This window comes from Rhinolophus sinicus, linkage group LG01 (assembly GCF_036562045.2).
Source record: "Rhinolophus sinicus isolate RSC01 linkage group LG01, ASM3656204v1, whole genome shotgun sequence".
Taxonomy (NCBI): Eukaryota; Metazoa; Chordata; class Mammalia; order Chiroptera; family Rhinolophidae; genus Rhinolophus; species Rhinolophus sinicus.
The window spans coordinates 120,676,831-120,820,401 of NC_133751.1; the positions used below are offsets into that span (position 1 = coordinate 120,676,831).

General features: G+C 44.7%; 3 protein-coding genes and 1 long non-coding RNA gene across 5 annotated transcripts in view; 1 reads left to right on the top strand and 3 right to left on the bottom strand.

Annotated features, from left to right (window-relative positions):
• Positions 1-7,183: 7,183 nt before the first annotated feature.
• Positions 7,184-10,130, bottom strand: LOC109456149 (uncharacterized). Of its 2 annotated transcripts, none has more exons than XR_012497376.1 (3): positions 10,014-10,130; positions 8,579-8,663; positions 7,184-7,309 (listed from the first exon to the last, which is right to left on the bottom strand). It is a non-coding gene; the product is annotated as an uncharacterized LOC109456149 (long non-coding RNA). The 2 variants fall into 2 exon arrangements; XR_002138817.2 differs by lacking the exon at positions 10,014-10,130 and adding an exon at positions 9,633-9,733.
• Positions 10,131-11,805: 1,675 nt separating this feature from the next.
• Positions 11,806-94,382, top strand: CCDC93 (CCC complex scaffolding subunit CCDC93). Its single transcript, XM_019748226.2, has 24 exons — positions 11,806-12,019; positions 16,138-16,251; positions 17,719-17,813; positions 24,568-24,679; positions 28,856-28,954; positions 29,742-29,798; positions 39,109-39,209; positions 43,181-43,217; positions 45,923-46,015; positions 46,761-46,811; positions 47,724-47,810; positions 60,039-60,155; positions 65,555-65,617; positions 69,499-69,572; positions 70,731-70,812; positions 71,704-71,775; positions 73,308-73,361; positions 74,911-74,973; positions 75,779-75,887; positions 79,253-79,335; positions 81,388-81,425; positions 82,850-82,934; positions 84,665-84,778; positions 89,383-94,382. The coding sequence occupies exons 1-24, from the start codon at positions 11,807-11,809 to the stop codon at positions 89,434-89,436; spliced, it is 2,067 nt and encodes a 688-aa protein (XP_019603785.2). The 5' UTR covers position 11,806; the 3' UTR covers positions 89,437-94,382.
• Positions 94,383-95,621: 1,239 nt separating this feature from the next.
• On the bottom strand, positions 95,622-107,595 carry LOC109456143 (5-hydroxytryptamine receptor 5B). Its single transcript, XM_019748224.2, has 2 exons — positions 106,590-107,595; positions 95,622-96,807 (listed from the first exon to the last, which is right to left on the bottom strand). Exons 1-2 carry the CDS (start codon positions 107,364-107,366, stop codon positions 96,475-96,477), a joined length of 1,110 nt encoding a protein of 369 aa, XP_019603783.2. The 5' UTR covers positions 107,367-107,595; the 3' UTR covers positions 95,622-96,474.
• Positions 107,596-137,712: 30,117 nt separating this feature from the next.
• Positions 137,713-143,571, bottom strand: part of DDX18 (DEAD-box helicase 18) — a 15,996-nt gene continuing 10,137 nt past the window's right edge. The window contains exons 11-14 of the mRNA XM_074335413.1: positions 142,904-143,017; positions 141,199-141,255; positions 140,669-140,846; positions 137,713-139,590 (exon numbers count right to left, since the gene is read on the bottom strand). Of these exons, the coding sequence (XP_074191514.1) occupies positions 139,448-139,590; positions 140,669-140,846; positions 141,199-141,255; positions 142,904-143,017 (492 nt within the window). The 3' untranslated portion in view covers positions 137,713-139,447. The remainder of the gene's footprint in view (positions 139,591-140,668; positions 140,847-141,198; positions 141,256-142,903; positions 143,018-143,571) is intronic.

Sequence of the window (143,571 nt, forward strand, 5' to 3'; positions counted from 1 at the left end):
AACATCATGAGACATCCTGCATGGTGCTTCCTCCAGGGAAGTATGGAGAAAACAGTGCAAGTGCAAAAGTCCCACAAGACAGTAGGAAAAAAAAAAAAATCCTTCAAAAGCACCTCCACCAGAAAGGGTCAGTTTTGGGGTACCTGCCACACAGAGGCATCAATGCTAGGTCCAACAGCCCAATCAAATACAATTTTCCTCTTCTCTTCTAATTCCAGTTTGCCTTGGGCATGACACTGGGGGTAGGGCAGAAGCACCAGTTAGTGAATCGGTAAGAAATGAGGTGAGAGAGAAAGAGAAACAAACCATGAACCCCGAATTCCATTTTGAAAAATTCAAGGTCAGATCCAATCTAGGAAGGGGGAGAAGGTATGAACTGGATGAAAGATTATAGACTAGATTAGACTGGACTTTTCTGAAAAGGCCACTATTCTAATCTGAGAAAGTACCTAGAAGAGTCTTAGAATCTGCACAAGATATCATCCAGGTATGGGGGAAAGAAAATCTAACAGAGCAACTTTAAAGAAGATGGAAGAAAACCAGGTGGCTTCCTGGTTGTATCTTATCAAGTATAACCAATGTAATAAACTGGTTATAATAACATTTTTGTTTCTTCTTCCATTCTTTGTCCTTGTAGAATCATACTTCTTCCATCATTTTATTTGGATTTCAAGATGGACACACATGTTTAGTCCCTTTTTTAACCACAAGTCAATGCAACTGTACCTTTTTTGTACCAAGAGCTCCCTTTTCCAGGAAAGACTAAGTAGAACCATTGATATTGAAAATGAGAAATCAATAGATGACAGAATAGTCATAACTTCCACTTAAATATTGAGCATATTCCACTTACATAAGCTTACTTAAGAGAAAAATTATAACCTGTAGCTACCATTTGTACTTCTCTAAAAGGATAATCATTGATCATCACATCTACCACCTGTGGTCACTCAGATGCACACATTTTGCTAATATTACCACATTTTACCCCTCTTCACCCATTCATCTATCCATTTACCCATCCACCCATGGTGTACTTGTTCGAGGCAGGCTCTGAGCATGCAGACAAACAGTACACACCCAGCCTTTGTTCTTCCTTGAAAAGCTGACAACCTTTAGGGAGAAAAACTTGGTTTGTTTTGCTTTTTGAGGGAGATTTGTAGGAGCTAATGCTCTAAGGTTCAAGTCTGTGTTTTCAACCTTGTTTTTGCCCTTCAACTGGTTTCTTCCCTGTAATTTAATAAAAGATACTTAAGTCTTTACCATCTTAGAAAAACAAAACAAAAACAAAAAAAAAGACAAAGCCAAAGAAACAAACTCTCCATTAATCATTCTGTCCTAACCATCTTCTTTCTTTCAAAGAAGAGTCTATATCTTCTGTCCCTTCTTTCTTGCCTCTAATTCACTTCAGTAGTTATTTTTCTTTATTTCATTTTCAACATATTTTTATTATAAAATAATTAAAATATGCAGGAAATAAAAGTATTATAATTACTTATCTATTTATCACCACCCTATCAAATATTGACATTACATCAGAATTGTATTAGATTTTCTTTCCCAAGAATTTATTTCATTACAGATAGAGTTTATGCTCTCAAGTCCTCCTTCCTGCTCCCTCCCCAAAGAAAACCACAATCATGAGCATAATTCCCATGCATGCTTTCATACTTTTACTACACATTTATGTATTAATAAGCATTAAATATGATTTTGAATGTAAACTTAGTAAATCATTATGAATGTTGCTTTTCTTAAAAATTCAACTTTAGATTTCCAGTCAAAATGGCAGAGTAGGTAAATGCTGTGCTCACCTCCTCTCAGGACCACATCAATTACAACTAAACTACAGAACAACCATCATTGAGAATCGCCTGAAGTGTAGCTGCACCAAAGCCCTACAACTACGGACATACAGAGGAAGCTATCACGAGACTAGTAAGAGGGGCAGAGATACGGAATGGGCTAGTCCTACACCTGCATGAGACCATTAAAAATCAGGAGGGATATTTTGGCTGTGGATGTCCTCCCAGGAGGAGAAAGGGGTCCCAGTCCCACACTAGGCTTCTCAGCCCAGGGTTCCAGGGCTGAGAAGTCCCCATAATTTCTGGCTATGAAAACCAGCAGAGATTGTGGCTGAGTGAGCCGGAGAGTGGCTGCAATCCTAGGCACTCCTCTTAAAGGGCCTGTGCATGGATTTACTTGCTGATGGACTCACTCACTCTGAGCTCCAGAGCTGGGGCAACAGCTTGAAAGGTGCCAGGGACATATGGGGAGAAACTGAATTGGCTTCTCAAGATACCTCCAAGCCCAGTGCAGGCGAAGCCATTTGCAGATTGCTTTATGGCTCATACCAGGTGGCCCCAAGCAGGGCACAGGCTGCAGCTAAACGTGGCCTGCAGCAGGTCTCCTCTCAGAAAGCCCCAGGCCTGGCACACCTGGTGACCAGCGTTGAACCAAGCCAGAGCACCACCCAGCCACTTCCAAGGATGACACACCCAAAGAGCAGACTGGGCAGACACCAGAGCCTCACTTAAGCGAACCCTACTCTGTAGGGTCAGCCCCTGCACCACAGCTCCTCCACTGTAGTCACGGCCAGTCCCCACAATCAATCATCCTGAGGGTCAATACCCATTGAAGTACAAACAGCAACCAAGGCTCAATTCTAACAGGAGGGCACACACAACCCACACAAGGGAGCACCCAGCTCTGGTGACCAGAGAGACTGTACCACTGATTCCCACATGCCACCTATTACATAAGGCCTCTCTACTAAGACCAGAGACATAGCAGCCCTACCTAATACATAAAAACAAACATAGGGAGGCAGCCAAAATGGGGAGATGAAGAAACATATCCCAAATAAAAGAATAGAACAAAGCTTCAGAAAAAGAACTAAACAAAATGGAGACAAGCAATTTACCAGATGCAGAGTTCTAAACACTGGTTATAAGGAAGCTCAGTGATCTCATGGAGAACTTCAACAAAGAGATAGGAAACATAAAAATGGAGACAGAAAACATAAAAAAGAACCAGTCAGATGTAAAGAATACAATAACTGAAATTAAGAATACATTAGAGGGAATCAACAGTAGATTAGATAAAGCAGAGGACTGAATCAGTGATTTAGAACATGAGGTAGCAGAGAACACCTAATCAGAACAGCAAAAAAAGAAAATAGAAACCAAAAAAATTAGGATTGTTTAAGGAGCCTCTGGGACAATATCAAGTACACCAACATTCGCATCATAGGGGTACCAGAAGAAGAGAGAGAGCAACAAATTGAAAACCTATTTGAAGATATAATGACTGAAAACTTCCCTAACCTGGTGAAGGAAATACATATACAAGTCCAGGAAGTGCAGAAAGTCCCAAACAAGATGAACCCAAAGAGGCCCAAACCAGAACATATCATAATTAAAATGTCAAAGGTTAAAGACAAACAATCTTAAAAGCAGCAAGAAAAAAGTAGTTATTTACCTACAAGAGAGCTCCCATAAGACTGTTAGCTGATTTCTCGACAGAAACTTTGTAGGCCAGAAGGGATTGGCAGGAAATATTCAATGTGATGAAAAGCAAGGACCTACAACCAAGATTACTCTAACCACCAAAGCTGTCATTTGGAATTGAAGGACAGATAAAGAGCTTCCCAGACGAAAGGCTAAAGGAGTTCATCATCACCAAACCAGTATTACAAGGAATCTCAGAGGGACTTCAAGAAGAAGAATGAGGAAGAGAAAGAGAAGGAGAAGGAGGAGGAGGAGGAGGAAGTGGAGGAGGAGCAGGGGGGAGGGGGAGAAGAAAGATAAAAAATATGAATAATAAAATGGCAATAACTACTATCTAGCAACAATTACTTTAAATGCAAATGGATTAAATGCTCCAATCAAAAGATAAGGTGGCTGATGGATAAGAAAACAAGACCCTACATATGCTGCCTATAAGAGACTCATTTCAGATTAAAAGGCACACACAGACTGAAAGTAAAGGAAGGGGAAAAAGCTATTTCATGAAAATGGGAACATTAAAAAAAAAAAGTTGGGGTTAACAATCCTTATGCCAGACAAAACAGACTTTAAAACAAAGGCTATAAGAAGAGATGAAGAAGGACCCAGTAATCCCACTTCTGGGTATTTATCCCAAGAAACCCAAAATGCTACTTTGAGGGGAACCCAAAATGCTACTTTGAGGGTATGCGTGTATCCATATGTTCATTGCAGCATTGTTTACAATGGCCAAGATCTGGAGGCAGCGTGGGTTCCATCGATGGAAGAGTGGATAAAGAAGAGGTGGTACATAGATACAATGGAATATTGCTTGGCCATGAAAGGGAATGGGTTCTTGCCATCTGTGATGGCATGGATGGACTTGGCAGGTATTGTGCTGAGTGGAGTATGTCAGACAAAGAAAGACAGATACAATGTGATTTCACTTATATGTGGAATCTAAAGAATAAAATAAACAAATAAACAGAAATAAATTCATAGATATAGAGAAGATTTTGATGATTGCCAGATGGGAGCGGGGTTGAAAGTGAGTAGAAAAGGGGAAGGAATTAAGAAGTATAAATTGGTTGTTTCACAGTAGTTATGGGGATGTAGGGTATAGCATAAGGAATATAGTCAATAATATTGTAATACTATGTATGGTGTCACATGGGTACTAGAATTATTAGGGTGATAGATTGGAGGTGGTTGGGGAACAGGATGAAAAAGGTGGATTCAGAAGTACAAATTGGTAGTTACAAAATAGTCATGGGGATGTAAAGTAAATCACAGGAAATATAGTCAACAATATGGTAATAACTATGTGTAATGCCAGGTGGGTACTAGACTAGTCAGGGGGATCACTTCTTAAATTATATAAATGTCTAACCACTATGCTGTACACCTGAAATCAATATAAAATAATATTGAATGTCAAAATAAATAAAGTGTAAAAAAATTCATTCAAACATAAATAAAATAAATGTCACAGTGTAAGTAAAATAAAAATTCAACTTTATGTTTTTCATATTTATCCATATTTAAACATGTAACTATTGTTCACATTCATCACTGTGTACTAATCCACTGTATGAAGATATCAGAAATTTTATATTTATTTTTTGATGAATATTTAGGTCCTATTTAGTATTTTTCTCCCTCAAACAATGCTTGCCCTGCGAAGTCTCATGCACACCTCCTTTTCCACATGTGCACTTCTTGAGAAGAGACCATCTGTCCTTCCATTCTGGAAAATGAGGAATAACCTCCCAGCAGTTCTCTCAACTGAGGTTTTTGCTGGCCCATCACGTCCTCCACTGGCAACATGTTGCTACACCAAGCACTGCATTCAGTCCTCTGCCCATACAACCTGAAAACAGAAGTGAGTCATCTTCCAAGTTGATTCCACATTGTAATGAATCTACTTCTGAAGATCCTGAACCGCAGCAAGATGATTTTTTTCTCTCTACTAATGATTTATTTTTCTCTTACTTTTAACGTTCTTAAGGGATGATACAATGGTTCAAATAGAAGCTCTTAGTATTATAATTTTTATGATGTTTTATAATTTTAGATTATTTAGATGTTAATCTTTTAAATTAATGACTTCCATGTTATTCTTTTGTAGCTAGAGTAATTAGAGTATTTTTGGTAATTAGAGTATTTTTGTTGTTGTTAACATGTCCCATAAAATAATCCAGAAACACGATAGTTATTTTTCTCTTTACCAAGAAATGTGACCAAGAAATGTGAAGGGTCTTAGGATAACATTTTAGAAATCTGCAATATGTGTGCGAATTTTATTAGTAAATTATTGTCATCTTATTTGATTTCAAGATAATAGGGGTACAATGTGTCTTTATTTAAGAAGTCTCTCCTATTTTTCCCTCCTTTCTCCCGCCTCCCCCCTACTCCAGTTCAAGCCGTTGTTTCTCAGTCTAGTTGTGTAGGACACAGCTTCCTGGCCCACACTGGTATTATGAGCCTTGAGCTCCCCTGGGCTGAGGCAGTCAGTCGCCAGTTGTTGGTCGGTAGCTCTTGCTGGCAGCCGGCTGCTCATGATGGCTGCCAGCCTCTCACGGTGGCTTCTGGCCCCTCACGGCAGCACACAGCAGCCTGCAGCAGCTCATGCCAACAGCTGGCTGTTCACGGCAGCCCAGCTCCAGGGAGAGCTTTCGTTCACAATCTTAGCTGTAGAAGGCGCAGCTCACTGGCCTATGTGGGAATTGAACCAGCAACCTTAGCATTAGGAGCATGGCCCTCCAACCACCTGAGCACCAGGTCGGCCCCAAGAAGTCTCTACTATTGATCAAGAAAAATATCATTTTTTCAGTGTCTCTTTCACAGTAATTTTTGGATTTTCTCTCACTTAGTTTCATGTGGACACTTGCTGAAACTGTAAATCCTAGAATAATGTTATATAAATGTAGGTTATTTTGAAATGCATTTCCTGAGCCATTGTTTCCTTTCCTTCTGTTTCCAGACAATGTAAGGCCTGGATTCTGGTTTTGCTATTTACAAAGTTCCCATCACATGAGTGGCAGTAGGAGTTTTACATGAGCTATCTTGTCACTGCAGACATTTGAACCTCAAAGTCCATTTCTACAGACCAAGGGGCTGAACTGACTCCAGTAACAGGACTAACATGCTTACCAAATAATTTTTCTTTAAGCTGTCTGTTCGCTCTCACTGCGCTTAGATGAAATCCAAATCTCTTCTGGTGGTCTCCAAGGTCTTGCCTGCGCCCGCCCGCCCCACTGCCCTCCAGTCCCCAGGCCCACCCAGCTCCTCTTGCTCTGCCTACACAGGTCCCTCAGCCTGAACCGCTTCTCCCTACGCTTTGTCTCCTGCTTACTCAACCCCAGATCTTAAATGTTATGTCCTTGGAGAACTCTCACTGACTTCCCACTCAAAATCATTCTTCCTCTCTTCTTTCTCATACAACCTTTCACCTTGCCATTAATGGCACTTATTTCAACACACAATCATACAGTTGTTGATGTGATTATTTGTTGATTGTGCACATGCGTGCCACATCTCCATTTTGTTCCTTTTCTTTATCCAGTGATTTTTGGGCAGAGGATTGGGGGTGCTTCAGGTATTTGGAGAGACAATTCTTTCCTGTGTGGTATATTAGTCAGGTTATGCCATGATGTCAATGCTTCGCAGACAACCTCACAATCTTAGTGCTCACAACAAACACTAATATCCCACTTGTAGGTCTGGCTCAGCTGGGTTTGGTTAGGTTCGGATCTTCCATCTGCTGCTTTTTCTCTCACGTCTGATTCTCATTCAAGGGCCCAAGGGAGGCCCTTGGGTGTGTTCTTGTGATGGATGGAAGGAGCATAAGAGAGTGAAAAAAAAAGAAAAGGACACGTTCTTAACACCTCCGTCCAGAACTGGCACAATCTCCCAATCTTCCCACATTCCTCTGGCCAAAGCAATTCTCGTGACTCAGTCAACGCAGGATAGTTGACATTCATAATAGCAGGGCACTAAATGTTGGTCATACCTCTCAGTCACTGTGAAAACTCCAAATGCTCCTCAGGGGCTGAATCACTCCCCCCACCCGCAATGAGAACCCTTCTCAGTGCCTGGTACAGTGGGCACTCAATAGATATTTGCTGAAAAATTAACTTTGCCATATTACCCTTCAGAACTCTTGTAAAAACTTACTCAGTGACCAGGGAGTGCTGTGGCATTAGTTTAATGTTCTTAAAACTTTACAACTTCAATGCAAAAAAAGGTATCTAATTTTAGCTTTTAAATATGAGGCTGAGAATATCTATTTTTTTTATATTTAGTGATAATTTATCTTAGGAATTCTCTAGTCAAGTCTTTTGCTCATATTTCTATTAAAATTTTCTTCCTCATCTGTAATAACTCTTGTCACAGGTAATGAATAATTTTTTTCCAGTTTGCTTTTTAAATGTTTTAATGATTTTCTTGATAGACAGACATTGCTAATATTTGGGTAGCCTTGTCTCTCATCCTTTTCTTTAATGGTCTGCTGCAGTGAGTATTTTTACTGGCCACATAGTATTGTATCAAATGGACATACTATAACGTACTTAAGCATTTCCTTTTTGTGGGCGATTTACATGGTTTCCAGGTTTTTCTCTCATAAATAACATTGTGATGAAGATCTGAAGTGCTAAAAGTGGAATTATCATATCCAAGGATATTTTTTTAAGTTCTGATACGTTTGCCAAATCACTATCGAGACTGTACTCTCCAGGCCCCACAACGCAGATTCCCCCGCCGGGGTCCACACCGCACACCCTCATACCCTAGGCACTCACACTGCAGTCCAGCCGCAGAAGCCCTTTCTGGCAGCAAGCAAGGTGAGGGAGGTCGGGGGGGGGGGGGGGGAGGTCTGGAAAGGCAGAGGAAAGCTGTGCAGAGCACCCCAGATGCTCTGGAGTGCTCTTCCCTGAGATCTTCCCACGGCATCTTCTTGGGATTTACGTTTCCCCCCAAATGGCACCCGAGAGCCCTTCATCTAAAAGAGCCTCTGACACCTGCTGTTCCCTATCACATTATATTGGCTCGGTTTGTTTTCCTGAAGAACATTTATTTCTACTCCATATTACCTTTTACTTCACACGTTTCATTTCTGTCAGTAATGATCTTGTCTGGTGTGCTGATCGCAGTATCTCCAGCACCAGGAACTTTTCTCTGGCACAAAGAAGAGTGGTTCTCAAACTGGGCGACCACTGGGAGCACCTGTGACTTTTTAAAACTTCACTCCCCCCACCAATAAGAACTGTTTAATTATTAAATCACTTTACCAATAAAATTTTAGATACCCTTTTCTATGGGAAATACAGAATATAGCAGATATTCTCAAGCATGTTTATTCATTGCTGTGTAGTTGGGACTTTGTCAAATCCTTTCTAACGTAGCTAATAAAGTGTGGTTGTGAAAATTATGGAAATTGTTGGAATTCTTTAACAAAACTACCATTTGTCTGGGAAAATGTACTGGAAGAACCCATTCAAATGCGTGTGTGTGTGTGTGTGTGTGTGTGTGTGTGTGTGTATGCTGGGTTGTGTCCAGAAGCAGAGGGGGGTATATGTTTGCTTACACCTGTGCCTCCATTTTTTACCATAGAAATGTGACATGCTAAATATAGGATGCTGTGCTATAAAATTCTACCGTTTGAACATATGTTGGCATACAAGTAAGAATTTTCAGGAAGAATGCATTTAACTTAAGAATTCTTAGTTTGTTTATGGATCTTAAATTTTGTGTGCCACGGTGATTTATAAAGAAACACAATGAGGTCACTGTTAATTCCTGTGTTGCCCAGGGTACATATCCCTGGATTGGTCTATATATAAACAATATATATTGTTTTATGTATAAAATAATATACTCCAAGGAAAAATCAATATTTTTGTTTTCCCCCAAACTAATTAAATCAGAATTTCTGGGGGTGGAACTCAGTCAGGCATTGGTAGCTTGTAAAACTCCCCGGGTGATTCCAACATGCAGCCAAGTTTGAAAGCCAATGACACAGAAGGAGCTCAGAATATTTGTTGGATGGATGGATGGATAGATGAAATGGATGGATGGATGATGGATGAATAAAAAGGACACTGTAAATAAGAAATTTGGGGCTCTGCTCCCAGCACTGCCACTAACATGATATGTGACCTAAACCACGTCACTCTACTTTTCTTAATGCCCATAGTTGCATTAGGTGCCTTCTAGTGTCGCTTCCTGCTTCAAGACTTCACAATTCCTCTTCTTAGTCACAGCAAGAGCCCAGAGTGGAAGGGCTGGGAGAAATAGGAGGAGAATGATTGAAGCTTTATAGCAAACCTCATCCAGGACCAAGGTGATCCTAACAGGAAGCTGTTTACTACGGCACCCTTTTAGCCAAGAAAGTATCTGTGAGGTTCCTAAGAATCTTGCACTTAGAAGAACATCACATACCTCTGTACTGGATGTGCAGAGGAGGGGCAGAATGATCCCTAATCTCCAAATATCATACTAGGGAGACAAAAATGTGTGTACAGATACCCTGAGCCAGGGGAGAAGGAGAGAGATGCATTTATCTGAGAGTCCTCACAAACTTCCTTCTCTGACATTGTCTCTTCAAGGTCTTCTCCCAGGCTGTGCAGTCTTCCTCTCTTAAACATGGGCTGCTCAAGCATTTTTGACTGCTGCCATGGCTGTTTTGCTGGGATCTTTAAAACAAGAAAAGCATGTTGTCAACTCAACTCTGCTACTGTCACCCTACACAGACAGTTAAAATAGGACAGTCTCTTACTGGGAGAGATAGATGCTCATGTTTATTTAAAACATTGCAAAGGCATTTACAAGAGGGGCTCCTGTGTAGCCTACCTGAGTCCTATAATTCTCCAGGCCCTATTCCCTGGGCTACTTTATATACAGCTATTTAGGCTTGCCTGCTATGTGAGATTTTGCTACCTGTCCCTAAGCATCAATAGCTGTCTGGTCACCCAACAGTGGCTACACATTATCATCTTCCATCCCCCCTCATCCATACCCTCTCGTGGGAGGACAATTTTAAGATTACAAAAATAACACATTTGGGGAGTTAATAGAGCGGACACCTTAGAAATGGAGTCTTATTGGCTTCACATTGGCTGAGAGCAAGATGTCACAACTTATACTTCATCAGTTTGTAACACACATAAAACTAATCTAAGAGTTCCCATCTCAATACCTTAATTTGCATATTCAAATGTTTCCAATTATTGGAGACTGGGGGTAGTGGCACAATTTTGTTAGCAATATTTGCTACCTACATTTAAGAAGGAAATGGACTTTCATAAGGCTCTTCCAACCACTTGTGTATTGTGGTTCCAGAAATAAACTCCAGGAATACAAAAGTCATGAAGAATTCTTCAAGGACAAACATTTACTGAATACCCACTTTTTAAGATGCTAGGGATGCAGAGAGGATGCCCCCACACACACACACACAACCTCTTTGATCTCAGGGAGCTCATGGCCTCACACTCCTGCCCGTCCCCAAACATACACAAGAGAGAGGGAAGGATCTCTTCTACAGCAAAAGTTTTCCTGTAATTTCTTTCTTCATCACTTAAAAAAAAAAAATGCTGGAGAAGCCATTATGGAACGGGTGCGGTGGCTTGTGGCCTGGGAAACAACTCTTTTTTATAGCTGCCATCGTCTGGGACAGACAAAGGGTTCATCGTGTTAAGTGCGGTGGCAGCTAAAATGACCTCAACACTGGCCTCTCATTCGCAGAGAAGATCTCTCCTTAAGATCAGAATGGGGATGTTGGGGATGGGTAGATGAACATCATCTCAGGAAAGTTTTCCTGGGGGAACAAGGTGCACTGCCTCAGCCAGGAGGGAGGCAGAAGGCGTGAAGAATCCTTTTTCTCGGGCTCGCTTCCCTGGTCGGTGTATTGAGTTTTCCCAAGTGAGCGTTAATCAGGGGACACCTCGATTCCGAGGCAGAACTGGGCCCAGCTCTGGAATCCCCAAACTCATCAGTGCTCGGAATCTGACCCGGGAGCGAGGAGGCTTCCGAAGTCCGGCTCGCTTCTGCACCCACTGGGACTGAACCCACTTGGGACATCTGAAGCCCGTGAGAAGCAAAGAGGAGACCCAGAATACAAAATTTCCCCAAGATACGGAAACAGTCTTTTATAAAGCCCCTCGGAGGAAAATGCAGAGCTCCGGCGTGAAGCTCACGCACAATGCCAGCCCCCAGTGCGCGGCGGGACTGCAGTTCCACGGCCCCAGCCAGTACCAACCAACTCAGCCCTGGCAGCCCTTGCGCAGGCGCAGTGGCGCCGCGTTCCCGCCCCAGCGCGCATGCTCCGCGGGTCGGTGGCGCCCCGGACGGGTGGCGGAGGCTGCGGCGGCGGCGACCGCGGAGGAAGTTGCCTCTTTGCACTCCACCCCGGTAGCAGCTTCGCAGCCCGGGCAGCTTCCTCCCGGCGCTCCGGGGAGTTCGCTGCCGCCGCACGTCAATCCAACCGGATCATGGGGTTGCCAAAGGGGCCGGAGAGCCAGGGTCTCCCCGAGGTAAGGACCCCCCCACACACATGTCGGGTTCCTGAGAGAGGGCCGAGCCCGTGGGGCGGCGGGCACGCTTGGGCGCCCCGCCCCCTTCCTCAGGTGTGTGCATGGCTGGGAGCACCGACCCTATCCGCTGGGGCTGAGCAGGTCCCCTGCAAGGTCGTGGGCGGGGACTAACTTGAGCTGCTCTCGGGTCTCCTGGGACTGAGGTGGCCTTCTCAGCCCAGTAAGTGCCCCCAGCGCAGCCCCAGGCTCCGCGGGGCCGTGGGTCCGGGATCTCACCTCTCCCGCTCTCCTGGGCAGTTTTCCCGGGTCCGGGCGCCGCTGAGCTCGCCCGGAGGGCCGGGTCTGCTGCGCCCATGAGTCACGAGACTGGCGCTGGGAAGGTCCGGACTCGGGTTGTGCAAAGGGCGGTGACCCTGTGGCTCCTGCCGCCGCCTAGCGGGGCCCTGGTGGTCGCGGCGTCCAGCCCCACAGACCTAAGTGTCTAAAGGGAACGCCCCCCTACAGTTTCCCCCCACGCCCGACCTGGGCGGCAGGAAGACGCTTGGGGGCCCGTACCGCCACTAGGTTGTGTCCGGCTGGGTCAGCGCACAGCGTTGTCTACTGGTGCTGTGTGGCGGGGACCCAGCGCCGCGCGGACACGTTGCTGCTTCTCCAGAACATAGCGGGTGCTTTTCCTTCCAGAGGTGTTTGTTATTAAGTGCTCACTCACTCGATCGTAAGGAATTGGATAATCAGTGGTTTCGGATTTCCACATTGGCTGGGATAAAAGGAAAGTGCATTTCCTTTGGACTGCAATATCCCTTAGCTAGGTGGTTTGCATCTGCCTTCTTTTCCAGGTGATTTACTCAAAAGCTAGTCTAGTTTACTAGATTCTTGAAAGAAATGAAATGCACACTGCACCTCTATCTCCCTCCCAAAGTTCTGAAGCAGGTATTTGACAGGGGAACTGATTTCTGGACATGGTGAGTGGCCACTTTACACTGAACTGCCTGTGGCCAATCTTGCTTCTCTGCCCTTCCTCCTCCCTTCCCGCCCCCAATTCTTTCATCCCACAAGTACCCACTAATTGAGAGATCATTGTTCAATGCATAAAAGCTGGAGATATAGGATGGAATGACAGACTTACCTGTCGGTCTATGCTCCCAGAATGTAAGTCAGTTTTATTGTTATCTTAAAAAAAAGCCTAACAGTGTAATGTTGTCAGAACTCTTGTATTAGGTAAAACGTTACGTACAAGTTGCTTTCATGGGACCAGGAATTATGAAGACTGGCATACTTGATTTGATAATTCTTTCTGCCACTTCTTTATTCTAATGCCCTCATCAAGTTTTTGCCTGATCTTTTGCTGTAGACTCCTGTCTAGTCTCCCTGGTTCTGTAATACCTTAAATCCCTCCAATTCAATGTCCCACTACCAAAAGGGATCTTTTTAAAATGAAAAGCAACCTGCTCCTGTGTGTCCTTTGTTTAAACCTTCTCTCACTGCTAAGAAGCTGGGTCTTATTTGTCATTTTTCCAAGAGCCTAAGACAGTTCTTGGCAGTTAGGAGGCAAACAGGGTGAATGTATAATCAAATTATTATTACTTAGTTCAAAGACCAGTACATACAGTCTGTGTCATTAGGCTGTTACTAGGCTTATTCATTCATTAACTTCATTTTTTTAAACCCTTACAGTGTTCATGTGAAAGACAGAAAGATATCTCAACTTCGCCCTGCCTTCCAGTTTATATGAACTACAGTACAATGCAATTGAAAATGTAGTGTGCCTGGTTTGGAGCTCACAATTATTCATCTTTATCAGAGCTTTAGTTTAGTTTTAGTTTTTGTTTTTTTAACAATTGATGTGTTAACCAGCTTTATGGCTTGAAGAGAGGCATTCCTTCTTGCATGCCCGTTTCCATTTTTTTCAGTGTTAATCTGTGAAGTGAATTTGGAGTCTTATTAACGTTATCCATTCAGTATCTTGCGCCAAAAAGTTATTTCACAAGTTATATTGCAAAAGTACACTTCTCCATTCTGAGGGTGAGTGGTTGAGAAGCATGGGCCATTCATCTGCCATGGGTGCTCCTTTGGTAGAAGCTGAGGCAGGGTTGATCCTTCCATGATGTCTTGTCCCCTTTTTAGAAGTGTTTCCATGATAAATGATGATTGAACAAATGAAGTCTTCCTGTTTTACATCGCGGGGGTTTTAAGAAAATACTATCGTCACTTTTTTTTTCCTACTCTCTCTTTGTGAACCATTAACGGCTCTTTACCTTCTCTTTTGTTTCTCCACTTGTACATATTTTTCACCTATCGCAGATCTTTTGCCAAGAAAGAAAAGGTGTGAATAATTAATATTACCTTGTTTTGCATGTCCACTAATAACTAGTGAATGCTACCCTTCAGAATCTTTGATAACCTGGGCCAGGGTCATTTGAGAGAGAAGTTAAATGAGTTGGAGCCTGGTTGTCACCTCCACCCCCCACCCTCCCATTGCAAAGGATTAACAGTAACTTTAATAATTCCTTGTTTTACTACATGTGAATATGTACTGGCAGTTTGTACTTCAAAATAAACTGGAATTTCCATTATTGGTGTCATGACTATGAAAACATTTTGTTAACACATGACTGGCTTAGCTCGTGCACTTTATGTAATGATTAAGCATGTCATTCCCTATTTAATAAGTGTGTCCTCGAAGCCTAATGCTGTTCCAGAACAGGGAAGTAAACATAAGTGAATAATAGATGGGTCCTCTCCTGAACCAGCTAATATAATAGTCCATTTGGAAAGACAGAAATGTGCATTAACACCAGACATGTCACTCAGAAGAGGTTGTTACTTATTGTATGGATGACATGGACTATAAATAAAATAGAAATGCAGAGGAATGACTGTTTCAGGCTGTATTTGTCAGGTTTGGCATCAAATAGCTAGAATTTGAAGATGGTTCTTGGTGGTCAGAGAATATCAGGAGAAGAGGGGTGGTGTGAACAGTGTTTTCCAGGTTGGCCATAGCCATGTCTGGATTGTTTTGGGGGGGAGGTGAAAGATGAAGCTGAAAAGATAGGTTGTAGCCAAAGAAAGATCTAGATGCCAAACTAAGACATTTGGAGTTTATTTTATAGACAGTGTGTGCTGCATTAATGATGAGAGCCAGGAGGTAAGCTAAAGAGGTAATGCTATGAAAGCTGTGATTTAGGAAGGAATGAGCAAGACAAATTACCAGAGTAGAAAGATTGAGAGGCAGTTGCAATAATCCAGGCGTGCAATATAAATAAAAGGGAAGGGATGATAAATGTGGGATGCTTAGTAAAGGAAGAGTTAACACGCATTGTTGAGTAGGGAACAGTCAGAAGTGGGTACGAAGCTTTGAACCAGGATTCCTTGGCGGTGTTTTCTAGAAAGAGGTGGTTTTTTATTTTCTGCAATGATGCAAGAGAGGAAAGGCACAATTCATGAAAGTAAATGGAGGCAAAAGTACTAGAATATTTAGTTTGTTTATTTGACTGGTAAACAAACCCTTGAGAGTGAAAGTAGGACATAAATTTAAAATTTTAAATCAAATCCCTGTTTAAATGTATTAGGTGAATTTGTTATTTTTAAGGCAATCCTGTTACATGGCAGTAATTACCCTTTAATATTTCTGAGTTGAAAGCCTGCCTTATATTTGCTCTAAATATAAAAAAGAGAAGTATAAAGAGGTGTATATATTTGAATTCTTTGTTCATGCCCCTCTTGAAAAATAACTTGGACCAAAATGAGTATAAAGTTTTTTAAAAAGTCCACCGTGTTCCTATCTGTAAGGAATTTATAATCTAGTCGGAGAAGCCTGTCAAGTAAACCACATCTTTAAAGAACAGAGAGGTAATGTGCCATAATGTTCCTTTCCCTGGATTCCTTCAGCATCTGGTAAATAGCCTATATTAGCTGTGAGGGTCTTCTCCCCCGACCAGTGACAATTAACAGCTTGCTGAGGACTGTGGAGTCTGTTCTGGACAACTCTGTGTTCTCGTGCTCCTGCGTGACTGCAGTGATACAACCAATGTCACCCGGCAGTGTGGTGGCATCAGGAGATACACCTGGTGTTCCTTTATTCAAAGTAGCTTTTACCAGCCTTTTACCTTTTGTTTTAGGTAGAAACAAGAGAGGATGAAGAACAAAATGTCAAGTTGACTGAAATTCTGGAGCTCTTGGTTGCAGCTGGGTATTTCAGGGCAAGAATTAAAGGCTTGTCGCCTTTTGATAAGGTAAGGAAATCTTTCTGACCATTAAGCTATTTTTTGTCAGGATGTCGTGGTTAACCATGGAAAGGAGAGATTGTGTTTTTACTTTCTCCATGTCTATATTTCCATTTCTTCCTGATTCAGATTCATTATGGAAGTGTTCAAATTTCAAATTTCCTATTAAATGAAGATAATAATATAGCAGTAGATACACCTTGAGTTCCTTTTCTGTGCACGAAGCTTTGGGAGATGCAAATAAGCAAAAGAAATCATTCTACCTTTTGAGGAACTTAAGTTTGGTTGGGGAGATAAAGCGTATGTAAGATAAAATAATCTGAGTCAGTAAGGAGTGTGCTCACAGACAATTGCCAGACTTCCTGTGGATGGTAAATGCTTGGTTTGGAGGAGGGAGAAGTCACTATGGGATGAAGTTTAATTCAGCAGAACCTTGAACAATCATTATGCACAAAGCATAATAGTAGGTGTTGAGGGCACAGAGATAAGACAAAAGCCCTGTACTCAAAGATTCCCAACCTTTGTAGCAGAGGGAAGAGAGACAAGTAAACCAAAACTCATAGAATAAATGGCGTGATGCAGTAAGTACTGCAGTGAACTGTGCACAGAAACGAAGCGTCCAGATCAGAAAGTGCAGTCCGGGAAAGCTTCCTGGTGGGTGAAAGTGTGGAGCGCTCCAGTGGGCCACAGCCCCGGCTGCACATAACAGAATCACTGGTTTCTTTTAGAATACAGATGTCTAGGCCTTACCCACTGAAATTCTGGTCAGTTAGGTCGGGGCTGGGGCCTGGAATTTGGATGTTATTAGGCACAGCCAGAGAAGTAGGATTCACAGTTGTTGTTTTTTTTTTTTACCATCCAGCTGTGTCCGAAAAGGATCTTGTTTTAAAAATGGATTTTTAGCCCTAGTTTCATTTGCATCTCAGAGAAATCCTGTGAGGAAAGTAGAGCAGGGATTCCCCTCTCCTTTAGGAAGATGAAAAAAATAAGATTTATGGAAATGAAGTAATGAGCCGCAAAACGTCAGCCTTGCTGCTCACATGTCTGGTCTATAAAACACATAATTCCTCTGGAATCTGGTACTTGCCTGAAACTGGGTGAAGACTTCTCTTGGCTGAGAATGAATGTTTGTCCCCTTCAGTATAAAGAGAATCTGCATGCTGTGTTCACTTAGTAATAAAAGTCAGTTTCTCAGTTACACTAGCCAGATTTCAAGTGCTCAGTAACCACACGTGGCTGGCAGCCACTGTATTGGTCAGTGCAGTTTCAGAGCTTATCCATCACTGCAGACAGTTTTATTCAACAGTGCTACTGGGGTGATTTGCAGCTGATGGATTCAGGACATATAAACTCTGTAAAGGTAGACTCTAGTATGTTCACCGAGTCTATAAAAAGTATTTCTGTTTTTCCTACCTTCCACTTCTTCCCCTCTCTGCAGACTAGAAAGAGGAAACTTATTTTCTTTGTGTCTTGCAGGTGGTAGGAGGAATGACGTGGTGCATTACCACCTGCAACTTTGATGTAGATGTTGATTTGCTCTTTCAAGAAAACTCTACGATAGGTCAAAAAATGTAAGTTGGTAGGGTTTGCCATGGAAGAGCCTAAAAGGGGAGAAGGGGGTAACTTTTGTGCCAGAGGTTGTGTTAGACACTTTACATAATTTATTTTAATTTTCATTACAACAGGTATTATCACAATTTTATAGGTTATAAAACTGAGGCTGAAAGAAGCCAAAGCCACACTGGTAGCTTTGATGTAAGAGGCATTTAATGTTCAGGCTATTTCTAACACTTCTTTTTTAAAAAAAATTTTTTCCAGTTTTATTGAGACAATTGATACATAACTTTGTATTAGTTTAAGGTGTACAACATAATGATTTGCTATATGTATGTGTTATGCAATGATTACCACAGAAAGTTTAGTTAGCATCCATCACCTCATGGGTCCAAATTTTTTTTTCTTACAAGAACTTTTAAGATCTACTCTCTCACTAACTTCCAAATATACAATACAGTATTGTTACAGTCACATTATATCCCTAGGACTTATTCATATTATACCTGGAAGTTTGTACCTTTGGACCACCTTTACCTATTTTGCCCACCCCTCCCATTCCTCCCCCCCCCCCCCCCGGCAACCACCAATCTGTTCTCTGTTTCTATGAATTTAGTTAAATGAAATCATACAGTATTTGTCTTTCTCTGTCTGACTAATGTCACTTAGCACATGCCCTCAAGGTCCATCCATGTTGTTGCAAATAGCAGGATTTCCTTCTTTTTAATAATATTCCGTCGTATACTGTATGTATGTTATGTTTTCTTTATCTGTTCATCTGTTGATGGACACTTAGGTTGTTGTTTCCATATCTTGGCTATTGTAAATGATGCTGCAATGAGTATGGGGGTGCAGGTGTCTCTTTAAGGTAGTGATTCTGTTTTCTTCTGTATTCCCAGAAGTGGGATTGTTGGATCATATGGTAGTTCTATTTTTTAATTTTTTGAGGAAATTCCATACCGTTTTCCATATTGGCTGCAATAATTTACATTCCCACCAACAGTACACAGGGGTCCCCCTTTCTCCATATCCTTGCCAACGCTTGTTATTTCTTGTCTTGTTGATGACAGCCATTCTAACGGGTGTGAGGTGATAACTCATTGTGGTTTTGATTTGCATTTCCCTGATGAGCACCTCTAATGTTTTTTCTCAAAGTGACTGCGTAGTGTATCTGTTTCTAATGGCAGCTAATGTGAATGGAAGTAGACGAGGGTGAGGAAAGGAGAATCTTTTCCTCCCTGTTGCCTCTGTGTAAGACAGAGCCCTACTGTGCTTGTCATCAAGAGACGGCAGCATGGGCTCCTTGCTAGAGATTTTTACCTGAAGGCACCCTGCCCAGTCTTCCATAGCTTACCAGGGGCGTGGGGATTTTATTACATCATTTGGGATCCCAAGTTCGGCTCCCAGCCTTGCCACTGGGCAGCGGTGTAACCTTGGGCAAGCCTGGGTTCCTTTATCTGTAAGAAGGATTTGTGTTCTCAGATCTGTATGATTCTGTGACTGACTTATTTTTTTGAAGCCTTACTCTCTCCCAAGAAAAAACACTTCTAAATGGCTTAAAGATGGTTTATAAATACGCATATATATGAAGCAGTAACCACAGAAAGGTGACGCAAAGGCAAAGCAAAGCAAAAGGAAAAAGCAATAGAGACAGAAGGCAAAGTTGGGGATAAGGCTGCCACACTTGTGATGGGCCACAAAATGCTTCGTATCCCTAAGGGTGGGCCACACATTTGGCTCTGAGCTTTCTGGCAGCCACAAAAAGAGAAAAATGTGATAAATGACCCAATTCACAGTTTCTATATGTTAGAAGAAAAATCAGTCCCTCTGAATCACCAAAATTTTGCATACTAAGACCAAAGGACATCTCTGGGCTCCTCACTGAAGAGGATGTATTGTTTAACACAATGACATGCTCATCAGTGCCCAGCCATGGATAGCGGGGCTCCACATCTGAACACCTGTTGTTCTGGGGCTGCGGCCTCACGTCCTGTGACCTGTGGTGAAAAGTCCTCCATGGCAGGCACTGCAGTGGAGCCCAGGTGTGTGTGTGGCTCTGCTCTCTGCTGGTAGAGCTAAATCCAGAGGTAGATTTCTATTCTTATTTTGTTTGTTTTTATTATGTTGGTGTTATATCCATGAAGTTAAAGAAAAAGTTCACATACTACCAAAGGGAACAAAATATACAGCTCATATCTCTCCTCCCCATTCCACACCCCAGTTTTATTCCCTGGAAAGAATCATCTTCGACTGTTTAGGTTTCAGTTTCTTCAGAGTTGTCATTTCTCCATTTCCAACTATGTATACATTCTGTTTCATTCACGTCCAATGAGAGGAAGCAATGAGCTCACCTGTTCTACTCACTAGATCACTTTCATCTTCCATCTTCCAGTTTTTTCATTATTGTCTGTTTTTCTGTGATCACTTGTATAATTTTAATCTACTTAAGTCTCTATTTCTTGACCCATTAAGATAAGATAGTTTCTCCTGGTTCCTAAGTACATAGGGTGAATGTTTTAGTATCTGTGTTTCCTTCTACCTTTCAGCTTCCATCTGCCGTTATACTTACTTTTAGAGTGTTGAGGGCATAATATGCATAGTCTGTTCTGTAATAGCAATTAGGTTGTGCTTTATCTAAAAGTAGATCTTAATACTGTTTACAGTAACTCATTGTGATGGGGTCAGAGAAAAGGAAATGTAGTCTTATGGACCATAATGGTGCTGTTTAAAGGAGAATATCACAATATCACAGCTAAAGGGAATCTCTTTTCACTTATTCATTGAGTCAACATGTATTTATTGAACCCCTACTATGGGTCAGGCATTGTTCTGGGTACTTTGGATACATTAAGGATTTCATGACAAATTGGATTAGGGATGTGAGTAAGAAGGAAGTCAAGGATGATTGTGAGATATTTGGCCTGAGCAGATATGGCCCCTGTGAGTCACTAAAAATCCGGTACACTACACATTTTCAATCAGCAGTTTGGAATCCGTGGATACAGAGGGCTGACTGTAGTTATAGGCCCCGAAGGGTTTGTGGATAAGGGGTTGAAGATGTATTACGTTCTCTGGTAAGTACTTGAGAAGCTTTTAAATGCAGAGCTGTGAACTATAATTGTGGGCAAAGCTGGGGCCAGGGGTTTGCATCACTAAAGACCCACCAGACTCCTAGCAGAACATCAGGCAGTTGGATCTTTATTATATGGAGGAGAAATGTCTTAGCTGCAGGGCACTGAATTGCCCAAACCTCTTTTCTGTTTGGTGTGAAATGTGTTCTGTGTTGGTGGTTTCTCCTCAGAAAGTTTCTGGTTAGGTGCAGTTCAGCCTAACAGGGCCTCGTGTTTGCCGTGCCGCGGTGGATCTCAGTGGATGTGACGGTGGCCGGAGCGCTGTCTGCAGAGCACACGTGTCTATAGAGGGTGTGATTATCTCTCAAGCTGTCTTCTGTATGTGCCCAGTTGGGGCTTTGTTTTCCTTCTTGACCCTTCTTTTTGGAGGGCTCCGTGAGCTTCTACCCTGCATCCCAGCATATCTTAAAGCTCTGTTACCACAGAATCCTATGCTCAGAGATCCGTAAATGAGATTTTAGGCTTTTAACTGAGTTCATTTGAACAACACACATCTGCAAGTGTGTAGAGTACTTGCACATGCTTTGTATTATTTCACTTCACAACAGCCTTTGAGTAGGCAGGATGGGTTATCTCTCATTATGTGATGAAGTATTGGACCAGCGGGACCAGGTGACTTGCCAACATCCTAGAGGAGGTGATAGAACAGCAATTCAGACCCAGGTTTAATTCACTCTCTTTCAAACTATTTGACAGTGGAGGAGGAAGGAGTGCACTGAACATGCTTAAAAAATAAGAAATCAGTATAATGATAAGTGGGCATGTTACCTGCCTGGTGACATCTGCAAGTTGTCATTTCCGAGTCAGAGGATGCACCCTGAGCGCCAGGGAGAAGCCATGTGGGGACTGGTGGGTTTCTGTGAGAAGTCTTCCTAACTTTTGCAGCTGCCACCTGCTGTCCTCACCCCCGCCACCCCCCAGCACTGTTAGTGCCTTCAGTGGCCTCCACGTGCTGCTGACTCTCCTGACTTGGCAGGCATTTCTGGGTTTAAGAGAGTTGTACACGCTGAGATGACCCGTAGCATCCTTCCCTCGGGCCATCCTTGCTGTAGGCAGTCTCGAAGGAGTGGCCAGGGTGAGCCTCGTCTGAAGATAGTCTGGTTGGTGTCGGGGGGCCAAATCTCAACTTGTGTTTTAAGATTTTTTTAAAGATAGGTATTAAAATACAGCTAGCATACAATATTATATTAATTTTAGATGTACACAATCGTTATTCAACATTTGTATACCTAACTAAATGTTGGATAGTTATTCAACATTTCTGAAATTATGTAAATGTCTAACCACTATGCTGTACACCTGAAATTAATATAAAATAATATTGAATGCAAACCTCGTTTTTAAAAAGCTACTGAGTGGTGGTGGTTGTAGGCAATGAGTAACCCTTTGCAAACCCCTAGCTCTGTAGCCACTAGAGGGGGCCTTCCTCCTACTGAACCAAAGCGTAACTTAGAGGGAAGGTGGCCCCGCACGTAAGTAATTATTAATAAGTCCTACGCTGAGCAAGGGCGCAGTCGGGTTTGGAATTAATCGTCTTCATTTGCTAAGCTTGGAGTTTGGGCCAGTTAGGCACCCGTCTCTTCCTCTCACAAATTTCACAGAAATTAAGAAACAAGGCACAGGAGTCTGATGGAGATGAAAATAAAAAGGAAAGTTTATCAGAGAGTGAGAGAGCGACCTTTAGATATGTTGCCAAATGGTTTTGCTAATACTTCCCTTCCAGACTGTCCCATTTGGGCCCCAGGAAGAGCTGGACAACCACCGGCTTCCCCACTGGGTCAGGGCACACATCGCATGGCACAAAATATGCAGGTGACCTAGTCACAGGCTGCTTGGAATGGAGGGAGTGCTGGAGTGGCTGAGAGCCACATGACAGTTTTCTTCCCTCAGACCTTTTGGATAAATCACACCTCCGCTTCTTGTGGGGCTGAAAATGTTCTCCCATGTGCTTCCCTCCTGGGAGGTGGATGTTCCTACCATCTGTGAACGTGTGCAGTAGGGTATCAGTCTTCCCCCTTCATATTTTTTTCTCTTAATATATTGGACTTGACATTGACATTATGACCAGTGGAGCTGGGGTGCGACTCTTTCCCATCGCGGATAGCTGCTTTCTTTACGTAAATATGGTTTCATAGTGTGTTCTCCAGGGAACATTCACTGGGGAGCCAGTTAGCTTTTGTCCCTGGGTTACTTAGTTCCTACCAAGACTGAGGAGCTGAAACCTACTAAGGGGACACAGGTCCCAGTCCCGAGTTAGATGTTGGTCTTAAGGGTATCTGTCTCCTGGAAGGATTACGGAACTGCCGAAAGATAAAGATGTACGACATTTTTTTGAACGGGGAACACTGGGTAGACCCAAAGCTTACTGAATTTGCAGCGTCTAGTAAGACCCGGTGACCTCATTCACCAGGGCCTTCATCTATTAGCAAATAGTCCTGCACTTGTAAACAAGGCGACAGTAGCTGCTGTAACTGCCTGAGATGTTTTTAAGGGCCTTAGAGGGGATATAACCTAAATTACCTGTGCGGGCCGAGACAGAAGACCCCAATATCCGTATGGCCCAGAGGCCATGACTTACCATCATTTCTCAAGGTTCCCGGTCTGTGTGCCATGGCTTTGGGGTTTAGCAGAACCACTAAATAACCTACCTCTATTCTATCGTCTTGAATCTGATCCCATTAAGATACAAGAAACAGGAACCAGACTGTTGGCGATCAAATACCAGCTAATTAGAGAAGGAGGCTTAAATCTGTGGTAAAATGGACTTGCACACAAGTCCTATCACTTCTGCCATAAAACTGTCCCACCAGGTCCAGGGTGAGCCGAAAAACATCTCCTGTGGGGAGGGGGAGGGATACCTGCTGACTGAGATAGAATAATGCTCTGGGACCCCGGGGAGCCTGATTCCCCTCTCCTGCTCCCAGCCGGTTAGGAGAAGAGTGAGGCAAGGCATGGGAGCGAGAGCAGTGTCCCTCCTGAGAGACACAGACTTTCTCCTATCTGGAAAAAAGAATGAGGACACATGGTTCCCCCAGATCTAGGATTGATTTTAGAGTGTCAAAAAAGTAAAGGCTATTTCTTATTTTAAAAATACTTTCCTACCAGAGTAGAGAACTCCCTCAAGTTTTTTGGGGAACTTGAGGCCCCAAGTTTTGTCTTAATATTCTGGGAACCTGGCACAAGGTCTGGTAATTATTTTTCGCCTGAATGATACTTAGAACAACTTTTTAATACGTAACCTAGTGGTTCTCAGACTTTTGGAAACAGTAGATCAGTGTAATGGACTGTAAGAATATGGGGCACTAATAACTTTGTATTTTACCGTGTTAATATGTTAGAAAATAACTACTACCTCAAACATCACCATAATTTCTTAAAGAAACAGTATTTTAATATAAAAAATTGGGAAGAACACAGCCTTAGCATGAAGGATGAAGGCAGTTTTGTGGCCTTACACACACGTACGCGCGCGTCTAGATTATGCTTATTTTTCTAATTCTGTAGTCAGCCGTGAGAAACGTGGTCAGGGTCTGGCTTTAAGAAGCCCCGGATTTCTCTGGGATGCTGCCCAGACCTGAGAGATAACTTACTGGCCACTTACTGTGCTCTCACTCTTTGCTGGTTTTTTTTTTCCAAACAGAGCTCTATCAGAAAAAATCGTCTCGGTCCTGCCAAGGATGAAGTGTCCACACCAGCTGGAGCCTCACCAGATCCAGGGCATGGATTTTATTCACATATTTCCTGTTGTTCAGGTGAGAGCCTCTGTGTGGCGAAGATCGAATTCCTGTACCAGGTCTGGCCTGCACCCTGGATCTAACGGGTGTGCTGTGGGTTTGCTGGCAGCAGAACATGTTTTCTCGTGTCACCCCAAAAGGTCACCGGTACTTCACCTCCCTGAGTTTCACACTGTCACCTGGCCTTTAAATGTTCCCATTAGTTGCTTTTCTTTGCCCTTTTGGTAAAGATAGAACTCCACAGCCCCTGGTGCTCTGGTCCCTCCCACCTACCCAGCTTTGCTCCTTTCCTTTGTTCTTTCTGTTCTAGTTTCCCAGACTTTCAGATTTACTTATTGTATTATTACTCTTCCTCCTGTCACAGGGCCTTTTCCTCAGGCTGGGAAGCTCCTCCTGCTTAATTCACATTCATTCTTCAGGCCTCAGTTCCACTAAGACTCCTCAGGAAAGCGTCCCCTGCCCGCCTAATCTCGAACAGCTTCCTTTGCTATATCCATGCATTCGGCCGCCTTCCCTTTCTTCACAGGAATGCTCCTTACTGCAGTTTGTACCATGTATATTCGAGTGTGTGGTTCTTCCTCTGTCTCTCCCATGAGACTAAGCGTCCTCAGGGCAGGCACCATGGCTGTCTTGCTCACTCTTGTGTCCCCAACAGCTCATAAGATGTCTGGCCCTTTGTAGGCATTTAGTCCTTACTGGATGACTATGTCTGATGGGAGACTCCTCTCCACCCCGGCTTTTCCCCAAGGCTCCATGATGAAGTGCCTCGTGCGTACAGCTCCCTGTATTCTGTGCAGTTCTTGTGTGCCTCCACCCCAGGCACCCCGAAAAGAGGAGGAACAGAGGGACTCCGCTTTGTTGCCTGCTGTGTGAATAGTGGAATATGTTGCATCTAATCCTAATAGAGTCTTTGAATCATCTGTTATAATCCCAGTCTTAACATCTGAGGAAAATGAGACGCAGAGTCATTGATTTGCTTAAAGGCAGGGAGCTAGTGAGTGGAGAAGCAGAGATTTCAGTCTAAACTCCCTTTCTCCCAGCCCTGTCCTTTCCCCACTCCACCATTCATGCAGCCACCAAGGAGAAAGCTGTGCAGCCCTTGTCAGAATCTTTTAATTCTGTGTCAAGATCACATAGTGTAGGGGTTAAGACCATGGACTCTGGAGACTTCCTGGGTCCAAATCTTGGCTCTGCTGTGTGGCCTTGGGCAAATGGCTTACTCACCTGTTAACCAGAAATAATAATAGTACTTACCCGATAGGATGAGAATTAAGTTAATTTGTGTAACGCACTTAGTTTGTGTAAAGCACTCACCTGAAGGAGCGGCACATTTTAGTAAGTGCTTTGTAAGTGTTATATAGTTGTTTCTGTTGTTACAATTATTGGGACTCTTCCCTGCATTAGACTTCAAATCAAATACCACAAAGTTTGTAAATTTGTAAATGAAATTTGTAAATTTGAGGCTGACTTTTACTCAGAATTTGACTTGTATCTTTGTTAGACTTTTCTGTCTCTCTGATTCAGGGAGATGATGGTACCTAATCCTTTTATTGAAAACAGAAGTAGGGATCCTCTTTGCTTCTTACTGAAACCTCCATCATCATCATCTCACTGTGAAGTTGTTGCCTTTTCCCTGAAAGCCTGGATCTCTGGTGATTAGACCTTACTCAACCCTTTGCTAGAATTTTAAGGGCAAAAAATCTAGTTTAGATATGAAAAAGGAATGTAACAGAAATGATCGTCTATAGTTAATTTGGTCATTTTGAGTGTCTGATTTTTCTGCGTTGTGAGAAAAATGGTGAAGCCTAGGCTAGTGGTTGCCAGATTTCTTAACATCATGTATCTATAAAATTTTAAAGCAAAAACGGAGATTGACTGACAATCACCACCTCTGTTTTGCCAGGCAAGGACATTTTTTAAAGTAACAACTATCTTCCTTTCTTCATCATTTCCCAAAAGAAAGGCCATTTAATCCCCAATCTCAGAATAAAGAACAGTCCTTCAAATTTAATACCTTTAGCATTATGAAAAACTCACTGCGTGCCTGTAGTGGTTTCCTGTTTTGCTGGAGACCAGTGAAAGAACAGTCGTGGACCAGCAATTGAAACATTGAACTAGTTGTCTTATGTGATTCTAGAGGCTCACCACCCATATTCACACCGTTAGCAAAGCTGTAGTAGCACTCTCTGCAGGCCAGCCGGAGAAAATCAATCTAACTTCTGCCACTGGTAGTTCTAGGGCACATCTTTTTCTCCCTTGTCAAACATGTGAATCCTGTGAGGGTTGGTATTTGTTTTGCATGCTAAGGACCTGTGGCCACCCTTGGCGGTTCAAGAAGTCCCCTCTATAGCCCTTTGTGCTGGGAACTCCAAAAGAGAACAATCAACTCTGTAAGGGAATTCTGTGACTCAACAGGCTTTCCTTTCCTTATCTAGTCACACACTGCAGGGTCCAGCCAAGTAGTAACTTAGTGTAGATCAGATTAACAGGCAGATCTGAACAGGAAACCAGCACGAAAGGCTGGAAACTGCATCTCCCTGTCCAAAGGGAAGCACGGCGAAGTTGAGTTGAGCGGGAGTTACCCTCCTTCGTTGTCCTGGGCCGTGCTGCTGTGTGGGGTGCCGTTCGGGGCTAGAGTACTTCTGAATGCTGTCTGACCTTCTGCCCCTGCCTCTGGCTTTTAGTCAGTGCCAGAGGTCACTGGAGGTGGGGTGGGGGGGTGATGGAAATAAATGGGAGATGCTAACAACAGAAGAACATTCCTGATGGAGTATTTCCTGCTCCCCCATCCTGGGCCACTTCCTCATCGTGTTCTTCCTAAATGTGTCCTTTACTGGAACTGAGTCTCTCCATGAACGAGCATTCTTTCTGTCCCCGGGGATCGCCATGTTTTGTGCCATGTGTCTACTTTCCTAGGTAGCTAAACCTTGCCAGTTGCGGCTGTGCTCTCGGGGAAACAGCTACTGTCCAAAAACCGCTTTTGAGATGTCATGGCTCTCTCTGGAGAGAGAATGGCAGCCCTGGCAGATGGCATTCCCCTCCATAATGTTCTTCAGTAATAAAGGGAATAGATGAAGAGCCAGGGAGGAGAAACAAAGGCTGTCTCTTTTTTTATTTTTTATTGTTTTTGCTCTTTGCATCCTCACTTTCAGAGCACCTGGAGCTTCCACAGGTTATGGCGTGTGCGTGTGTGTATGTGTGTGTTTTAAGTAGGGAGAAATGAAGAGCAGCTATTTCTGTATATCAGCCCAGTAGAACTGGGAAACATTTAATAAAACCCGTACGTCCAGTCTTCTGGTGAGGAAGAGGCTCCCAGTTGTGACTTGTGGCTTGTTAGCTACAGATCACTGGGCAAATTCTGTAGTCTCTCTGACCTTGAGGTTCTGTCAAACACAGCCAGTACCAACTGCCTTATAACACTATGTGGATTAAGTGTGTGCCAAACTAACCTGAAGCCTGGGGCTGTGTACTCAGTACACACTAGTCTCAAATCTGAATATTTGGGTTTTTTTCCATCTGTAAATGAAGGGTTATACTAGACATTCTCTGTGGTTCTTCCCCTTTCAAGGAGCTACATTAAAATATGCCTAGAGCAGGGGTGTCCAAACTTTTTTCAACGTTTTTCACCAAGGGCCATATGCGGTAAAATACACAAACAACCGGGCCACTCACTCGAGGTGAAGTACGTATTGCCTCACCTGGTTTATTTAAGTAAACTAAATATATTTTTGGAATTTGCTGCGGGCCAATTAAAAATGGATCGCGGGCCGCAGTTTGGACACCCCTGGCCTAGAACCAGGTGGTTGTGGGGAATAGCTCTGTCTGTGTGGTGCTTCAGGCACTTACAAAGCACTCTGGTACTTGTGGTTTCATTTGCTCACACAGCAGCTCCGTGAGGTGAAAGGAACTGATATTCTCACCTCTCGTTTACACACAGAGGGAAACTGAGGCCTGAGGATCTGAAGTGAGGCTTTAAAGCTCCTGCACAGCTACTAAGCTCTAGGTCCCACTGGATCGTAGCATTTCAGACGCCCAGCCAGTGGCTTTGCTTGTAGAACAGTACATGTTGATAGTTTCTCATCACCTGGTCAATTCAGGTGTGGTGATTTGGGTTCATGAGTTATGCCATCTCTGAGTTGGCCTTCACCGAGTGGTATTTCATTCCTACTCATGTTTCCTAACTTTCTTCCCCAGTGGCTGGTGAAGCGAGCCATAGAAACAAAAGAAGAAATGGGTGACTACATCCGCTCCTACTCTATATCCCAATTCCAGAAAACCTACAGTCTCCCTGAGGTCAGTTTTCTACATTGCTTTTCTTCTCCAGATAAGAACACGACTAGAGACTCCCCAAGAAGGAATGCAGAAAGTTCAGGCTCCCCTCCACACCCTTCCCTTTGCTGGCATCTCTGCCTCTACCTACCTGGTCAGCACTGAAATGGGGCCTCCTGGTTCAATAGAACTGCCTTTTGAAATGGGCACTGAGTATAAAGTTTGACAGTTTTGTCCTTTTCTCTCAATGTTGGTACTTCATCCAGAACTTTTATTAAATTACAAGAGCATGAGTATGTTTTTGTATAGTCATACACGCTTTTCAAGAGACCACCGCCTAGGGCATTCCTAGGTAGTAGTTTGATAACACTCACAAGCACAGTAATAGCTGATCGCTGTTGGATCCTTACTACAGTCCAGTCCCAGCGTATCACATGCCTTCTGCTCTTTGATCCTCTCGACTGCTCCCTGAGATAAGTGGTGGTGTTCCATTTTGCAGATGGAGAAACTGAGGGTTAGAGGCTAGGTAGCTTGCCCGAGGCTTCAAAGCTCATAAGGATTAGAAATGAGAACACTTGTCTCCACCACCACACTCTATGGTTCCCCCTTTTTTACGGGCTGTAGGGATCTGTTTTGGAGCCATCTGCAGATGCTGTAGCTTTCCCCATGCAGAATATATTCCAGTTTCTTAGAAAATTGAGACTTCTTCAGACAACGTCGTGACGAAAAGTCAATTTATAGACTGATTTCTGAACAGTCCAGCCAGTTTCAGTCTTCGCACAGGATTTAATCCCTGTGTTTTGTCTTGCAGGATGATGACTTCATAAAGAGAAAAGAAAAGGCCATCAAGACAGTTGTTGACCTCTCAGTAAGTTCCCCTGCCCTGTTCTACTGCAAAAGAACAACATAGGGTCACAGCCTCCAAATAGCGCTTTGATTTAAATCTCAAAACCCTGCTTCCTATGGTTTCTGCCTGCTGGGATTACCCAGGAGCTGACTTCAGGTGGGTGTGAGGGAAGCCCCGCCTGCCTCACTTGCCCCATATCTGGGCACCACCATTCATGGGTAGCACTGCCTTGTGTTTTGCTTTGTTGCAGTTTTAAGAGTGAAATTTTCCAAACCCAAAGCCCTTCCTCATTTGTGCCAGTGGCAGGTGTAAACTTGGAGTAGCTCCAAAAAAGCAGATGATGAAGTGGAGATGGTAAATTGAGGTCACCATCTACATGGTGGCTTTGGAGAGGCAGAGAGACTTCTGAGCTTTGTGTGGGAAACTCTGGGATGGCCTTTGTCACCATACACAATGTGTCTTAACCATGGGATCTACACGCGTGTGCCCACTTTCCTAGTGCAAGGGGCGGAGGAGAGCCTTGAGCCTTTTCAACACACTTTGGGCCGGATCCCAGCAGAACCCTGTTGGCCCACCCCCACCGCCCCTCCCCCCACGCTTCCTCCTGAACCTGAAGCCTCAATGCCTGCTGGGATTGTAAATTCTCTTCCAGAAATAATGTTAGTGTTAGTTCACGTGTTTTTTATTTGAAGAATAAGTGATGTGGTCTCCCAAAGGGATTACTCTGAAACAAGTAACAGTGGTTTGATGATGGAAGACATGAAGTGTTTATTTAAAACGAAAAAAGTATTTCTCATTTTGTAGTTGTAATTTGTATCTTTTCCTCAATTCCATTTTGGAAATGGGAGGAGTGGAAAACTTTTAAGATAGTTAACACTCTGAAGCCAGATACTGTTTTCGGATTTGGTGACGATATTAAATAGTAAGAAGAAAAAGAGCACATGATATGACTGCACAGTAAACTTTTTTTCCTGGTTATGACATAGATGTTCAGTTTAGAACCTCTTTAAAGTTCGGGGGCTTTTTGTTTTTGTTTTAAGTTTGATATATACAGGGGAAGAAAATCAGCCTTAATCTCGCAACACAGAAGCAGCCACTTCTGATGCTTGGACATATTTTTTCCATGTTTAATGTGCATTTTTATACTGAATTGGAATTATACTTTAAATATAATTTTGCAGGTTTTTTTCACGTACCAATATAGACTCTTGTGTACTATTAAAGATTCCTCCTAATAGTATTTGTTGTATCGGCATAGAATTAACCCTTGGTTGTTCACAGAATGTGAAATAATTCACAAGACTCAGAAAAGTAGGAAAGTTTTATTGAAGGTTGGGCAGAGAGAGAATGCCCGTGCAGTGTCTAAAGAAGATGGCTGCTGTGGGTAGTAAGGAGAGAAACACCTTTCTACCTCCCGCAGTGGGGGTAGCCGGGGACAGAGTCTCAGAGTGGCAGGTTGCTGTTTAGCTGGAGTTTTATATTCTTCTATGCAAGATGGCAGGGGTTAGTCATCTTGCAGTTGTTTGCCGTTGCTGCTGGCCCCTTCTGAGAACTGTTGTTGCATTGACTTCCTCCGAAAATTGTCCTGGTGTTTGTCAGCCTGCAAGTGTAGTGCTAACCAGGGGCCTCAGAGCTAAGCGGTTGATCTTTAATCCTATTCTTTAGGTTTATTTGTATTTGCTCCCAGACACATTCTTATTAACTCTTTTACTGACTCATCATTTGTCATGAAAATAACAACCAATTGGCTGGGTATGCTATTGCTTTCCCTCATTATAAGTGATACCTTTTTTCTGGAAAGATAGGAGAACCAGGTAACAGCATTACCTCTGATACAGGGAGCTGGGGAGCCAGGGGCAGGAGAAAAAGGGAAATTCTCTTCGAATTTTATATTAAGTTTGTATATTACCTATTCAAAAACAATAAATACAAGTAAAAGTTTTATAATGCTTTATTGAATATGTTTACATGTAAATCTCACTTTGAGCCTTGGGTAGAGAGTCAGAAAACATGACAGTTTTCAACCATATCACCCAGAATAAAAGGCCGTTGTAGCTGTCGATCACTGGGGCCTGGCATCTCTATACCCATTAAATATTTCGGGCCTGTAGAGACATACTATTTCTTCTTTTCATTTGTAATGGAGTTTTTTTTGTTTGTTTGTCTTTTAATCCTCATCTGCTTGGTCGTGTGACTGCATAGAATTTAAGGAGATAATGCTAATGACCCATACACAGTGCCCAGACATTGTCCTAAGCATTTACATGTAACTCATCTAGTCCTCTCAACAACCCTAGGAAGAAGTAGTAATATTTCTTTTTTACAGGTGAGGAAACTAAGGCACAGATAGATTATGTAATTGCCCTAGGTCACATTGGTGATGATGGAGCCAGGATGCAAACCCAGTCTTGTAACCACTATTCTATGAGCCTCTAAGTAAAATGATGTTTGCAACTGATTAGAAAATAATATCAAGATAAAGGCAAATGGGGGGAAACGTTGCAAGTCTTTTTTGTTTTGTTTTGTTTTTTTGAAAGGGTAAACCTAAAAAGTTTATTTCTTTGAGTTATTCTTGCTGCAGATATTAAAAATATTATGTGTTATTATTGTCATAGTTTTAAGAGAACTTTATTGTCATAGCTTTAAGAGGACATCTCCTTTGAAATTATGCAGTTCCAAAGAGTGCTACTGCACAAGTACGTCTTTCTTTAAATTTTTTTTTTCTAATTTACAAATTCAATGTTTGTTTATTTTTATTTTTTATTATTAGTTTCAGGTGTACAAAACAATGTAATAGCTAGACATTTATACCCCTAACAAAGTATTAACCCCCTGCCCCCAATCTACTACCCATTGATAATAATAAGCTCCTAATGCGTAGTTCATTTCCTTTTTTTATGTGAACCTACTCATCAGTGACTGTGAATACATTTTTAGCAGGAATGGTAAAGAATTTCTGTGGATGGCTAAAGCTGGGCCTTGGGTTTCATTTGATTTCTTCTCTCCCTCTCTACTGAAAATAGTCCTCACTTCCAGATGCTGTCTTAGATTTCTTAGCTGAACCCCAGTGCCATTAACTGCCATCCATCCCTCCCACCCACCACTTCTGCACGGGCTTCTTTTCAGCTTTGGAGTGAGTCCCAGAAGGTCACAAGAGATGCTAGGGCTGCAGTGCATGTCCTTGGCTCACTGTTGAATCAGTGTAAGAAACGGAACAGCTTGCTCTTGGTTTGTTGTCACTCTCCCTAAGGAGAAGCCCTCCCTCAGTAAAGGGAATGAAATCTTTCCTAGAGGACCGGTTATGGCTCTTTAGAAGCCTCAGGTCCTGAAGGGGGTTTTCTTCTCTTTCAGTCTTTTCCCAGTTCTGCCCATCTGATGCCTCATCAGTATTTCTTACCTGCTTCTTATTGACAAGTCTAGAATCCCAAATTTAAATTGTGAGTGGTAAATCAAGGATTAAAATAAGCTAACATACAGGTGCCTAGTTCCCGGACCCAGCCTTTATATAAAATGTGTGCAGCATCCATATACTGATGGAGTGCCTCCTATGAGATGTGATCAAACAATATGGTGAATGTTTAAATAAATAAAAAAATATTACAGTAAAAGACACATTGCCATTAATTCTCCTCAGAATACTCCCTCTCCCTTTGAACCCACTTATCCCATTGTTCTTGCCACTTTCTGAAGCAGGTCTGGAAGTCCTCTTTTGTGAGTGTCTTTAGTTGAGCTGTCATGGCTGCCTCGATGTCCTGAATCATTTTGATTTTGGGGAAGAGCCAGATGACACACAGTGAATAAGGTGGATGAGGACACACCATAATGTTTTTATGTGACAGAAATTGTCATATACCAGAAGTAATGTGTGACAGGGAGCGTTGTCATGATGGAGGGTGATTTATGGCACACTTTAAAACACAGCTACTCTGAACCGTAGCTCACACCCAGCAGACTGCACTGAACAAGTTGAAACTTGTCACACACTGTCACTAAGGTTCGACACGCCACTTCCCATATTGAAGATCCTGCATTTCTGTTGGATGGCACTCAGAAGCAGAATTCATGTATTTTGTGATCACAATGGAAAGGCTCCATGTCACACATCGCTTCTGGTATGGCAGTTTCTGTCAAATAAAAACATTACGGTGTGTCCTCATCCATTTTATTCACTGGTTCTGGCACCGTGCGACTTCCGGCACTTCCCCAAAGTGAAAATGACCATGTAAGGTAAACATTTTGAATCCATTCAGGACATCGAGGCAGCCACGACAGTGCAACTAAAGACACTCACAAAAGAGGACTTCCAGAACTGTTTCAGAAACTGGCAAGAACAATGGGATAAGTCTGTTCGCAGCGAGGGGGAGTATTTTGAGGGGGATTAATGTTAGTGGGTCTTTTACTGTAATAATTTTTTTTAATTTAAATATTCATTGTATTTTTTAATCATACTTTGTATGTGCTCAGCATCTAATTAGGTATTTTACAAACATTACCTCATTAACTCCTTACCAACACTCAGGGAGTTATATAATATTTCCATTTCATAAGTTAAGAAGTTGAAGATCAGAAAGGCTAATAAATTACCTACATAGGGAGTTGCAAAGCTAGGAAGAGGCAGCTATATTACATCTCATTCTTCAAACACAACAGGTGTTGGTGCTTCTCCCATTTTCTCCCTCTTCACCTGCTCTCTGATTTCCCTTATATCCTGGCACCAATCTTGCAGTACTGTTTCTGACTTATTTCAGGATTCTGGACTATTATTCATCTGAGTCACAGAGACCCAGATGTGTCCCCTGCCACCTCTGCAGTCACTTCTGGGGACATTTCCCGTGACTTTTCCCATTTGAAGACCCTTTGTCCATCGGGAGAATGTTGGCCAAGAGGAGATTGTCATCTTGTCTCCATTCTTTCTTCGTTAGTTAACATGACACCATTGTGCTTCACCCAGCAGGTTCTTACTTGTTCTTGCTTAGAAATAACCTCATTTTAAAACATAAAAAACATTTTAATACTTTTCAAACCATGTGATTTATCCTTGTCTGTAGCCTTTCTTATAGGACTGTTCCAGTCTTTCACATTTGTCTTTGGTTACATAGCCCATCTTTTTTTGGTGCATGATTTTTTGTTTTAAAAAAGTTCATTTTTCTTTTATACTAGTACAGTAGTGTTAGTATAAAGTTATAATAATGAAATGCTAGGAAATGAAGAAAAAGTACAAAGACTAAATCACTCATGATAGCACCAGCGAGGAATAATCACTGATATACCAAGTAGGAAATACAGTTATGGGTATCAATATAGAGAATTAGAAATTGCCCCCAAAAAAGGCATTATGCTATATATTCTGGTTTGTTATATTAGTAAATGTTGTTAATAATAATAAATATACATCTATATGTAAAAAATATATATCTTAGCCCTTACTGTGTGTCAGATACTGTTAAACAATTAATCCTCACAACAACTCTACTGGTAGCTATTTTACAGATGGAAAGCCACAGAAGTTAAAGTTAACTTGTCCCAAATCAGACAAGTGGTAAATTACAGGGTAAGGACTAAAACCCTGTTTGTGTGACTCCATGACTTCATTCAGTAATATTAACTGAGCACTCACTGAGTGCCGGACTGCATTATGGGAGCTGAGGTGGCAGCTGTGACATTCCAGCTGTCAGAGATTCAAGGGGTCAGGGGCTCACCAAGGAAAAAGATATGACCACAAGATGGCAGTAGCACACGCAGGCTTTATTTGGGCGATGCTTTGACAGGTTTGCGTGCAGGGTTGGGAGTCCTTCACAGCATGCAACCATCCAGAGGTTTAGGTGCAGGGGCTACCATCCAGAAGGCAGGAGAACTAGGGAACCCCTGGGGGACGCTGCTCAGCCGCACCAGGGAAGCTCTGGGACCCAGACCTTAAAGGGCTGCAGCAGCTTGAGTCTTTATAGCCCCAAGCCTCGTCCTGGCTGGTTAGTTATTAGCAAATGCTGGGAGCAGTTTAGCAGAGTATGCAATGTAGACCGGCTATAAATGACTAAAAATCTGCCCTGGGGAGGGGGGCTCATGTTTAAAACAATTGGATGTGGAGAAGCCCGTGAGTTTGCTACTCACAGGCTTTTGCGCCAATAGGTGTGAGACCGCTTTGAAGGACAGCCTAGGAGCTGGCATACAGAAGCCATCTTTGGCTCATTTCTATGACACAGCGACCGTATTATCACCCACCAAGTTCCACTGTTTGGTGCCGACTCGAGACCTGAGGTGGCTCTTGTCCTGGAACTCAAAGAGCAGAAGACACCTCTGTAGAGCAGAGCTCGTGTAAAAGAGAGTAGAAAAGGAACAAGGTTTGGGGGTGTCTCGTCCTCCCCAGCTTTCAAACCTATACACATGTTCCTTAGTGCAGAAATGATCACCATCCACCTGTCTCTCGTCATTTCCTTCACTCAGTACTCAGAGGATTTGTTTTGTTTGTTGTTGCTGTTTTATCATTGTAAGAATGGAAAACAAAAAAACTTTGTCCCAGTTATGTAACTGGCTTATGGGACCTCTCAGGACATTGCTGCTGCTGGTGGGAACATCTGTGGAGCCCCTGTAGGTGGAAGCAGTTTGTTCCCACGCCCCATGGGCTGAGGTGTGTGTGTGAGTTGGGTCTGGGCTTAGAATGAACGGGTACGGCCAGTGGAGGCATCTGGGGAACATAGCTTCCTGCTGAGTCGGCCGTGGTCTGGGTCCCTGGAGCTTTTGAGTGCAGAATGCCCAATTGGTAGCCGCTGTTTTGCTGCCCGCTCCATTAGTTCACGAAGGAGTTGGGGGGCTGGGGGCTGGCGATCAGGGCTTTGTTGTGTACACTGCCGAGGTACTGTTCCTTTCCCCTTCCCTTCCCTGCCATTCTGGATGTGACTCACAGGGATTGCTCCAACTGGGGAACCTGACTTGTCACCAGACCCCTGAGGTAGAGACCTGTGCCGCTCACAGTGGAAGAGTTCTCTGCTTTACAAGAGGGTCACCTTAATTTTTTAAGCCTGCTCACGTGTCCTTCAGCCTCTGCTGAGACAAATGACCAGAACCCACCGTGAGGGGTGATCAGAGCTGAGGTATAAAACATCTTGCAGAGAGCTTATGAGTCTCAGTTCTGGAGTCATCCCGTCTCTCATTTACTCCCTTGGTATCTGTGGGCAGCTTATTTAACGCTGTGCCAGTTTCATCATCTGTACATGGAAAACAAGGATAACGACCTTCATAGGTGTGAGGCTCAAACAGGCAGCACGTACAAAGCAGCATATGCCTGGCACGTCCCTGGCGTTCGGTAACTGATAGCCAGTACTAGTGCTGCTACTCCAACGGCCAAGGGTAAGTGGCTCTTGCATACGAGTACCTTTGTGAGAGTGCGGTCATCTGTACAGCATGGGTCTTTTTTTTTAAATTAATCTCAGATTTTAAATTACTGATGGAATTATGTTACTAAGTCAGTATCTTTGCAAGATTTAAAAAACACAAAGAAAGAGAGACTGGGTCTATTAGTCTAGTCCTCATTGTACAGATAGGGAAATGGGCCCATTGAAGGAACTGCCTTTCCCAGGTCATACAGCGAGTTAGTGGCAGAGACGTGACTGGACATCAGTGTTGCTGATTGCTGTTGCTTTAAAGGGTGACTCAGCAATAGCTCTTTGTGGTTGGTCTGGAAACATCTGACTTATAGATCCTTCTTACTGTTACTATTACTATTAGGTCCTTACTATATCCAAATCATTTGAATGATTCCTGGGGCAGCCTCAGATTATATGGTGAGTCTCGTGACAGGACGCAGCTGAAATGCTTGGTGGGTAACGAGGATGCCCACCAGAGACAAGTCAGTGTAGTGGGGAAATCTTGGGGCTGGCAGTCAGGGTACCTTGGGCCAGGCCTGGTGTTATCCTGGCCATTCTGGACAAATTATTTAATCTCTCTCTCTTCAGAAGTAAGGTGGAGGTAATGGCGTCTGCCTTGCCTCTACCTGATCATGTGGTCATAAATTGCAAAATGTGAAATGTTTATGAGGTACTTTTGGCAGAATAAAAGGTCCTTGCAGCCGTTAGTTTCAGTATGCTATTGTTTTGGAGTCAGTCCTTTTTTTAGAAGAATCCAATTTCCTGTCTTGAGTCATTGACTCTATCTGGTAACTAAGGAAACAAGCAGTTAAGCTCCATTATGCAGTACAACCATAATAGTAGAGCCCAGTGGAAATTAAAGCATACGCAGTAACTGACGTCCTACGGGTTCATTATCTTTTTCATGTACCCATAAATCTGCTGTTTATGTGTTATTTATAGCTCCCTATGCCTGTAGACATGTAGACACCAGCAGCAAACCAGGGAATGTCTGTGGTGGCACGCTATCAGAACCCTCTTGCATCGTCCCAGACCCTGTTCCATTCCTTTTCCACAAAATTGTGGAAATTATGTAGTATATGTTACAGAGAGAATTTTTGCTGTACATTTAAAATGATTCATAATAAAAAGTAAAGTAGTAATCAGTGTAACCAGAATTATCAAGGGGGAACAATCCTAATTAGAGTAAAAATGCCACCGTGTGGAGAAGCCTGAGGGAAGTGCTTGTCCTGGAGATGTCCAGGTAGAGAGCAGATGTGGTGAGCTCTGGGTGTGAAGAAGAGAGGCAGGGACACACAACTAGAATGCCTTGCTTGTATAAACAACTGCCTGCTTGCACCCTGACCCCTGAGCAAGTATCACTAAGGTATTTGAGTGCCAGCTGGGCAGTCATATGGGGTAGAATGACAAACCAGGTCATCTGGGGGTGTAGACCTACCTGACTGCATGCCACGTACTTTGTTTAGGAGATGCATATATCATTTCAGATCGGGACGGAATTAAACTGAAGATGTTGGGATTTTTAATTTTCCATTCAGAAACAAAATAGCTAGGTCTCTACCTTTGACTATACAAAAAACAAAAAAAAATCTGAATAAATTAAAAGGCTATATATAAACTATAAAAGTAACGTACAAAAACTTTTTCTTCACAATCCCTGGGGTAGAAAATAAGATATAAGATGATCACGAAGTTTGACTGCATAGAATATTAAAATGTCATAGGACAAAAGACACCAAGGTACAACAAAGTTGACAAGCAGTAGATTGGGTGGAAATATTTGCTCCCTCTATGCAAGTCAAAGGCCGGACGCCGTGAACACAGCCACCCTGAGGCCTGCTGTTCTGTGGGAGACGCACACTGGCCATGGTGGGAAGCCTCGCTCCCCTGCCTGGCTGGACGCGCTCAGCAGCCAGCTCGGGGACAGCCTTCTCACACTCGATAACTCCTCCGTCTCATCCACTTCTTAGGATGTGTACAAGCCCCGTCGGAAATACAAACGCCAGCAGGGAGCAGAGGAGCTGCTTGATGAAGAATCTCGAATCCATGCTACACTGTTGGAATATGGCAGGTAATGACTGAGACCCAGTCTAACGTGTCTCTTTATAAAACCATTGAAGGAAAAAGCTAGTTTGAATTCCTTCATTGGGATTGTGCTTGGGTTTTGCTTGATTAAGTTTACTGTTTTTGCCAGAGATTTTTAGCATCCGGGACTTTTCTCCCTGGTATCGAATTACCTAAATTTCTGGGGGTAGGGGTCTTGTCTTTGAAATTCTTCTCTGCCAATGTGTGTGCTCTAACCCTCCCCACCTTGGGGAGTTGGGAGTTTAGGGCATTTGTGGAGGCTGGGGGAGGGCTGCCGTTCATGTCCCTGCCATTTGATAAAATCTTCAGGTAAACTAAAGAATTTTCAACAGTTTTCCTTTAAGTGTTAGAATAATAGTTTTGGTTTCCTGTGAAGAATTGTCTGACTAGGAAAACGAAGAATTTAGAAGTAGTTTTGCCACTTCTTAAAAACATCTCCAGTTTTTCAAAAACAATTCCTATTTTATATCCTCAGTTTTTAGTTAAAACACACATATGTAAAGGAGTACTTCTCCTCATTGGATTTTTAACCTGGGTATTAACCTTCATTTATGTCCTGCATTTTCTGCTTAGGGTAACTGACTCTTTGATGTGAGTATGTGTCCTTGGGCTTCTTTCCTTTATGCTGAGAGTGGTTGCTGTGTGCTGCCCTGTTTTATAACCCAGCCCTTGTTGGATCTAATTAATGGCCCTGCTGCTAGCATCTCCCTGAGTGAGCATCTGATGGCTTCCCCTCTAGGTTACTGGAGAGAACCAGAAGCAAATTAGGCTTAATTGGCTTAAGTATTCCATCTTTCAAATGGAATTGCTTTTGCTACTTTTTTGTTAGGTTTGTGTGGGGTCAGGTTCTTGCTTCCTCAGAATGAAAACTAGTCTGTTTCATTCGAAGGAAGTTCTAGTTCTGACCCTAAGCCAGGTGTGATGGCTGCCCCACAGCTCACCAGTTACTTCTGTGAACTCTTCTGAGTCAGGTACCACCAGACCAGCTACATAATTTTCACAGGCCCAGTGTAAAATGCAAATCTAGGGCCCCTTGTTAATAATTATTAATAATGGTTAATTAAGTTTGCAACCTGTGTGGGGCACTTCTGAGCATGGAGCTCTTTGCAGCTGGACAGGTTGCGTGCCTGGCACTGTGATGGGGTCTTTTCAGCCAGGCCCCAGCTGCAGGGGGGCAGGTGAGGCTGCACCGCTCTGGGCCAGCCAGAGCTGGGGAGACCACCTCTATGAGTGTCCCATGTTCCAGAGCCATAAAGTTCTTAGGGGAATGCTGTGGCTTTTCTTAGTTTATATTGTTCATACACGCATTTTTTTCTCTATCATGGATACTGAAACGTTTCTGGGGGTGAAAAGGAGTCAGAGATACAGTAAATTGTCCACCTCACCGAAACCATGTGGACAATATTTCATGTTTTGTTTTGAAATTCTCAGTTTCAAATTGGATCTTTTGCATGTGTCATAGATCATAGCCGTGATCACCATGTGATAGCTGGGTAAACGCAGGACACCCCTGCCCGTCCTCAGGGGCGTGGGGGCAGTTTGAGGCCAGAGTCTGCTCTGGCTTTCATTAGGGAAGGATCAAGCGACAGGTTTTGTGACCCTCACAAATTTGGAGTATAAGAAAAAGCAAAGTAACTCAAGACCAATCTTCGTTCCTGTTGATGGGGTCATGCTGACTTCTGCTGATTTCTAAGTGTTTGATGAAAGATTTTTTTGGTTTTGTTTTTAGAAGAGATTATTTTGCTTTCATTTTAGCTTTGCTGGTGAGGAGTAGTGAGTTTTTGAGAGGTGGGGAAGTGGGTACTTAAGACATTCCGATAGTTTATTTAAGCTCTTTCTCCTTTTTGAGAATGATAAAGACAGCATTCAGAAAGGTTAAAAAATAATTTGCCCGAGGTCAACTATTAAGAATTATTAAGAACCTCAAACTGCAACTTGAACTCAAGTTTTTAGGGCTCCAAAAGTATGTCTTATCATTAGCTACAAATATTGTTTGCGCCTCCAGTGAAAGTTTGGCTCTTGGTCTTAGAAAGACAGGCCCACACTTTGTTGTTTGGTCTGAGACTGAATAAGAAGAGAGTGTTATTAAACTGACAGAGCAAACTGGATGAAATTTAAAGCCCCAACAAGTGTGTGTTTTATTTCCCTTCCTGGGGAAGGCCCCTCCCCTCCTTTCTGGCTATTAGACTCTTTGCTCAGGGTTCTATTCAGTACTCTCCACTGCATGGAATCCTTACCATTCAGTGAGGATTGCGTAGCCATATGTACAGATAGTATATGGAGAACTTTGAACAATTTGTCCTGTGTAGAATACTGTGAATGTCAACTGTTAGGTTCCCATCATCATCCCCATCCTCATCAGCAGCAGCAGTTTTCAGTTCTCGGATCCCCTTAAATGTAAGCTTTAGATTCAAAAGGTTATGTTAGATTCAAAATGTTTATCAGCCTCTCCACTATAGGACGATGCAATGAGTATTGACTAAGCGAATTCACAGGATTTGCTGTAAGGTCCTTCACAGCTTGTATGCGGATCCTCAGAGTTTAACCTCAGTCTGCTGCATGTCGGGCTAGTGGATTGATGTCTAACAGATGGGCACATCGTGCCCGGCAGCGACTGTGGTGTCTCCAGTATGTGACACACTGTTGCATGTACGGGTGATGCTTTGGGCTTTTTGAGTTCTGTGTTTTGTTTCACTTGTTTCATTTTATTGATTCAACACGCATTGGAAATGCAAAATGTGAACGTAGCATCAGTGCATTCCAGGGGAAGGATGCAGACAAATATGTAGTTGGACATGATTGTCGTCTGGGAAGTGGGGCAAACATGTACAGACACACGGACGGGGCAGACAGGGCAGTGTCCGTGGGGTGCTTTGGAGAAGAGGTGGCTGGAGAGCTGAGGTGTGAGGAGTAAACAGGGAAGTAGGAGAGAAGGGCCAGTGCGGTGTGTGCAGAGCTCTGTGCAGGCCGTGGATGCACCGGAGCACGTACGGGAGCTGCAGGAGGTGAGCGAGAGGGCGTTGGGTGGGGCTGTAGGAGGGAAACCTGGTGAGAGTTTGTCCTGACGGAACACCTGCCATTGATCAGTGTGCATCCGGCCAAGAGGAAGGTCCTTAAGGACTGGGGAGGAAGAGAGGGAGTGGGGTGCGGCTGGAGGCCAAGAGCAGGCAGGCAGAGGCCGCAACTGACCCAGCAAGGGACGTGAGGCGCGAGTGAGGGCAGGGCAGGAGCCCTGGATTCGTTTTTCTTAAATAGTTGCCAGTAACTTTATTTCCTTATAAACGATTTAAAGGTAAGTGAGTTTGGGTGTTTTGCATTGTGCTTTTTGTTTTGGGTTGAATGGTTTTTACATTGTTATACTTGCTTTAAAAATATATACATTTACATGTGCATATATATATATATATATATATATATATATATATATATATTAAAGCCTGAAAATAAACTAATCTAAACTAGAGTGTATTTGTGAGTTTCTTTGCATTTAATGTTGAGTGAAGTGAAAATACAATGTTATTGGCTTGGGCTATGTTTGAGAATAAAGAAATGGGCTGGCCTGGAGATTGCGTAAGTCGACATTAGAGAGCATGTTTAGCTTGAGCAAACACATTCACTTGGTTTATACAGAGATTTTGAAGGCTTTTAGCTAAACTATGGATCTGAAATGCAGTTCCTGATTGAAAGAGTATTTAATGACTGCATTTAAAGAGTGTTGCACTCTGCACAACCTGAGAGTTCCCATTTGTAATGTTTATATGGCAAATAGGGTTGCGGGCCCTTTATTCAAAACCAGTGGACTATGTTTGTGGATTATGCACTTAAAACATTTTCTCCAGTCAACAAACAGCCTCAGTTTTCTTTGGTGCTTTTGATATAAAAATCCAACCGAAGTGCATTTGACTGGTTGTGTGGTTTTTGAATAGTAATTGAACTCCCCTTTTTTATGGCCTGCAGGAGATACGGATTTAGCCGCCCAAGCAAAACAGAGAAGGTAAGAAAAGCACAGATAATGGGAGAGGATATCTGGGAGAGGGAAGTGACCCTCCTCGTTGCCTCTGTCTGACCCGACAGGCTACCCTGAGGGGGTGGGAAGGGAGGGTTGCTGCCACCCAGGCTCTCGTCCTTGGGCCACCAGGGCAGCCAGGATGTGCCTGCCTCCTCTGCAGGCTGGGGGGGCTGGAAATGGAAATGAAGGGTGGTGATTGAAAGCCATGGCCCCAGAGTCAATCTGTGGGCTCTACAAACTCTGAAAGTATGACGGTGGAGCCCACTCCGGGCCTGAGCACGCCTCGTGGTGAGAGAGGCCCTCGGCAGGTGTGAGCAGGATGCTGGCAGTGGGTAGCACACAGCCATAAGCGCCAGGCCTGCCCCTTACGAGGACAGCGCGTGTGGAGAAATCAGTGAGCCAGCCTGGGCTGGTCTGTGCACAGAGGAGCCTCAGAGACGTTCTTCATCTACGTATTTACCAGCGACCCACATGTCAGCAGCAGAGCGTGCTGTAAATCTTACCGTGTTCCAGGCCCTTCATTCAGGGCTCCACGTGTATTTTTTCACTTACTCCTCTCAACAGTTCGATGAGGAAGGTACTTATTCCTGTTTTTCAGGTCAGAAATCAGAGGCTCAGAGAGGCTCAGTGATTTGTAATAATCTGAACGCAGGTCTGTGTGACATCAAAGGCTGTGCTCTCAATCCCTGCCTTTTAAATAATAAAATGCTAACTAAAGTGTTCAGGGACCTCTTAAAAAGTAGAGCCCTACAGCTTGAGATCTATTATTTTTTTTAAATTGGGGAATATTGGGGAACTGTATTTTTTCACAGTCTATCAGCTCCAAGTCGTTGTCCTTCAATCTAATTGTAGAGGGCGCAGTTCAGCTCCAAGTCCAGTCGCCTTTTTCAGTCTTAGTCACAGGGGGCACAGCCCACCATTGTATGCAGGAATTGAACCAACAACCTTGTTGTTAAGAGCTGGCACTCTGACCAACTGAGCCATCCGGCCACCCTACTGAGATCTATTAACCTTTGTTTTCATTCCTCACCTGCCCCCAGATTTTCTTAACTACGTAGGACAGCAGTTCTCCCGTAGGACAGCACTTCTCCCGCTGCTCTTCTGCCAGCCCTCCGTCTATCCCAATCCCCCATCCTTCAGTTCTTCTAGGCAACCTCCCTGCCCCCAGCCTCCTTCTGCCTGTGGTTATGGTTGTTTCTGTCCTTAGAGGGCCATGGCAGTGACTAGGAGCAGATGTTCTAAAGCCACACTGGCTGGTTTCAAATCCTGGCTTCATCCCTTCGCTGTGTGACTGGGCAGTAGGTTTAATTGTTATGCCTTAGTCCATAGTATCTGTGAAATGGGGGCAATAATTGTACTACCGCATAGCATTGTTGCAAAGATTAAAATAAATGTAAAGGACATAGAATGATCCAATACGTAGTAAACATCTAATAAGTTTTAACTATCATTATTATTTATTATTATTAGTTTATTAACAATCAGTCATGCATTGATTATGATATGTTTTGGTTTTCGCCTTTATTTTTTCCACATTTGTTGTGTTTTCACTCAACTAAACAGTCATTTCCTCCGAACCAAGGTGTTTTCTGGATTTGAGTGTGTCGTGTAGCATCTGATATATAAGAATTTGATGTGTACATTTAATGTGATGTGTAACTTAAATTTGAAAAGAATATCTATGCATATGACTATATTCTAAAATAAGGTAATTGATTCTGACTGGAAAAATCATAAGATGGCCATCAAATAGTATTCATATTGGGCTTGTCTTGTCATTCTTATGTCAGATGGCACACGAACTGGAAGTCTGCCCCCTGTAGATATACCTCGCAGGTAGAAGCTCCAGGGGTTCTCCCAGGTCTATCATAGACTTGTTACAGAGAAGCATGCTAGGACTGGGATGATCTGAGAAGGGGATTGGAGCCCAATCCTCTCTTTGAACCCCAGAGGACCCCAATATCCAGAGAAGGCCAGCTAGCTGGTGGTGGCAGAGATGGAATTAAAACTGAGAACTCTAGACTTCTAGCCCTTGCCTTGCTTGAGGAGCAGCAGTTAACCTAGGAGTCTTGCGTGTGGTACTTTAGAGCTTGAGACTCCATGGGTCTTGATCACCAGGTGAAACAGTTTGGATTTTTATCCTTCAGACCAGCGGTCCTCAAACTTTGATGACTTCCATTGGCAGTACAGGTTCTGTTTTCATCATGACTCAGCACAGACACGCACATCAAAACCAAAAGTTTCCCAGAGCAGTACGTGATCCCTGACTACCTGCAGAGCACTCGGGTATGTTCTGCTCTGGTAATCAGATGCTTGTCACATCTGCTAAATTACTGCTTTCATGTCCCACTAATGGTCTCAATTGGCAGTTTGAACCTTCCTTTAGGTCGTGGTCTGCCTTTGAAGGCGTTCAAGTAGGGGGAAGGCCCAGTTGGAATGTAAGACTAAGTCTGGCAAATGTGTGACCTGATAGGAACGTCATCAGCAGACATTGGCCAGGGCCTGGCGCTCTGCCTGCTCCTTCTGCAGTGGGAATGGAGGCTCGGGTCTCTGGAGCTTCCACTTTCTCCGGGAGTGGGTCAGCTCTCCAGATCTGTTTCTTTCACAGACTCATGCCTCTTTGCAGTGGTGTCCTCTCTCTACTGAGTCTACAACTCCGGTGCTCAGCTGTTTTCCATCTTCCCTTCCAGGCTGAGGACAAGAAAATGGCACTTCCCACAGGGCTCTCGGCTACAGAGAAAGCTGATGCCCATGAGGAGGACGAGCTGCAAGCTGTCGAAGAGGTGTGTGGCCAGTGTAGGCCCCCGGAGGTTTTTCTTTAAATTGTTGGGGGAGAAATCTCACTTCCATCCCCAGCTTTCCACAATGGCCAACTGCTGTCAGTTGTCCTTTCATATCTTTTCCAGTTTCCTTTTATCACCTCTCATGAGGCTTACCATAAAATGAGATCAGGCAAAACGACCCTTGGTGTAATGCAGGGTCTCTGGTCGCGCTCCCCACACAAGAACGCAGGACATGGTGAGGCCCAAAAGGAACACCCATGGAGCCATAGGTAGGGCAGTCATACCATTACATTCTCGATGGTGGCCGGTCAAGACACAAAAGCAAACATCCGCCTGTACCCCAACGAGTGTCCTTCTTGCACCCCAGTCTCGCTGGTGGCCGGGCAAGACACAGGAAGTGGGATCAACATGATCCGCAATGTAATCCACTTGCTGACCCCACTTGCTAACCTCAATCCACATCTCTGCCAACCAACCCAGCCCCTAGCATAGCCACAGCAGTTATATTAGTGGCTAATGGCTAACCGGCAACAGCTGATGGCCACCCAGGCACAGCGGACGGCCATCTGATTACAGCTGATGGCCATCTAATAACTGAGCCAGCACCTTTTCACATGAGGCCAAGAGCCTGGAAACTGCTCTCTGGGACTCTGTCCCCACACAGGTTCCCTCCAAAGACCTGTTAGACATACTGCCTAAGGCTTGTAGTCAGAGCCGCTCACAGCTACTTCTGTTGCCTTTTTAGCAACGTATTCAGTCACTGATGACCAAGATGACTGCCATGGCAAATGAGGAGGTGAGGTGGAAGGGTCATGGGCGGGGAGGTGGGGGGGAGGGGTTTGGGGAGGGGTCATGGCGGGGAGGTCGTGGGGGGAACGGGGAAGGGAGAGGGGTGGTGTGGGGGGAGGGGAGGAGATGGGGACTTGGTACCTCCCTGCTCTGCTCTGTGGGGGCTTCTTCCCAGAGGGACCACCTTCTTCAGAGCCCTGTCTTTTAAGCACTCAGTGCTTCCTGGTTTGTAGGGATCTTCCTTTTGGGAAGCTTTTAATAGTCTTTCCATCCATGGGAGCCTCTAGCAGGAAGACTTGAGGGACCATTGTGAAGGGACATCCTGCTAGGACAACACCACATGGGTTCAGCCCTGCCTCTCCCTTACACCCCATGAGTTACGCCCCGTGCTAAGTAGCCCATATCTTCTGTTTCCTCCCTACACCATCTGGGTAAAGACTAGAATACCGAATTCTCGGAGCTCAAGGCCTGTCCAAGGGCTCTGAAAGGATCATGCCTTTTTAGGGCAGGAAAGGCCTGTGGCAGTAAAAGTAAAGAGATATATTAGGAGTTCTGAGATTCCTTTCTCTCCCATTTGTACTTCTTTCCCTAGGTCCTAAGCTTGCCAAGTTCCCTGCAGGCCCCTATAGTGACCCTCAGGAAGAGACACTCGGGATGGGGTATAAAGGGTGAAGAATGGTTTTCCAGATGTACCAGGGCCTTAAGAGAATCTGGCATCAGCCAAGTGACTCAGGAGATAGAGAGGTGGCTTCATATTTGCCCCAAGGCTTGTTTTCTCCCGTCCTTGTTGACGAATACATAATTTCCTCCCAGGGGAATAGTATTACCTAGTTTGCTATGATACTCAGAGCATTCAGGTTTTCCAGTTCTGTGAGAGACAAGGCATGGCCTTGAGAACACGCCCTCCCTGTGATTGCAGAGCCGGCTCACCGCAAGCTCTGTGGGCCAGATCGTGGGACTCTGCTCCGCCGAGATCAAGCAGATTGTGTCTGAGTACGCTGAGAAGGTACGTGGGGGCGCAGGTGGAGGCTTTGCCTCAGGGAATGCCCCAAGGATTTGCTCTCCTTCCCTACACCCTCCCCCAGAAGTGACGGAGTCAGGGTGCAATTCATCAGCCACATTTGTCAAAAACACATATACCACACAAAGCCATCAGCATTTGCCCAATAGCTAAATTAATTTTCCTCTGTAGTGCCTATTTTTCTATAAATATAAAGAGAAAACCTGTCTCTCAGAGCAATTATCGCATCTGATAAATCGATGCCTGAGGTACAGCACAGACATTTTTCCTCCTCTACCAGGCTTCTTATAACAGGCTCAGTTTGGTGATTGGGCTGAAGAAGGAAGCTTTGCCACTTAGGAGATAAACCCCATAACTCAGCCAAGCCCAAGGCAAAATTTTTTGTTCTACTTTATTAAAGGGGTACAGGATGAACGAAATCCTGCAAGTCATATTTCAGTGTTAGATTTTTTTCATTGTAAGCATAGGCAGCAGGACCTTGAATATTTCATGGAGACAGTGATTAATCATTCTGCACATAACTGATTCTGGTCTGGCTGAGATTTTGTATCAGTAAAATCAGATTTACAGGGCATTGTTTCATATCCTTTCTTCCCCACCATGCTCAGTCTGCCCCCCTAAAACGTTCACGTCTGTTGAAGCATCTAGCTTTGCTTTCCCTGCTGCAGAAGCCTTGACAACAAATTAGCTTTGCTCCGACCCCTGTCCAATATTCTTCTGAAGTGAATGCACAGATTGTTACCGGAGAACGGGTTCTTGGTAAATGTCACAGGAAGGAATTTAAGGACGCCCTGAATTAAGCCCCGCAAACTGCCAAACAGGCAGCGGATTTATTAAAGGAAAGGAAAAGAGTACATTCCCAAAATATTGAGAATGGACAGGCCAGGAGGAGGGCAACTGCACCAAAGAACAAAGAAGTTTAGGATTTTATTCAAAAGGGGGCACAAAATGAATATTCAAGTTTTGGGGGTGGTGCTAATTCCCAGGCAGGTCTTTGCTGTCCCCACTGACCACTCCTTCCCATCAGAAGGTGGGATTCCTTGTTCTCACTTGGCCCCTGTCTGAACTATCATGGGGACACTGTATGGAGATTTTTTCCCTGCCCACAATGCTAATAGTATTATAATCTATTACAATTGGCTGTAGCTGCACCTTTTCTTAAGAATGATCTCAGCTCCTCTTTCCTTCGTTTCCTTTACTTCCTGCTTCCCTTCCTCCCCCATTCTCTTCTGCCTTGTTCTTTCTGCCTAAAGTAACAAGATGATGTAATTGGGAAAGGAAACAGGAGGTCCTCATGTCCCAACAAGTGGGACAAATAAACTCAAAACACTGGAAGATGTAGTTATGTACTTTTAGGATAACCTAAAGGCCAATTCTGGGCAATCCTCAGATGACACTTTAACCACTATCACCTTTCCTAGGTGGTAAATTTCAGTAGAAGACACTCTGGAGTCTATGACAGTTAGATTAGAAAACCCATGTTAAGAAGCAATGACTTGGGGGGTAGAGGAAACAAGAGAACCCCACCCCCAGACTTTTGAAACCAGCATACTCACTATGTTGCTCAGAAGGCCAGAAAAGAGTGAAATTAGAAGTAGTTTTGAACCAGGTCTCCTTCCCAAGATACATATAACTAAACTTCCCGGGGAGAAGTGGCAGTCAGGAGTTCATTGCTTGATTATCTGTGTTGTTTGCATTAAGTAGATCATACAGCATTACAGATGGTGAATTTTAAAATTAAATTGCCTTTAATCCTAACCCCACATCACAGTTATAGCCTAGTTGCCTACTCTCTTCCAGTGTTTGTTGCCAGTTGCCATAGTTTATTTACCTAGTTCCAATCATCATGTCTGTCTAAAAGAGATGGAACAGTGCAGTTAAAAACACAGCATCTGGAGTCATATCTTGGTTCATATCTCTCTTCTCTACTTCCCAGCTACGGTGTTTCCCCGAAAATAAGACTTAACTGGACCATCAGCTCTAATGCGTCTTTTAGAGCAAAAATTAATGTAAGACCCTGTCTTAATATAAAACCGGGTCTTATATAATGTAATGTAATGTAATATATAATATAATGCCGGGTACAATATAATATAATACTGGGTATAATATGATATAATATAATATAATATAATATAATATAATATAATATAATATAATATAATATAATACCAGGTCTTATATTAATTTTTGCTCCAAAAGACACATTAGAGCTGATGGTCCAGCTAGGTCTTATTTTCGGGGAAACATGGCATGTGACTTCAGCCAATTTGTTACCTCTCCTTGCTTTAGTATCTTCGTCTGTAAAATGGGAATGAGTGCTTTCCTGTCAGGTGTTGTGAAGATTAACTGAAATGTGACCAAAATGCCTAAAATACTGCCTGGCACATTATAACTATTCAACTAATGGTAGCCTTTATTTGCATTTTTATAGTCTGCATTTTCTAGGTCACATCAAATCCTAAACCTTTTCTATGTTTTCACAATTATTTGAATACTAGATAATCCATGTGTTACTACAGCACAATTCATTCAACATTTCCCTGTTGTTAGACTTTTAAGTTCTTTCTTGTTGCCATTATAGCTAAAACTGAGGAGATAGTTTCTGTGAAAAGATTTCCTAGGAGTTGATGGTTGGGTTATGACTCCTCTGTGTCAAATAAGTTGTAACAACATAAATACTATCAGTGATGATGGGGCTTCGCAACATGGCCCCGACATTTCCAGCCTTGATTGTTCATTGGCCTCCCTGGCTACTCTATTAGCTATACAGTGACACCTCTGGACCACTGAGAACTTGAATATGATTTCATGTTTTTGTTTGCTCTATTTTCTGCTGTGTGAATTGTCTGTTACAGCCTTTGCTCATTTATCTTTTGAATGTGTGGTATTTTTGTTGGAAATTTGAACACAGTATTCGAATTTAAATATTTTGTCACTGTGATGCAGGTATTTCTCAGGCTGTTCTGTTTTTGTATTGCTTTTCATCACATGCATTTGCACAGGTGAAAGAGAAAAGCAGCCCTGACACCTGGTGCTCTCAGCAAGGCCTTGATGTGGCTGCAGCTGGCCTGCACTCACATTAGGCCTCGGTGTTAAACATAAACAATTCCAAAGAGCATCAACATCAGACAAGGTCATGAAGACAGAGGCAAAAACATGACCATTCTCCAGTCATGTCTGAACATGGACTAAAACCTAAACAAATCCCCCAGATGACCAAACATCCCCCTTGATTGGCATCATGTAGGCATTCGTACCTAAATCAGGTCAACCTTTTCTTTGTTATTGTTCCAAATGACAGAGTCTTAGTTTTTCTATGGGTCTGGAGAAATAATCCATTGCATTTCAGCACATCTTTTAATCGTGTTTAATTCTTTAACCTCTGTTGAGTTCACTTTTCTTTAGTCTAAAATGTAGATCCACCCTAGTTTTCCTATTCCTACCCACTTAATACCATTTATCAATAATTTCTTTATGCTCACTTGGAGATAGTTTATTATACTTTTGTGTTTTATACTTAAACAGTATATGGACTCTTATGATTTATTGGTTTATGCTTCTAGTTTTATGCAAGTTTCATGATAATCATGTTTATTTTTTTAATTTCCTTTGTTTGTTTGTTGGCTATTGTTTCATCAATGCTCCCCAGCCACAGACCACTAGGAACACACCTGTAGTTGAACAAGTTGGGTTTGTTGCTGGTTGTAGTGGGGGAGACCACACACCAGTGGGGAACCATGCGGCATCTCAATCAGGAGGCGTTGGAAAGCACATACAGGATTCAGGCTTATTTTAGGTTATTTGAGGGAAAGTTCAAAAAAGTGGGGCTTTGATCTGTGTTGGATGCTTTAAGGAGGGGCACTTTAATGCATGGGCATCTAAATCAATCTTATCTGTAGCATGGGAATGAATCAAGATTAAATCTGTGTACTCATATTAGCCAATCAAGGGGGATGTTTGGTCATCTGGGGGATTTGTTTAGGTTTTAGTCCATGTTCAGACTTGATTGGAGAATGGTCATGACCTTGTCTGACGTTGATGCTCTTTGGAATTGTTATGTTTAACACCAAGGCCTAATGTGAGTGCAGGCCAGCTGCAGCCACATCAAGGCTTTGCTGAGAGCACCAGGTTAACTATCAGATATCAGCGCTGCTTTTCTCTTTCTCTGTTTGTCTATTTAGTTATCTATTGCTGAATGGCAGTACTACCACAAATGTGGTATGAAACAGCACACATTTATTGTTGCACAGTTTGTATGGGTCAGCAGTTGGGTACAGCTTAGCAGGGTTCTTTGTTTCAGGCTCTCCAGGTTGCAGTGAAGATGCTGCTAGGGCTGCAGTCTCATCTGAGGCTCAAATGGGGAAGATCTGCTTCTGAGCTCGTAGTGGTTGGCAGCCTTCAGCTCCTTGCTACCTGTTAGCTGAGGTCAGCAGTTCTTGCTTGCTGCCTTGTGGAGGCTAATCCCCATTTCCTTGCCATGCAGGCCTACCTAGCATGGTCACTTGTTTCATCAAAGCCAGCAAGGGAGAATGCCACCTCACAAGGCAGACATTACAGTTTCATGTAACATAAGTATATACATTCAATCACATATATCCCATCACCTTTGTTGTATTCTGCTGTTGAGAAGCAAGTCACAGGTCCCACCCACATTCACAGGGAGGTATTACACAAAGGCCTGAACATCAGGGGGTGGAGACCATGGGGCTATCTTAGGGCTGTCCACCACAACGTGTTTTTCTCTTTAATCTTACTTCCATACATTGGGCTGAAACCAGGCACTAGCGATTCATCTAAAGTCCATGCCCCTGCCTTCAGTAATGAAACCTTTGGAAGTAGAGATGGGATTGAGGAATGCCCAGGAGGGAAGCAATTGGTGATACTTGAGAGAAACCCAAATTCTGCTCATATCAGGATGGGTTTTTGCTTAGGGAAGAAAAGCAACAAGATAGTATTGGGAGGATGAAAGTAAAAATTATTTTGTGACCAAGGAATGAAACAGCCTGCCTGGTACAAGGGTTTGGAAATTCAGCAGGCATTGGGATATCAAAATGAGGTAGAAAATGGGTGCAGGCTTCTTTATCACTTGTAAAGTTTGTAAGGTCTTATAACAGTATAACATGATCAATAATCTATGTGTTTCAAAACAGTTCTCTGAGATAGGTAACTCAACTTAATATGGATCCTGTAAAGCAGCAGGGAAGAGGAATGTGAAGAAACTTCCAGATATATAATTCATGAGTGACGGTAGGCTCTCAGCCAAGGAGCACCATCTCTCTTTGTTTCCAAAGGGTAATACCCTTCCCTCCCAGATGTGCTAGATGAGGCACCACTGTGCTTTTTGGTGTTGATGGCTAATGTGCCCACTGCGTCTTAACATTCATTTTTATAGGGAAGGAGAGTCTATTAATGTGATTTGCAGAAAAGTAGAAAGCCTGACTGTCCAAAAACACTTCTACTCTAACTATCCCCCACTAACTTGAGCCAAAAGAAAGGGAAGGAAGCTGAGCCAGGAAAGGCTGGGCCAGGGAAGGTCCAGGGTCCCTAGAAGGGCAGAAGAGTCAGTCGTACCAATTCAACAAGACCGTTCTCTCTCTGGCAGTTAATTGGAAGCCAATATTCTGTCTTTGAATGAGATCTTTCAAGAATACCTGGGGAATCTCAAGTAATTAGAGCTGGGTGTAGCCACAGAGAGGTAATGGCCAGGGTATGGTCAGGGATGTACATATAAAAACACAAAGGAAAGAAAGTCTCAAGGGAATTCAGACAGACACATTTGATAAGAGTGTATTTTGTTCCCCTCTACCATGATCATTTTTATCCCACTTTATAATGCAACCAGCAGAGAAAACTGGCAGTTGATTAGAAGGTCGGGAGAGTTTAAAACTAATCAAAATTTAGAGATTAAGGAACTGGTAAATCTGGAAATAATGATGCTAAATATATTTGTGTTTCCTAACTGCTTCAAGAGTTCCTAAATTCTGAGTGACAACAGGAAAGAGAATACTATTGGCTAATGAACTGTCAATCTGGTGGGATTGTCTCAAGCTACACAGCACAACCTACACCTTTCAGGCTCTTTATCAAATTTGGATAAAGACATAGGAATTAGTTTTGTCAGATTTGAACATCATTTTAAGCTAGAAAAGAAAAGGTGGCCAGTACATTGGAGAATAGAATCAACGTTCAAAAATGTCTTAGACTGAAATTATGAACCCAAACAAATATATTCATTTTTTTAAAAGAAGGTAAATGTGAACTATTTTATTTAATTTCAGAAAAATCAGTTGTACAGATTCAGGATTTGGTGAGGATACCATCTGGCCGGACAGTAGTTCATAGGGATACAAGTGAGAGGTTGTGAATTTTGTTCACACTTCCTAAATATTACGTACATTCTAGGCAGGGATGCTGTATTGCTAACCTTGGGACCTATGGCTGTGCCTTAGACTCGGAAATGTCACAAGGTGTGATCAAACAATACAGTGAATGGTTAAATTAAAAAAAAAATTATTACGGTAAAAGACACATTGCCATTAATCCCCCTCAAAATACTCCCCCTCACTATGAACACACTTATCCCATCGTTCTTGCCACTTTCTGAAGCAGTTCTGGAAGTCCTCTTTCGTGAGTGTCTTTAGTTCTGCTGCCGTGGCTGCCTCCATGTCCTGAATCATTTTCACTTTGGGGAAGAGCCAGATGTCGCACAGTGAATAAGGTGGATGAGGACACACTGTCATGTTTTTATTTGACAGAAATTGCTTTACCAGAAATGATGTGTGACACAGAGCATTGTCATGATGGAGGATGATTTACAGCACACTTTAAAGCACACCTTCTCTCAACCGTAGCTCACACCCGACTGACTGCACCAAACAAGTTGAAACTTGTCACACACTGTTACTAAGGTTTGACGTGCCTTAGGGATCTTCCCATATTGGAGATCCTGCCTTACTGTTGGATGGCATTCAGCAGCAGCAGTCACCATATTTGTTGATCACAATGGAAAGGCTCCATGTCACACATCGCTTCTGGTACAGCAATTTCTGTCAAATAAAAACATTATGGTGTGTCCTCATCCACCTTATTCACTGGATCTGGTACCATGTGACTTCTGGCTCTTCCCCAAAGTCAAAATGACCACGAAAGGTAAACATTTTGAATCGGTTCAGGACATCAAGGCAGCCACGACAGTGCAACTAAAGACACTCACAAAAGAGGACTTCCAGAACTGCTTCAGAAAGTGGCAAGAACAATGAGACAAGTTTGTTCGAAGCAAGGGGGAGTATTTTCAGGGGGATTAATGGCAGTGTGTCTTTTACTATAATATTTTTTTTATTTAAACATTCACTGTATTTCTTGATCACACCTTTTACATAAATGTGGGTCTTTGAAATTCATGGGGTTGCACTAGTGGGAGTCAAGAATATTGAAAAGAACATTTATGTGTCCGGTTTCATTAACAGAAGCAAAGTGTAGAACGTCAGTGATGATCCCATTTTATCTGCAGTACTCAGACTCCATCTGGAGTGCTTGGAAAGGTCACTTTGGAGCTCAGTATGTCCAGAGGATAGTGGCCAAGGTGGTGAAAGGTACTGATGATACTTCTTACAGAAAGGAGAGAGGAAAGAGCTGTGGGCACTTCTAGATAAGATAAATTGAACTGTTCTGTGAGGGAGTGATTACATTTGATCTCTGCTGCTTCAGGGAGGAATGGACGGGCACTTATTAGAGTCTTTGCAGGTCTGATTCTGCTGTCTGTTTCTGCTGGCTTTTGCTCATGATACTTTGACTTTGTGTGTGCATTTGATTTTTGACTGTGAATTCATATTCCTTGAAAATACATCTGTAGGAATTCTTTGAGGCCTAGAGTTGAAGCAGTGTTCTTCCCAAGGGTATTTGCTTTTGCTTCTGGCAAGCACCAGGGGACACCCCAGACCAAGTCTGTTGTATACATAGTCTTGACTTGTGGGTTTTTAGACTATCCAGGTAATTTGTGACTTCAATTCCAATCTGTTGTTATAAAATCTCATTGCAGATTTTTTCCCCTCTTAACATTTGTGTCAAGGTTTATGCAAAGCAGGTGTTGAATGGCAAAAAAAAAATCAAAGCTTGAGATCACCTGGTTTTGGCAAATATCCTCAAGAAAAAAGCCAACTTCAGTGGGTACACATTACCTTCCTGGACTCCCACTTTTACTAGCCTTTATTGGCCTTCCAGGATTTCTTCCATACTTGCTAGCTTATAGATTTTTGAAAAGATTTTAAAAATAAGTATTTTATATTGTCTCTTTACTTGTTTTCAATAGGAGGGTCCGTCAAGGTGCCAGAAAGTGAAGTTCATCTGTTCAGTGTAGAGAATTTCTGGCACCCTCATGAGATAGGGATCTTTGTTACTGACAGGTTAGTGACCATAGTTTGTGAGGGAGGGGGGTGGTATAGGAGAGATTCCTATATTAAGAAGACTGGTATGTAGATAACCTTTTGGGTCTCTTTCATTATAAAAGTGTATAGTTTTAGTTGAAGTAATCATTTTTTGTTTCTCTGAGGGATTTACTATTTTGTACTAGACTAATATTGAATGACATTTAAATCTGGTTCCCTTAAGGATGGAAATTGTGAATGTGTGAGTTATTAGAAAACATTGAATCTGCACTAGAAGTCATCTAATCTATGCTGTGGATTTGAAAGCACGTTCTTAATCTGAAATTGTTGAACAAAAGTAGATTGGTACTATAGCCCTCGCTCCAGTGTAAACAGAAATGGAATATTTGTAGATGGTTGGTATTCTTTGAGAGCTGTTGCACTTTTTAAGTAGAAGTCAGGGTTTTAATTTGTTTTGTCAAGGATTTACAGTAAAGCCCCTTTTCCTGTTCTCCACCTGGACAGCTTTGTCTCGTCCTGGAAGATCCAACTCAGTCACCTTCAGTGTTCTTCCCACTGTGGCTGCCGGTGAACAGTGTCCAATGAGACATACTGCTTTAAAAACCACTTTCTGCCTTTATCAGTCTCACTCTTTTGGCTTTGAGGAGGGTATTTGAAAGAAATGCAAAACTTAAATGGCTTAATTAAAAGTATGTTTGAAAAATAGAGCCATCAGCTTTCCATTGACTAGGCTAAGAACTCTCTTCAGTTCAGCTCTGGAATAAAAAGATTTTATCTGTACAGAAATAACTTCCCACTAAACAAAGCAGTTTGCACAGCTCCATCTCTAGACTCCAAGGCACGTGGAAGAACTCCCATTTCTATGTACTGGGGCCTGTTCATGTGCACGTTGTTCATTTTAATCGGGCTGGGGGTGTCAGATACGGAAACAGTACTGATTATCCCGCTATCAGTGCACACGAACCCTTTGCAGATGTAAATTTCAGGGGCGCCACAGAGCAATGCTAATTGCTGCCTAGCAATTAGGGAAAGGAGTTTGAAAGCCTATGTTTGCTGAGAACATACACTGTCGTAACGGAGATATAATCGTACATTTGTACAGAGATTTCAAGATTCTTTCTGTATACTGCAAGTATCTTCTCTCAGTATGGTTCTCTGAATCCCTGTCTAGTAAAAGAGTGGAATCAGAAAGAGCTTCCCCCTCTCAATGCTATAGAAATGATGGGTGGGCCCACTCCATTGATTGGAGTTCAACGCTAATCAATGATCGGGACCAATACATGATTAGTCCCAAGTGAGGCAAACCCTTAGATTAAAATACTGGTTCTCAAAATTTTTAGTTTCAGGACCCTTTAAGAACTCTTAAAAATTACTGAGGTCCCAATAGCTTATGTATTAATTCATCCACAAATAACAATAATAAATACATTAATTATGTAGTAACATCAAAACAATGGTATTATCACATGTCATGTAATATCTGGAACTTTTCACTTTATAATCATGAGAATAGGAAGAAAAGGTATCTTAGTATTTTTATGAAAAGGATTTTGACCTTGAAGACCCTCTGAAAGGGTCTTCAGGGACCATGTGGTTAAAAATTTAAATGGAGAGAGAGACAGCCAGCTAGCCAGCCAGCCTGGAAGCCTTCTCTCCAGATATCCAGATAGCTACTGGTGTTCCTGCAGGAAGAGTGCTTGGAGGTGAAGTCGAAGGTCACCGTTTTAAAACAAAGCTGTGGTGTACCAGGCACACTGATAAGAGGTTGTGGAAGCTGGGTGGGAAATGTAGTTTTCATTCTCTTAGAACCTTGGCCATAAAAGCAGTTAAGGAGCAGGAGAACCTGCTGAGAGTTGGAGACATCATCCCAGGCCCAAGGCGCAGAATTGCACGGAATGAGTGTGTCCTTAGCCATCAGACTGGAGGAAGTCTGGGAGGTGAGCGAGACACCGATCCCCTGGGGCCTGCCTGCCCACTACTTGGTCTGGTCCAGAGCCAGACAGGCGGCTGGAGATCAGGGTACTCAAGGTAATCCTACCATCAGAGACATACCATGGGGGATAGTACCTGTGAATGGGGAATTCATTCATTTCAGATGTCAACAACTTACGAGATAGAAGGCTTATGTGATTCTGCTAGTAAAGTAAAGTGCTCTGAGGATATGACAGTGACACTTTGGAAGTCAGTGTCAGGGAATCCAAGTTGGATGTTAAAACCCAAATCTGAAATTATAAGAGAAAAGCTGTTAAACATGTAGCAGACAAAAGTGGCCAAATAACCCAGTTCAGGGTGATGCACTCAAAGTAGAGGAGATATAATTAGTTAATTATAATTCTGTTTCTGATAAGTGATTTGGAAATTGAGAGGGGCTGGTCTTTCCTCTCCCCGCTCCCTTTTGTGTACTCTCAAATAATTTTCAGGAACAATTCTCCTTCCCCAGACTACAGGTTGTGAATATCTTGATGTGTCCAATTGCATCTTTAAAAGTTAACTTCAATTCCCAGAAATCCAGATAAGCTGGAGTATGTTAGTTGACATTTTCCAAAATCCCACTTTTCAAGGCTAGATAATGTTATAAAACCAAATGCTTAGTTTTTCTGTTTCCTTTATGGCCTACCATCCCACAAGATAGAAAATGATATCCCTTACTGGTTTATGCTGCCATATCCTGCTGGTTGTTTCCCACCTCCAGAGTTGTTAAGCAGCAAAAACTCATCTGTTAATGATGTGGCTGAATTATTCAGATAAATGGTTAGCCAAAATAAATGGTGACTATACCATCTGATTTCCCGTCCTCACTTTCTCATCTCTTTTCCCCATGGGTAAACCTTCCAAACTTCCCAGTCTATGATCACTGTTACAACATACAGGAAAAGTCAAATACCCAAATAGTTTTGTTGCACTTGGACTGAAAAATCCATGATTCACTTGGAATTGGGATACTCCTCCTAGTAAAAAAGGAAATGTGGTTATAATGGGCATTTAACTGTTTAATAAAACTATGATCATCCAAGAAGTGTTCTAAAGACACCTGTTGCAACAGAGTCAGTCAAACTTCTTACTTCCTTTCCTGGGGCTTCTCACTGGGGTCCTGAGGCCTATGTTTGTATTCAGTACCTACACACCAAGCCGCTTCCTTCTTCGCGTGGTTTCTCAGTGATGTTGCACGTTCACTTCATCACCCAATGCAGAGGTCTCTCCCTTACTTCCAGTCCTGACAGTCTCTGTGTCCTGTCCAACCTTGCTTCTCCATCCCCTCCTCACCTGTATAATTCCAGGAGTTTCCTTCTGGCCTCTCTCAGCAACTTTTATCCCTCTCAAATCTATGCTCTGTGAACACCAGAAGAAGAGAAATAAGAAATGGTTAAAAGAGCCCATGGATGGGGAGAAATAAGTTGAGAGACTGTTGCTTTTCATTGGGAGTTTTTCCGAATGGTTAAACTTTTTAACCAGATGCTTATGATACTTTGATGAAAGTGAATCAATTCATGATTCTTGATAACTCCAGAATGTTCTTAAGCAGATGTTAATGTGACCATGTTATTCCTCTATTTAAGACCCTTTGATGATGTCCTGTTGCCTATGAGATGTCAACATAAGCACAGTTATCAACCCCTGTACTTCTGCACATGCTGTTCCTTCTGCCAGCAGTGCAGGTTCTGTTGGTAGGAATTTTGATCATTCTGCCAGAATCATCTTCTTGGGACCAGGGTTTTGCACAGGAGCCTGCGGTGCTCTGCCCAGGCCGAGCAGGGATGGGGCTGTCTTACATGAACCAAGGTGGACTAATTAAATCCTTTGGATTTGCCCTCCATGTTTTCTACAGCAATCTGAGCTGGCAGCTGAAGAAAGTCCAGAAAAATTAGGAACTTCCCAACTACATCGTCGGAAAATCATTTCCTTGAACAAGCAGATTCTGCAAAAGACCAAACATCTGGAAGAGGTTAGTGTTTTCTTTTTATAATTTTATTCAAGTAAAATGAAAGCATTCTTCAAGAAGGGGGAAACTGGGGAACGAGTTACGATCTTCGTGGGAGAATGGTCAAAGGAGGTTCCAGAACAGGGTAAACATACTGTGGCCCTTGCAAGAACCCAGCCTCCAGTTGTTTTTGTAAATAAAGTTTTATTGTAATACACATACACCCATATGTTTATGTATTTTCTGTGGCTGCTTTCAAGCTTCAGTGGCAGAGTTGAGCAGGTACAGCCAACGTCACATGGTCTTCAAAGCCTAAAACATTTACCTTCTGGCCCTTTACAGAAAACGTTTGCCAACTTCTATTGTAGAAGAAGATGACAGGGCAAGAATAGCATTTATTAATCCACAACTATTTACTAAGCGCTTATATGTGCCAGGCACTAAACTAGGCTGTGGGGACGTATGAAGAACAGGTTACCCCTGCTCTCGGGGACCTTAAGGTAATAATGGGAGGCATACACTAAACAAATCGCATCCATCATCGTTAGTTACAGCTGTGATAAGTGCTGGAAGGAGAAGTCAGGTTGCCGAAAGCATGACTGATAGGGAGACCTGACTTAAGCTTGGGTCAGAGGACTGTAGCTGGAAAAATGAGTGAGGCTGGCTGGGCAGGAGGTCTGCATGGGCGGTGGAGGGGCTTGGGTGAGGACTTGGGCAGCAACGGGAACTAATACCTGGTACAGGAAGCGTCTTGGCCAGTTTCTGCTTTGTGGCTGGAGAGTCATGAGTGAGGCAGCTGGTCAGCAGAGTATCCTAGGTCATGTTGTGGACAACGGAAGCCATTGGAGGGTTTAAGTAGGAGAGTGGCGTGATCAGATTTGCATGTTTCAAAGACCATCCTGTTTGCTGTGGGAGCATCAATTAATTGCACTTGGGTGAGAAGGGATTCAGGAAGAACGGTCAGGAGGCTGATGCAGTAGTCTGGACATGAGCTGGTGATGGCTCTGACCAGTGGCAGTAGGGGAAATGGAGACCGGATAACTTGTAAGACAGCTTTAGGAGATATCATTCTGTACTACTTGATGATGGATGGGACTGTCTTAGGAAGACCTTCATATATTTGCCCTGAAAAGTAAAGAGGAAGCTAGGGAGTTCGATTCTGGAGCAGTCATTAGAAGATAAAAAGATGGAATTTGCTTCAGTTGCATTGGCAATAAGATTTAACAGAAAAGTACATGTAGCAAAAGATTATGAGACTGCATATGGCTTTCTAAACAGTTCACCAGTAGTTCCTATAATAATTGATTTTCCAAAAATGGATGCCAGTTGGCATTTTGAAGTTGTATATTTTTCATCTTTTCAGGTCCCACATAATAAAAAGATATTTATCAAACGGTCTTACCCAGTCATTTCTTCGATTGAATTTGTTCTATTAGAACTTGTTCTGCCACAGCGAACAAACAGTAGGTTGGCTTTGCCAAGCGCTCTGGATCATAAGCAAACAAGGATGCAAAGGTTGACTGTGATTTGCTTTCCATTTGACAATTGGTGTAGACATTTTAATGCTCAGTGCAGAGAATATCATCCTGACTCCTGACCCTTCCTAGCAAAAGGAACCTAGAAGTGGTTGGTCCAAAAACCACTCATCACAGAATCAAGGACGAGGCTGATCCACATAAGGTCTTTATGCTCTGAGGGAGGGTCGTCCTGAGGATATCACGTCCCCTGAGCCAGAGCCTCAGCATGCATAGAGGTTTGCTTCCAACGGCTGTCTCAACGTGGAGAGAACGTTTCGGTGGCAGTCCTGGCCCATCCTCAGCCCAGCTGAGGGGGAAGCCTCTCTGGCTCTCGGTCCGTTTGCCATTGGTTCAGAACCTGTGTTTACCAAAAGCCTGTTATATCTCAGGCATGCTGCCCAAAAGGCAGCAGCTGTCCGTAAAGGACCCTGGTCCTTACCGCTGTGCTTGGTGTTAGTAAAGATGCCCAGCGTGTGCCGTCATACCTGGCTGTGGAACTTGGTCAGCTGTGTGCACAAATGAGGTCGGGAGGGAGGGATTCGCCCACGGTCACATCCCACATTTGAGTTAGGGGTCTCAGATGACGCTAAAATGTGCCGAGAGAGATTACTTCAAGGATGAAATGAAAACACAAGCAGGAATGCACTTTTTATGAGCCACAGCTTTATGCAAATGTAAGAAACAAAAGATGAGCATGTTAAAGGCTGAGATAATTAATTTTGTAAAGATTAAAAACCAACATCAACATTTTTATAAGCATTTTTTCTCAAAAAATGATTTGAGCTATAAGAATATGCATTTTTTTCCAGAAACCCATTGCTAACACCCATTTTAATTTGGAATGTGCTATCAAAAAAATCTGAAGCCTCTAAACCTTGTTACTGTCCCTATGTTTGCCCTGCCACAGAAGGTTGCTCACCCCCAGGTCAGCTCGTCTACAGCATCTTCTCATCTTCTACTAGTATCTGATTTTGTCTGCTGGAAGCCACAGGGCAGCCAGCAGCTCGCCCTTTGTGTAAGACTCCAGGTCTCTGGAACTTGGGTCCTAACCCCTTCCACTCTCGGTCTCCTCGACTGCCTCCCTCGCCAGCCCCTCCTGCCCTGTGTGTCCACCTCACACTTCCTGTGGGCACGGAATATGAGTCATAATGAGAGTATGTGTGAGTGTGTGCGGGCGTGCGTGCGTGTGTGTAGTGCACGCACTACAACACATTTTTTTCCTGTCCCTTTCAATTTTTAAATGCTTCGACCACATTTTTTAATTCTAGGGATTATACAAGCTTACTGTAAATAAACCACATAGTATATAGCTATATAAAGATAAAAATGCTACACTTCTTAGAGCTAGCCTCTATTTTCTCGGCCTTTGCAAATATTTGGGGACAGTAGGTTGTCTGGTTACAAAACTGTTTTTTACTTACCCTATCACAGATATCTCTCTATTAGTAATAATAATGGCTAATAAGGACCTTTTTTTTACTGAGTGCTTTTTAAAATTAACTCATGTGGTTCACACAGTGTCCTTATGAAGGAGGTATTGTTACTATCCTCATTTTACAAATAAGGAAACTGAGACACAGAGAAGTGAACTAGTTTTGCCTTTGGTCACACAGTGGAACCAAGATTTGAACATAGAGATCTATCTCATTCTTTCTAATGACTGTATAGTGTGATACAGTATATATGTCCTGTAATTGATTTATTGTGTCCCCTGTTCATGGGTATGTAGGTTTTTCCAGGAACTTTTTTTCCCAATTGCAGATTTATGCTACCATAAATATCTTCATACAGTCATCTTTGTGCAAATACGTAAATATTTCTTTAAAATAGATTTTAGGAAGTAGAATTGCTGGCTCAAAAAATATATGCATTTTCAGTTTTGCTAGAAACTGTCAAATTATTCATCAATTATCTTACCAATGTATACTTCTACCAATAGTATATGAGAGAATCTAAACTTTAAATCCAAGAACCTCTCCCACAAGATAGTACAGGTGGAAAGTAACCAAGGCATGGAGATAAGAACCCTGGAGACGGTCTTAGCCCAGTAGAGAAATGGGGGCGGGGTCAGGAGGAGTGCAGAACACGTGATGGCCTGACAAGGGGATATGCTGCGATGGCCCAGAACTGGAGTGCCGCTGGGAGATGGCTGAGAAGAAACCTGGATTGAGGAAGGAAGGGAATCCAGAAAGAACGTATTAACCGTCAGCTGAATCGTGCGCTAAGTCTAGAGATCAGTGATGAAGGAGAAAATGGAGGTAGAATCATGGAGGATGCTAGCAAAATGAAAACTAAGCCTCGCCATTGGGACATTTCCTGTTTAGGAAAATATGGTCAGATGAGATGAAGAAAACTCTTATTAGTCAAATTAATTAGAGAAGAGATTAGTCTTCCCTTCTTAGCCACTACCTCCCTGCCAAGATTCAGTTTGTGTGAGTCTTTGCTGGTGAAGCCTGCCTTAAATTCCCTGACGAGTACGGTGAATCTTTCCTGGAGTCGCCCCTGAGCCTCGCTCTGCTCCTGCTTTTCTCATCCTTTAATCCCCCGTTTACTAGTCCAGCTCCTTAAGGTCAAGGCCTGTGTCATGCTGCTAGTCTCCTCCCACACACCTCATTTCAGCAGAGCACGAGTAAAGGTCAGGTGGGTGGATAGATGCAGGGCTGAGAGGTAGGGAGGAAGGTGGGGGACGCAGGTGGGAAAGGCCCGGGACTCCTTCCCGGAGTCCCAAAAAGCTTTGAGTTAAATCACTAGGGTTTCAAAGAAGGGGAAAAAAGCTTTCTCCAGAAAACCTCTCATCTACCAGTTACACAAACAGGTTAGTAAAAGTTCTCATCGCACAGATGGCTCCCTTTGAAACAGGAGAAGCGTCTATGGCCATATCACCTTGAATGCGCCCCATCTTGTCTGAAAAGGGAGAAGCCAGAGTCCTCCTGTGTCCCTTCTTGATCACATCTGCTCTCTGCTTGAGTTGGTTTTCTGCTAGGCCTTGTTGGATGTATGACCACTCATCAGTCTGAAGACTGCTAACAAGAAGCATGATTTAAGGAGTAATGATTTCTGAAGATGACATAATTCTCAATAGGTTGCTTGCAGGTTCAAGGGTCAGTGTGGCAACTTATTTTGAAATATTCGTTGAGACGTAGGATAAAATTTTTCATCGTTAATTTGTACACAGGTAACAAACAAATAGTCTGACAGTGGTTTTTGGCCACTTCCCCTTTTCAAAAGTAGAAATGTACAAACCCTTTGAGCTTTCTTAATGGAATGTTTTCAGATTTCTAAAGTTCGTAGACATACAAGGCTACACCTTTATAGTAAGGAAAAGGAAATGACATTTTCGAGACGTAAGGTAACAATTATGTAACTTTGACAGTAAAGGTAATTCATTTTCTTTCTCTTACTATTGAAGTCCTGAATCTTTTCTTCTGTCTTGCATTGTTGGCCAACGAGTCTTATTCTGTGCTAGAATCCCGAGTACTGAGATGCAGTTTGTATTCTGTGAATGGGCAAGTTGGTTAACTGAATCTCTGTAGAGAAACAGAGAAAAATCAGACCTGAATTTGAATCCAGGCTTTATCAGTTATCATCTCTGAAGCTTTAGTCAAGTACCTTAATCCCTCTGAGTCTTTCTTTCCTCATCTATAAAATGAGGATAATGTCTTCTTCCAGTGAATAGAAGGATTCAGTGATAGGATTTATGCAGAATACCTAGTACATCACCTGACATGCAGTTGATCTAATCATATGAGTTTTTTCCTTCATTTATTGTTGGAAACCTTTCTAAAATTCCCACCTTTAAATCTTTCCGAGCTTCTGTTTTCTCATCTGTGAAATGGGGGTGTCAACCATATCTGTGTTGTTGTAAGGATCAAATGACAGCAGATGTCTTCTATCTTTCCTTTACAGCTGCAGGCAAATCATACCAACCTACAAGCCAGATATGATGAAACCAAGAAAACGCTGACAGAGGTGAGTGGGTTTTCCTTCCTCCCTGGGCCTCGTTAAGAATCATTTTGACCTGCACTGTTCATGGAATGCCGTGTGTCGTCGGTCTGTGTGGAGCGATTATAATCCCCTTCTCAGGGCTCAAGTCCATTTTGACAGTCACATGACAGTGCCTGACCCAGGCCATGAGTTTTCCATGCTGACGTGTTCTAAACCATCACCATCTATCTAGGTGGGAGAGGTCACTGGGGCTGTAAGGGTCAGGACAGGTTACCTAAAGAAGGCAGGCCTTAGGCCGTGGCGGGCCGCATAGAAGGACATAAAGGAGCCTTCACGGTACATAGCCCCTGCGCCTCAAGCAGGTTGTAGGATAGCTCCAGGGTACTGAACTCCTTGAGAGAGATGGTTTCTGGTTGGAAGACGAGAGAACCAGGAGTGACATAATTTGCTGTTCAAAATTGCCGGTGAAGCTTAGGTGTGATGGGTGAGGGGCTCTCAGGAGGGGGAGGGGATTGCTGGTATATTTTGAACCGCACTATCCGTTTTTCCAGCCCAGGTTGCAAGTGTGTCATCTCACATCGGCATCAGAGTGTTGCTTACCTCCCACTTGTGATTTCCTGGGAAACCAAGCGGAGAAAACAAGCACCTCTGATGCCAGCTCTGTCATGAGGGGAGTGGAGATATTTCTGTCTCTTGCATTTCCATGAAACTGTTCTCCTCTGGATCGGAAAAGCTCTCACTGTGGTTTCGGTGCTTGGGCTATAGCTGTTCCCCGTACAAAGGCCTCACTGCGAGGGCCCCCATCTTCTGTGTTTCCCTGAAAATAAGACCTTGCCGGACAGTCAGCTCTAATGTGTCTTTCGGAGCAAAAATTAATATAAGACCCCATCTTTTTTACTGTAATATAAGACTGGGTCTGATATGATATGATATGATATGATATGATATGATAAACATAATGTTATAAATATAATATAATATAATAATATAATATAATATAATATAATATAATATATAACATAATACCAAGTCTTATATTGATTTTTGCTCCAAAAGATGCATTAGAGCTGATCGTCCGGCTACATCTTATTTTCGGGGAAACAGGGCAGTACTTTCTGGACCTGTGGGAATCACTGATCCTCAAAGATGTCTCTGAAACCAAACCAGTCCCTGTGCTTTTTTTTAATTTCACATGAAAGTTGCCCATTTAAAATTCTTATATTTATAGCAATATGCAGTACTTTTAAGCCTGACAAAGCTTTTTAATTCTGACCTGGACTAGTCTCTTTGCTGATGGTCAGAATATTTAAAAAGGGCAGGCACAGGAATCAGACTAAATTTTTTCAAATTCTGTCTAAAGCTACATGTGTTGCGTTTGGACAGATCAGCTGTCTTTCTGCTGTTCTGTGACCACATTCCTGTGGATTGCTTAGATAGCAAACTCCTGGGGTGGAATTCCTGCTGTGGTCCTACTGTTAATGCTGTGGACCCCGTAGCATAACATTTGCCCAGTCATAGATCAGTCTTTGTATAACAGTCTGGAAGAGGTTAAAAGTAAAATATCCTGGTATCAATTTCCTAAGACACTTAAATGCCTTAGGATATAAGCCCTAAGAGGCTACGAAGTGGCTTTTTGTACTGAACACTAAATCAAATTAATTTATGTGCTAGAAAGGTAGAGGGTGTGATTTAAGTCAACAGTGAGTGCTAGTCTTTCTGTCCTGAAATAATCATGATTGCCCACGTTACGGTATGTGGACTGTGCTTCGGGCACGTCACTTGTGTTAGTCCATGAGTCTTTCCAGCTGCCCTGACAGCACACTGTTATCATCCCTGTCCTGTGGAGGGAGACACTGAGGCAGAGCCGCCATGCTGGCGGTCGGGTGCCGAAGACCTCTCAGAGAGCTTCCTGTCTTGGAGGGAAGTCACAGCAACCCCCATCTGCAAAGATTGCAAGCTGCATGAAACCTAGTTCTGAAAAACGTAGGAAGAAGCCTGATTTTGTTAGGATACTGAAGACCAGGCCCCTGAAGAAGTAATGAACTTTGTCTTTGCACCTCAGTCTCCTTATCTAGTCACGGCAAACTCTGGGCAGAGTGAGTACTCCGAACCCTCTCACACCAGTGTTCCCAGGTTTTACCTTTTCAACAACACCTGCCCTTCCGGGATAACTTGGGGGCACTAAAAAAATGGGAGACCTGTCTTTCCAATAAATTTAGGAAAAGGAAAGCAGGAGTTAGGAGGTAGAGGACAGATGACAGTGCGTGACACTGCGGGGAGGCCACAGGGGCCACGAGGTGCTGGCCTGTCCACTTCTCAGTTTCAGAAGTCACAGCTTTTCTTTCCCGTGTGTGAGGCTTATTCTTTTTACTCTATGCCGTATCCTGTCCTGTTTCTCTAAGGCTGTTGATTGTCTGAAGTTTTTCTCGATCGACAAACTATTTCTTCAGATCAAAATTCATGTTCCATTGACACACCTTTCTGATGGTTTTATCTTGGCATCAGGTGTGTAATAATTCTTGGGGGTATGCCTGTGTTTGATTCTGAAATTTCCTGTTGGCAACTGTGTGGATTCTGTATCCATTTTGTGCAGCCTGCTCCATGTGACTCTTCTGGAAAAGTGGGTCCTACTCTGGTAGGATCAGCCAGTGGTAACTGATATTCGGGGACACGGAACTCTCCATTTCTCCTGAGTATTGCGGACCCTGGGGCCCTGCTATGCCTCTGCAACTCGAGCATCAGCTCTTGGGTTAGCAAGGAGCCAGGAGGGGTTGCTTAGCGCAGCTGGCTGTTCCTGCCACAGACGCCAGCCCTGCAGACCAGTCCTGCCTGCATCTGCTCATGCCACACAGCAGGCCTCCTCAGTCCATTCCTGGCTGTGGCCATCTTTCTGTCCCTGAGGTACCCCCTCCTGGGGTTCATAATAACAGTCTGGATTTTTAGGACTTGAGGCAAGAAGGAGTTGCTGCAACTTGTGCCTGGTCTTTTGTTTGCAACTAGAATCCTTGGAACTCTTTTTTAACTTGTTTTTTTTTTTTTTTTTTGAATAGGTAACACATTCACGTGGTTCAAAATTCAAAAAGTACAAAGGGTATATTCCGTTAACTCAGCCACACAGTTACCCTCTCCAGAGGTAACCAGTGCAACTAGTTTTCTTGAATCTTTTCAAAATAGTGTTTTCGAATCTTTTCAAAAATACCTTATGCATATTACAAGTAACATGTATTTTCCTCTATACATGTATACATGTGATGTATACCTTCTTTTATACTTATTAGAAGCATATTATACTTGTGGTTTTCTACCTGGTTTTCTTCATCTAAGAGTAGATATTAGAGATCATCATAAAACAGCTGCCTTTTTCTTACTTTTTTGAAATAGCAGGTTAGTATTCTATTGTATGATACAACTATACACTTTATAATTTTTACTTTATTTGTAAAGTGTCTTTAAAATTTATTATTTAAAAACCTCACTGTCTGACTCAGAAAATAGAGGTGACATTATTTAGGAAGACAGGAGATTTAACCCTGTCCCTGTTAATAGCCATAATAATGGCATTCCGAAATGTCAGCCCAGCTCTGTCTCACAGCCGCTCCTTTCATTTCCCTCTTCCTGCTGAAAGGCACCTGCTGTCAACATTACTTTGGACTTTTCACGCTTTGTGGCTGTGATTGTAAGCCGCTGCCAAGGTTTCTTTAACCAGCAGGACGTGTCAGGAAGGGTCAGGTTTTGTCCCTCCACCCCCATCCTTCTCTTCTTGTTCACCTATTTCCTCAGTGTCCAGCTCAATCCTGTGGGCTCGGCCAGCTGCCAGAAGCGGTGTACAGGTAGGCCTGGGGAGGAATGGAGCGCTCGCTCCTCCACTCAGACCTCTAGCAACAACGCCTCCTTCTCTCTTGCAGTTGAAGAGTCAGAGTGAGAAACTGGACAAGGAACAGGCAGCCCTCGAGAAGATAGAGTCCAAAGCTGATCCAGGGTAAGGGGTTCAGCATGTGTGTGTTTTCTCTTTGAAGCAAGTGACTTGGCCAGTACCTGGTGGCTTCACTGGTTGGCGCACAAGATGAAGGAGCCGGGGGTCATGCTTCTGGCTCGTCTGCACAGGTCAGTTACCTCCCCTGCCGACTCAGACTGCGCCTGCCACTCGGCATGCGCTGAGATGTGCTGCTTGGCACAGAGGTAGCCCTTTCTCCCAGTTCTCTGGGGACCGGAAGCAATGTGTTCTGGGGGCTTGTGTTTTCATTTTCCTGGTTTTAAAAACTAAAGAATACATTCACGGTACAAAAGGGCATATGATGAAGAGTCTCCCTCCCACCCCGGCCCCCCAACCACCCACTTCTCCCTGGAATCAACCATTGTTACCAGTTTTCTTAACAGCATTCGCTTTAGCCATGTCTCCATGGGAGTAAAGGTTGTCTTTTTCTGCAAAAAAAAAAATGCTTCTGGTTTTGTTTTGTTTTTTGTTTTTGTTCCATTTAAATTAATTGTCATTAGACAGTTTACATATAAGCAGCACTTACATTTGATGTTTTTGTCACCACACCACTTGGGGGGTGAAATCTCCTAAGTATCACTCATTTGAATGAAGTTGTAAATCAGTCCGGCACAGATTGAGCAGTTTTGGGTTTGATAGACATTTTTAGCCAAGAAGTACCCACAGCTTACTGGGCTTTATAATTAGAAACCCTTCTGTCACGATACAGAGCAAAGTACTGCTAGATACTTGATGTTTTTATTTTCAAATGAGTGTGTTTAATGACCTTTAGCAACTTGTTTCCTTTTCAGAATGGATATTAAAAATGCTTTTCCATACTGTTTGTTCTCTGACTACTGTCAAGTAATTGGTATCATTAAGTACACCCAGTACTCTTGAAACTCATTGATGTTTCTGCAGGTGACATTTTAATTCTGGATTCTGGTTTGTTTGCATGTAGGCTAATAGGCTCTGGCATATAAGTGAATAATAATGTCAGCTAAATGGTAGTCTTTATCATTTGTGGAGAACCCATTAGATTCTTGAGAGCAACAAAAGCAAATTAACAAGGGAGTCCCTTTTTAGCTGCGGACTTGGTTTTAGCTGTGATTCATAAAATCATAATGACTTGCCATGTGTCGTTTTTCGGTCTTTTCTCTTCAGTATCCTACAGAACTTGAGAGCACTTGTAGCCATGAATGAAAATCTGAAAAGCCAGGAACAGGAGTTTAAAGCCCATTGTCGAGTAAGTGTGGCTTGGTGTCTGCAGACATTAAACCAGGACTCTTGTACAATCTCTTGCTCTCCCTCCCTTTGTCCTGCTGTGGAATCCTGTCCAGGTGCAGTTGAAAAGGGAGACTCATCAGGCAGTTACCTGTCAGGTGTGTGAGATAAATAGAGCAATGTGGGAGGTACGCTCCAAGGACACCAGAAGTAACCGTGTGTGCCAAACCCCAAATTTGAGAGCACAGTCTTAGAGATTTTCTAATTTACAAATGCATTTAAAAGAAAAGTCTTATGAAGTATAAAGCAATAACATCATATAAAACCAGGGCTGTCGTGAAAACCTGGAATGTCTCCTCATGGTATAAGCCCTAGGTCCTGCCATCTGGGAACTTGGTGCCTAGTAGTGGAGGTGACGCATGCACAGCTGGCCATGACAACCGCAGCAGGAGATAGGAGATGAGACCCGTGAGGTCTGTGTGCGTGCCAGAGGAAGAGAGGCCACTCTGGCACAGGAGTTCTGTGGAGCTGGCTCTTACTTAAGGGCAGGTGAGGCAGGGCTCCAGGCTAGAGGGTAGCAGAAAGGTGGCCAGGCCTGTGGGGATGAGGAAGAGAGAAGGCCGATTGGAAGTGGGCTCCAGGCTACCCATGCCTTTCATGTCCTGGCGATTACTGTGTGCCTCACCAGCCCTCCAGAAAGATAGGGCCCTTCTCACCGGTACAGCTGCCTGCCGCCTCCCGGAAAAAGCTTTCCCAGGCTGAGAATTGGAGATCAGGACAGCGAGTTCCTAATGGACTTTTTGTCCTAGCATAAATTTACAGAATGTGAAAATAAGACTCTGAGTCAAGTTAAATCATTGTGTGCAGTTACTAGCTTCTCCAAGGTTTATGAATATTTATGTCCCTTTTAAAGGAGGAGATGACGCGGCTACAGCAGGAAATTGAAAATCTGAAAGCTGAGAGAGCTCCAGGTGGAGAAGGAAAGGTAAAGGCCCTGAAGGCGTCCTGGTGACTGAGGTGCTGTTGTGACTTATGTTTTGAAAAGATTTCTAGATGACTAAGCAGCAAAAGTCGGATACTGTAAAAGACTAGTGGCCTCAACCTGGTCCTCTGAATGCACATTTCTCAGCAAGAGTTATCACTTGATTTTCTTAGACTTCCATCCCTCTCCTTTCTCTTCCTTCTGGTGCGTAAACAGCAGCAGTGTGTGTGGACGGCAGCCGCCCCAGACAGGAATTACCAGATTACAAGTCTTCCCTTTCCCCCCATTTAGGGCAGGGGTGTTTCCAGCTAACACCTGAGCTCTGTTTCCCTCTCAACCTATTCTCTAACTTTGGTGCCAGTTTACTCACTTCCCTCTCTACTCCTGCCCAGGGTCGTGCCCCACCCTTAAAAGGCAGCAGTGAGGGGCGGCCGGATGGCTCAGTTGGTTAGAGCACAAGCTCTTAACAACAGGGTTGCCAGTTCGATTCCCACATGGGCCAGTGAGCTGCACCTTCCACAACTAGATTAAAGGACAGCGACTTGGAGCTGATGGCTCCTGGAAGAACAAACACACTGTTCCCCAATATTCCCCAATAAAAAAATAAAATAAAAAAATAATAAAAGGCAGCAGTGAGCAGGAAACAGAGCAGTCTTAGATTGGTATTGGAGCCCCTGCAGTGCGGGAGCTTTTGGGCTGAAGGAGCACATTTGGCTCTCTGAACAAAGACTTGATCTCCCAAGGAGCTGGTGTGAATTTCCATCAAGCGTTAAATTATCATGCAAGGATGGGGAAAAAGTCTGTTTCTCACCAAGTGAGATTGTAAGGTTCGCTGTGTTGAGCTCCCACCTCACACTTGATTCAAAGCTTACTTCCTGAGCACTGCTGTGCTTGGGATGTGAGAGCTGGACGTAGCCTCAGATCTCAGTGATTGCACCTGCTCCCTTGTGGAAATGGAGAACTGGGGGGTATGGGGTGCAGGGGAGACTTGCCCAAGCCAACCGGCACGCGCGCGCACACACACTCACACTCGTGCACACACCTAGTGAGGGACTGTGCAGGGCCTTCTCCCTGCTGTGCTGGGGTTGTGTCATTTCAGCCAGGCCACACAGCTCTGCTCACCTGTGAGGAACAGCAGAGTTCCGTGCAGTACTGTGGTGTCCTGGGAGCATCAGCACACAGCCTGTCCTTCCAATTGTTTCTAAAATTTGGAACGGTTGACGCCCAAATCATCAGCTCAGTCAGCTTCTGAGTTTGCACAAATCACAGACGGTTAGGATCCCATTTCTCTTCTGAGCAATCACATCTTGTTAGAGGGGCGATTGCTCACATTCAAAGTCACGTTTAGCTTGTTTGTGTGTAACTGACAGACGTTTAAGAACAATTTAAAATCTGGGGGCTCACACAGGGGCTGTTCCCTTTCTGTTCTCTGATCAGACTTGGTCCTCCACCCCCACCCCTTCCTACATTTAGACCCTCAGCTTCTATCCCGTTCACCTTATTCAGAAGGTGTTTCTTACTGTTTATCTTTTCAGACCCTGTCCAGTGGAGAGCCTAATGATGCCCTCTCCCCTGTGATGACTCATAATGTAAGTACCTGCCCGTCTTCTGGGCTGCCAGTGTCCTCTTCGGGTGTGTACTCTCAAGAGTTTCTCATGCCTACTTCAGTTTTCTCTATGGCTGCCTCCTCATCTGCGGGCTCTCGGGGACACATCTGGCCCCTCAGATGAAGGCAGGATCTCACCAGGGACGGCCCTGAAGGCCACCCTTCTGGGGGGTTTTCTCCCAGCACCTTGTGTAGGCTTTCTGTCTTGACTGGCACCACTGCTGAGAAGGGGCGAGGCCTGCATTGGCCATCCGTGCGGGTCACACCCCATGGGCTCCTGAGGGGTGGAGGTGGTGCAGAAGGAAAAGCTCCTTTCTTTATGGTGCTACATTCCAGGATCAGCAACCTGTAAAGGGCCAGATAGTACATGTTTTCAGGTTTGTGGGCCAGCTTTACTATTCTAGTCAGAGTTGATATGTAAATAAAAGGACCTGGCTATGTTCCAATAAAATTTTATTTACAAAAATAGGTCCAAGGGCTGTAGGATTTGGCTCTTGGGCTATCGTTTGCTGACCTCTGTCATGAGTTAAACTAGTGCTTCCAGCTCTCCAGCACTCCAGCAAACCTCCAGGAGAAGGAAGGGAGAGCAGGAGGAAGAGAAGCGGGAACATCTCTAAAGTTTGCCTCCTTTAGGGTTTCTGTTCCCTTTGTGCCCTCAGAAGCTCCTAGAGAACAGGACTCCTATGGTGAGGTCTGTGGGGTTTGCCTGCACCTCAGCCCTGTAGAGGAGACTGTGTGTTCTCATATTCTCTCTCTGTCTCTGTCTCTGTCTCTCTCTCTCTCTCTCTCTCTCTGTGTGTGTGTGTGTGTGTGTGTGTGTGTGTGTGTGTGTGTGCTGGGGATGGGGGTACCTCTGATCTCATTGTAGCTCTCTCTAACTCAGCAAACCATGTCTCTTATCTCACTGGGTTCAGGGAGGAGCTAGTTTCTCTCTTTTAATTCAGCTCTGTCCAAAAGAACCTTCTACAGTGCTGGGAATGTTCTGTATGTGCCCTGTCTAATACGGTAGCCATTACATGTGGCTACTGAGCACTTGAAATTTGACTAGTGCAATTGAGAAACTGATTTTTTTTTAAATTTCAGTTAATAGAAATGTAAATAGTCACATGTGGCTGGTGGCTGTCACATTGGACAGGGCAGCTCCAAAGAGAGACAAAAAGCAAACCAGCATCATCTCGAAACACAGAGGCACAGGACAAGAGGTTCTTTAAGTCGTGCTTGTTTCCTCCTCCTCATAGTTTGCTTTTAGTTGTGGCCGGGGGAGGACATGTGGATTTGGGGGATACTTCACTTAAAAACATGGATTCAGCCTGGATCCCAGAAGAAGGAAGAGTTGTTATAAAGGGATGTGAAAGCGGGTCAAGGGTCTCACATGACGTAGGACCCAGACCCTAACCTTGCCCATTTAAGAAAAGAAATGTGGGGCCTGAGGATGAGGGAGATATGGTTTAAAAACATTCAACTTCAAAAGAATTCATCAAAGAATGACCGTTTCCTATTCCTAGATAATTGTGTCTTTTTCCAACTTTTAGGAAGACCTAGACAGACGGTATAATATGGAGAAAGAGAAACTTTACAAGATCCGTTTACTACAGGTGAGTGAAAACAAGAGCACAGAAATACACAACTGCATCTAGGTGGGTATGAGTGTCCTGTCGAAGAACTAGAGAGTCTCGGCCTCTGAGAACTGGAGACTATACTAAGGCCGCTGTTTGCCGTCTTCTATTGGTGGTCGAAGACGATAATGATAACGCCTCACGTTGGTGAGTTACTTTCACGATATGGTCTCATTTGATTTGATCCTCACCTCAGGTGGAGAGTAGGTACCGTGTTTCCCCGAAAATCAGACCTACCCATGCCCTCAGCTCTAATGCATCTTTTGGAGCAAAAATTAACATAATTTTTGGGCTGGAGACCGGGTATCAGCACTGCAGGTTGGGTGTAAGGAAGGGCTTTTTCAAGGAGTGGGGACTTGAGCGTCCCCACTTAAAGGCTGATGAGAAGGAGCCAGTGGAAAGGAAGAGCTTAAAGATACCATAAAAGGAACAAATAATTGTATCTTAGATTCCTGGGGGATAAGAAACAAAGAACAGAGGAGTCAGAGCCTGAGTACCCTTGGGGAGTTTGTAGCCTTGGCCAAAAGAAGAAACACATCTTTCCCCCGAACCGGAGTGGATGCGTTCTGCGTTCCAGTTCCCAGCCACAGCTTCTCCATTTATTGCAAGGCGGAGAGTCAGTCGTAATCTGCGATGGGGCCCTCCAGCCAGTAGCAGGATTTGGGGCTTGCATTCGGGCACATGTGTTTGTGCTCTGGCAGCAGTGGGGGCAGTGTCTCGGCTCCTAGAGAACATGGAAGGCCATCTACCAAATGGTGTTGTCTCCTCTCCCTTTTGCACTTAGGCTCGAAGGAATCGAGAAATAGCAATTTTGCATCGCAAGATTGATGAGGTGCCCAGCCGAGCCGAGCTAATACAGTATCAGAAGAGATTTATTGAACTCTACCGCCAAAGTAGGTGCACCAACCACTAACGAGCTCTGGAGTCCGGTCCCAGGAGGGACGCGAGGCGAGGGCCTTTGTCCCACTTTAGTGTGGTGGGGCGTGGCTCAGCGCAGTCCGGGAAAGCCAGCACCGGGAAGGGCTGTTTTGTCATTAGGCCCACGCGACGCTCAGACCATGTAGCCTGCTGGTGGGTGACCCATAGTCCCTGGAGCAGCGCTGGGGTGCCCCTGCTGCCCTCTGCGTGGACACGTGCTAGCGGAGCTCTCAGGGTAACGTCTCGAACCAGCCCTCATCCCAGTTAGCCATTGGGCTCCCTGAGCGCCCCATGCACTTCCCAGCATTACACAGGGCGGCGTAATCCCAGCGTCTCTGGGTCAGTCCTCGCTCACTGTCCTCTCAGACTTGCTGGCTGACGTGATCCTTGCCGTTGGCAGCGTCGTGTTCACCCAGCAACCAGGACTGGCGCTCCCTCAGCCTGAACCAGCGGCCACATCTTGTCAGGCTCAGCGTGGCCCTCAGAGCTGTCGTTGCCTTTCTGTTTCCACTGCTCCTACCATATCTGTTCTTAGTTGCATCATAACTTAGCTGAATGACCATTAGCTGGTCTGCAGCCCCTTCTACAAGTCTCTCATCCACACATGTGACTGCCACTTCTTCCTCTGCTGGCAGATCTTCAGCAGCTCCCCAGGGCCTGCTGAATAAAGCCTCTCTCCTTACCCTGCCCCGACCCTCCCCGCTCGCACTGGCTGCCTGGGGGCCCCTGTCCTGCTCTGAGCCCACCATGCCACCTGAGGCCTCGACCCTTCCTGTTACCTGTGTCTGGGACCCTCTCTCCTCTGTATGACGGAATCTTTCGAGACCCAGCTCAGATACCCTCTCTAAACAGGTCCTTCCTCCAGGCTCCCATTCTCGCGTGGCCCCTGGACACCGCAGACTCTAAGGTGCAGAACTGAACGCAGCCTCCCTAGCCTGCTCTTCCGCTCCGTCCCTGGGATCACTGTCTCGCCCAGCTGGGCCCTCCATCGTCCACTCAGACTCGTGTTGCTCTGCCAGCTCTGTTTCTGAGAATGGTCAAGTCCATTTCTTCTGGACTGCTTCTGTAGCTGCCTTCTCACCACTGCCCAGAGTCTACCCCCTTCTCTACTCTCTTGCCTGAGAGATCTTTCTCAAACATACATTTGATCATTTACACTGTTGCTTATGAGCTCTGATAGCTAGTAACTGCCCGTAACTGGTTGGATAATCTTCCGAACGCTGAGTGCCCTGAGAGTCCTGCGTCCTCTGGGCCGCACCCCTGCTTTCCCCTCAGTCCCTCAGTGCCTCACCCCTCGCAGGAGGGCGTCTGCGTCTTGGCCTGGGACCTGGTCCCCAAGTCCGGCTGCCATTGCCCTGCTGGTCCCACTCGGCAAACTTCGGCTGTTCTTTCACACCCACCTCAGGTTTTGCCTTGAGGTCCTGGCCGCTCAGGCGTCCTTCCTGGCTCACTCTAGGGCACTGTCCTCACGCGAGTCGAATCACGCTTCCATCCACGTGCCGCAGCCCACCCTGCTCAGGGTTTTTACAGGGCTCACATTTACTCGGATGGTTGGGGCAGCCATCCACAGTGGCAGTTTCTCAGCAGAAAATCATTTCTGCCTTAAGTGAAATCCTTCCGCTGAATAATAATAATAATAATAATAAGTAATAATACCTCACATCTGTATATTTCACAGAGTAAACTTCACATATTAAAGTCATTTTGTGATAGGACATTTTTATACCAAAGACATTTTCAATCAGTTGCCCCAAAATATCTACATTATTTTTTAAAACTTATCATCAAATCCCCCACACAGTTGTTGAGCTGGATGGAGTAAGGGTGCCAGCTGTGTTCCTGAGCATTAAAGCTAAAGTTGACTGGCTTACTTAATGGTGGTGATTGTCAGCTTTGGCTACCCCGTTATAATCACCCGGTCCTGCCCTCAGAAAATCTCATTTAATTGGTCGTGGGACTTTCAAAGCTCCCCAGGTGATTCCCTTTTTCAGCCAGGATGGAGTATCACTGTTCTAAAGCTTTTAGCAATAATAATACTTTATGTAGAGCAGTTCATGGGGTGATTTTCATACAAATTAGATGTTGGGAACACATATTTTGATGTTGGGAACATTTTTAACTGTTGCATCAAAATACTTGTGTCAGGTTATTAACTTCTGTTACCAAATATGTTGAGCAAATCTCCCTGACCTTCATTCATCTTTGAGCTGCTCTGCTGGAGGGAGACACAGCTGTTACTGGGTATTAAAGTTAAAAGTTCAATGATTGGTTTAAAGAATCAGATTTAAGTGTGAATGGGAGTTGCCCAAGGAAACCAACATAGCTCAGGCCTGCTGTGCCTCCCCCACGCGTGCTGCTCCAGAAGGAGTCTGTTCTCAGGGAGCCGGAGCCCAAGGAAAACCAGACTCCATGTAGTCTTGGCCGGTGCCTGACAGCCCTTAGGTATGAGGATCTTGAGCTACCGTGTTGGAGCTTAGGCTCAAAGCCTGACTGTGAACCCAGGTCTGGGGATTTTCTCTCTCTAGGTGGCTGTGTATTATGGAAATTAGAGCAGCGAGGAAGTCGCATAGGCTCTGAGCTACGTGGGGCTACCCAGCCACAGAGCAGAAGGGGAGAGTTTGGATAGGAACCCTTCACCGCAGTAACCTCATTCTCTGGTGAATGCGGTACACTCACAGCCCTGGGTTTTGACCACTTGCTCCTAAAGCTCTCTCCTGTTGAGAAGAGTGAAGAAGGGGAGGTGGACTGAGATGCTGAGTAATTTTATAGGTGAAGGTGTTAGGAGCCCTGTTAATATGTGCCCCTTAGTCTTATGCACAGGGGTAGGAAGAGGCTTGTATTCTGCCCTTGGATAGGCGTTGGGAGGGCCACTGATCAGGCCTGTCCCAGGCCTGGGAGTTAGAAAAGTGAACAGGCTGCGGCTCCCGCCCTTGGGGGTGTGGGAGGGGAGGAAGCCCCAGAAACAGGGAGAGCGGGCGTGGCAGCTTCCTCGTCCTTGCCACCTTCCTCCCGGGACTCCTCACCTGAAGGACTGCTGAGAAACTCACCTGTCCTACACCTGACAGGGAGGGGCCTGTAACCCCTCCTATTGGCCTGACCAGTAGGGACTGGTTACTTGCCATCAGGCTGCGGTAGCTCTGCACAGGCTTTTGTGCCCTGCAGGGCTTCTGCCCAGACAGCAAGCCAGAGTGCCAGCCCTGAGAGGTCTTTGTCCTGTAGGGGGTTGGGGGATGCCTCTGTGGGGGGAAAAGGAGTGGGGGTAGGCAGGAGGGAGGGAGGGGAGGTGCTTAGGGTCATTTTGACACATCTTATTCATGTGCTGATTTCATTGCATTTACAGTTTCAGCAGTGCACAAAGAAACGAAACAATTCTTCACTTTATATAATACTCTGGACGATAAAAAGGTTTATTTGGAAAAAGAGGTAAGAAGCTTTATAAAAAGAAAATACTTAATAAAATGAACAGCTACCAGTGCTGTTGACCCCAGGAAGCTGAAATGAACTTGGTGTCTGGGGTGCACCCAGTTTAAGCGGAAGGAGTGCCTGTTGGATGCCCAGTGCTGGGATGGAGTCAGAAAGTGCAAGATGCCACTGGAGCTCACTTGGTGCAGGGTGAAGTGAGACTGGTGCACAGTGGTCTCCTGGTGCCCTGTGAGAAATGCCATCCTTCAGAGAAGCAGTGGAAGCCTGGGGGGTGTATAAGGAGGGGTCCTGGAGTGGGTGAGACTTTAGTTCGGGTTTCAGAGCAGGAAGCAGCCAAATGAAATGGGGGTGGTAGGCTTGTCATAGTTTACATGGGGAAACGTATTTAATCATCAGAGGCCGACAGAGGCATGACCTAAAAGGATTGCAAAATTCAAAGCAAGGGTGAAAAGGCATTAACACGGCAGTGATAGCCCCCCCATATTACCCTGATTCCGGGTTAAATCCATTCATGATTCAGGGGTCCCCCAAGTTGGGTGACAAATGACTGAGGCATTTAGAAAAAGAACGGTAGCGGTCTTCAGAGTAGCAGCACGGAGTGTGGAGGGAGCATGAGCTTGGGAGTCACGCACATTTGGGTTCGAGCCCGGCCTGATTTTCCTCACTAGGAAAATGGGGATACACCTGCTTTATGTGATTATGATGGAGACAGAAGGAGAAAAATGTGAAGGCCTTTGTACGTGGTAGTTCTCAATACACTTAGCTCCTGCCTGCCCCCTCACCTTGAGGTTGACAGAATTTGTTTTCATTTTCTCACCTTGAAACTTTGCACTAATTACCACTTTAATAAGAGCAATATTACAGATGTCTCTTTCACCGAACCTACCTGGAGGCATCTGTAATTATTGTCACCTTTATTGCCTGTTCTTCAAACTCGGTAAATCGCTCTCCTAGTGGGCACTCCTTGAGAATGGGTTAGTTATGTTTTTCTCTGTTTCCAGGGCCTTCCCCAGTGATGGGCACATATAAAATGTTTGAATAGATAAGTTGAGTGGATTTGCTGGGATTTAGGTCAGACCTGGGGGTAGCTCTGCTACATGTCCTGACCTTGGAGTCTTCCTACCTGGGGTGGGAAAGACTTGCCAACCCTAACTTAGGGACAGGCCAGCCCCTTCTGACAAAGCCTTGAAGCCACTGACCTTCCTTCATCAGCAGTGTCTGGAGTTGTTGCATTCATTTAAAACCAAGGAGTATGCAGGGGAACAGGGCTGGTTAATTCTAAGCCATGTTAACAGAACTTCGTATTTGAATAAATTGTGCATTTATTCCAAATCTATTTATGCCTGTGGTATTTTAGCTTTCAAACCTCCCAGTGGAGTCATAAGGACAAGAATATCATTTCAAAGTTAGAGACTAGGATCCAGAAGTCCAACTATAGTAAATGCTCAGTCCTGAGCTCACAAGTTGAGTTAGCAGCGCAGCCAGAAAGAGGAACTAGGTTTCTAGTTTCTCGGTCTCAGAGCTCTGCTTTGGACTGGATCACTGGGGCAGATAGAGGGCCCTACTATGCAGGCTGAGGCAGTTTCCATGGGAATGGAGGCTGTGAATGATGCATTCACAGAGGCTCAGAGCCACCCAGCAGCTGGCCACATTGGCAGAATATTTTATGGGCAGGAATAGGACCAGCAGTGTTCTCACTGCTCACCCCAATTGACCCTCTGCTAAGCTGATAGCTTTGAAATAAAGTGCAGTGTTTGCAGAATCAAAGGGCTGTGGTGGCAGCTTCCCCAGAGCTCTAATGTCAGCTTAGTGTCTTCTCTGCAGTGTTCAGCTTCCTTCAGGGAGCCCCCTTCCCACATTCCTGTGTCCATGGGTGCCAAGGTAGATTCTCGGGGAAAAATGACGCGACTGAGAACGAGTTGCTCTTTTTTTTATGTTTCCTTCGTCTCCACCAAAAGCGCTATCCAGAGACAGGACAGGCTTTCAGTGGTGGAGGCAGCACAGGGGTCTTTCTGCCTTTTGCTTACAGTTGGTTTTGTTGTTGCTCCTCAGATTAGCCTGCTCAACTCAATTCATGAGAACTTCTCACAGTAAGTACCGTCAGGCCGCCAGTCGTCCTGCGTGGCAGCGCCACGGTGTGCCCTGCACTGTGTCCCCTCGCCTTCCTCTTGCTGGTGTGAGTGAGCAAACCGATGCCAGCTGTGTGCTTCTGACACCTTCCCCGCCACTGCCAAGAGCACATGGGTCTCGCTTTACACGGTCCTTGAGTTCTTGCAGAAACAGTGATATTTTAAAAACACCAAGGAATGTCTTAGGAAAAAGTTAACTTTCAAATAAGTTGACTATGCTCAACTAGTGTAACCTCATTGTGTATTACTTTTTTGTCTTGTTAAGATTAGATTAATACCATTTGTTCTTGAGGACATAGATGCCTTGAAATTTACATAATGAAATAATCTATAGGAATTTTTTAAAGATTCTTAAAAATCTTACAGGGCATTTTATTTTCAAGTTAATGTGCATCCTCTGAACTACTTTATTCAAATAAGAATTTTTTTTTCCAAAAATTAGATGGCAGGGCCCACCTGTACCCAGCTCCTAGCAGCCCTCAAGCATGCCCGTTGTCCCCTGGCCCATCCAGGCAGCTCCGGGGCCTGTGCTCTGTGTAGCAGGCTTCCTTTCCTTCTGGTACAAATCTCTACTGTCCCCTGCCAGGTGACCAGTGACTAAGAGTTTAATGGATTGCAAGCTCTAGATTTTAAACTTCATTTCAGTTAAACAGTTTTAAACAATTAAAAACTAACAAAACACCCAGAGCTCCCTGGTAAGAGTCAGTTAGTGACTTACAACCTCGTGACATGTCTAAAAATAGTGGCTTCATCTTTATTCCCTGACAACTGAGAGAGTTGTAGTCTGAGTGTGTTTGTGAGGAGTTCTGCTTTCAGCGTCCTATGGAGGAATTCTGAATCTTGGATCCTTGCGCTGTGCCCCTTCTGGTTTCACTCCTTCTGTAGAACTGGAGGTGAAGGGGACTGTTTTAGGACATCAGGGAATCTGCTCCTTTAGCTGCTGCTTGTAGAAACAGCAGGTTTCCCAGCCCTGGTACTAAGAAAAATCTCAGAATATGCCTACTAATTTTGAGCCGTGTCTCCAAAGCCTGATTTTTAAGATCTAAATGGAATTCATTTCTTAAGCAGTATCTGCTATCATTCAGAGTAAAAAATGTTTTTGTTAATTTTAGTGACATTTTATTTTACTTTAAGAAAATGTGTATTAAGAAAATTGTAGGTAAAGTGTAAAAAGGATTAATATTCAGTTATTAAAACCAGGCGAATTGTTATGCTTTCCTCAGAGTTTAGAATTGTTAACTGCCTGGGACCCCGGGGCCCCATGAGTCCACCCTGCCTTGCAAAAGCCTAGTTGGGCATCATGTGGTCACAGGCTGACTCCCCAGCGCCTCCCCCTGTCTCAGAGGCCTGTGTGCTGGTCACGCCTCCACTGGTTTTTCTTTCAGAGCCATGGCTTCCCCTGCTGCCCGGGACCAGTTTCTACGTCAGATGGAGCAGATCGTAGAAGGAATTAAGCAAAGCAGAATGAAGGTCAGATGTCTTCTTTTGTGTAACGGGGTCCGGGTTTCATAGTGGTGATGGAGAAGGCCCTGGAAGAGCAGCTTCTTCTGGTTGCTCTGGCAGTGGGTGGAGCCAGCTCGGGGGCTGCCTGCACCGCTGGCTCAGAGGCAGCTCTTAGCGGTAGCTCCGTGATTGAACACCTACTGTGTGCCATGTACTGCCTAATCCTCTTAACGCCCTCTTCAGTGAGTGCTGTCTTACCCACCTCACAGATGAGAAAACCGGCTTTCCCCAGCTGCCTCCTCTCTTGCCCAGAATCGCTTCCTCACTGGGTCTTTGGTTCCTGACATTCATTCCTTGGGATCCTGAGAGCATTGTAATGTTCAGGAACTTCCCGTATAAAAATGCAAATCACTGCTGAACTCAGTTCTACTAAAGTGAAAGGCTATTGAATGCCTCAGAAATCGGAAGAGAAAATAGAGGAACTGAAAAGGCGTGCAGGAGCTCCAGAGGTAGCTTTGCAGAGAATCATCCAGTCTGGGGCTGCATGGGGTTTCCCTCATTTCGTGGCTCTGCACGTGGACCGTGTGGTCAGTAGTGAAGCACACTCACTGTCTGGAAGCCAGAGCCAGCTGCAGTTTCTAACCACCAGAACCAGGTGAACCCTCACAGCTTCCAAACATCTTGCTTAGTCCTGTGTAAGAAATGGAACACACCAGAATGATCCTCAGGCACAACAATAAGACCTGCTGGGGACTGAGGGCATCTCCTCTCGTGATCTGGGGCAGACTGGTCCAGTGAGTGATGCTGGAATGAAAGAAAGGGTTGTCTGTGGGCCTGTCGTCATAAAAACCCATTCACAAAAGACAGACCTTGAGGCTGCCTGGAATCTCATTCACAAGAGATGAACTGAGGGCAGAAGCTCTCCATATCTCTTTCCCTGTAGAAAAATATTCATCTCCCCATTAACGACTTAAGTAAAATGATGTCAAAGGAGAAAAACAACATCACTAACATGAAGACTTTTCATCCACAAAATGAAAGCAGAGGTGAGGCAGCACTCACCTTGGGCTGGACACTTGCCCCAGGCAGGACAGGCTCTTGCAGAGAGTGAATGGAGCCCCTTCTTTAGGATGTGGGGTGTGCGGTAGGTGGAGGACAGAGAACCTGGCTCACCGTGAGCCTGTCGCAACCCAGGTCTCAGTGTGGCGGACCTTTCCTCCCTGCCATTCTCCTCCTCGGGGTTTTTTCCTTTGGCTGCTTCCCTTCCTCTTTACTAGGAGATGCCTTCCTGGGGAAGAAAGTGTATTGAGCCCTCATTCTCTCCATCCTTCCCCAGGCTCCATGCTGTTGGCACCTCGGTGCTGTGTGGGGCTGGCCTGTGCGCTGTGTGCTGTTTAGCACATCCCTGGCTCCGACCAGTAGATACCTCACAGCTGTGGCCGTCTAAACTGTCTCTACACAGTGCCGAGTGTCCTCGGGGGGCAAAATCGCCCTTGGTTAGGAACCACCAACCCGTTGATTTTCAAATTGTTTGTAATCACCAAAAAAAGAAAAAAGGAAGGAACAGTTAATGCCCAATGATAGGAGAAATGTTGAATAAATTGTAGAACCTCTATGCAATATCATGCAAATAATAAACCATCCTCAAAAATGATATAAAGAAGGAAAATACTAGTAATAGTTGCCGTTTGGATATTGTCAGCAGCCCTTGATCAAAACGTGCCTTTTCATTACCATTTCACAAAATGTTTCCACAGATGGAAAAGAAGAAGCAAGAGAACAAAATGAGAAGAGACCAGTTGAATGACCAGTACTTGGAACTGTTAGAAAAACAGAGGCTATACTTTAAGACTGTGAAAGAGTTCAAAGAGGTAAGAGGAATGGTTGGACCCGGCCTATAAGGCTAAGGTGAGATTTATGTTCACCTCTAGATGAGGCTTTAAAAATCAGAGCAATGCTTTGGTTTCCCACTGGTCTGTAGTGGGAAATAGCCAGTTAGCAGTGTGATTGGACAGTAAAGTGTGGCATCCAGGTAGTTCAAGATTGTGTTATTCTGAGGCCATCTTGAGGTGCTAGCTGAAATGTCCTAAGAGACATCACATCTTTATTTTCATTTTCCTAACACGTAGTAAGCGCATTAAACTCATAAAATGGCATCATCATCCCCCATCAAGGGCCACCTAGAAACCGGGAGGGGCCTTAAGAAGCCGCCTAGGAAGAGTGTGCCAGGCCTGGCTTGCAGTCCCGCCTTTACCACTTACCGGCTGTGCGTGGGCAGTGCCCTGATGGCTCCAAGCCTCGGGTTCCTCATTGGTGGGTTCTGCTGGGTCAGATGAGAGATGAAAGTACCTAGTTCTGTGTCGGGCACATGTAACACCCAACACTCGCCAAATTTCATTTGTCCCTGTCTTTTCTCTCTGCATTTGGGCAGGGTTATTCTCCATTGTTCCAGAAAGAAAAGTGTTTGCCCTTTTCTTAAGAGATCTTTCAGAAAAGAGATTATTTTGTGACTTGCCAGGCTCTCAGCCGCTTATTTCCAGGTTCCTTATTGTAACCTAAATCCATGTGGGTTTAGTGAGTTTAGAGATGGCTGAGAATACAGAAGTGTTACAGGTAGGTTGCAGCGTGGTGTTGGGTCCACAGAGTAAGAAACATAACCGTTCTGTACCAATCATTTTGTTCTGTATATTCTTTAAGCCTGCCTGCCTGCCTGCCTGCCTTCCTTCCTTCCTTCCTTCTTCCCTCTCTCCCTCCCTCCCTCCCTCCCTCCCTCCCTCCCTTCCTTCCTTCCCCATCTTTTCCTTCTCTGCTTCTCCTTCCCCTTTTTGTAATTTTAACTTAGAGCCACAACCCATGGGCATTTCAAAATCTCTCATCCTTTCAGTGACTGTCCTTGTACCTCCTGCCATGCCCCTGGGGATATGTTGGGTTGTAAACAGACCTAGTGCCTCTGTCAAGGAGCTTCCATTGTGGTGGTGGAGACAGATAACAAACAGGGAAACAAACACACAGAAATCCTAGTAAACTAGTAATAACAAATAAGGAGTAATGTCAGTCTTTGCCCTGGAGGGACTGATGTACACGGTGTGGTCAGGGAAGGGCTCTCAGTTCAGAAGGTGGCCATGGGCAGAGCAAGAGTCCTTCAGCCAGGGCGCAGCTGGCTAAAGGCCTGAAGCCTGAACATCGTGGGAGAGTGAGCAGATGAGGTGTGCGAGGCCTGGGGGCTGGGGCGGGCTGACATTTCCGAAGGGCCAGTGAGCGAGCTGGCAGGGAACAGACCGGCCCGCTGCTCCCCGCTGGAGCTCTTTCTTCCCTTTAATTCAAATAACTCACAAAGAGAGAAGGCCCAGAGGAGAAGGATTACATTTCAAATGTTGCATGAACATGCCAGCACTGCCCTTTTGACAGCAGAAACAAAAAACAAATTAAGTTGGGAGGGTAAGTATAAGCTGTCAAAATCAAACCAAATAAGCGACATGGAAAAGCTCATTCTTGCACTGCAGGCCTCAGGGCTGCAGGCTTGGGGTGACCTCTAAAGGAACCTGGTCCTTCAAATACGTTAAGTATCAGATTTCTGTGTTCCTGTCACACCAGGGGAGCGCCGCGGGCCCAGGCGCTGGCCTGTATCTCAGTGTTCTTCCATCCAAAGCAAGGTGGAAAAAAAGGGAAGGAAGTGTGATCTGTTCTTTGGACAGCTAAATATATTTCATTTAAAGGACTCACCTTTGAAAAAGAATAGCATGTCCTCTTGTTTCTTGATGTTAAAATTGCCTTCCTCTTATAAAATAATGGTGACAGTGCACAATCCTTTTTTTTTGTTAACATTTTACTTGGCAGAAATTTTTAACTAGCAACCAGGTGTTAATGTCCCAAAGCCTTAAACTTTTTCCCACAAGCTCCTCCGGGGTAATTGGGGGTCAGCACAGGTATTGAGGAGGAGGTGATGGCGGCTTGCTTGCTCCCCACTCTCCACCCCACACCTCCAGCCAGAGTAATTCTCCTGTTTTACATGGTGCAATTCCGAGTAAGATCTCAGTGGTGGTAGAAAGCAGCTTGAAAAGTTGGGCTTCGATCCCAGGGTGCAGCTTCTCGCAGAACCCTCTCTGTCTCGGCCTCTTCCCACCCGCTCAGTCTGCTCCCAGTTCTGAATTCCCCCCCACGTGCTGGTCCCTAGCTCTTGGCTGGACAGTGATTCCTCTTCGTGCTGAGTAGTATTGTTGTCCAGACGTGGTCTTGGCCGCCCTCTTGCCTGCGGTTTGCTCCACATAACTGAATCCCAGTGACGCCCCCAGGCTCCGTGTAGACACCAAGTCACGCCTTCATCCTGACTCCCCACCTCCTCTGGACCTTTTTATAGAGACATTGGGTTATTTCTAAAATTCCACTGGCTGGCCGGCCCTGGACAGTTTGTTAATAACAAGTCTTCCAGGAAACAACACGTACTCGTACTCTAAAATCAACTTAATCGCAGTATTACTCAATTAAGTAATTGTGTCTCTAAACCACAATCTCTCACAAGGTCACCAAACCAAGATTTAAATTCTGGCCTAGCACTGCTGAATGCAAACCGCACGTTTTTATGCAGCCGCCTTTGCATACGTAACCTTGAGTGAGCTGAAGTAAGTGCTGTGTCTGGCTCGTAAGGTCTTCAGCAGGAAAGAAAGAGGCAAGGAGACATTTTCCCTTTTCTTCTAGACAGAAATGCCTAAAGGACCCTTTCTGTGTTTGCTTTGAACAGCGTCATGCTGTAGTCTCCCAAAAGGCTTCTAGTCGATTGCATGGAATTGAATCAGTGTCCACATACCAGGTGACAGCCTAGGACATCTTTACTGAAAGATGCAAACATCACCTCAGTGTGATGTGATACCCAGAATTCTCTCTGCTGGGGACTCCTTACCCCAGAAGGGTTTGGGTGCTTCTGAGTCATTTTTGCCTCATTTAAAAGGTGAGATAGGTGACAATTAAAGCTAGTTTACTTATTATTTTATAGTTTTATCTTTTTGTGGGAATTTTAAAATATACTTAGAAATCAAGAAAGTACTATAACAAGTACTATAGTACTGTAAAGTACCGTAACTGCCTGTCCTTGTTCTAGCTCTACCCCTCCCCACTTTTTTTTTTTTTTTTTTTTTTGGCTTAAGATTATTTCTCCCAAGCAAACCTCAATAACTCGCTTTTAAAAGGACACCTTTCTTCTTAACTTTTCTAACAGAAGAATGTTACTCAGCTTCACCTTTTTTCTCTTCCCACTCCCAGGAAAAAATTAACTGCCTCTCCCTCCCAAAACATGTGATCAAAAAGTGTCAGAGCACCTTGCTCTGACAGAAGAAGTTAGCCTTACCCCCAGCCCTAGATCCTGTCTCTTCCCAGCTCTGCGGGGAAGAGAATATAAGCCCTGCACGTGAGCCTGCATTTGTCTCGATAAAACCAGGGTCATTGTGTGTATGCCTGATGCCGCCTGAAGTGCAAAAAGCCTCCAGAAAGCCGGGAGCACTTAGCCAGGCCCAAGTAGATGGAAACAGTAACTTTGGGGGCTTGGATGCAGAGGGTTCAAGGGTAAAACTAAGTTTTTTTTCCACAGTAAGTGGCTCTCCAGGGAAGTGTGGCTACTGGAGCTGGCTGCACTGCCAGGCAGGGCCTTGAGCTCAGCCTCCCCGGGCTCTTCCCATTACCACGTTCGCCTCTCAGTTTAAAGCAGGGCTCCTTGTGACGTGACCCAGGGAATGGTGGTGATTTTTGCTAGCAGGTGGAGCTCTCCTGAGCTGTCAGGGCCAGTGGGAACAAGGCAAGAGGACACACAGAAGCCTCTGAGGCTGTGTGAAGAAGGGAGTACAAAATGGTGCACAGGTGGCTTTGCACCGCCAGGCGTTGGTGCCAGAGGCAGGGGCTGGGGCCGAGGGCCTCCCTCCTAATACTGCTCATCACACACAGTCATAGGCCTCACACGGCTCTTTCTTAAGTGGGGAGCTGTCCCTTCATGCATGTCTCTCATGTCTTCTGTGAGCTTTCTTTCTTTCTTAAAGTCGATATTCCTAACCTTCACTGGTACCAGAGTAAGAACTTGTCTGCTCTGCCAGCAGTGCTCCTTAGTCTGTGTCCACGGACCTTCCCCCTCCCTCCCTCCTCACCGTAGTAATCCAAGGCTGGCACGTGAGTGTCTGCCTTCTGCTTCTGTCCCACTGAAGGTTTCAGAGGCTTCAGGAAGTCTTTTGGAGTGACAGTGCCTAGTCCTGTCATCCCTTTCTCAGTCTGGCAGTGCAGAAAGCGGGCCTCATTAGAGCTGTTTTGGCTGTGAAAGGAAGTATGTTGCCAGGCAGTTTCACTGTGCAGGCGGCAGCACACTAGGAAGCCTGTTCAGTTGGTCAGAAGATGTCTCCCGTGGACCTGGGGGAAGGACAGCAAGGTCACGTGGGCCTCACATGGGTGCTCACGTCGTGCCACCTGTCTGCACACATTCTCTCTGCTTCCCCTGCAGGAGGGCCGCAAGAACGAGGTGCTGCTGTCCAAGGTGAAAGCCAAGGCCTCCTGAAATTCCCCAGCCATCATTGTACGTCACTGATTTTTGTTTAAACGCCATGTATCAGCTACAAGATCATGAAATGGTTCTGAACACTATGGTAGAGAGATGAGGGTGTAATGATTTTCAGCACCCTGGATATTTTCTGTCTCCTGCTGGCTTCCATTCCATCTCTGTTGGTCGTCGTTGATGGATTCAGACAGTGTAAACATTGTGGCCTGGATAACACCCATCATCCTCTGAAGAAGTGTGGGCACTATTTGTTCTCTGTGACGATGAACTTTTATTTCTGCAGTAACATTGCACATAGGACGGTACCTATATCTGTATGGCCTCTCTGAATAAAGAGGATTTCCTTTGTTCAGCAAATATGAATTGAGCAACCACTGAGAAGTAGGCATTGAGGGAGATGGAAGTATGAAACAGTCCTGCACGCTGGGCACCCAGCACGTGGCCCAGGGAGCAGATACGGCCCACTTGACCCCAGAGCTTGGCCAGCTGGGGGATTTTTTTGTAAACAAAGGCCTTCATAGCTGAACGACCATCCCAGGTGAGCGCTGCTCACCTGGGCCCTTCACTTGCCTGTAGTGCCTTTTGTTCCTGGCTCCTTGAGGCGCCAGTCAGCAAGCTGAATGGTGTAGTAACTAGGATGAAAACTCAGTGTCTGCCGTTGGCTTAATCCTTCCGCACTGCTCAAGTTCATTTCACCAGAACTAAAAACACGGGCCTCACATTGAGGACTTAGATAGATAAAAATCACACCTTACTATGGGATGGCCTAGCTCTCGTTTGAGTCACAGCCAGACTGTGGATGGTCTGGTGCATTCCCCTCGTTAAGAGCGTACTCTGTGTGCCCTGCCTTCTGGAGGCCATGGTCTGAGCACGGAGAAGGAGATGCGACACACACGGTTCTCTGCAGTTCAGGGCAGTGTGTGACACCTCTCAGCACCGGACCGTGAGCAGGTACCAGGCGGTGTCAGGGGGAAGAGCAGTGAGTGGTGCAGAGACCCAGGAGACTTCGTGGAGGAGGCACAGATAGGTGGGAAGGCCAGTTGAGATAAAGTACAACTGTGGCTGAAAACACAGGAGGGTGCGGGAGAGCACAGGGAGTGCTTGTGGGAAGAGGAGTGGACAGGCTGGGGCCAGCCTCTGTGCAGGAGGCTTTAGAGACCAGTCCGGAAAGGGACCAGCCTTTGGAGGGCCTTGCAGGGAAGGCTGAGGGGCTGACTTCATCCCCTGGAAATGAGCAGCCCAAACCAAACACGGACCTCCAGCCCCGGCCCCCAGCGACCTGGCAACTCAGTCACGTTCAGGAAGCCCCAGCTTAAGGTTTGTGATTCCTTCCGCATAACCCTTGCACACATACCAGTCAACATGTTTGGGCTATAAAATATAAAAGCGTAAACATGGCAGGCACATGGGCCGTTCAGGGCAGCCACAGGGATATGATGTTCATTTTTAGTTTCCTGATGTATGTGATTAAGCAGAGCTGATGTGTACAGACTTAAGAAAAGAAAATCTCATAATACTGGACTAGCAGCCACTGGTTGGCGGGCCAGGGCTGGTAAAGTCTGCCTCACGGGGATGGAGTGGGTGCCACCAGGGCTGGGTAGAAGCAGCGGCATTTGAAGCGGCCTTCCCATGCTGAGTCATGGATGCCTCCACGTAGGCTGGTCCCTGCACCGTGCTCATTTGTGTATTTTGAAGGGGCTCAGTGAAGTGGCAGTAAGAAATTGCCAAAGAGCAGGTGGCACTTGGATGGCAGAGAGAAGTCAGCAGTTTGATTGAATTACTTCAGGTTCAGGAAAACTGTTCTCTTGTTGAGAAGCTCACAGACCTCCCTAACAACTTTTGGAGGAGTTAGGTGATTATTCAGATATTTGTTCAAAGATGGTGGGGAGGAAGAGTGTGATGTTCTGGGGTTACCGTAGGCCACCTCTGTGTGTTGGGGAACGTATGGCAGGACGAATCCAAAGCAATCAACATTTATTTTTTAAAGGGGGGGCATTCATGTTGAGCTGTGTTTCTAAAGAGTTTCATTTGGTTTGGTTTTGGTGCAGGGAGGTACCAGGGGATATCTTTTCCCTTCATCCTCAAGGCCTAATACAAATAATAAATGAGTTTCTGTTCCTGTAACACATTTTGAATCAGACAGCAGAAGCCAGCCTGGCGAATGCCACATTTGCCTGCAGATAACCCACAGAGTAGGTGGTGCCTTTGAGAGTAATTAGGATATGACGTGTGCTTTATATTTTATAATCGGGCCACAACAGGCTGAGACGATGCCCCGAGGCCCCAATGATTTCAGAAGCCAGCAGGGGTTCCAGGACCACGTCCTCCTATGAGCGCAGACAGTATGGCTGTGTGTTCTGCCAAAAGGGGGGGGGAGAGGGGGCATCCCTCAGTTATTTTAATGAAATTGTGTCAGGAGGAATGAGGTCCCCAGGAAGCATGCAGTTGTCCCTGCGTGGCCACAGCAGTGCACTTCGCCAACGGCAGACGTCCCGTGGCTGGACGCTGGGCCCTGGAGTTCTCGGGAGGCTCCCCTCCCTCCCACATGCATTACATGGGGCTGCTTTGGTTTAAACCAAAATCGGCACTGCTCTGAGCAGGACAAACCAGAAGATCTTGAGGCATGTGGGGAGACACTTGGGACATATTTCCTGTTGTCCTTGGCCTGGGTTCAGTCTCGTGGGTCACGGGGGTCAGGAAATAGCACTCAAAGGAGCTGCCGAGTGTTAGAGAACAGCTGCCACGGTTACACATAGGGGTTTGCTTCTTTGTTTACAGAGAGGGCAGATTCCAAGTCTGTTGGGCCTGAGCTCTTGTTAGAATCTGGAGTGCGTGGTTTTAACTGGGTTCTGGGTCGTAGCCCGTGTTCTGTGGATCGCCTGCCATTGTCCACTGAGTCAGCAGAGCAGAAGGCGGGGGGCTGGTCCAGAAAGGAGGCCTCTCCCGGGCTGAAGAAGCTCCCTGACAAACACCGTGGCTCTCAGGACCTTCTGAAACCTGGGGCAGAAGATGGGGAAGGCCTCAGGCAGCCTCCTTACTCCCTCACAAAGCGCCATCCCTGTGACATCAATGGCCCCAGTCACCTCTAGTGACCAGAGCAAACCTGCCTGAAAGGGCACTTTGGCCTGTAAACCTGTGCCTCCCTGATTTCTGTCGCCTCAGCCCAGCATGGCTTTGTCCTGCCCACTCTGCGGGGGGCTGATGAGGAGTGTAACAGGGAAGCAGGCATTGTAGCAACACGTTTTCACAGTGGCTGTCTGAGCCTGAGATGTAGCTAATCGGCCTGAAACACGCTTGAGGAAGAAGCCTTTCAGGAAGCGCTGTGTGACTTAGTGCTGGCCTCCTCGGAAAAGCACCCCTCACTGCAGAGCAGGGCAGTGAGGGGCCCAGTAGGCAGAGGAGCCCCGGGTCTGGCTGTGTGGCTGGGCACTCAGCAGGTGACGTGCCTTGTGTGATTCGTGTTCAGTGCCCCCCACTCCTCCTTACAGCACATGGTGATGGGCTGCATGAAAAATAATTTACCGTGGTCTTCTCAGAATAAACATGTAAAAACATTAGGAGGGGTTTGGTAGCTGGATTGCAGCCAGTCGGACAATGTGGGGATACTCAGTTCACCATGCCAGCCTCATGTCAGTGGCTCAAACCAGCCAAGTTCACACCCGCCCGTGGCCATTGCCCTGGCCTGTTGCCATGCCTGGACCGCTCTCCCTCCGAGGTCCTGGGCAGTGGTTTTTCCCTGACCATCTGATACTGGTACAAACCCATTAAGTGTCAGCCTGCAGGCCTGGTCACACTTTGCCCTTGCCCTGCTGTCTGTCTTGATGGCACTTGGTGGCACTGTTTGAATCGTAGTCCTTTGTGAGTCCTGCCTCCCCTCTGGAGTGTAAGAGCAACACAAGCAGGGGCCTGGTCTGCGTTACTCACCACAGCCTCCCCAGCATCTGGCTAGCCCGAAGAATCAGGAAATTCTGGTTGGGTAAAAGAGCTTCTTTCAGTTGCAACTCTGCATCCCTGTATCAGCAAAGTTTCGATTCAACCTTTCATCTAATTTATGCTTAGTTTGCGAACGGGTAGACAATTTCATTCAGCAGCTCTAGAGAATCTCAGAATGTATTTGTTCCACTTTAACCTTGAAGGTTGAGATGAAAAAGGTGTCAGAGGTTTCAAACCTTTCAAAGGAAGTACCTTTTACTGATGTTTTGTTTTCCCCACATGGGGTGAGGAGGGGAGGGAGGCACACTGGAGCAGAGATTAGAACACAATTATGCTTTGGCTCGGAGTATGTCATGAATCTAAAGGTAACTTGACTGGTTGAAATGACAGCCGCATGAAACCAGGAAGTGGGAAGCAGCACTCGCATACAGTGGTGTGTGAATTGCACAGCCTCCTTGGAGGGCAGCTGGGCCGTATCACTCAAAACTGCAAATGCATAAACTTTTCGAGCCACCAGTGCAACTTCTCACAATGTTTCCTGTGTACAAGGATGTTCATTGCAGCATTGTGTGTGACAGCAAAAAATTGGGATCTACACCAACATAGGATGATGGTTAAATAAATGATGGGGAATCCATACAATGAAATATTAAAAGAACAGAGCTACTGTGTATATACTGCCATGGAATGGTCCCCAGGATGCATGGCTAAGGGGGGGAAGCGTTCACTAGTGTTTAGTACACTAGTGTTTATTTTTAAAAAGAGGAAGGGGATAAAGAAAATGTGTGTGTGTCTGTATCTGTACACACATACAAATACACACAAATGTGTCAAATACATCTGTGCGCACATGCCTAGGTTATCTCTGGGAGAACACACAGCAACCTGGCAGCCTTGGTTGCCTCTGGGAAGAGGGGTGGGAATTACTTTTCACTGTATACCTTTTGTACCTTTTGAATTTTGTACCATGTACATGTATTATCTATTCAAAAAATAAAGTTTTTAAATTTTAATTTGGTTTACTTTTTTAAAAAAATAGAAACGAGACAGAAGATTCTCATGTAATAAATTGGCTTCCCTTAAGAATTTAAAGCCCTAGAGCCACAGTTAAATTCTCCTTTTCTTGAGTCATAGGGAAACTGGGGAAGTGAAAAAAGGAACAGCTTTGGGGAGACAAGCGGTGAAGGTGGTTCTGCTCCAATTGTGTGAGCGCGTGGGGGTGATGGGAGCCGACTGAGGTGGCTGCGCCCTGGGAACAGACTCGGGCTGCTGCAGGGTTGCCTGCCTCGGGAGGATCATAGCACAACCCCTGTTCTTCGGGCCTATGCGGTTTAAAACATGGAGTTGGTGCCTCTGAGCCATGGTCCAAGGGGAGCTGTTAACATCCTCTGCGTGCCATTCCTGTCCTGCATGGAAACCTGCCGTGGGCGATCCTTTCCCCCTCCCTTTCCTTACCAGCAGAACTCTGATTTTGTCCACCTCAGGCGGCGATGCTCTAGCCCCAGGAGAGGATTCATGACAGCTGTTCTAAGACAGTCATAGGAATCCTATTTCTCTGCCAAGAACTGGTTTACACGTGGGTATCTAACCCACTAACAACCAGTACCTGGTACAACAGCTGCACATGGTGGCTGGTCAATAAATAGTCCTCCTAAAATTTGTTCCGGATTGTGCATTTTATGAAGGACGGGATAGGGAAGAAGGTCATTAACACTGGCTGGTGTCTTTCAGCCAAAAGGGGAAAATCCTCAATAATAGCCCCGAGCTTAAGCTATAGCCCTTAAAACACAACAATGATGGATAACTGAGAAGGCCATTTGAGAATTACATACCTACCCGCTCCACTTCCTCCAGCTTAAAGAACGTCTCCATACCTCAGATATCAGGTGAGCCAATGGTGGAGTGCATGGTTTTGTGTAAATTAAAAAGCCTAATCAGTAGGCAGCCAGCCCACCTCAAAAATCAGGTAGACTGTAGCCGAGATGATTTAGTCCAGGTGTCCCCCTCGTCAAGGCCCTTGGATTCATACATACATTTAATAACAGGAAGGCCAAGACTCACCATGGCAGTTTGAGGAGGGGTTTTGGTGGAGGTGTTTGTGTTCACATTCCACAACAGCCATTTTCCCATTCTCAGTGACTGTGTGTGTGTGCATGTGTGTAGATTAGCTAGGTGACAGATATAGATGATAGATAGATAGTAAACAGATAGGCATGTATACACACATACATGAATGATTCTGAGCCTAGAAATGAATGCTTCAAAGGTATTTTTATTACACATATACAAGTCAGTATGGTGAAGTAACGGGGAAATTCCTCACAGCTGCTCTCTGTGTGGTCCAGAAGTGGAGCAAAGACCTCTCCAGGGGTTCTGGATGGTGGCTGCACACTGAAATCACCTGGGGAGCTTTAAAAGCACTGCTGCCTGGGTCTCACTCCCCAGAAATGCCCATTTAATTGATCTAAAAAGCAACCTATGCATCCAGCAGTCTGTCACGGACCAAAAAAAAAAGTCTCCAGAGAACTTAATATATAAGTTACCAAACCTGTTTCTTTGAAAACCCGATTCAGTAGAAGTGAGTTTCAGTGAACACTTTTTTAAGACAAAACTTGAGATGATCTTCATCCCACAAACTGAGATACACTTTTGGGGAAATGGGTTGAATTAGGTTAATAAAGAGTCATGGAAGGACTGTTTCACAAAGGAGACAGTCTCCTCAGTGGGCCACAGATCTCTGAGGAATATGGTATTAGACAAAGGGAAGGCAAATCAGCTTTGACTCTGTCAATTCCAACCAAGTAGCAGTCACTGCCTAAAGTGCTGTCTGGAACAGATTCGGAAGCCGAGTTCCCGCTCAGTGAGGAAATGTGCCGTGATTGGTTAGCCATGTCTGCCACACATACGGGAATGGGAGTCACCGCACACAAGCCACACATGGGCTGCCTTTGGCACTGCTGTTCTCCAGTCCAGGCCCAGTGCTATGGCTCTCAACGTCACTGACACTCAGTGGTGGGGGAAGGAAGGCTCCAGGAGGACTGGGAAGGGGAGAAATCCAAAGTCCCTCCCCACAACTCTCTGTGCATGTCTCTCCAAGCCCTGTGTTCATCTCTGCTTGGTAAAGAGGCTTTTGAAGGCATTGTTGTAGTTCTTGTTAAACGCTGTGTAAATCAGGGGGTTGAAGAAAGAATTGGAGTAGCCGAGCCACAGGAATATGCTTTTCCAGATGGGGGGTAGGCTGCACGCACAGAGGGGGCTGATGAGCTCCGTCAGGAAGAAGGGGATCCAGCACAGCACAAACACGCCAATGAGAATGCCCACCATCAGGGCCGCCCGCTTCTCTTTCTGCTCCCTCCACGAGTCCCCACCCACCTGAAAGGCCACCGTTGGACGCCGCACAGTGAACACCATCTCAGCCTCATGAGGTGCCTCCTTCTCCTGGAACAAAGGGAACATGGTATTAAAAAGTAAAACAACACTGGATGAGTCGTGACATGAGGCTACTCCAGTCTCGGCTACCACCTCCCCTGCAGCCCTACTTGAGATGCATTTATACCATAATCCATTAAAAAATATTAGGTGAAAAGGCTCCTGAAACTGTAGGTTTCTTCAGGGAGAGTGGCAATCCCCACAATGTCAGCTAATCTGATATAAAAAGGGAGAGAGGCAGTTAAGAGCCTGGGCACCTGGGCGTCAGACCCAGGCTTGAGTCCCATCTCCATAGACTATGTCCCCCTCTATGAAGCTTGGTGACCAGAGTCCCGTCTGCCTTCCATAAGGTGTCATGAAGATGAATTGGGAATGTGTGTTGGGTGCCCAGCACAACCCCTGGCCCATGCACTCACCCATTCAACACTCATGGAGTGGGCTTGGGGCTGGGACTAGGACCCCCAAATAGAACAGATGCAAGCCTGCCCCTCACAAAGTTCACAGCTGGAAAGGCAGCCTGTAAACAGTAATATTGCAATAAATTATTTAACTACTGTGTTAAATGAATTCAGTGTAAGTTATGGGACAATTCTGTATTGCCTAGCTGCAAAAAACAAACTGTAAATGCTTTTGTGGTAATAATTAGCTGCCATTTAAGGAGACCCAGCACAGGCTCCACCCCTCACAGCCACCCTGTGGTTAACACCTCTTCACCTCCCAAGTCTCAGCCTAAAGGCTACCAACGCTGAGTGGCCTTCCTGACGCTCCCAACCGTATCTCCCTGTTTGGTGCCGTGTTCTCCTCTTGAAGCCATTTGTGTGATGTTGGGTGTGATGTCTGGTCCAAGCTCTCCCTTGTACACTGTCTGTCTGGCAGCAGCACCTGGCACCAGGTAGGTGCCCAGGAAATAGCTGCTGAATTAATGATGAATTTTACAACAGAATGGTCTATAACTGTGTGTCTTCCTTTTCGGAATGCTGCCAGGCATGGCCGTAAATGCCACGGAACACACACAGGAAAGAGGCTCCCAGGCAAGGGCTGTGTCTGGTTAGACACGACCAGATGCAGCCATCAGGACAGACACACGACCGACCGTGCGGACTGCACAGTGGGCATTCACATTCACTTGTCTTCTCACGCAGGTCACCGTGGCCCAAGCCAAGCAGGTGGACAGGTTCCCAGGTGGCCTGACTGAGGCAAACCCAGGACTCCGCACTCAGCACTGCCTGCAAATCCAGGGTCTTCTACTTCCCCCACCACCCCGGGTTCTGTTAGTACAGGCCACTAACTTGGCCTGAAAACAGATCATGAAGGTGTGGACAAAAAAGAGTCCTTTTCTTTGCAAGTGCTCACAGCATCCTGTGCCAGCTACTTGGAGAGAGAGTATTGGAAAGGCAAGTGACTCCAGCAACAGAACAAACTGCAGTCCCTTCTCTCACACCCCCCAGCCCCCTCCTAAGGCCTGGCGTGGCAGACCGCACCCCCAGGGTGGGGGGCATCTAGAGCTCCCTCTTGAATAAGCCCCCCAAGCTTCCCCAGTCCTCCCACAGGCAGGGGGGAGCTGCATGTCACCTTCCCCCATTTGCAAATAGTACCAACCAGTTCCCTCAGAGCAGACCATCATCAAGTCACGAAAGGAAGTCCCAGGATCCAACCTGGCTTCCTGAAATCACCCTGTGAATCTTTAGCCGTCTGTTGTCGGGAGGGAAAAGTATTATCAGAGCACGAGAGGAAGTGGAAGGTACTTTGTTTTCCTCCCACTAAGCTCACTGACAGTCACTTTTCCAGCCATTTCTCTGCTGACCTACACGATCTCGCAGGCACTTGACTTCCTCTACTGGGTAATGCAAATCCCAAATCCTTGTTACGCTATTGAAGTGAAGAAATGGGGTGAATTCGGTTCAAAGAATCTTTGGGGAAGAGAAACAAGGCAAGTGCACTGATTAAACAGGTTAAACCACTGCAGCATTCAGCAGAGTCTACCTTTACTCCACCAGGGTGTCTGTTTGCTTAGAAGTCTGTGTTGACAGCTTTTCACCTGAGCCTGCTATGCCCTGTGCAGGGTGACGCTAGAAGACAATGCTTCCAGAAACAGACTCAAAGAAAATGAGTCAATCAGGGATGATTCTGGTTTGCTGAGAGACTGACTCGTTTGGCTTTTCTCATTGGAAATGCAATACCTAGTAGAATACCAAAAGACCTAAAGAAGAACAACACCCAAGAATCTACTGTAACACAGACACTATGCTAAGTGCTTGTCATGGAGGACTCATCATCCCCACACCAAACCTTTAAGGCAGTATTATTATTATTACTATTATTATCACTATTTTACTGTTGAAAAAACACTCTGAGAGGTTAAATACCTTGTCCAAGGTCACAGAGGTGTTTATTTATTGTTAGATCTGATGCCAAACATGAGTAATTGGAAGCCACGACCCCATTCTTAACCCCTACTTGTTATTCTCACCTTAAGTAAAAGTAATCCATCTGAATGGGTTCCCACAGAACCTGTTTTAAGGATCCTATGTGTGCTTGGGATGCTTTCAGAACAGACCTCCATCCAGTAAGCAGCAACTGGCTCGGGGGCCATCCCTGAGTTTCTCATCTTTCCTCTGTGGTCTTTGACATATGTCTAGTACTTGGCTAGGTGGTTCCACACCCCATCTTAGTTATAATAGCAACCATGTAAGGAAGGAATGAGGAAACCAAGGCTCAGGTCAAGTTAGTGATTAGATAGGATACGATTCTGAGCCCCAATTCTCCATCTCTAACCATGAACCTTTTCTGTATCGTAGACTTACTGTGAGGGTTACAGGGAGACAGTAGTATATAGTAGGACCTCATAAATGTCTGGTTCATGTCCACCTTTCACTTCCCTCTCTTCTAAGAAAAACTCCAGCTACCACAGAAGGAACCTACGGACATTTATAATCCTCTGAAGTTGTCAGGTAAACATCCAAATATGAAATAGAAAGGGAGAGCCGAAAGAAGAATGGTTCCCCATCACTGTGGAACTACCAGTCTGCACTCTGACCACACAGCTCAGGCATCCTGTATGGCAAGACTCTCCACAAGGCTGGTGTCGGGGCAACCACATAACCCTAGTGGCTAATGACGCCTTACAACATCTGCGGACATTGAGAGACTTCTGATACTGGTTCAAGGTGCTCTGGCTTATAACTGGAATTCCCTGTTTCGAACCAGAGCTCAGCAGGTCAGGACTTGGAATAACTGGGGTCCATTCTCTCTGCCCAAGGTTCACGGAGATAACTAAGATGCAAGTCTCATTTCTCTAAGACACTTTAAAGAGATAACTAATCAAAATAGCCCCTCAAAGTAAACAGAAGCTGGCTAGCTGATCTGACAAACTAGAACAGGAGCGTTTCTCAGCTGCTGCTCTTGTACAAAATAAACCAAGGAAATAAATTAAAGATGTTTTCTTGTAAAAAATAAAAGTAGAGCGCTGCTAGGCTAGGCTTGAAGAAAATTAATTTTCTCTTCAGTGTAATTATATACACAACAGATTATAACTTTGCTAAGCTCTTGGGTATGATCATACATAAAGTATAATTGCTATATTCTTGTATTTGAAAAACATGGATTTTTATTGGGAGTTTAGTCACTATGGGATGGCTAAGGACCTACGGGAGTTAATGCTCAGAAGTGGCAATGTAATCAAGTGTGTTAATTAAAGTTAGACTACATTTGTGTTTTCAGCTCTACTATCATCTGAGCTACAGTCATCCCCCTTTATGTATGGATGCCAATGAAAGGTCCTCTGCCGAGGCAAGCGTTCTTAGCCTCAGGTCCCTGGACTGCCAGTCCAGAGATTCTTGGCACAAGTGGAGGGTGTAATGGAGAGACGGGAGGTTTTGCCTTCTGTACACACGTTGTCCAGCCTCAGTGTTCTGATGTGCCCGAGGACCAGTGCTCTACCTCAGAGAGGACCAGTGCCCTACCTCAGAGAGTCCAGCACTGGATGCAATGGCTGCATCCTCGGGAGAGCCAGTGGGGAAGAAAGGCTCAACATCAGTCTCCAGCGATGGGCTTCAGGGAGTGCCCTATGCAAACTGGGCGAGCAACTCCTCCATATGTTTCTCAGTAGTAAGTCCAAGGCTTTTTTCAGTATTCAAGGAATTCTGTGACCTGCTAAAAAGTTAAGAACCATGGAGTTTGGGTCTCATTCTTCCCCTGAGAAGCTCAGCCTGGTCCAAGAACTACACGGATTTCAGAAGTAGCTTATTGCAAGGTCATCAGTGAAAACACACAGTCCCTGCACATTTGTCCACATCTGCCTTCATTTCTGCCCCCTCCACTTTTCCCTGGCAATCCAGTCAGAGAGAAAAGAGCTAAAGAGGCAGGATGAACATAATAACGTAAGGGGAACAAGGGTGAAGTTTATAGAGAGGGAAGGCCAGGAATGTTTCTGAAGATGTAGTGAAAATGCTCCTTGGTGCACCCAAGAATTTCTGTACACTCTCAGACAATGAGGTGCCAATCCTAAAAGAATCAAACCGTGAAACCAGAATGTTTTGTTACCACGGATATAATTTATTTCACTAAATTTCATTTCCTAAAGCTAAAATAACCTTGCAGTCTGGCATGGGAATGTGTTTGAGCCCTCAGTTCTTTTAATAGAATCAGAACGAGAATGGTGATTTTCTGCCACCCTCTTCCCATATCTGAGTTCTGACTGAATGAACCATGGTCCCATATGCAGTTCCATCCACAAGCCCATCAGCTGCTTAGTCTTTGGGATGGTCCAGATGACAACCAAACGTTGGACAAGTGACAAAAACATAAAGGGCTCTGTACTTATTTCAGGTTGCTCGGGGCTGATATACTGCATGCTTATGGCACTGGCTATTGTTAATATAGATGGTTGGCTTAGAAAGCCAAATATTTTGTAATATAATATTATCTAAAACTTAGATCCAAGTTGTCACAAACCCTAAAGCTCAATACTACACATCTATCCTGCCCTTTACAGTTTATAAAGTGCTTTCCTATTCACTATTCAGTCTTTCAGCACCACTGTACTCTGGACAGGCTTCTAGCAGAACACCTATAAAACTTTATTGCATTTATAACTCTATAATTATGGTCTACTAAAATTAATCCCTGGAGAGCAGAAACCTTGCTTGCTCGTTCTTTGAAAACCTGAGGCTACCACATTGCCTGATACGTAGGTCAGTAAAAATCAGTCATTTTGAACACCATCTGCATATCTTATTGTGGTGTGAAAAATCTGTCACCAAGGTCACTGACACTTCTTCCCAAGATGGAGCCTAATTCCCCGTCCCTTGAGTGTGGGCAGGAGGTAGCCATGCACTGTAATGAATAGACTAAGGGAAGTGATCTTACGTAACTTCTGAGACTAGGCCAAAGAGGCACTATAGTGTCCTGCCTCATTCTTGGATAAGGGGGAGCCAGCTGCCATGTTGTGATGACACTCAGGCAGCCCTATGCCAACAGCCATGTGAGTGAGCCATCTTGGAAGCAGAGTCTCCAGCCCCAGTCAAACCTTGGAATGACTGCTGCCCCATCCACCATCTTGGCTGCAACCATAAGAGGCCTGTAATGCAGGGCAGCCTGCGGGGTCTCTGCTCCCGCTCCCCACATAAGAACGCAGGATATGGTGAGGCCAAAAAGGAACACCCACGGAGCCATAGGTAGGGGAGTCATACCACTGTGGTCTCACTGGAGGCTGGGTTCACGGGACGCGCGACCTGCTGCCCGCTTTTCTGCCAACTGACTAACTCCCCCTCCCCAGTGCAGCTGCGGCAGTTATATTAGTGGCCAATGGCTCAATGGTTACAGCTGACGGCCAACTAGCCACAGCTGATGGCCATCTACTACCCAATCCAGCACCTTTCCACGTGAGGCCAAGAGCCTGGAAACTGCACTCCTGGCTCTGTCCCCAAAGGCCTCAGGCAGAACCCCCAGCTATGTTCTCAGTTCCCAATGCCTGACCCACAGACACGTTTGTTGTTTTAAGCTACTAAACATTGGGGTAATTTGTTACACAAGCAATAAATAATTAATCCACCTATGATGGTAACAGCAGTAAGAGGAATACAATACTAATTTATTACGTAAAAGTTGTAAGAGGAATTTTTAAAACTAATGAAAATAATATAGCAGCTATCATTTATGGTTTGTATTTTAAATACTCCATATACACTAATATCTCTTGTACTCATCACAAAAATATTACGAGGCAGGTAGCAATATTTCCACTTTACCTACAGGGATATGCAGACTTAGATTAAATCACTTGGCTAAAGCGCTAACAAGTAGCACAAAAAGAAAGGAAATCCAGGTCTCATATACTCATTACTGTTATATTCATTTTTCTTCTAATTTTAAAAGAAATTAAGCCATTTCCATGGACCCCTGAAAATACTGTGGCTCTCAGTAGTGGGCCTACTGTGCCTAAGTAGGTTCTGGTGTCAATGGCAATCAAACAATTGAAAAGAAAAAAATGTTGATGTTCTATTTTAAAAGCCAAATAAATCATCTCTATTGACTTTGCTTTTTTTGTTTTCTTCTAACCATTGAAGGGCATAGGGTGGTAAAAAACAATCCTAACCCACGGAGGTTACTTTGGGGGCAGAATATACTGAATATGTGATGCTCAGCCTAGGAGGTTGAAACAAAGGATGGTGGGGTAGAAATGAACCCTGTCTCCTGAGAGAAGTGGGCAGGGCCTGTGCTCCGCTGTGTTCAGCTCTCTTGGAAAGGCAAGTTCACCAAGGGTGCGTGGTTTTGAGATCCTGCTCCCCATGCCCCACCACGGCTGGGATTTGACTGCCTCTGTCCTGTGAAGGTGAGATCCTGTGAGCAGCGGGACAGTGCTCAGAAGTTCAGTTTCTGGAGACAGCATGGAGTCGTGACAACATAATGAAAAAGGCAGTGACTTTAGATCTGGTACAAACTTCAGCTTCTTCAGACCCAACAACTGTAGATGGTCTTGGATGAACTAACTTCATGGCACCTTAGTTTTATCGTCTGTAAAATGAGGGCTGTGTGGCAAACACAGCACTCCCCTAGATTTCACAGCCAGTGGCTGGCCAATGGACTGTGAATGGAAGTGACATATGTCCACTTCAGGGCTGCTATACAGTAGTCTCCCTTATCAGAGGGGAATATGTTCCAAGACCCTCAGTGGATGCCTGAAACCTCGGGTGGTACCAAACCCCATATATATTATGTTTGTTCCTATACAGCCGGTCCTTGAATAACATCATTTCATTCAACGTGACTTCATTATAATGTTGATGAGATGCGGTAGGAATCTAACTCTTGTTTATATCAATTAGCCTGTGGTAAAACTGTGGTTTCCTTATACTGCATTTCACTTAACGTTGAAGAACCTATTGATGAGCTTCAGTGAGGACTTATTGTACATACATACCTTTTCACTTAAAGGAAGCACTTTATGACTTCTCTTTGGCATACTGAATTGCCAGCATCACTACTCTTGTGCTTTGGGGCCATTATTAAGTAAAATAAGGGCGATACCATGACAGTTGATCTGATAGCGGAGATGGCTAAGTGACTAATGGGTGGGGAGCATCTACAGTGGGGATATGCTGGACAAAGGGATGATGCATGTCCTGGGCATGATGGAGTAGGGCGGCATGAGATTTCATCAGGCTACTAAGAATGGCATGCGATTTAAAACTTATGAATTGTTTATTTCTGGAACTTTCCATTGAATATTTTCAGGCTGCAGTTGACCTCTAGTAACTGAAACCACGGAAAGCAGAACTGCAGATAATGGGGGGAGCTACTGTATCTCCACAGCAACCCTTGAAACCACATGTTCAAAACAGCAGAGCTAAAAAATGACAAGTGGCCCAGACCCATGAGTTTCTTCCTGGGAGAGAGCTATGCAGGGGGGCCATCAGACCACGCTAAACTCTGAGTACGAGTGAAATAAACTCAGCAACATTACCCAACAATTTGGGTGAAAGCTTGACGGAGCCCAAAGAAGAGGATGCTCTCCAACACCGTCTCACCCACAATCTCAGCAATACATGATTCAAGACTCTCAGCCATGACTTAGGCCAATACTATGTGTTAGAGAAGGGCACTCACAGCCCAAAGTGGGGCCAGGGCTCGCCCCCGGTCCACTGCCAGTGAATAGCTAAATGACAACACTGTCCCTGCTTCCCAGAGCTCTTTCTCCCTGCAGATGACTACCCTGGATTGGCAAGGCTCCTGTCCAGTCACCTCTTCTTTGTATCACCTGCCTGAATGGGGTCTGTAAAAATGAACACTAAATTCAGGCTTGGCAAGCCTTTCTGACGTCCATTTCACCATGATTTTCTGGGTGCACATTGGATTGATGTGGCTATGAAAAGTCAGTGAGTCCTACCTCGGCAATCAGACAGAAAAGCTATCGTCACCCCAGGTATTTCCAAGGGACCTTTCAAAGAACATCAATTTTGAATAAATCTCTCTCCTAACAACACTTTCCAATTATAGTCTTGACATGCCTATTTTATGCTACAAAATTCCTCTGTCACTTAATGAAGGGGAAAAAAAGCCTGCTTTTTAAAACGTGTATTTGAATAGCCTATCTGAGTTACCTTTCCAAAATTAAAACAAAACTAACAAGAAACTTACCCTTTTTCTTTCCCCCCTCATGCTCCACCTCCCTGGTCCATATATTGGAAAGAGCAATAAGTCCTGTTATTATCCAGGACTGTGAGCCTAAGACACGCCCCTACCACCACTGCCACCAAAAGGGAAATTTGGGGCTTCCACAGAGAGGAGGGAGCTGATATCTTTTAGGGCCTGGCCAAAAGGCAGAAAGCCTCCATTTTAAATACAATGGAGAGAAGTTCTGCCAAATTCAGTCTCCTCCACCTCATTCATTTCCAAGGTTATTATCAGGCCTGTTACAGAACACTCAGCAAGGTCCTGCGGGTCACCTTACTCCAGCCAGCTCTGCCTCCACAGTGTCCCAGACATTGTGCTTCACCTTTTTGATCTCATGTGATCCTCACCAAGAGCCCTATGAGCAGGAATCGACTTGTTTAAAGATGGGGAACAGGCCCACAGAGACGAAGCAAATGCCCCAGTGTCCTGGGCTGGGATTTGAAGGCAGGGTTCTAGCTCCCTCCAAAGTAACTAGAGGAGGTTAGGATGGTGAAAGGAAAGTGACACTTGGATTATATTTTATCCTCCCTCCTTCAATCTTGGCAGGGAGCTGGCCAGAATTATAGTCTCTGGAATGCAGAACACGGACCAGGATGCGATGGGGACAGAAAATAAGGGATGAATGGTCACAGGAATTTGTTCATCTGCGCGATGAACTCCCCCAGCCAACCGAAGTGCCGCTTGGTCTAGATTGGACCAGGAAGTTGGCGGCTGCAGGACTCACAGGAACACATCACTCCGGGGAAAAGCATCAGAGGGCGCAGCTGATCAGACGTGCCCTCACCACTACCCAGAAACGCCGCCCCTGCAAGCCCCCTTCAGCCTCACGGTTCGGGGGTGCCAGCTCCAGCCCTGCTGTGCAGGTGCTGAAACCCTTTCCCCCGCACGCACCAGGTACGCAGTGGCGAACCCTTCGCGTGAGCGCGGGATGCAAGTGGTGAACCCCTCGGTGTGCACTTCAGGTGAGCAGACGGCAAACTCCGCGTGCGCTGCTGGCCAACCTTTCCGCGCGCGTACCAAGTGCAAAAGCTTCCGCCGCCAACTCTCCCTTTCACCAAGCTTCCTTCTTCCCCAGCGACTCCTTTGTCCAAACCCCCACTCCTCAACGTGACCCTCACCTGCACCATGGCGGGCAACGGCAGCACAGCCCTGCGACCGCGGCCGAAGCGAAACTTGGCCGCCTTGTAGATCTTCCAGTAGACAAACAGCACGACGCCCAGCGGCAGGTAGAAGGCTCCGCAGGTAGAGAAGACGGCGTAGGAGGGTTCCTGGCTTACCTGGCAGCGCTGGAGCTCAGCGTCATAGGCCTCGCCCCAGCCAAAGAGCAGGGGAGCCAGGGCGATGAGCGCAGAGAGCGCCCAGGTGAGTGCGATCATGAGCGCAGAGGCGCGGCTGCGGGTGCGCGGCGTGTACTGCAGGTGGCGCGTGATGGTCCAGTAGCGGTCCAGGGCTACCGCTGCCACGTTCCAGATGCTGGCGGTGCAGCACAGCACGTCGAAGGAGGTCCACACGTGGCACAGGCTCCGGCCCAGCCGCCAACGCCGCGCGTCCGACAGCTCGCTCACTAGGCTCAGCGGCATCACCAGCGCTGCCACTAGCACGTCCGACACGGCCGTCGAGGCCACCAAGTTATGCGGCACACGATGGAAGGCGCGGACGCGCAGGATGGTGACCAAAACCAACAGGTTCCACAGGAAAGTGGCCGCAATCAGCAGCACCAGCAGCGTCACCACCAGCACCAGGAAGACGGAGACGGGCGGTTCTCGGCGGGGCAGAGCGGCGCCGCCTGGGGTCGACCCGACAACCCTTCCGGGACTTGGGCTGCTGCTACAGGCCTCCGGTCCCAGAGTAAGGGCGACGCCGGCGGCGGCTACCGAGAGGTTAGCGGCTTCCATAGCGCGCTGCGCACGGTACTCCGGCACCCCCGCGGGGGACGCACGCGCGGCCCCGGGGGCTCGGCGCGGACTGGGCGGGCGGGGGCGTGGAAAGGGCCGCTGCGTACCGGGGGGAAGGCAAGGAGCGGTCCAGGTCGCTCTACCCTGGTCCCTGCTTGTGCCGCAGCTCCCCCTTTGGCGCCTCTGCCTGGAGCCCTCGTGGAGCTCTTTTCCAGTGGAGAAAACTGAGAGTGGGACCCTCAGGAGCCCAGCTCCTCTCAGCCTGCCGGTCCCTCCCACCTCTCTTAGGCGTTCCCGGGGCAACCAGCTGCCCTAGGGCTGGGGATTTCGGAGCGCAGCCGAGGGTCGGTGCGCAGAGCGGGCTTGGAGAGATGTTCCCGGCTCCACCCAGGCGGCGGATGGAGCTGGGCTGCACCAGGATGGCGGGGGCGCAGGTGGTCTGCAGAAGCTGCTAACAGAATGCAGGCCTTGACGCTGTCCCGCGGGTCTGCCCGCCTCCGCCGTGCGGAGGACACCCTAACTGCAAGAGTCTCCAGAGGAAGTTCAGAGTCGCGTAAGAATTTCATAGCCGCCACCTTCGTGGACCCCCTCGGACGGGCTTGGTGGCACGGTTTGAGCTCAGGAAACAGAGCTGAGGAGCCCGCCCCCATCCTGGACTGAGGGGAGTTTGCTTTCCTCGAGTCTGGGTCCTACCGTAAACCTGAAATAGGAGACTCAGGTATTGGAGTATATAAAACGGGAAACTCCTAATCCTGGCTCCCTCTGGCCGCTTCACTAGCAGCACTGCCACTTGGCGAGGGCTTCTTGGTGTCTTGAGAAGTTCACTGTCTGGCTCCATGCAGGAAGAATGAAGCTTCTGAGCAGCTGAGCAGAGGCCTGGGAGAGGGAGCATTTACAGCCGCTTCGCCATCCCTCACCCTGCGCCAGCATATCCCTGCCCGAACTTCCAACCCCGCACCCCTTTGCAAAGGCTCACATTCCTGACTATGTCTTCCAGATCTTCATGTCCAAGTTAAGTCTGGAGTTATTTTTTTGTTGACCCTTGGGCAAAAGTAGAAGCCACTTAGAAAGGTGAAATTCCAGGTGGCCTGTTGGCTCAGTGGTTAGAGCGTAGCACTCATAACACCAAGGTCGCTGGTTCAATTCCCATATAGGCCAGTGAGCAGCATGCTCCACGACTAGATTGAAAACGACTTGACATGGAGCTGATGGGTCCTGGAAAAACACATTGTTCTCCAATACAAATTTTTTTTTCAAAAAGGTGAAATTCCCCTAACGTTCCACCTGGGCCCCCATCTTCAGTCTCTTACACTTAAAAAAAAAAAAAGCTCAATTATAATTAAATTAACCTAAAGCTGCATGACTTCTGTTCCTGGCAGTAGAATAGAAACATATAAAACACAGAGCGCAAACTGCCCCTTCTCTTGTTAGGGCCGCAGACGTGCGGTCATCCACTGGCTTCTCCCTAACCCTCTGGGAACATTCTCAAGCTAAGCACTGCTCAGTGCGCCCTGCACTCTGAGAGTCCGCCCCCCAGAGAGAGAGAGACTTTTTTCTGGAAAGGCCCCGGGGCTGCAGCAAGTGGAGGGGTTTTCTTCCCCTGAGCAGCCTTACCTCTGGCACTTGGGGCAGCCTCTGTGGATCTGGACCCCGCAGGATGGACACTCCAAGAACGTCCTTCTTCTTTACTCACCCTCCCTCGTCCATTCACAAAGTAGGTACTTTCTGCTTTCTGCAAACTGTGTATGGCAGTTCTTACACACACAGACGTGATAGCGCACTCATGGGGCATGAGAAGCAACATGCAAAGAAGTCAAATACTTACAGGTATTAAAGAGAAATACTTACAGGCATTAAATGTCAAGTGGTGGAGGAAAAAAATCAGAAATAGTGAGCTCTTCACAGATCACAGAGATGGAGGAAGTTGTGGTCACAGAAGCTCTTACACTTACAGATACTGGACAAAATGAATGGAGGGTTGGACCTGCCGGGTGTGTGAATGGCTGGGGTGGAGCCAGCAGGAGATGGAATATGCAGTGTGAAAATGCCAAGGAGCAGGGTTTGAACTTGATCATGAAGAAAGCTGGAATTTGGACAATTTTGAGCAAATTGACGTGATGAAGACAATCCTTTAGAGGGAAATGATGAGTGGGCTTGAAGTAATGTCACAATAATTTCCCCCCAATTTGATTGGACAAACATTATATCAAGAGGGAATAATATAAAAAAATGCAAAAGCGTTCACGTTAACACCAATCAGATGCATGATGTGCTTTTATTCTCCTGTTTTTGCTCCTAACCATATACATTTTTTATGCCTGAAATCAATTTTTTATTTTGCAGATTTCTCAACACTTTTCATGTTGCAATATGTTCTCATCATAGGTACACTTTTTATATTGGACTGTTTATTAGGTGAAAAACTTTGAACAACTTCGGCTTTCTGAGACTCAGTTTCCTCATTTTAAAAAATGAGGATAATTATACCTGGCAGGAGATTATTATAACATTATAGTCAGATAAAGCTGATCGCACGGAGTTGAGTAAGTGTTGAATAAATAATGACTATTGCTACTATTTTGAACTTCTGGTTTAAACCTCAGATTTAGTTCTCATGTGACTTTTTTTTGATATAGGTCATACATTTACAGTTTTAATCTCCCAAATATTTGTAACAAGAAAACACTTTCACACATTTTATTCACTTGATCTCACCCACACCCCTTTGAGGCATCATTCCCATTTGCAGATGCAGAAACAACGAGGTTTGTTGACTCGCCTTGTGACTGAGAGCCGGGACTCAGCTTTTCTGGCCTCCTGTCCCCTATTTCTTCATGACACTAAGCTGCCCTCTACACACTAGACTGGGGGTTCAGTCGGATTATTTTCATTTAACTCTTTTATAGAAATTGTTTTACATAAAAAGTGTGTGCGTCACTTTAGAAAACTATATCGTCCCAACTGTAAGTCTTGTACACTCATTCAAACTCTGTCCCTGAGCACCGCTGCTCTCCAGCCACCCTGGCCTTGCAGTTCCTTTAACAGGACAACCGCATTCCATTCTGAGGGCTTTGGCGTGTGCTGCTTCACCTCCCCTCAGAGAGGCATGGCTCCTTCACTTCATGCTGGCATCTGTCTCAGTCAGGCCTTCCAATGAACATCGGATCTACAGTTGGTTACTCAACGTAAAGGCATTCTCTATCCCATCATTCTGCTGTATTTTTCTTCACAACACTTCACAGAAATGATATCATGTTATTTATTTAATTCCTTTTTTGTTACTACCTTCCACACTCAAGTGTAAGTTCTTCTTAGGCAGGAGATTTATTCACTTCTGTCTATATCCTTATGACTAGTTCTGTGCCAGGCACATAGAAAGTGACTCAATAAAGTTGAATGGATTTATTGAATGAATCAATGAGGCATTATTGGGAGAGGTGAGCCATGGGCCCTGAGCCCCCCTGCATGTTCATGTAGGGCGTGCCGAGAACCCAAAGCCCTGACTGCTCAACACCCAGACAGTTTCTCAAAGTTGTGTTTGCAGCAAGTGACCTTAATGGGTGAGGTAATTTCTCCCCTCCCCGCGCAAAGGGCAGGCTTTCTTGCACTTACTATACAGGTGGTGAATCTCCCCAGAGGAGTGTTCTGTAACACAGCCCTCTGCCTGTGCAGGCGTCCATCATGGGCCCTTGCTGTCATCCCCATGGGACTTGGGAAATGCAGGGAACCAACCAACACAAACAAATATGGAGCTCTGGCTGCAGCTTTTGCCCAGGGGAACAATGTCCTTTGTCTCTGACCAGGAGTCTCATGTCCTGTGACAGCATCTATGAAACAGTAACAGGGAAGCTTGTCAGCTTGCACAGAGGGTAAAATCCCAGGCCCTGCATGATATTTGACAGGCAGTTGGTTTGCTGATTTTTAACATTAAAATTAGCAGGATTCTTTTTCCCTTTTGGGATGATTTCCTTGATACATATTCTCCCAAACTTAATAACTGAGTTAAAATGTAGCAACAGTGTGATTGTTCTTTTTACATATTTCCAAATTGTACCTCAGAGAGATTTGATGGATTCACTGTTCTCTTGGCCCTGGCTTTGGAGAAACACAAGACTGACAGCTTTGCCAAAATCAATTTTTTATTTTTACAAAAAAGTTTAATTGGTGTATAATGATGTACTTTAATTGTTTTAATTTGCATTTTTTCAATAGCTAAAAAGGCTTCATTTTTCCACATGGTGATTTATTATCTATATAGCTTTGTGTAGAAGCTTTTCATCCCCTTTTAAGTACTTTATAGAAGAATCTGGTACTGATGTTATGAATATTGATCAATTTTAGTATAATTGGAGAGAAGATTTTCATCAATATTATTGTCACATACTTTTTCTGTGACAGTCCTCTTTTCGCATTTATTCTATTACATTTTGTTGAATAAATTGTTTTATGTCCTAGAATACATTGATCTTGTTCCCACCAATGTCCACAATTTATGTAGTAATTATAAGTTGCTTCATGCCCTTTATCTCTGTTATTAAAGTTTATGAATAGAGTTAATATTGTAACTCGGATTCTGCTGGAGTCACGGTGTGTGACATCGCAGGAGGTGCTGGCTGGCCCTTTCATCCCCGTGCTATGTGTAGTCCTGTCCAGTGAGGCCCAGCCCTGATTACTGAGCAACAGCCCTGGTGGCATAAAGACGGTAAGACATCGTCCTGATCCCAGAGGACCTTTCATCTATCAGAGGGCAAAATCTATCTGTCGGATACCTAGAATGCAGCAAATGTGCCAACAGCTGAAGTCTTATATAAACAAAGGTTTCTGGTCTTGCTGGGGGAGAGAAATCACCTCCAGTGAGAAGGAGGAGAGAAGGCCTCTCAAGGGAAGCAGGTTTTGACAGGGACAATAAAAGATGGGAGGATTTTTACCAATAGAGGTGGAGAAAGAGGAGGAGGGAGGCATACCCAGCAGGAGGAAGTAAGTGAGCAAACACTTGGAGGCAAAAGCAGAAAAAGAAAACAAAGACACCAGCAGAAAATGATCAGGAACAGCCGGACATTGGCATTTCACTTCTGGTTTGTCAGTTTTTGCGTTTTAAAGAAAATATACATAGAACATGTCTATCGCTTTTAGTCAGCTGATCCTTCTATTTCTCTTTGGTGCTCCCATGATAATCTGTCTCCCATGATTATCTTTGCTGTTATTAAAAAGTGTTCATTCTTTGATATTATTTTCCTTGTGTTCTTACAGATGGTTTTTCATAGCATTTTATCAGGCTCTTTCTCACTGGTTCATCAAGTCTCAAAGCAAGTGTTACCTCCTTTGAGAAGCTGGTCCTGATTCCCACCTCTGCCCCACCCCCAGACTCAGCGGGTACCCTTGCTTGGGCTGGCTCCTGAGAACAGTCCTGTGACACGGGTACATTTCTGTCTCTCTACTAGATGGCAAGGTCCCTGAGGATATGGCTGGGCTTCTCCCCTGCTCTTCCTCCCAACATCAGCACGGTGCCTGCTGTGGCTCCGTAAAACTGCATGCATGAATGAAAGAAAGAAAGAATGAATGAATGAATGAAGCTATGAAGAGAACCAAGAACCAACTCACTGAAGATGGAGAACAGTTGAGAGTGTTTAAGGATATAAGGGAAGACGTCTGATCACAGAAGGTGAGTAGAAGGATCCGTTAAGCATGAAGCCAAATAGAAATCAAGAAACAGCAAAAGGGAAGAAAATATAAAGAGTTTCAAAAAAACTGAAAAAGAAAAAAACAACATGTTTGTAGCCAGGGAGGAAGTTAGGACAGGGTTGAGATGAACTAGAAGAGCTCCTGTGTCACCGCCCAAATGTCACCTCCTCAGAATGATCTAATTCATGAATTCTCAAACTTCAACGTCCGTTATTACCTGGTGAGCTTGGTAAAACAAAGATTGCTGGGCTTCGTTCCCAGAGTTAGGTCGGAGCTGAGGCCAGGCATTTGCGTTTCTAACAGACTCCAGATCATGCTGCTGCTGCTGGCCCAGGGACCACACTTTGAGAACCGCTGGTCTGAAGTAGGTTCCCAGCCATTCTCTATCCACGTCCCATTTCTCTTACGTAACTTATTAACCCTCACTCTATACCAAGCACTGTTCTAGCACTTTATATAAATTAACACATTTTGTTTCACAACAACCTTACAAGATACTTTATTACCTCCATTCTACACATGAAGGAAGAAGCAAGAGAAATGAAATTATGCTGCTAAAATCACATAGTTAGGTGAGCTCTAAAGCATATGAGAGTGATTTTTAAATACTATAAAGAAGTCAGACTCGATCTGTCAGCGGTGGGACCTTGGTCAGGCTGTTTACCTCAGCGTGCCTCAGTGTCTTATAAAGTGGAGTTTATAGTAGCACATACCTCATAGAGTTGCTGGGAGGATTAAGTGAAGTGAATTCAGATCATAATTATGATCTGGAATATACATGATTCTTAAGGGTCTACCCTCCCAACCAAAACATAAATTCCACGAAGACAAGACGTGTGTCCTATTGGTTGCTGGGACCCCAGAACCAAGAACAAAACCTAACACATACTACACCCTCAATAAATACATCTTGCTGTGTTGATATTTGTCAGACAACCTTTTCTTTTAAAATCACCATTATTAATATTTTAGAGATTCAGCTCTTATTATATTTGCATATGAACATCTAAATGTATTTACTAGGGCCATCTAGGTCAGAGTTTCTCAACCTAAGCACTACTGACGTGAACTACATAATTCTTTGTCATGGGAGCTGTTTTGTGTATCACAGGATGTTTAGTAGCGTTTTTGACCTTCACTCATGAGATGCCAGTAGCAACCCTCCAGGTGTAACAACCAAAAATGTCTCCAGACATTGCCACATGTCCCCTGGGGAACAAAATCGCTGCAGTTGAGAACCGCTGACCTAAGTAATTTCTCTAGCTGCCATCTCCCCTCTCAACTGTCCTGCTTGACCTCAGGACGTCCTAGTTCTACCAGATTCCCCTCCTGCAGTTTCCCAGAGAAAGTTCCTCAACATTGGTGTGGTCCCCTGGCTTAGTTCCCCATGTGACAACCAGTATTCTTTAAAAGGAGTCACACAGAGAAAAACCACTGGGTGCTGGATATGGCTATTCCATACTGCAAGGGTTAACCACCTCGGGGGTTTGTTGGGGATTTCTCACCTCCCAGCGTTCCAGCCTCAGTCCTCACCTCCCAGCCCATTTCTGGGCTGGGGATGGCTAGCCATCAGAATATCTACTCCCTTCAGAAACAAATGTTCCTGATAAGGCTTTATCTTAGCCCCTGCCCTCACCTAAACAAAACCCCAAAAGAGGTATGTATGTTCCTTGAAGTCAGAGCTATTCAGTCTGCAATGATGCCTCGTGTGAAGCTTTAGAAAGAAAGTATGACATGAAGACAGGTCATTGCATCCTTTCTGCTGCCGTCCTAGTTCCATTTTGCTCTTAACCACAGATAGTTAAATTCTTGAACAAGAATGCTTGTGCATGTACACAGCCACACCCCTGAAGAACAAATGAAAAAATATTTTTAAGGACAGTATAACCTAAACCCACATTTAGAGGATTTTTTCCCCCTCTATAGAAACACCATCAGCAGCGCATCATTCCACACACAGTGAAAATACACTTCTGGGACCACGGGGACCAGTTTCTCTCCTTGTGGTCCCTGAACCTCTCTGTTCCAGAGAGAATTGCTGCTTTGCCTCATCATCGTCAAAATGCTCAAAGGAACTGCCTGCCACCAAAGGTGAAATTCAGGCCTCCCGCTTCAGAGAAAACAAAAAGCTGCCGACAACTCTAAAACAGCCGTCCCTCCTCATATACACTGCTTGCCTTCGTCAAGGTTTTAGAAAGCATGTGGGCTAGTCTCAGCCAGGCACCCCGTTATACCTGTAGTTGGAGATAAATCTATACGTTAACATATGCCCTAATGTCATCGGCCATTTATAAAACCATTTTAGCCACATTTCTTCAGTTGTTTCACATTGAAATTGCACAATTAAAAGCATATTCCCAACCTATGCTACAAACTACTATTACTGGTGGTCAGCCATCCAGTGAGGGAGTTCTATCCAGGGTTGAAGCTGGCGGTCTTTCTCCCCCTGCACACATGAGGAAATTGATCTGGGTTTCGTGTTGGTTGCAGCCTCGCCACTGCTTTGGCTTTGCTTTAGAATGAAAGTGGGTGGAAATAATTTCTCCAGATAAGTAATGGGCTTATCTCCAACCCACTACCAAAGTAAAGTTAATGATCAGATGGTGACGGGGAAGAGAAAACGTGTTCAAGGAAACATCCAGGCATAATTGGCGTTTGTTCTCCACCATGTGGGTGTTGAAGTTAATTTGTTTGCAGGAATGTGGAGGAGAGAGTGCCTTAGAGTAATTGTTCCTCCTACTACTCTCAGAGTTTTAATTAGCAGATGGGCTCCCTTTCCCCGCCACCCCAGCTGCTTTCTTTTACATGATGAAAGGTAGTTTTGTTTTGTGTTTTTTTCCCCATGCATTCAGACCTCAACCCTTAAAAATCCCTTTCTCACTAAAGCAAAGACCTCTAGCAATGACCCTTGGTCTGGAGCTGAAAGTTCTCCCATCAATGATGATAATCAGGACCTTGCAATCACTGCCAGGACCCTGCACAAACAGGTCACATCCCAGGTCACTCTTCCCAGTTCAAAGTTCTCCAGGCTCATTGGCCTGTTTCAACCCCAGTCGTTCCCTCTGGCTCATCTTGCCACTTGTCCAGTCCCCCATCAGTGGAGGGGATAAAAGCATAAAGTAGGGGAAAGGGAGCACATGGAAGAGTATGTGTGTCAGTGTAATTTTTTCTAAGTTGTAAACCTTTCATAGGAAGGCAAAATTGGGAACGACGGCTGCGTGAGGTCTGGACTTACCTATATTCCCTCTGCAGGGATTTGTATCTTGCACTCTGCTGTGAGCTGCAAGGACTGGATGATTTTAGCCACAGATCCTGTCACTAAACCATCAGCCCTAGAATGACAAAGAACTGTAATTTCTAATCCCAGAAGAGCAAAAGAGAAACGTGCTAAAAAACAAACAAAAACAAAACAAAAATCTCTGAGAACTCCAAGGCTCTTAATTTGGAAAGATCAATTAGGAAATGCCTCACTGAGAGAAGTATAGATTAGAAAAATAGATCAAGGCAAGATGACACTTGTTAAGTTTAATGTATAGATTTATAGGATGAATATAGAAAGCCATAAAGAAATATCCTACCAATTTATTGCTTGTTGGTGAATTTTAGATGTTACATTTTAGAGAAAAACATGAAACTTTGAAAATATTTAAGTGTAGATTCTAAGAAAAATCCCTCACTCACTGTCTTACTTTGCGCTCAGGGATGAAAACCCTAATTCTGCCCAAGATCCTTGAGGGCAGAAGGTATGATTTCTGAAAGCCCTAGACTTCCATTCCCACAAGCCTGAGATGAATTCAAATTCTTGAGCTTCAGGACAAACCTGGGTGTTTCTATTTCCTTGGTGTGATAACTGGCCACTACATGAACTTAAGAAGTTGGAAGCCAGAAATAACACTTTCAAGTACCAGACTGGGCTCATCTCTGCCTCCTGCTTTTTCCTCCTGCCTCTAACATTTTGATCTTTCTCGTCCCTGAAATTTGATTCCCTACAGGGGGTACAAGGCATTACTATGCCTCCTCCATAGACTTTCTTTGATGTTTATAATTTCTGATTCCAACACATTCCAGGCACACTCTTTTATCTTGCAAAGTCTGAGCTTTTTTCTGGCCCTTACAGAATATTTGGCCTCCGGATACTCTCACTTTAGGCAAACTTAACTCTTCCATTTAAAATTATGCTTTGCGTGCTGGATTATTTTCCTTCTATGGCATTTTTCCTTCAGTCTCTAAGGGTTACAGAGAAAGCAGAGACCATGCAAGTTTCTCTGTCTTTGTTGGGCACCTATTTTTCCTTCAGCATCTCCAGATCCTTCCTGAACAATGACCCAAAATTGGATTGCCAACTGAGTGGAGAACAGAGGGCAGCTGTGGAGCTTGGGTACAGATGACAGCCAGCCTGTGGCCGCAGAGTGTCCTCGGTCAGGTACTACGTGGCTCTGCACAGCGGTCCTCTACCTTGTTGCAGCTGGCCTCCCTAATAAGGGAGTAATCACCTAGACACATTCTGCTCCAAGTGGGACCAGACAAGTGAACATAATGGACTCTTTCCCCATTTTTGTCTTCTCCCTCCATTCTTCTCTTTCTTTCTTCACTTCCTTTTTAAGCCATCAGTGTTGACACCCAGATCCGCCTTTAAGACTGAAGGACTTGTCCCCTGGCTGCTGGGGAGGCTGCCACAGGGAGTCTGCCACTCCCAACTCCTTCTGGAATTGCCTCCATTGAAGAGAGTCCCTTGCTCGCAGTCCATTCTAGGAGCAACGCTCAGCCATGATCAACACGGAGTATGGTCTCGGCCCCTTTTCCTAACTTGAGACTCAGACCTCTCATCTCAGCTTCAGAACCTCTCAACAGGCTTAGCTGCTACTTTTATTGAGAATACATCATGACTCAGCTTCTTACTCAGCCTAAACCTTCCTTCTTTACCCCCGAAGGTAATGTTTCCCCCTAAGTCACACCTCAATAAACTTCCTGCACACTAGTCTCCATCTCAGCATCTGTCCTAGGGAACCCCACCTGCAACAGCCGTGAGGAGGTGGGATGAAGAAGACACAAAGTGATGGACAAAAGAAATGCACATTAACTAGGTTGATAGCAATACAAGATGATGACTTAAGAAGAGTCATAAGTTACCATTCAAATACACATTCATAGGAAAACATCCATAGGGCAAGAGTAGTGAGAGGAGTCTTCCTGGAGGAGTCTGGGTAAGAGATGGGACTTGCTGAAAAGGAGGAGAAACACTATGGGACATTTTAGGTAGAGGGAATTGCTCAAGAGATTTGAGAATGAACATCCCTAGTTTGTAAAACAGGAGTTTGATGTGGGCGAAGCAGACACTGTTAGAGGTTGGGAGGGAGCTGGTTATATGGTTTGGATTAGCTAGATTGTGGTTAGATGATAGATATGGAAAAACTTTGACAGCCATTCTGAGACATCTAATACTCACAAGCGGTGAGTGACAATTAGGCATATGGGAGCAGAAGAGGGACACGATGAAGCATACATAGGTATAGGTGACATCGATTCATTGTTGGGGCAAGTTGAGCAGAGATTTCATAATAATACTTGAAAAATCACTACTGATTTTACTTATTTTAACAAAATCCACTATTTTTACCTTTGTTGTAAAATAAAACAAAGACCCAAGTTCTACTATGTACCTAGCTGTTTTATGAAGTTTTGACTGTCCCACTAGAGTTACAATTTCTCCCTCCTGGGGTGTTGGCACGTTGAGATGACAGCTTGAGAGAGAGAACCAGGGCATGTGCCACCGTCCTGTCCCCCTCCTGGGTTGGTGTGTTTCAGAATATTATTTGGAGGAAAGGCACCAGTTGGGGGACAATTCCACTGATGCAAATGTGGAGTGAAGGCTGCTTGTGCTCAGGTGGGAACAATGCTGTAGCATGTATCAAAATCTCATTCCTTTTTATGGCTGAATAATATTCAACTGAAATGTATAAACCACATTTCGTTTAACCATTTATCTGTTGATGGGCCCTTGGGTTGTTTCCATCTTTGGGCTGTTGTGAATATGCTTCAATGAACGCAGGCATGTAAGTGACTGTTGAAGTCCCTGTTTTCAATTCCTTTGGGTACATACCTAGAAGTGGAATTGCTGGGTCACATGGCAATTCTATGTTTAACTTATTATGGAGCAACCAAACTGTTTTCCACAGCAGTTGCGCCATTTACATTCCATCAGCAATGTATGAGAGTTACACTTTCTCTACATTTTCATCAACGCTTGTTATTTTCCATTTTAAAAACTGTAGACATCCTAATAGGTGTGCAGTGATGTATTACTGTGGTTCATATTTAATTCTTAATTGCAGAAATTATTTTTGAATATTTTCTTCCTTTGCAATAATTTTAATAAACTAGCCTATTTCTTTTGTTTATGGTCTTATTATTTTTTTAAATTGTAAATCTTTTGGGAAATAAAATTTAAATTATGCACAAAGGAACAAAGTGAAAAATAATAAAAAGACTTAACTAGATTTAAGCTGCTTTAAAGAAGCTCACATTTTGTGTTATGAGCTCTCCATTCAAATTGCTTTTCACTTCTTAGATGATCTTGTCATGGAAAATTTTCTTGTTTTCTCTGTTTTTCTCTTTTAAGTCTCTTGTGTTATGCCAGTACGGTCCAATGGAGATTCTTCTGTTTCCTCAACAATTTGACAGTAGAACTCATCTAGTCAAAAGAGCTGCTAGTCTCGTCTTTTTTGAGTAACATTTATATTCTGTTGGCAAGATATGAAGTCTCAGAATTATAGTGTTCTTTATTGAGGGTGAAGTGATACAGGGCTGTGGAAGTCACTACAACCAGCCCACCCCTTACCCTGCAGTGACTGACTCCATAACAAATTCTGGAAATTCTTGGACTGTTTTCCTTTAAAAACTTCCCCAGTCAAATACTCACCATTATTTCTGTTAATGATTTTAAGAAGGCTAATGGTAGTTGATCACAATGGAAAAATTACTCTTTCTTTTCTTTCTCTTTCTTGCATGTTATAAACATGAAATTGGGGGGAAAGTACAAGATGACCTTTGGGTGTTGTTTCTAAATATTTTTTAAAAATTAGGCCTACATGTAAAAAAAGAAAAGAAAAAGAAAAAAAAGGATTTCACAAATCTAACACCCTTTAAAGATAAAGCACTCAATAAACTAGGATTAGAAGAAAACTTCCTCAACACAATAAAGGACATATATGAAAAACCCATTCAAATTGCTTTTCACTTCTTAGATGATCTTGTCATGGAAAATTTTCTTGTTTTCTCTGTTTTTCTCTTTTAAGTCTCTTGTGTTATGCCAGTACGGTCCAGCGGAGATTCTTCTGTTTCCTCAACAATTTGACAGTAGAACTCATCCAGTCAAAAGAGCTGCTAGTCTCGCCTCGCAGCTAACTAACACCATGTTCAATGGGGAAAGCCTGAAACCTTTCCCCTATGATCAGAACAAGACAAAGATGCCCATTTTCACCACTTCTGTTCACCACAGGTATAGTCACATCAATTCGGAAAAAAAAAGAAATAAAAGGCATCAAAATTGGAAAGGAAGTAGCTTAAGACATGTCACAGAGGACATGATCTTATATTTAGAAATATCCACAAAAAACTGTTAGAGCTTAAAAAATTCATGGGGTGGCTGGATGGCTCAGTTGGTTAGAGCACGAGCTCTGAATAACAGAGTTGCTGGTTCGATTCCCACATAGGCCAGTGAGCTGCGCCCTCCACAACTAGATTGAAGACAACGAGTTGCCGCTGAGCTTCCAGAGAGGCGGCCTGATGGCTCAGTTGGTTAGAACATGAGCTCTCAACAAGGTCACCGGTTCAATTCCTGCATGGGATGGTGGGCTGCGCCCCCTGCAACTAAAGACTGAGAATGGCGACTAGACTTGGAGCTGAGCTGTGCCCTTCACAACTAGATTGAAGGACAATGACTTGGAGCTAATGGGCCCTGGAGAAACATACTGTTCCCCAATATTCCCTAATAAAATGTATAAAAATATTCATCAAAGTTGCAGCTTATAAGATCAACATGCAAGTTGAGTTATACTTCTATACACAAGCAATGAGTAATCAAAAAAAGGAAATTAAAGAATAATTCCATTTATAACAGCATCACAAAGAAGAAAATACTTAGAAATAAAGTTAACCAAAAAGGTACGAGACCTGTAAATGAAAACTATAAAACATCGTTGACAGAAATCTTAAGAGACCTAAATAAATGGAAAGACATCTTGTGTCCATGCATCGGAAGACAATATTAAGACAGAATACTCCCTAACATGAGCTACTGTTTCAAGGCAATCCCTATCAAAATCACATTAGCCTTTTTTTTTTTTTTTTTTTGCAGGAGGGGGGGGTTGCTGAAATGGAAAACCTGTGCCTAAAATTCATACAGAATCTGAAGAGACCCCAAACAGCCAAAACAAGTTTGAAAAAAAAGGACAAAGATGGAGGACTCAAAAATTCCAAGTTCAATAGTTACTGCAAAGTCACAGCAATCAAATTAGTGTGGTACCGGCATAAAGATAGACACAATGGACCATTGGAATAGAGAGTCCAGAAATAAACCCATATATCTATAGCCGATTGATTTTTGACAACAATGCTGGGACTATTCCATTGGGAAAAGTACATCCTCTTCAACAGATGGTGCTAAGATAACTAGATATCCACATGTAAAAGAATATTGGATCCTTAACTCACACCATATGCAAATATAACTAAAATGAATCAAAGCCCAAAATGTAAGAGCTGAAACTATAAAACTCTTAGAAAACAACATAGAGGAAAATCTTCATGACTTTGGCTTTGACAATGGTTCCTTAAACAGGTACAAGCAACAAAAGAAAAAAAATAGGTAAACTGGACTTGATCAGAATTTAAAACTTTTGTGCATCAAATCACTAATAAGAGAGTGCAAAGATAACCCACAGAATGCAAGAAAATATTTGCAAGTCATATATTTGACATGGGTCTAGTATCCAAAATAAAGGATCCTTTCAACTCAAAACAACAACAAAATAACACACTTTTCAAAACCATGAACAGTTTGAATAGACATCTTTTCAAAGAAGATCTATAAATGGCTGACAAGCACATGAAAAGATGCTAAATGACATTAGTCACTAGGGAAATGCAAATCAAAGTCACGAGATATCATTTTAAACACACTAGATGGCTATAATTTCAAACACATGAAATTAAATCAAGCACAAGAGAAAATGGTGCAATCAAGAGACACAGTGTATATGAGATATGTGAGGCTGCTGTTGGCATTACATGGCATACTATTTTACAGAAAACTGAAAAAAAAGTAGAAAGAATACATTCTAAAATAATGATGAAAAGTACAGTTTAGTAAATCCGTAAACCAGTAACAGTGGTTTATTAGCATTGTAAAGTATTATGTACCGTATGTAATTGCATGTGCTATACATGTGTCCAACTGGCAGTGCCGTAGGGTTGTTTACACCAGCATCACCACAAACCCATGAGTAATGCATTGTGCTATGATGTTTTCATGGCTATGTTGTCACTAGGTGATACATTCCAAGACCCCCAGTGGATACCTGAAACTGTGAAGGGTACCAAACCATATACATATACACACACACACACACACACACACACACACACACACACACACACATATATATATATATATTTCCTACATATACATACATACCTATGATAAAGTTTAATTTACAAATTAAACTTAAATTAAGAGACTAATAATAACTAATGATAAAATAGAACAATTATGACAATATACTGTAAGAAGTGATGTGAATGTGGTCTCTCTCTCTCTGATACATGATCTGATGACCAAGAGGGCTTCTAAATGACTAAGGGGCAGGGGACCTAACGTGTTGGATACACTGGACAAAGGGCTGATTCACATCTCAGGCAGGGCAGAGAGGAATGGCACAAGATTGCATCTTTATGTTCGGAACACTGTACAGCCTAAAACTTATGAATTGTTTATTTCTGGAATTTGCCTTTTCATATTTTCAGACCACAGTTGACAACAGGTAACTGAAGACTATGAAACTGAAACCGAGGAAAGCAAAACTGCAGGTAAGGGGGAACAACTGGATCTTAAATACCTTACTCCATTTTATTCTGACATGGCGCCGTGATACCAAAGTCTGATAGCACTCTAATTCTCTTTACCTTATGAAGTCCTGCTCTTTTCACCTAGATGGCTAAAGGATATTTTACTTTCTTCACAGTCTGGTAATTTTACTACAGTATTTCTTGGTGTTGGTAGTTGTGATGGTCAACTTGCCTAGGCTAAGGGGTACCAGATAGCTGGTAAAACATTATTTCTGGTGTGTCTCTGAGGGTGTTTCCAGAAGAGATTAGCCTTTGAATTGGTGAGCTGACTGAAGCAGATGTTCCTCCCCAAGGTGAATGAATGGTCATTACCTAATCCAGTGAGGGCTCAACTAGAACAAAAAGGCAGAGGAAGAGTGAACTGCCCTCTCCCTGTTTGAGATGCGACATAGAACCTTGATGTCCTTGGTTCGCTGGCTTTGAATTTGGACTGGGACATATGTTATCAGCTCCGTCCTGGTTCTCAGGCTTCAGAATTGAACTGAGTTACATCACAGGCTTTTCTGGTTTTCCAAATTGCAGATGGCATATCATGGGACTTTCTCAGCATGCATAATCAGGTGAGTCAGTTCCTATATGTAACTATATTATGTGAAAATGGCCAGTAAGACATGAAAAGATACTCAACATCATTCGTCATCAGAGAAACATAAATCAAAACCACAGTGAGATATCAATCCACACCTACTAGGATGACTATAATCAAAAAGTCAGTCAATAACAAGTGCTGAGGACGTGGAGAAATTAGAACCTTCATACACGGATGGTGGGAGTGTAGATGGTGCAGCCAGTTTGGAAAACAGTGTGGCAGTTCTGCACAAAAGTTAAACATAGAGTAACTATCATGTTTCCCCGAAAATAAGACCTAACCGGAAAATAAGCCCTAGCATGATTTTTCAGGATGCCATCCCCTGAACATAAGCCCTAGTGCATCTTTTGGAGCAAAAATTAATATAAGACCCGGTCTTATTTTCAGGTAAACACGGTATTTGGCCCAGCAATTCTACTGCTAGGTATGTTCCCAAGAGAAATGAAAACATACATCCTCACAAATTTGTACACAAATGGTCATAGCAGCATTTGTTATAATAACCAAAATATGGAAGCAATCCAAATGTCCATCAATGAACAAATGGATAAATAAAATGTGGCATATCCGTACAATGGCCTATTATTTGGCCCTAGAAAGGAATGAAATACTGATTCATGTTGCAACACGAATGAACCTTGAAAACACACTCGGTGAAAGAAGCCAGACACAAAGGGCCTCATGTTGTATGATTCCATTTATTTGAAATTTCCAGAATAGGCGAATCTAAAAAGATAGAACATAGATAGTAGTTGCCAGTGGCTGGGGCAGGGGAATTGGGGAGTGACTGCCAATAGGTACAGGACTTTTTGGGGGCTGTGGAAATGTTCTAATAATTGTGGTGATGGTTGTACAACTCTGTGAATATGTGCAAAACACTTTAAATGGGGGAATCGTATGACAGATAAATTATATAGAAACATATATCTCAATACAACTACCAGAAAAAGACTTCAAAGGGACTAGATTTTTCCAGCCCTTCAGATTTTATAGCAGGGTGTGGGGGCAGAACCCCAGAAAGTAGTTTCCAGGCTCTCGGCCTCACATAGACAGGTGCTGGCTCAGGTAGTAAATGGCCAACTGTGATTGCATGGCCATCAGCTGTGGCTAGTTGGCCGTCAGCTGTAACCAGTGAGCCATTGGCCACTAATATAACTGCTGTGGCTACGCCAGCAAGAGAGAGAAGGAGAGAGAAAGAATGGGGCTAGCAAGAAGATGGCGGCTGGGCTGGCAAGTGCGGATGGTGGTTTGCGGACAGTGTGGATCCAGCCTCCAGTGAGAGTATAGTGCCGCCAGAGAGAATATAGTGGTATGACTCCCCTACCTATGGCTCCGTGGGTGTTCCTTTTTGGCCTCACCATATCCTGCGTTCTAGTATGGGGAGCGGGAGCAGAGACCCCGCAGGCCACCCCGCCTGAAAGATGGCGCAGCGAGCAGGGTCTCCCGCACGACAAATGGCGCAGCGAGCAGGGTACGGTGCCGGCCAAAGCTCTCCGAAGTGTGGTGGAGCAGTTTGTGTGTATGAACACTCGGTCTCAGGAAGACCAGGGGGAGCAGCTGCCGGAGGGCTGGACCCCCGTGGAGGGGTGGGAGGACGTGGACAGTTCTCCCAACAGCACAGGAAAAGCCATGCAGCTGCTGGAGAAACGGAGCCCCGTGGAGAGGTGGAAAGATGTGGACGGTTCCCCAACCAGCACAGGCTGGAGAAAGCGAAGGTCGTTGCAGCCCTGTGGGCCGGGAAGTTCCTGCTCAGGCAGCCCGGATGCAGGACTTATAGTCCCAGGAGGTAACGCTTGCTGAGTCCTCCGTGGGAGATGAGGGTGAGGTCAAGGTCATCCCTCACCCCCAGGACAGCCCTGGTGAATGACTATGGACTATGGGGAATTGCCTTCCATCCCTAATTTAATGGACCGCTTGACTGTTTGTTTGGGAATTGTTGTTAGTGGAACTGGGGGATATTTGCTTTTGTCTCTTGACTGGCCGCCATTGAGAATATGTAAGCACCTTGATTGTGAGTCGCTGTTGTTCCAGCAGGGTACCCTGAGAGGCACAGAGAGAGTGGCACTGCCCTGAGAGCCCTGGCTGAGTCCAGGAAGTCTGGCTGAGCCCTGAAGATACCCTGGCTGTGCCCAGGAAGTCGGGCTGTTCCCAGAGAGAGTAGCAGTGCCCTGGCTGTGTCCACAGAGAGTGGCAGTGCCCTAAAAGCCCTGGCTGAGTCCAGGAAGTGTGGCTGTGCCCACAGAGAGTGGCAGTGCCCTGAGAAATCCTAGCTGTGCCCGGGGAAACTAGTGGTACCCGAAGAAGTCCAGGAAGTCTGGCCGTGCCCAGAAGTACTGGTGGTGCCCTGAGAGACCCTGGCTGTGTCCGGGAAGACAGGTGGTACCCTAAGAAGTCCAGGAAGTCTGGCCGTGCCCAGAAGCACTGGTGGTGCCCTGAGAAACCCTGGCTGTGTCCGGGAAGACAGGTGGTACCCTAAGAAGTCCAGGAAGTCTGGCCGTGCCCAGAAGTACTGGTGGTGCCCTGAGAAACCCTGGCTGTGCCCAGAGAGCCTGGCTGTGTCCAGGATATTGCATTCACCCCCAGGCTTCTCGCACAGGTCCCCTCGCGGAAGACGCTTGTCGCGTAGATTGTGAGGCGAGAGCCTGTAGGGGTGGAGTGTGGGGGCAGAACCCCAGAAAGTAGTTTCCAGGCTCTCAGCCTCACATAGACAGGTGCTGGCTCAGGTAGTAAATGGCCAACTGTGATTGCATGGCCATCAGCTGTGGCTAGTTGGCCGTCAGCTGTAACCAGTGAGCCATTGGCCACTAATATAACTGCTGTGGCTACGCCAGCAAGAGAGAGAAGGAGAGAGAAAGAATGGGGCTAGCAAGAAGATGGCGGCTGGGCTGGCAAGTGCGGATGGTGGTTTGCGGACAGTGTGGATCCAGCCTCCAGTGAGAGTATAGTGCCGCCAGAGAGAATATAGTGGTATGACTCCCCTACCTATGGCTCCGTGGGTGTTCCTTTTTGGCCTCACCATATCCTGCGTTCTAGTATGGGGAGCGGGAGCAGAGACCCCGCATGCCGTCCTGCATGACACAGGGTCCTTGCCCTCACTCACTATAGAGTGGGAAAAACCTCCAGTTCCAGCTGCTATTCTCAGCTGAAATAACCTCTGGGTTGTTTTGGGGGTTGTTCTGTTCTAGGTCCATCAGCTGCTGCGTTATTTCCCGTTATTTCCTCCTGCACATTGTCAGTACATGAACAGCAGGTCTCAAGGCTCTTCGGTGCTTTGTCCCACCCACTTGTATTTCGGGTCCAAGGGAATACTTTGTCATCTGCTTTTGTTGTAATTGTCTATTGCTTTTTCATTTTTGCTCTCTAGTTGCTCTACTTTTATGTGGGGATTCAGAAAAATCCAAAAATTATTCTGGTCTCGCTGCCACTATCTTCCCAGAATTCCTATAGAAGAGCTTTGTAAAATGCCCCCTTTTTAAATATGAATTTCAAATATTTTTCCACAGTTTACCTGTGTCTTTTGTCATTGGATAGGTGACTTGGAGATGAGGAGGTGGGGGTGCTTGGGGGGGTGGGGTTTGACCTGTAGCTTCCCAAACTGTGTCATATATGAGCTGGTGGCAGCACTTTCTGATCATGCAAGGAATTAATTAATCTCTCCCCATTTTAACAGCCTGTGGCTCTATAGAGTGACTGGACTTTCTCAGGTGCTTATTAATATTTTCTTCTGGGTTTCTTATACAGTGCAATTCAGTTCACCTATTGCTCAGAAACCATTGCTATGGTAACCTATTCTGGCATGTAAAGCAGTTACTTGGAGTTGAGGAAAAAGAAGATGGACTAAAAAACTGAGCACTCCAGCCATTGAGTCACCATGTATTTCCCCAAGTCACTTGAAAGAATAAAGGGAAATAAACACGTGTAGGTATATTGTTGCTCGCTGTCCATTACAGATGAGAAAGGGTTTAATCCAACTGGAATTTTCAGAGGTCAATTCTCTAAAGCAGGGAATGGTGGTAAATTTAATTCTTTGTCACATTGGGATTTGCAAAATAGTCTGTAATGAGATTGTCCAATGTCTAATTTGGGGTTAAAATATGGCTTGTTTTAAAGTTTCTTCAATCCCTGTGGAGTTCCATTAATATGTAAACCCCAGTTTCCATAGCTGTGAAACAATGTCCCAAAGCTGAATGTAGAAGTCCAGCTTTTTACAGCTTCTTTCTTCCAAATGGTTGCCAAGAATCCTGAGAAATGTGCACATGTACAAGAAGTCCTTCAACTGGAAATGGGGGAAAGAACTATATTAGCTTCCTATTGCTGCTGTAACAAATTACCACCAACTCAGTGGTGTAAAACAACACAAATTTATTATCTTATAGTAATCAGAAGTCCAAACTGAGCCTCCCTGAACTAAAATCAAGGTGTCCACAGAGCCTTTTGGAGGCTCAAGGGAAGAATCTGTTTCCTTACTTTTTCCAGCTTTTAGAGTCTGCCTACATTCCTTAGCTCATGGCCCCGTCTTCCGTCTTCAAAGCCAGCTGGGAGGTATCTTCAAATCTCCGACTCTCTGCTCTGTGCTTCTGTTATTGAATCATCTTCTCTGATTCTGACCTTCTTTCCTCTCTCTCTCAAGATCGTCAACTGAATCACATCTACAAAGTCCCTTTTGTCATGTAAGGTAATATATTCAGTTTCTGGGGATTAGGATGTGAACATCATTGGGGGATCATTATTCTGCCTGCCGCAGACCCCAACATATTGTGGGTCTGCCTGTCCTAACCAGAACCTGGTCCTTTCATCTGGGTTCCTATGGAGGTGAAAACCTTCCAGACTCTGGTGCCAAGGGAACTAGAAAGCTACGATGCTCAGGGACGCTTTCATGAAACAAATGCTTCTTAAGTATTATTTGGAGTGGGAAAGAGGACCAATAGGAAAATGTCATATTCCAATTCAATTTTCTACCAGACTTCTCTGAGACTTTGCCTCATCAACTACCCTCATTTTTTTTCTTTTCCATCTCAATCTCTCTCTCTTTGCCCATGGATATGCCTAAGTCTCTTCCATCCTTAAAAACCAAAAATACTACTTTCCCAGGACACTACAGCAGCCCTGTACCTAGACATGGTGGGAGTTCAAGAACCATTTTTTAAACAGGAAATCAGTGCTCATTACACAGGACATTGTGTGGTTGCTGTATAGGACTCACTCTTCACCACACTTTGTATCAATTACCCCACATCCAAATTGCGAGTGGGGCATCCATGCGGCAGAGCCAGGTCTCTGGCCTGTGACTTGGCATCAGGGAACAGGAAGAAAGAAGACCATTCCATTTCGGATCCTACATGGAAGGCAGTGCACAGCCATTCCGTCAGAACTACATGTTGTGTGGAAGTGCTCCCACCCCACCCCCCATTATTCGTTTGGATTGGGTCTGGCTGCATGTGAGACACACACACACACACACACACACACACACACCACACACACACACCCAGAGATAACAAGGTTTAAACAAGATAAAAATTTTATTTCTGTGTCACATAAATAAAGTCTGGAGTTAGGGAGTCCAGTGCTCATGTGGTGGCTCCATGACCATCAGGTCCTCCAGTTCCTTCTACCTCGTGTGTTACCATGTTTAGCCACCTGATAGTCTAATATGGCTATTCATATTCCAGACATTATTTCTGCTTTCCAACCAGAAAGGTGTAGGTAACACAAAGGAGGAAATTACACAAGGGATGTGATCCCATGTTTCTAGGCTACTTTTCAGAAGTTACCCATGATACTTCTTTTGACATCTCATTGGCCAGAACTTAGCTGCAAGGGAGGCTGGACAAGGTTGTCTTAATTTGGGCAGCCATGTGCCAAGTTAATATCAGGGATACTGTAACTGAGGAAGAATGGAGAAATGGAGGAATGGAGGAGGGAACAACTAGCATTTTTTACAACATCCCCAAATAGGAAATTGAATAGTTGCTATTTTTTACTTCTAAAAAAATGATACAAGTGCACTACAGTTTCTATATCAGTTCATTTTCTTGGTTCTCCTCCTACTCTTAGGCCATCTGTCTTATTCTTTTTCTCTACTTCTTCCGTGTTATCAGTTAAGAAACCCTGGTGGCAAGTATCAGAGAGTGGCTGCCTAACTTAAGGAAAAAGGCTCACAGAATCAAAAAGAAGGCTTGAGAACCTGGCTTAGAGAAGTCAAAAACCAGGCAGCTCCAGCAGTTTTGGAAGAAGGATTTGACAATCTCATTGGGGTGAACATGGTATATTTAATGAGCTTCAGTTATTTTTTTTTTCCAATAATTAGATTGTGACTCCTGAAAATTTAAATTGTGTTTGAGAAAGTCTCATTGGTCTAGCTATTTCTCATTCCTGCCCCTCCAATAGGAAAGGGCAGGGCACCTTGATGTACTGTCCCACTGAGTTTATACGCAGTGAGGGTAGAGTTAATTCTCTAAGGAAAATGAAATATTATTGCCAAAAGGTGAAATGGATGCTGGGTTGCCAAAAAACCTATAAATGCTTCCTACCCTTCCTGTTATATAAAGCCATGATTATTTTTAGAGCTCTGGTCTCACCTGTTCCCTATTTCACACCTCACTCCCTCCCCTGCCCCATGCAGCCCAGCCAGGCATTTCCACCTTCTCTCTTTGCACAAGTTGTTCCTGCTGTCCTGCTGTTCCTCTTTACCCAAGAGCTCTCTATGAGCCCTCCTGTCTCTGGTCAGTGCACATGTCACCATGAGCTTCTCAGGCAACACTAGTGTCCATCCTCTGGGCTCCCACAAGCGTCTGCTCAGGATAGATTTACTGCTGTATATCTCCCTCTCCCTGTGGACATTGAGCCCTTTATGGGAGGGATTGTGTTGCTCATTTCTGCTGCCGCAGCATCTAACAGTGCCTCACAAAAGTAGTTCCTCAATAAAATTATCATGGACAAATGAAGGGCTCTAAATGTCCTGCTCCAAATTCTCTTCTGACTTCCAGTCCCCCATGCCAATACCCCTGGACATCTAGTTGACTTCCCAAAATCAATTTGCTCCAACTAAGACCCTCTTCTTCCCCATCAATCAGCACCTCTTCCTGATTTCTTTTCTGTTCAATCCTATTTGTTAAACTCATAGTCTGCATACTAGATATGAGTGGTACAAAGATAAGCACGGTTCATCCATTTCCCCAAGGATGGTCTAGATCAAGTTTTCCCATTCTCGATACTATTCACATTTTAGACTGGATAATTCTTTGTTGTGAGGACCTGTCCTGTGCACTGTGGGATGTTTAGCAGCATCTCTGGCCTCTACCCACAAGGTGCTAGTAGCATCCTTCTCCCAATCATGACAACCACAAATGTTTCCAGACATTGCCATACGGCCCCCATGAGACAAAAGCAACTTCAGTTGAGAAACACTGCTTTAAGTGTAGAGACCTAAAGAAACAGAAAGAGAAAATTTCAACATATGGTAGATGTCAGCACAAAGTACAAAAATGGTTGTAAGGAAGTTAAACCGGAGACTTCAAAAATACCCTGTTTCCCCTATAAGACCTAGCCGGACAATCAGCTCTAATGCATTTTTTGGAGCAAAAATTAACATAAGACCCTGTATTTTATATTATATTGTATTATATTAATTATATTATATTATATTATATTATATTATATTATATTATATTATATTATATTAAGATCAGGTCTTATATTATAGTAAAATAATATAAGGTTATAGTAAAATAAAATAAGGCCGGGTCTTATATTAATTTTTACTCCAAAAGACACATTAGAGCTGATTGTCCAGCTAGATCTTATTTTCAGGGAAACATGGTACTTGTGTCTACACTGGCCAACAAGCTAAAGCTCAGCCACATGAGATAATTAAAAGACAACATAAATCAGCATTTTCATAATGCGAGACAAAGGGTTTAGTTCTTGCTATGCAAAAGCTGCATTGCATTTGATTTGTTTCATTCTCACAATAATCTTGCAAGGCGGGAATTATTTTCTATGAGATGAGGAAAGTGAGTTAGAGGTACATGCTCAAGGCTACACAACGGTTTCTTTGTGTTTGCCAGTGGGACTGCCTTTCTCTCCACCACCCTTTCTTGTGGTCATCATACTCTCATCTTCTTTGAACCACCCAGGTTCACTTCAGCATCAATCAATGCTCATGTCTATAGGACTGCAGTGTCACAATGTCTCTCACATCTGTCCCTTCTTTCCCTCTCCAATTCCCTGTTTTCCCCACCTCCAGTTTCACCCTGATCCTCTCCACCCTAAACATTAGCTAGAATGAATCTTTTTTTAAAAACTGCATTAATATTTTATTAACAAGCATGGAGATCTACTAGCCTAGACCCTATTACACTAGATAAAAGAGATCGTAATATTGCAACAATAAACACAATTCCTCTCATGCATCACTGGGTTTCTCCATGGTGGGCCCTGTGATGGCCGCCTTATAACCAACATGCAGGGAAGGTGTCTGTACAGGACAGCCCCTTTCTTTCCGTCTGTTCAATGCCTTTTAGACAATCTTGCTGTTTCAAGGGGATGTCTAACCTTCCTTTCCCCTCTTCCCTGCGGGAGAGCCCAGGATTTTCACTCCCCTGAACTTTGCTGCAGCCAGAGCCTAGCCTTGCAATTGGGTCTTCCAGATATCTTCATGCACCAGTATTGCATCTCCTTTCTCTCCAGTGCAAACCAAATTCAAGTTCAAATTCCATGGCTTCACTTTCTAGACTCGTTTCTCTGAGTTCCATCTCTAGTTCCTAGCTCCATCTTTCACTGCCTTCCAAAGTAGATGTCATGCTCTGATAATAGCAGCTACTATTGCTGAAGTGCTCATTATATTGGTTCAGAGTTCTTAGAGCAGCCCAGTGAGGTTGATGGTGCTATTATTTTACGAGTGACCCAAAGTTGCTTCCTCTTGCCTTTGCTCATGCTGCTCCTGTTGCCTGAAAACCTGTGTTCTTTCTTCCTCCAGTCAAAGCATCCTGCACAACTCAGCTCTGACCTCACACCTTTCCAAAGCTGTTCTCCATCATTTAGGCCTTGGAGGTGGGTATTTTCTCCTTTTAGTACATTGTCTCCATATTTATTTCATATCCCTCTGTTGGAATATCCCTACACCCCTAGGGTCTGACTCTTAGTAGATGCTCAAATGTACGATGTTATCCGAAAAAAGTTGAGGCCACTGCTCCCATGGAGTTTTTTATTTTCCTTAATCAAAACCGCCTTGGTAGCTGCATTTGCTGGAATGTCAGGCTGCTAGCCAGCCTTCTGTGCCCTCGCCAGCGGTGCCAGCCCTTCTAGGGTTCAGGTCTCAGGGGCTTATTCGTTTCTCCTGTCTGCATCTGAGGACACCAGCATTCCTTCTCGGCCAGAGGAGGGAAGCCAACCTCAGCGGCCTTGCAGCAGTTGCTCAGCAAGTGGGGATGTGCCTTGGTTTGGGGCTGAGCAGAAGAGCACTTGTCTCCAAGCCAGGTCGTTTACCTACGTGCTGTTAGGTTGGTGCAAAAGTAATTGCGGTTTAAAAGGTTAAAAAAATTGCAAAAACCGCAATGACTTTTGCACCAACCTAATTTTTGACCCTCTAATGAGCTTCTCTTCCGTCTTTGGAACCTTGGGATACAATGGTCTCCCCCAGGGCTGATGGAACGCTTCAAGTTCAAGTATCTAAAGCATTCAGTTTGGAGCCTAACCTCCGGCGGTCAGGCTCATTCCTCCGTGTCCTAACAAGCTCTGAGCGTGATGGGGCCACGCCAGTGTTTGTCCCTGCTCTTCCCCTTCTCGGTCCTCTTTCCTGTGGCTGGGGAAAGGAGCCCCCTACAGCCCTCCTCTGCCAACAAAATTAAGACCAAGCACCCCCCCCCCCCTCCCATCCCCCAGGATCTAATGTAGAGGTGCCGGCGGGAGCGCAGCGCCTACCACGGCAGTGTCTTCGTCAGCCCTGGCTGAAGGCCCTCTGCTGGAAGGTTTGGGAATCACAGAAACAGTGAGACACCCGGAGATTTGTGTGTGTGTGTGTGGGGGGGGGGGGGCGAGAAGGTGGGGCGAAAGCGTCTATCTAAACATGACGTTCTGATGGTAGGAAGAGGGTGTGAGAAAGGGGGCAAGTCCTAGAAAACACTGTCTTCTTTGTTTCTGTCTGCCCCGCTTTTCTGATGTTCTTGGTAATAGTATCAGTAGTTGTCATTTCTGAGAGCTGACTTCCCAAATCTGTGCTAAATGCTTCTTGGGCACTATAGCGTTTAACCCTGCAGGTCCCGTTACTTCCTCTCTTTCTACAGAAGAGGAAACTGAGGCACGCAGAGGGAAGTAACTTGCTCAAAGCCACGCAGAAAGTGGGGGAGCCAGGATCCCACAGGTTCTGCCCGACTAAGAAACTGCTGCCCTGGAAGGTCTGAAGACTGTCAGCGCAGCCCTTTCCCAGCGCCAGTGTGCTCGAGGCTCGGAGTCATGTTGAAGGCCCCACTTTTCCTGTCTCCAAACTCCCCAGATCCAGACCAGCTTCTCCATGACGTGTGATGTTTGCCACTTGTTCTTCCTTTGACACATCCTTGCCCTACATGTTTCAAGTGTTGATGGCTCCAAACCATTTTCTTTGCGTTAAGGAAACATGAAGCCTCCGGGAAAGAAAAGCGTCAATGGTGGGAAGCAACCTGGACATTTTACCCACCAGCAGAGGGATAGATAGAAAGCAAATCTGAGAATCACTGAAAGTTAGAGGGGCCTTAGTGGTTATGTCTTTAGAATCTTAGTTATGAGCAACAAAGAGCCACTCTGAATGATTTAAACTGAGAAGGAATTAAGTGAGATGATAAATGGCTGGAGAAGCAGGCTAGCTTGGAAAACAGGCAAGGGGTGGGTGGATAAGGGGCAGGACCACGCCCACTGTCACCCCACTCTGGTGTTAAGCACTGCTGTTGCCTGGCGCCACAGCTGGATCTTCTGCTCTGGAGGTGGCCGCCTCTGGAAGTTGGATGAAAAAGCCGCCACCTGCTTCTGCTCCTTTATCAGTACCTGTTTCAGAGTCCGAGGCAGGTACCTGATTGGTCAAACGTAAGTCACAGCCCTGGCTACAAGGAGGCTTTTTAGCTTTTCTGAGGGGGAGTTATCTCCATGACCCACCAGGACTTAAAAGGCACAGTCTCCAAACACAGGAAGGTTAGACACTGGGCAGACTCTCAAACACAGTCACTACAACTGTAGTCATCCAGTTAAAAATTTTCCCGTCCCCCACTACATTACAGATGAAGGTGCTGAATCCTAGAGGGGAGAATGGCTTTCTTCAGAAAGATGGGTGACTCCTGTGCCAACACCAATCAACTAAATTCCAGTTAGTTGGAGCACTACTGGGAAATCTCCAGGCTTCGCCTGGCTGGGGGAGGCACAGTGGCCATGGTGGTTATGCTGTCTCACACTGTGCTGTTTCAAGCAAAAGACATTCCAACTAAAGCACAACTGTTTCCCTCTGGAAAGCCCGAGTCAGTGCATCTCCTCTGGGCCACACGTTTGTTGATGACTAAACATAACACCATTTCCTGCATTGGGCATTTTCACTTTGTAAGATGACAGCAAGTGGCTATACAAGGTGTGATAGGAAAATAAGGTGAATCTTTAAATTAAAAATATTATTACAGTAAAAGACACATTGCCATTAATTCCCCCTCTTCAAACACTTATCCCATCGTTCTTGCCACTTTCTGAAGCAGTTCTGGAAATCCTCTTTCATGAGTGTCTTTAGTTGTGCTGTCATGGCTGCCTCGATGTCATGAATCGATTCAAAACGTTTACCTTTCACAGTCATTTTGACTTTGGGGGAAGAGCCAGAAGTCGCATGTTGCCAGATCCGGTGAATAAGGTGGATGAGGACACACCTTAATGTTTTTATTTGACAGAACTTGCCATATACCAGAAGCGACGTGTGACATGGAGCATTTCCATTGTGATCACAACATACAGTGAATGCTGCTGAGTGCCATCCAACGGAAAGGCAGGGATCTTCAATATGGGAAGTGGTGTGTCGAACCTTCGTAACAATGTGACAAGTTTCAACTTGTTTGGTGCAGTCAGTCGGGTGTGAGTTGCACTTGAGAGGTGTGTTTTAAAGTGTAATGTCTTCCTCCATAACGTTCCATGTCACACATCACTTCTGGTACGGCAATTTCTGTGAAATAAAAACATTACAGTGTGTCGTCATCCACCTTATTCACCGGATCTGGCACTGTGCAACTTCTGGTTCTTCCCCAAAGTCAAAATGATTGAAGACATCGAGGCAGCCATGACAGCACAACTACAGACACTCACAAAAGAGGACTTCCAGAACTGCTTCAGAAAGAGGCAAGAACGATGGGATAAGTGTGTGTGGTGAGGGGGAGTACTTTGAGGGGGATTAATGGCAATGTCTTTTACTGTAATAAACTGTTAAACATTCACTGTATTGTTTGATCACACCTTGTATGTACATCAATTCTAGATTGGATGTTACCAGACCTAGATTAACAGGAGAATCATTGATTCTTCTGCCCTGCCAAAGGCCTAAATCAGAATATCCTGGGCATGGGGCAAGAAACATCTCTTTAAAAATCTGCTTATGTGGCCCAACAGGCATTTGGGAACTCACTTCCCAGGACAGAAGCCTGCCTCCTACAGGCAGAGAAGGTTCCATCATCTTTTTATCAGCCAAAGTCCACCAAACTCAAGGACGTAGAATTTCCAGGCTTAGAAATAGCTGGAATATTTCTTTATATATAATCTCTACCTCTATCATGACTTGGAAAACAACATGACAATTGTTTACAACACCTCTCTACTCTAACCAGGCTAAGAGCTGTCACAGGCATCTCTGTCCTCTGCAGTTCCCGACAACTAAGAGGCTTTTCATTTATGACATTGGGTTATCTAAATGTACTTAGTTGTTCCCTCCGCCTAATACCCAGCACAAATCAGAGTAGCCTTGAAAACTGCATTAACCTGACAGTCGCCTTAGGAAGGTGCTGCAGGATTGGAAAACTTTCCAAAACCTGGGTCTGATCTTCAGAATTGCAGGGCATCCAGACTATCAGAAATCCTGTTTGTACTCCAAAGGCACAAGTTGGCTCAGGATTTTTGATGAATCCCTGTTGGGCAGCAAACTTTCCTTATAGGATGTATATACATTAATACATACAGCTAACGAGTACTGTGTGCCAGGCACTGTCCTAAGACTCTCCATGTTAGCTCAGTCAATTCTCACCACTTTATAAAGTATGTTTATTACTTTGTTTTACTCACTTAACGGACACAGAAAATAAAGAGGTACAACTGGAATTTGAATCCAGGTATTCTGGTTCCAGAGCATTCATTTAACTACTATATACAGATGAATAAACAAGATCCTTTCTTGGATCTCTTGAATTCAGCTTTACATTAATTAACCTGGCCAGTTAAGACCAAAATAAAATTTAGATACAGCAATGACTGATCGCTTACAGCCCAGAGCACCCAATGGCTTCTAGTCGCATGTAGTGATCTGCTTGGCTCCCTGCCCACGCTGCCAAACCTTCCTGGCTAAAGCTACTTAATCTCATGTCAAGTTAGCAGCCCCATATGTGCCCCCCAGCAGCTGTGCACTTAGCACAAGACCTAAGGAGGCCTTCTCCTTGTGAAAATAAGCCCTGCAGATGGTGCTGCCTTGACCTTGTATCTGATTCTAGTACTGGCTCCCTCACATCGGAATCCTGGCCGGGTTGGTCAAATCCGGTTGTCTGGATGTCCCTAGCCTGGGCCATCCTGCCAGCAGAACCTCACGCAGGACTCTCAGCAAGTACCTGAAATAGGCCATTATGAGAGTAGGAACAATCTTTCCACCTTCTGAGAGGAGAGCCAGTCTGGGACAAGCAGGTATCTAGAACCCAAATCCAGACAGACAAAGCAAGGTTAACAAAGCATATTAATAAATAAAATACAAAACTGATGTAATTATTTAATGACCTGGGAAAATACCATGTTATGAAACAAGCTGGTCACAAATGGTGGGTAAAATTTCGCTTTTGATTAAAAAAATTACAATGTCTATAAAACACTGGAAGGTTACATTATCAAAATATGCACAGTATTTAATTCTGTTCAGTGATTAAATATTCTTCCCTTTCATGTATTTCTAGAAACATGTTTATTTCTGAAACAAAAAAGAAAAACAAGTTACTAGATAAACAGTTATTAAACATGAAGAGTCCAGCAATCAAGGTCTGAAACCAGGACAGGTCCAGCCAGGGCACAGTGGTCGAGCCCAGCTGCAGAGTACCATTCTTTTCTTTTCCTTCTGGAAAGGCATCTATCAGCCTGCTTCCTCTACATTTGATGTTCTCCGTGTACTTAACATCTAACAGAAATCTATGAATACTAACTGGCATTAACAGTAAAATGAGACTATGAACTTTGGTTTTAAACTGCTACAAAATGTATTAGGTTGGTGCAAAAATAATTGCAGGTTTTGCAATTGTTTTTAACCCTTTTGTAGTTATGAAGCACACTAGAAATAAAACATAATACACCTAACACACTAGAAATCAAGAACTCCTATGACGAAAAGCCCCATCTGACTAAATCCCTGGGTTTGCTGCTTTTTGACTTCTGCTCACTTTCAATTTTCACTGCAAATCTTTTTTTTTTTTTAACACAGTACAAACAACCTTATTGATTGCAACTGGAAGGGGAACAGGAAGGGATACAACAGCTCCGGCTCCAGAGGCACCTGCACAGACTTCATCGCAGCCCTCAAAAATTGCAGATCTATTTGTTTCATGGATCTAGAAGAGGTCATTTTTTTCTCAAAAATATCCTTTGCCTTCTAAGTACTCTGCAGAGTTGAAAGGGCTCATTAAAATCCAAGCCACCTGAAACAAAGTTTGAGTGTTATCCACCACTCTTTGTGCCTATTTTTAAGTCTTTGCTAAATTACCACAAGAACAGCAGATTATATCTACATTGGTATAAATGAGCCTCAAAAGTCTCAACTCTCCCTCTGTCCCAAAAGTCAAAACTGCTAGGAGCACTTTATTCAAATAACAACGATAATCCATTATTTCTTGTTCTTCAAACAATAAAATCTGGGAAAGGCTCATTGTTTTAAAATCTTGCATATATAAAAATCGATGCCACCTTTAGCTGAAGGTGCTTCTTTCCAAAAGCTCTCCACCTTTTAACATGGTAGTTCAGGAGGGGCCAAGAACTACCATTAAGGTCCAAAGAACCACCAAAACCAAAAAACTAAACCGAGACAATTTCCTGCACCACCACCACCACCACCTTCTGTCCAGTGTTGCAGGGTATCAGCCTTTTACAGCAGGGTGCTACAGCCATACATGCCACAAAAATCTTCAGACACCAAGAAGAAAAATACAAAAAGAATTACATCAAAATAATGACATATGGGGGAAAAAGATTTAAAGTATTCTATCATCACAACAAAGACTAAAATGATCCCTTTGCTTTGTCCTGGGGCAATCAAGAAAAACTGAACCCCGTTTTATATTCCAAAATAAAAGATTTGCTGGAAATATCACTCTTCAATGCTTTCAACCCAAGTCAATTCATACTCGTGTCGGGTGAGTCCGTATCCTAGAGCTACAAAAATTCCTTTATTAGAGCAAGGGGAAAAAACCCATCTCGGCACAAAGCTCTTCCAGATGAAAGGAAGGTGTCTTCAGTGAGAGAACTGCCTGCTGTCGGATGACTTCCTGCTGATGTGTTTGAAGATTTTGGACTTCTCGACTTTCCTGGGTTTCTGGTAGCCGAACCCGCCGCCGCCGCCTCTCTTCCTAAGCTTGCCTTCATTGCTGTTCACATCTGAAGGGGATGTTAAGGAGATCAACCCACACAGAGGTCACCCTCCAATCTGACATCTACACGGACAGCCAGGCAGTGGGTACTGTCCCTCCACCACCACCCTGCCTGGACCATGAAAACTATGCACGTGAATGAGCCCATGCAACACATTTCCAGGCAATCAGGAGTGGCATGTGACCGTCGCCTGAAATCAGCAGGTCTGATTTTAAGCACTAGTCATACAATTTTCTCCACACAATGAGACTCAAGACAATTACTTATAAGGAGTTATGAGGTAAATCATCAAGTTTATAGGAACATATTAAAAAACACCCCTAGTGTCAAAACAAATGACTTTCACCTCGGTTCAGGCTGATTCAAGAATGCCTAACCAAGTGAAGCCGTTCTTTTCACACGATTCAACACACAGACACTTACTCAATGCCTACAACGGGGACAGGACCCAAATTGGTCTCCTAGTCCCTTCAGCAGTTAATGGCACAGCGTTAATGAACAGGCCTCACCTCTGCTACTTCAGTCTCTTCTGTTGAAAATGTGATAATAAAGCACACGTTATAAATCGCAAAAGCAGCAATTTAAGATATTCCCTTTGCCTTATATCTTGAGTTAGCACTTCAGGTTTATTTTCTTTTGCTGATCTTGCAACTTCCCTGTATGAAATCCTTTAATGGCTCTGAGAGGATAAAAGCTTTGCAAGGTCTTGTCTTCTTTCTTCAGCTCCAGGGCATCCTGCTCCTTCACGGACCTTGTACAGTGAGGCCTCACACGCCCTGAGCCCTGCCATTTTCCCCTGTGCTTCTCTCCGGGCTACACAGCTCCCTCTGGCTCTCAGTCTGCCAGTTATGTTCCTGTCTGTTTTAAGGCCCGAGTCATAACTCCCGTTTCCATAACCCTCACTCCAGCCACTCCTCCCTGCCCACTCCGCGCGAGCATGACAGCAGACCCTGACCAGGCTAACAGTGGGGCCCCCAGCCTGCAGCCAGAGCACACACCACCCAGGGCGATGCCCAAATGCCCCGCTGTCAAGCTCTGGTCCCTTAGTTCCCGCATGAATTCATTACAACAAGGAAAAGGATACTCAGATCAACAAAAGGAGGCACCTTGAAACCAAATGACAGCGCAACCTGAGGCAAATTTAAGTTATTAACATTAAAGATCTGTTTCAGAGAATGGGAATCATATGCTCGGATGTATGACTTATACGCTTCCTGGGCTGACTTATGAAGGAAGTAGTTCTTTTCAATCAATTTTTCAAGCTGAAATAGAAAACAAAAAAAACAAAAACAAAAAACATTGGTTTTAGTAAAATAAAAAAGCAGATTTCATGTATATTAGAACAAAATCATCCCGCAAAAAATATCTGTCCCAATATGTTTGCTCCAATATCTGCAAAATATTAATTCAGAATAATTACAAAGTTCTTGTGGGTGCGGTCTGAAACAAGGCAGAGCACAGCAGTGTGGTAACCAACACAGCAAGAAACCAGAACGACTGCATGTGCAAGCTTCTCATCTATGAGAAGGGAGACTCGGAGTACAACCACTGCCAGTGGAGCACTACACAGGCAATGCTAGGATGAGGTGCAGGCTGACCCCCAAAGAAGCATACCTGAGACTGAATATCAGAAATTTTGGACCAGGAAAACTCGAATTCACTTAATGGAACCTAGAAAACCAAAGCATGAAGATTAGCAAAATGGGACCCATCAACATTCAAACAGTTAGAGGATGAGACAAGTCAGAGTCTATGAACAGACAGGAAATGGTGGGGCCAGGCAGCAATGGTGTCACTGCAGCTCGTTAGGCACTGACGAGATGACAGTGACCAGGCCTGTGGGATTCCCTTGGCAGAGACCTCTGCTCCCTTGTCTCCCAATGCCAATGGAAAATCTTATCTTACCTCCCGAATGGCACACAAATTGTGCCATGGAACCTTCCGAAAAGGCAGGGCGAGGAACTAGACAGGGATAAGTCCGTGGAGCCCTTTTCTCTCAATCAGGATCTCTACACTGAGGCAGCAGCCTGGCGCTCCTAGTTAGAAGGACCAAGAACTCTTCTCTCCGTCAGGAGAGCTGCCCTAACACAAGACTTCCCTGTGACTGGGACTTGTGACCCCAGAAGTCACGGTGATCATAAATTCCTACAGGAAAGATTTTTATTGGCCATCACTTATTAGGTAACTGGAAAAGTGCCGGACCTGCGCAAGGTGCTGGGGTGAAAAATAGCAGCCCATGTCACAGCCCCTGCCCTCAGAGAGCTTGCAGTCTTGTGGGGGAGACAGATAAATAAGACAGCAATTCAGTGAGCACCCCTGCTGTGGGAATATGAAGGGGGGCTGATCAGTGATGGCTTCCCAGAAGAGACAACAGCTAGATGAAACCAGAGGCAATGTAGAGAACCAGGAAAAGGGCATTCTGGAGAAAAAGTGCAAAGGCTGTAGGGCAATTTGTAAGAGTTGCACCTAGTTGCTAGGCGGAGGAAAATCCACTCGGCAAGACCGTGCCAGGGAATCGAACAAGGAGGCAAATGTCTGGGAAGAGAAGGCCTGGGAAGTAGTCACAAGATTAGCAACAAAGAGGCCACTTATCATTCTAATGAATTCAGATTTGGTGGGATGCCAGGAGGCCAAAGTTAGATTAGGGTGGGTTGGAGAACAGGGTCAGAAGAAAATAAATAGAGAAAATATAAACCACTTTTCAAAATGGTAGACTGAAGTACGGTTACAGGCAGAAGCTATGCTGGAGGTGGTGATAGGAGAATGGGTTTAGGGTTGAAATTATTTTTGTTTGTTTTAGTGAGATACTTCAGATGGTAAAGAGCTAACTGCAAAGGAGAGACTGCAGGTAATCCACAGGAATCGACGAATAAGGGCAGAAGAGGTAGGAGTGAACTGAGGAGTCCCACTGCTTTGGGGAAAGTCAGAGGGAAAGATACTAGGATGGAGACATGGCGAGAAGACAGGGAGCCGCAGGTAGAGATGGTCAGGTGTGAGGGAGCTTCAAAGGTGTGGAGGCGGGTTCAAATAGGCTGTGGGGAACGGGAGAGGAGAGACGGGGACACGGGCACTGCGAGGAACACGGAGCTCAAGGACTGCGCCACGTGAGGAGTTTTTTCTGTTCAAGTTTCTTGGGACATGCCCACAAGAGTCTAATTTGCTTCACCGCTGTAACAACCATTCTAATAGCTCTGCAATGACTCAAGACTCCTCAGACACATCCAGAAGAAACAGTGTTTAAGGCCATCTGCATCAGCAATAGAGTCCCACCATGAGGAATCTATTCCCAACTTAAGATTTTCTAAGCAAAGACCTTTACCTTGGATTGCTTCAAGTAACGAAGGAAACCCAGTTCTTCAGGGCGCAAAATGAGCAAGGCATGCCCTCTTCCATTTAGGCCTCTGGCTGTTCTCCCCACACGATGAATGTACTCCTTTGGTGGAGAGAGAAAAGCTGAGTTAACAGGCTGACTTTCGCCAGAAGCCGGGGCCGTCTGCATTTCCAGGACTTGTGTGTTAGCACATCTGTATGAGATGGTGCCCCTCCCCGTCCCCAGGGCTGTTCTCCGAAGCAAGTCGTCAGTCCTTCTGCATGCATCACGCCCAGGGGTAACAGGGCGATGACTGAGGCCAAAGGAAAGCTGGACAGGAGGCACATTCACTTTGTGATCTAATAAAATGACCAGTAAGTGCGTCTGAAACTCAAAATGGCTTTTTGAAGCCTGTTTAAATGCTGGCTCACAATTTATATAACCTATTGTTTGTTCAAAATACGTAATAAAACTTATTTTACTACATATACTAATGTCCTATCTCTATAAACAAATTTTATATCCTTCTGCTCTTAACAAGTCATTCCAAGTATGTAACATGTAACATTCCCGACTTAAGTCCCACTGATGCCTTTCAAATCTCCTTACGTACCCACTTCGGGTCCTGTAAAAGCCCTAAGTACCATTAGCACCAGAGAAATACTGCAAAGTCACTG

Excerpts from the sequence above, each read along its gene's own strand:
- CCDC93 (XM_019748226.2), top strand. The coding sequence starts at position 11,807 with ATGCTCCGCGGGTCGGTGGCGCCCCGGACGGGTGGCGGAGGCTGCGGC. Across the intron at positions 74,974-75,778 it reads ACAAGATCCGTTTACTACAG|GCTCGAAGGAATCGAGAAAT; the intron begins GTGAGTGAAAAC and ends TTTTGCACTTAG. Across the intron at positions 79,336-81,387 it reads AGGTTTATTTGGAAAAAGAG|ATTAGCCTGCTCAACTCAAT; the intron begins GTAAGAAGCTTT and ends GTTGCTCCTCAG.
- LOC109456143 (XM_019748224.2), bottom strand. The coding sequence starts at position 107,366 with ATGGAAGCCGCTAACCTCTCGGTAGCCGCCGCCGGCGTCGCCCTTACT. Across the intron at positions 96,808-106,589 it reads CGTTGCCCGCCATGGTGCAG|GAGAAGGAGGCACCTCATGA; the intron begins GTGAGGGTCACG and ends CCTTTGTTCCAG.